The 116,720-nt window shown below is 40.1% G+C and overlaps 5 protein-coding genes across 10 annotated transcripts; 2 read left to right on the top strand and 3 right to left on the bottom strand.

Moving 5' to 3' along the window:
- Positions 1-7,655: 7,655 nt before the first annotated feature.
- Positions 7,656-30,128, bottom strand: LOC145453608 (solute carrier family 12 member 9-like). 2 transcript variants are annotated; one of them, XM_080331576.1, is made up of 19 exons: positions 29,935-30,128; positions 28,489-28,747; positions 27,518-27,665; positions 27,171-27,329; positions 26,777-26,898; positions 26,073-26,180; positions 24,964-25,075; positions 24,253-24,410; positions 23,979-24,186; positions 22,433-22,625; positions 19,558-19,693; positions 17,848-18,130; positions 16,745-16,958; positions 14,489-14,656; positions 12,305-12,469; positions 10,289-10,385; positions 9,746-9,793; positions 9,467-9,585; positions 7,656-8,302 (listed from the first exon to the last, which is right to left on the bottom strand). In XM_080331576.1, the coding sequence occupies exons 1-19, from the start codon at positions 30,028-30,030 to the stop codon at positions 8,117-8,119; spliced, it is 2,979 nt and encodes a 992-aa protein (XP_080187702.1). In that variant the 5' UTR covers positions 30,031-30,128; the 3' UTR covers positions 7,656-8,116. The 2 variants fall into 2 exon arrangements, with proteins under 2 accessions (XP_080187702.1, XP_080187703.1); XM_080331577.1 differs by lacking the exon at positions 9,746-9,793 and having other exon boundaries at positions 29,935-30,127.
- A 10,716-nt stretch (positions 30,129-40,844) lies between these two features.
- LOC145454339 (mitoferrin-1-like) lies at positions 40,845-43,041 on the bottom strand. Its single transcript, XM_080332331.1, has 4 exons — positions 42,693-43,041; positions 41,907-42,129; positions 41,790-41,846; positions 40,845-41,730 (listed from the first exon to the last, which is right to left on the bottom strand). Exons 1-4 carry the CDS (start codon positions 42,816-42,818, stop codon positions 41,126-41,128), a joined length of 1,011 nt encoding a protein of 336 aa, XP_080188457.1. The 5' UTR covers positions 42,819-43,041; the 3' UTR covers positions 40,845-41,125.
- A 3,591-nt stretch (positions 43,042-46,632) lies between these two features.
- LOC145453850 (nucleoporin NDC1-like) lies at positions 46,633-59,881 on the bottom strand. The gene is made up of 14 exons (XM_080331828.1): positions 59,721-59,881; positions 59,508-59,628; positions 57,759-57,860; positions 57,514-57,691; positions 56,910-57,030; positions 56,232-56,389; positions 56,048-56,171; positions 55,886-55,981; positions 48,483-48,669; positions 47,930-48,039; positions 47,337-47,399; positions 47,205-47,270; positions 46,962-47,126; positions 46,633-46,884 (listed from the first exon to the last, which is right to left on the bottom strand). Exons 1-14 carry the CDS (start codon positions 59,757-59,759, stop codon positions 46,696-46,698), a joined length of 1,719 nt encoding a protein of 572 aa, XP_080187954.1. The 5' UTR covers positions 59,760-59,881; the 3' UTR covers positions 46,633-46,695.
- On the top strand, positions 48,881-55,607 carry LOC145453849 (uncharacterized). The gene is made up of 15 exons (XM_080331827.1): positions 48,881-49,311; positions 49,759-50,105; positions 50,164-50,250; positions 50,310-50,473; positions 50,537-50,692; positions 51,482-51,668; positions 51,727-51,965; positions 52,925-53,082; positions 53,141-53,229; positions 53,289-53,488; positions 53,543-53,720; positions 53,774-53,949; positions 54,006-54,119; positions 54,601-54,786; positions 54,862-55,607. Exons 1-15 carry the CDS (start codon positions 49,248-49,250, stop codon positions 55,448-55,450), a joined length of 2,934 nt encoding a protein of 977 aa, XP_080187953.1. The 5' UTR covers positions 48,881-49,247; the 3' UTR covers positions 55,451-55,607.
- Positions 59,882-71,228: 11,347 nt separating the features above from the next.
- Positions 71,229-114,465, top strand: LOC145454789 (uncharacterized). Of its 5 annotated transcripts, none has more exons than XM_080332775.1 (28): positions 71,229-71,535; positions 76,972-77,112; positions 78,917-79,040; positions 79,672-79,775; positions 83,796-83,898; positions 84,889-84,995; positions 86,366-86,529; positions 86,739-86,857; positions 87,434-87,520; positions 90,785-90,935; positions 92,928-93,048; positions 95,632-95,773; positions 96,714-96,831; positions 96,885-97,024; positions 98,891-99,039; positions 100,725-100,846; positions 100,986-101,111; positions 101,820-101,948; positions 102,281-102,467; positions 104,106-104,305; positions 105,019-105,122; positions 105,190-105,306; positions 109,388-109,552; positions 109,859-110,061; positions 110,137-110,279; positions 110,339-110,500; positions 112,594-112,781; positions 114,137-114,465. In XM_080332775.1, exons 3-28 carry the CDS (start codon positions 78,976-78,978, stop codon positions 114,381-114,383), a joined length of 3,663 nt encoding a protein of 1,220 aa, XP_080188901.1. In that variant the 5' UTR covers positions 71,229-71,535; positions 76,972-77,112; positions 78,917-78,975; the 3' UTR covers positions 114,384-114,465. The 5 variants fall into 5 exon arrangements, with proteins under 5 accessions (XP_080188901.1, XP_080188898.1, XP_080188897.1 ...); XM_080332772.1 differs by lacking the exon at positions 71,229-71,535 and adding an exon at positions 73,359-75,997; XM_080332771.1 differs by lacking the exon at positions 71,229-71,535 and having other exon boundaries at positions 76,748-77,112.
- Positions 114,466-116,720: the final 2,255 nt, after the last annotated feature.

The raw sequence follows: 116,720 nt of genomic DNA, 5'->3' as shown, positions 1-116,720 counted from the left end.
GCGACGGTTCGTCAAGGAGCTGAAGCAAGAAAATGAAATTGTGTAAATGTATATGCGAATAAAATCAATAGTTTCAAAGTTTGCTTAGTACGTTTATAAAAGGGTGATATTCGCTACGTTCATTATAGCAATTATCTCAAAGTAGTAGACTCTAAATCAGCAGTAGAGACTTGCTTTCGATTAGGCGATCGTGGCTACATATTACCATTATCTAGCAAGAGCCAGGAATTTGTATTGAGTGACTTCGCTCCTACAGCAAACGCAACTTACATTACGGCGTTACTGTACATCGAGTAATAAGCGAGGCTAGCCAGGCTACACTTAATACGAATTTGCATTTTGCATATATTTTATTCACTATCAGAAATGGTAAGATAAAGCATCACTGCACTAGCTATTAAATCAGCTCCATTACGTATCTAAAAGCAGCGGCTTATGGGGTTGTAAAATCAGCATAATCTCAGTAGTTAGATGCTTGCTACAGCTTGCAATTTACCAACCTTAGGTCGTGAGTAAAGCTAAAATTCATAGACTAACATCCATCTCAAATCCGAAGTGCATACCCGCGCGGAGTAATTATAACCAAATTTAGTCCAAATCTATACGGAAATGTAGCCTAACTCGCCTGCATCATCAGGTGAAGGGCATTGCGCGATAGTTGTGACAGAAATATGAAATTTTCGGAGCGTGAATTGCGTATGCAATGTCGGCGTTTTGATCTGAAATGAAATGAGCGAATTTAAATATAGGCGATAAATAATATATATACTGTTGCTGTAGCTAATTAATTAATTCATAATATTGTAACCAGTGCTAGTCTTCTTGGCTGCATGAAATATGATGTTTTAGCTTCAAACTCGACGCATTAGCATGCCGTATTTGTAACCACAGCGAGATTCGAGTAATAAGCGAGGCTAGATAGTCTACCCTTAACAGAGAACTTGCATATACATTCGAATTTATGCGACTTCGGCTATATTGCATAGCCGTGCACAGAACTCATTATTACGTTATTAGCTATTTAAAATGATGCAGGAAATCTCGGTGTAATTCGATCTGCGCGCATTATCCATTTATGCTCCAATGCGTTTTGCGGCTTTAGTATAGGTATTGGATCTAATATATTCTATAAAACATGACATAACCCGCCTTTAGTGTTGCGTAATCTGCCTTGTCATTATATGCTTGTAACTAGTTCCGGGCTTGCGGTGCTAGTCTTCTTGGCTGCATGAAATATGATGTTTTGGATTCAAACTCAACGCATTAGCATGCCGTATTTGTAACCACAGCGAGATTCGAGTAATAAGCGAGGCTAGATAGTCTACCCTTAACAGAGAACTTGCATATACATTCGAATTTATGCGACTTCGGCTATATTGCATAGCCGTGCACAGAACTCATTATTACGTTATTAGCTATTTAAAATGATGCGGGAAATCTCGGTGTAATCCGAACTGCGCGCATTATCCATTTATGCTTCAATGCGTTATGCGACTTTAGTATAGGTATTGGATCTAATATATTCTATAAAACATGTACGTTGCTATATATATCTTAATCTGAAGTGCATTGCTGCATCGAAAAATTATAGCTATACGCGGCACGCTGTCGATTTTTCAATATAGTCAAGAAATGAATAACCCACCTTTAGTGTAGCGTAATCTGCCTTGTCATTATATGCTTGTAACTAGTTCCGAGCTTGCGGTGCTAGTCTTCTTGGCTGCGTGAAATATGATGTTTTAGCTTCAAACTCAACGCATTAGCATGCCGTATTTGTAACCACAGCGAGATTCGAGTAATAAGCGAGGCTAGATAGTCTACCCTTAACAGAGAACTTGCATATACATTCGAATTTATGCGACTTCGGCTATATTGCATAGCCGTGCACAGAACTCATTATTACGTTATTAGCTATTTAAAATGATGCGGGAAATCTCGGTGTAATTCGATCTGCGCGCATTATCCATTTATGCTCCAATGCGTTTTGCGGCTTTAGTATAGGTATTGGATCTAATATATTCTATAAAACATGTACGTTGCTATATATATCTTAATCTGAAGTGCATTGCTGCGTCGAAATAGCTATACGCGGTACGCTGTCGATTTTTCAATATAGTCAAGAAATGAAATAACCCACCTTTATTTAGTGTTGCGTAATCTGCCTTGTCATTATATGCTTGTAACTAGTTCCGGGCTTGCGGTTCTAGTCTTCTTGGCTGCATGAAATAGGATGTTTTAGCTTCAAACTCAACGCATTAGCATGCCGAATTTGTAACCACAGCGAGATTCGAGTATTAAGCGAGGCTAGATAGTCTACCCTTAACAGAGAACTTGCATATACATTCGAATTTATGCGACTTCGGCTATATTGTCGGTTAACATTATAGCCGCACAGAACTCATTATTACGTTATTAGCTATTGGAGAAATCTCAACGTAATTCAATCTGCGTGCACAATCCACGTAAGCTAATGCTGCTTCGAGAAATTATAGCTGAATTTAGTTTAAATTGACACGAAAATACATTGATCTTACCTTGTCTGCGATGCCTGGCTCATTCGCTGCGCACACGACAATACTTGTATCAGAAATGCGAAGTTTTCAGAATGCGAATTGCTTTACGTCGGAAGTAAACATTCTAATTCGGATCGCCACGCGGCATTTTCTTGGAAACGCAACTTTATTTATAATGTTCTAATTCACATTGTCGATGTGGCTCGACTTCTTGGAATCGTAAGCAACTGTATTCGTGGCACATTCACACGCGTCAATTTCTTGGAATAGTATTCGGCAATATGCACGGCGCATGAGCTACCGCATGATTGCGGGCAGTTATGGTTGTGATATCTGCATTATCAAGTTGCATTCGCAGAATTCCTCAAAATCATTGGGTGTTATAGTACACACGAACATAGTCTTACATTTATGTGTTATTACTCGAAAAAGGTGTTGTCTCGGAATTTAAGAGAGAATCGGCGGTTATATTCTCAAAACAGCTCAATACGGCTAGTTTGCTCAATAGCCTGGTGGTGAGCGACATGAAATTATACCCAACCAAACCAGGTTCGATTCTAGCTGAGGTAAGTTTTGACGTGGCAATGAATGTCACAGGTGCAGCAATCGACATCGCGCTGGTTGATGCGGCGCTGTGCACCATATAGATGCGGCAATCAATGCGGTGATGATGTGGCAATGGATGATGTGTCACTATAGGTGTGGCGCTTGATGATGTGGCACAGATGATGTGGCAATGGATGTGCTATAGGTGCGGCAATGGGTGGATGATGTGGCAAGGGGCGTCCTATAGGTGCGGCAATGGGTGGATGATGTGGCAATGTAGGCGTGGCAATTAAGGCGACGTGGCCTTCTGGGATTGGCCTGCGTATATTTGATCAAACCTCACTACTAGCTTCGCGCCCCCATCAGATGCTTTCACGTCTCCAAGGGGGGCGCGCCCCCAGTTTGAGAGCCACTGTCTTAGAATGATCAAGGTGAAATATACCAAGAAAAAGTGTAAGCAAGTCCCTGCATTAATTCGATTTTTAATACGCATTTTATCAATATTTAAAAATGTTTCTTTCGCGGGCCGCACAGAACGGTGTTGCGGGCCGCATGCGGCCCGCGGGCCGTAGTTTGCCCACCCCTGCTGTATACAGTCGATGGGCAATGCCTTGCTAGTGTGACGTCATATTGACAGACAATGTGTTATACCTCATTTTAAAATCCGCTAGTGGGCGCTAAAGAGTGTCCGGAATTTGCTCCACAAAAATATGGTAACCCTAGTGTAGCTGTACTTGTCTGGCGTTCTCAGTATGGAAATTAGAGTTACGTAGTTAGTGAACTACTCAGTAGGATACGAGTTCCTACGCTAGGTTATTTCTAGGGACTGACAAAACTGAGTAACGAATCGAATGCCACTCGTTATGACGTCTTAACAGTGGACATGTAACTTTTATGCGTAATAAATCTCTCTCTCTCTCTCCCTCTCTCTCTCTCTCTTATTCGAACAGTTTCTGGTAGGGCTTTGGAGCCGGAGCCTACGGGTAAATTAGTAATCTATGTAGACCAGGGGTGGCCAACCTTTTCGGCTAAAGGGCCACATGAAATTGACGAACGAGTGCGCTGCATACTAGCCGCGCCAGGCGCGTAAAATTTTATAAGTTAAAATTATTTTTACTTGAGTATATTACGTGTCGGCGGTATACCGCCCGCTGAGCTCAGTCTGCAAGGACAGGACTATTCGGCATATGGAAATATCGATATCGAAGATATCCCCTAATACACGACAATCATTTTGTGCTTATATTTCATCATCGACGATCTTTCTGCGAGTACAAACGCGAAAATACTTTATCTCGTAATTGTGAATACGGTTGGACTCAATCGGCTAACTCGGGCGTTCTTTCATTTTCATGTGGGGGTAAGCTACAGAGAAAGAAATCGTGTGACAATTAAACACGCGAAGCGTGAAGAAAAATTTTACTACTTTTTTAGTTTATTGTAGTGTAAAACGATTAACTAAAAATGTGACCGGACCCTGGATCTGTCAATGCGTCGGAAATGATATTTTAGTTCAGTCATCAACATTCCAAGTGTCGCGGCCAGACTAATCATATTTTTGTTTGGCCTAGCGAGTTCGCAATCTGAGCAATTCAATTTCGATAATATAACAGAATTTCGATTTATATATATAATGGGAAATTAGCTCGCGGGCTACTCAAAGCCTTCTCGCGGGCCACATTGGACCGCAGGCCGCGGATTGCTCACCCCTTATATAGACAGACACCTTCGATAGTTTTAAGAGCCGGAGCAGTGGTAATAATGCGGCTTCGGAGCTGGAGCCGGAGCTAATGTATGATAGAAGAAAGCTCCGGAGCTGGAGCAATGCAAATTTACGGCTGCTCCGAAGCCCTGGTTTCTGGGCCTTTGTATCACGTATCAATCGTGATACTTGAATCAAGTCATATAGAAGGATTCGACCCAACACAAAACGTGACTCAGCGAGTCAGTTTAAAATTATTACCAAGCAATTCAGCGAAAAATTTTGAATCCGGTAGAGTAACCATGACTTCAGCCCCCGCTTGGTGGTATGACAGTGATGAAATGTGCCAAATTCATACAATTCTGAAGGTACGCGCAAGTTTGTGGGTTATACAACGAGTGATTTTCGACATTCTTCGTCTTGAAACAATCGTCGACTCAAACCAAGCGGTAATGTGGGAACTGCCTGTATTGGATACTACTCTGTTCTTGATGGGCTCCTTGTTCTCAAATAAGTGATTTCTACAGTCCAGTCGCCAAATCAGACATCGGATTACTGTAGTACAGAGGTGGGGAACCTTTTTGCTAATCGCGGCCGCATTTCGATTACGTATGTAGCCTACGGCCGCATTCCCGCGGGCTCCGGATTATTCTACTTTTTAGAGCTGGTCAGTGACGAAGTACTTCTACTTTTTAGAAGTACTCAAGTAGTTTTCCTCTACTTCTGGTACTTACTCAAGTAGATCTGATTTTCACTACTTCTACTTCGTAATATTTTGTCATCTACTTACTTACTTTTCGCTATTTTCAGTTTGTCATGAAGAAGTAGTTCAATCCCCAATACAAAAGACAGCCTGAGGAATTTCGGGGCAGTTTTCACGGAGTACCACCATTTATTATACAAAAAAGTCAATTAAAGTCCAAAAATTTGGTTGCGCTTAACGCACACTAGTTATGGAGTGACATATATGTTTTCACGAAAGTATCAGTGAATATAATTTAAGTACCGGATCGCTCACACTGCATTGTCGCCCATATCAAATATTTCATCACATTGAATACGGCCCACCATAACGTTTGAAACTACCGTTTCGCAATCTAGCAATTTCCTATCCTATCATTATCCAACAGCCCATGACGTGTCCTGCTAATCTGGATAATCCAGCTTTTTGGAACGTTACACCTGTTCAAGCAGGTCACCTTTAAAGCTATGGACAAAAGACATGAAATATATTTTCCGCTTTCTAGAAGTGGCATTTGAATTTCACTTTCAATTCCGTATGATACTCGGAGCATCATACTTTGAGTTCTAATTACTTACTATTCTGCTCCTCATCGCCGATCCCGCTGTATATACAGCGCCTTGAAAAGCCCAGAAGAAGAGAGAGCCGAACTCTGGAAAGATGGCAGCTAAGGACCAGAAAAATGAAGCAAGAACGCAAAAGACCTTGTGTTAATGCAATTAATGTGCTGGGTGCAAATAACCATATAGGCGATAAGCGCCAATATTGTGAATAAAAAAAACTTACTATTCTTTTGTCTCCAGAACATACATGTTGTAGCATAAAAGCAAGTGTTGTAATGCGTCTCTTTTCCGAAAACAAAGCTACACTAAATACAAATTTTACGATCCACAATATTTGTTATTAACGTATGATAATCGCGCAAAGTGTTGAAACTGTATCTGATACAACTTCTCCGTATTGCTCTTCGCCTAAGCTTGGGGCCTTATAATATAGGGTAGGGCGACATGCCATGATATTCTCTAAAACGGGGTCTTCCAGTAAACAAAGGGTTAGTATCGTATTTTCATATCAATACTATAATTTGCATCCCATGATGCGAAAGAATGCTTTTTCTGTCGAACATTGATACCTCTTGGGATACATACGAATCAAGCTTTCTGCACCGTCCGCATTGCTCAATTTGCATCTTTTTACAGTCCATGCGAACGATTTAGGACTGTTTTCAAAACTGCTTACTTACTTCAGTAGATTTAAAATCAATCAATCAAACCCACGACCTACCGCTCGAGAAGCCGGACGCATAACCATTACACTATCTCGCTCGGGCATGGGCTGAGAAAGGATAAATATTTGATGGTAATATGGGATACATGTTACTATTAATTACGGAATTCGTCCGTGGATCTGAAAAATTTTCGCGCTACGGTTCTATACCAAAACCGAGAACGGTCAATGCCAAGAATATAACGTACTGAGGAGGCGTCGTCAAGAAATTTATATATGAGAATCGACACCGAATGTGGCAAAGCCGTCATGCACACGACCTGTCTATAGACATAACATGCCTGCATTGCATTCTCGGTATTGACCGGACACCGGGCCACATTATCAACTAAGACTGGAAACTGTCCGCGGGCAGGACTAAATCCCCTCGCGGGCCGTATGTTGCCCGCCCCTGGGCTAAATGATAATGCATCTTCGGGTGGTCCAATTGTCATTAGTCACTATGCTGCATGCTGTTATTTCTTGAACCCCCAACAGAATTGTAAATTGTCGGTATAGCGGAAATATATTGTATCGCCAAAATGCACCATAAACACATTTCTTTCGCGAGGAGCACACGATTCCTGCTCAGATTTAGAAGGGCACTACTATATTCAAATCAAAAAATGAAGTCGCACTGAATTGCGCGGAGTGCGAAGAAAATTTCAAGATTAATAAAAATCTCTCAAAAATTCGGGAATGAATTCGTAATTTCAATTTGCAGGTCGACGGCCGCCAACACATACTAATTGAAATAGGTGTCGACGGCCGCACAAATTCCCTTCTAAGGCCGCAGGTTGCCCACCCCTGCTGTAGTACAACAGTTAGTCTAGCACCAATTTACAGTCTATCAACTTCTGTTGCGAGCTCAATACACCAGCGCAAGCCAACCACACATAATATTGTATTATGAATCAAAATGCGGGCAATAATAAAATAATGGAACAGTCTCGCCTGATCAATTCCACACAAATCGAGTACAATACTATGGGTGAGATACGCAAGAACCTTTACTGACACTTCCATACAGTAATATTGCATATAAAATTTCCTAACGAAAAAAATATGACAAACGTAAAGCAATATTACAATCGCATCGTCTCAGAACCAAGTCAAGAGAATAAAACGCAGACTTTAAAAGCATATACACTATTGCAAACCCTAAAAGAATTAAAATCTGGAAACTTCAGTTGTTACGTTAAAACTTCACACAGTCAAAACACCCCGCAATGCACGCATAAAACAAATGCAACGGGAGCCACGGGTAAAACGAAGTATCGACAGAATCGAGGAATAACAGACTCGAGAATGATGTCTATTACCATACTCAAAAGACGCGCATTTAAACTACAAAGTAGTTGAAACGACGTGAGACAGTCCGTGGATGAAAAAAGTCGGGCCCAAGTCCTGCGATATTGCAGTCAGCATCCTTAGATACTCGTGGTACGACGATTGTTCCGTCGGTGGCGCCGGTAGATAAAGAAACGTAACGGCAGTGTTGTCGGTATTGGCTTTTATTAAGTTGTTGGCATCCTATAAAGAGTCGTGAAAATTAGTAGCCATGTGCAACATTATTTTGGTGTAAAACTATGACTAGACGAGGTTTGTAGACTCTAACAGTGGCAATATAGCACTGAAACTATAATTTTCACTGATAAATAATAAATTTTGATGCGGAGGCCTATATTTTTGTTACTCGAAAAAATTGGCTAAAGTCAACACTGTTGATTATCCACTCAATTCGACTCAATACGTTGTGCCCAGCGAGTAAAGGTATCTATTACCATCATTAACAAAATCGAAATGCAGAAAGCTAATACTTAAAGGGGCACTGCGCTCTAAAAATGATGCGATCTCAAATTGAAGGGCAAAACGAAAAAAAACTTTGGCCGCAGCCATTTTCTTCAGAACACCACCGTAATGGAGCTGCAATTTTTTGAAATTTCCACAGGATCATCACGCTCCAGCAGTCACGCAGAGATCGAACTTTATATAGTTGTCAGTCGATGTTATGAAGGAAATATGTCGTTCACACCGAGGTGGTTTAGATACCACGTTCAACCGAAGATGTTCAGTCAGGAGATTTATGTCAAAATAGGCTGTATTCTATTTGTTTAGATGATGTCTAACAATGTTTTATACATAAACAATGTTTTATAAATAAGAATAGGGGATGATCTATTTCTGTCTTGAAGAAAATAGAATATACTAGGCCCATTTTTGACATAAATTTCCTGACTGAACATCTTCCGTTGAACGCGGTATCTAAACCACCTTGGCGTGTACGACATATTTCCTTCATAACATCGGCTGACAACTATGTAAAGTTCTATCTCTGCATGACTGCTCGAGCGTGATGGTTCTGTGGAAATTTCAATAAATTGCAGGTCCATTACGGTGGCGTTCTGAAGAAAATGGCTGCGGCCAAAGTTTTTGTTTTGTTTTGCCCTTTAATTTGAGACTACATCATTTTTAGAGCGCAGTGCTTCTTTAAGCTACAGAAACCATTGAAGTGTGAGTAGCCAAAAAGCAAACGGCTGGGTAAGTAGAGATTACGTACTCTACTTAAATACTGGGAATTAGTACAAGCAACTAGCTGCTGTACTAATCATTGCCTCATGTTGCATGTCTACTGAATACTTCTTGTTCTACATCAGGCATATAAATCGCTGCAATAAAATCTGGAACAATACTCACCGCTAAATACTGATTAATACTGTTATCATCTTCCCCAACGCTCGGGATATGCTTGGAATGTAAGTCTCGGGGTGCCTCGAAAAAGTTTGGTTCTGATGAGGTTCCTTGGTATTCGAAACCTTGTTTCAAAAAGAAATTGTAAATATGGAAAAACAGATTAATAAATATGCTAATACTTGAACAAATGATTCCACTTAATTTCGTGCATTGAAACAATTATTGGTACATGAAATACAATGTATGAATTATAATGGAGATTTGAAGAAACAATGACCCTACTTGAATTTATCCTTGGTATAATAATATCGTCAAAGTCATTTTCTGTTGCTGAAACACACAATATTGCAAGGATCAGCGTTGGCTTAGTTCATTGCTAGCAACAACAGATGCAAAAACTTCATTCTAACAATATTTCACTTACCAAAACTGTCAAGAGATGCCATTGATCAGATAAACTAGACATATCCTGGACTAGTTGACTTACCAGTATACCAGTCAGGACAGTTTGAGTTCATAAATTAAATTGTAAAGAGTCCACTGGACAGATGGAATATGGGTTTTGAATTGGTTTTCTAAAATAATTTGCATATGAACCCCTGAGACCATGAATTCTAGCTAGCATATTTTCAAAAACACAATGAATTTTGTATAGGAAACATACAATTTCAAAAACACAACCAACACTTCTAACCCACAACATTATTTCTGACCATCAGACAGGTTAGTGGCTGAAAACTGTTTTAAATAAGAGTTTTTAAGAAATACCACTGTTGCAAAAAGAAAAGTAAGACACAAGCATGAAATTGACAAGCATCACTTTACCTCCAGTTGGAGATGTATTTGGTGGGTGTATTAACGATGCATACTCCCACGGTACTCTGCGAATCTGCGCCTTTATTCTGACCGTGTTCAAAAAGTCCTGCAACGAAGAGGATCCAGCAAGTTACTCTGGTCTAATATTTGTTAGAATAAAATTTACACAAAATTGTAGTTGGTTAGACTAACACAATCATCTGATGGCTGTATGTGTATACCCTGTTCCTTATAGTCAGATAAAATAGTAATTATCGTGATAGGTTTTATCATGAAGTTACCAAAAATATGAAGAGGAAGAGCAAGACAAATATCTAGACCAGTGGTTCTCAACCGCCGGTCCGCGACGACATTCCTGCCGGTCCGCCAGGTATATTACAATTTTACACATTAATTTCAAGATGCAATGTCGAAGGCTTGTTCATTGATCAAATAAATGAAACATCAAATTTGAAACTTTTTCCAACATTTTTCAATTTCCTTTCGCGCTTTGCACGATTTAGTGTCCCTAAATGTCTTGCTGATTAGGTGCCCTTTTCCGAGAAATACGCATGATTTATACGCATTTCGGTGTCAGCCATTACCGCGCCATGACGTACCAACACGTAATGAAGCTTAGGTTAACATGGGACTCTGAACGATGGGCCAAAAATTCGGCCGCGAGAAAACCGCTTCAGCCGTGAATGATCGAAAATTTTCGCTATTGGCGCTGAGTAGAATCGATGTGCTCACAAGTACAGGTGAAAACATCCACCCAACTGTAGGGTCTGGGGGCGAAGCCTCCGGAAGTTTGGCTTATCGACCTGTGGGGGCCCCAATACCAATGTTTTCGGGGGTGGGCTGACGAAGTGTTTTTTCGGCCCGGATTTGCGGATGGCCGGTATAGCTGCTGTAATGTGTTTTCTTGCGGCCAGCATTGCATTCGTAGTTGCCAGAGTAGCCTGCATCTGGTGGCAGTGGACAATGAGCAAGGTAGCTTGACAAGGTGCTTGGTTCGACTCCGATACGTTTCTTCTCTCGATATTGTCAAAGAGAAGAATATTATTAGAGTTGGCGTGGTCGGTTAAATCCACGGCCTTCGGCGCGAAAGACTGTAAATGACTCTCGGCAGAAGAACGTTTATCTGAACAGGGCAATTTTACCTCGACTCGGCGGACTCACTACCATAATAGCACATAGATTAGGCTTACCATATTTCGGAAATGAAAAAAGAGGACACTTTTTCAGAAATTTCAGACAAGCAAAACTGGAGAAGAATTCTCAAAAACAGGTAAATTTCACCCGCTTCATGATCGGTTGACTAAAAAAAAAGGTCTTCTTTTCGCTCAGAGCTGAAATCACCACTTTTCCCTCCGAAATACCCGCCGGAGCTTCACTTCTGCGCTAATTTGCGGCATATCACTTGCAATTTCCTCTAAATCTGACCTAAATTTTCAAAAAAGAGGACAAAATCTCAAAAAAGAGGACAAAAGGGCGTCCTCCGAGGACACTTTCAAAAAAGTCAAAAAAGAGGACAAATCCTCTTAAAAGAGGACGTATGGTAAGCCTAACATAGATGCAATCATGTATATAATTAAATACGATCAAAATCCTCTAAATGTCGCTCTCTAGCACCATATAATGCAAAAAACGGTTGCATACTTACCATTTTGGCTTCATTTCAATTTTGAAAGTTCACCGGTCCGCTAGACATTTTTTTAAATTTTACCGGTCCGCGAGGTGAAAAAGGTTGAGAACCACTGATCTAGAACAGCAGGCTATTACTAAATCATGAGTGTTCTTGATCCAGATACCCAAAGTAAAACAGCGACATTGTCTACTTTCATATGACGGCGAGCTATGGGAATACAGGAAACAAAACTTATATTTTACTGTAGTAACTCAATAGAGAAAGACAGCCAATTTTGCTCAACACAAATCAATATTTTGGTCTTCCAGTACTTTGTTACATTGCTGATGCTAAAATTAGCAGAACTACATCCCACGACTAAAGGTCACAGCGTCTTTCTCAATAGAAACACTTACGTTCAATTCGTCTTCAATAGCGCAGTCGCCGATGCCCGTGCACAGCGTAATGCGCAACTTGCTATTCTTTTTCCAAAATGGCGTCATATTCAAAATGCAACCCATTTGCATCAAGAAAACGCTTGTGATGTCAAAGTGCGACGACATGGATTCCGGAATGCCGCACTAAAAGATACAAGCAAGATTGAAGACACACATGCAACCAGGTTTGGGATCAAGTCACTACCCTCGAGTTATCAGTAGGGTACAGGGGATATAAAGTATAATTACTTGAATCTGAGTAGAGAATTAGTTGTGATGATTCAAGTAGAGTGGCGAGAGAGAATTTTTTCGAGAACTGAGATTATACGCCATTTTTCCTCAAGGAATTATATCATCAACAATAATTATGGTTTCAATACTTAATCCCCAACCGCGATTTTTCATAGCACAGCCTCAAAAACATGCTGTGTACAATGTACATGTACAGTGTACAGCTACACACATTAATCACATTTTTGTGAATTAGCGATATCACACAGCATTATCACAAGATGCAATGAAAGAGGCATCTTCGAGCAAATGCCAAATCTTTATGTGGTGAAGAACTGGCATCATTTTCTTTGTGATGATATAAAAAGCATATTTGAACTTCCCACATCAATACTATTATGACGAATGCTCGACTCGAAGTCTAGTACTCGATTTGGAATCGAACCAACCAGGTAGTCGATTTTGCCCAGCCCCAGCCACACGTCATCCGTAGTCACCGTAAATTTTGACTTGGGTCTAGTAAAATCATCCAACACAAAATAGTTTAGTATTGATGACGTGGTCACTTTTCAGTGAGGTTGAGATGCTCAGAATGCTATTGCAAAGTAAAATATTTGGGCTGAGAGGCTGACAGTGAATTCGGCACTTGGTGAATTTGGCATTGGAAATGTACCGAAATAACTATTATTATTATTGCACCAATATTATGTTTGTTATATTCGAAAATCAACGTTTTACTGAATTTGAGCGTGAACTTGCTGAATTCGGCACTTGGTATGTATGTATCAATGTGTTCAGGTCAGGGATTAGGATTAGGTTACGGTAGGGGAAAGTCAGAGTTAGGATTTGGGTCCATCAAGTGTTGAATTGACCAAGAGCCGAATTCACTGGTAACCAGTGTTGGGATGACTCGAGTCATGACTTGACTCGAGTCACTTTGCTAAAATGACTTGACTTGACTCGGCGTGTCAGAAATGCGGATTGACTCGTGACTCGGAGCAAAATTCACGAGTCAATTTCAAGTCATCAAGCAATTGATGTCGATGAAATCACTCTTTCCTGCATATGGTCGGATTGTTCGCGAAACGCTGGTGTTACCCGTGAAAGCGACCAAACATTCAATGATCGTGCGTTTTACTGAACCTCCATTGTTCTCTCACAAATAAATTGACCACAAATGAAGTGATCGAAGCATACAGCTTACGCAAAATGGATATTTCTGCTCTCTGTTCTTATGCATTAACCAAACCTCTTGTTTTATTGAAATTGAATTCGAATATAGTTTATATAGTCCTCAACCATTGGCGCACGCTCGAATATGGTCATATCAATTTGTTAATGGGTAATGCATTGCATCTTATCAATTCGCTTCTCTAGTCTCTATTTTGGCTGGTAACTAAACTGAGGCTATGTAATTACTTACGTAGTTTAGTATTTCTAGGTATATGTGAGCGATACAGCGCCTTCTTGCTTGTATATTTGACTCTATATTCGTTCATCGGTTCAGAATCAATATCCACGCAATATGTATTTCAGACAGCTAGCAAAATGCAATGACGTAGGCATGCCTCATACGCCGAAAAGGCAACTTGACTTGAATTGTGACTTGACTTGACTCGAGTCACCTCCAAGAATCGAGTGACTTGACTTGACTCGAGTCACCTTCGAAAATCGATTGACTTGACTCGAGTCAAAATCTGCAATAACTCGAAATGACTCGTGACTCGAAGGTAGAGACTTGATCCCAACACTGCTGGTAACCAATATTTGATGCCTTAAGAATTCTTCAAAAATGTGACTCTGGGTCTCGAAATCATTTCATATTTGTCATATCTTGAGTCCAAATCAAGCCAAGTCGATAACTCGACTCGAGTCAAGCCATCACTCGAGTCATCCTAAAACTGAGACGAATTCGACAGAAACTTTACTCACCATCGTGCCGATGTCAAACGGACTCGGAGACTTTGGCTCCGGAAAAGATGCGCGCGTCGGTCTGGCTTGATTCTTACGCATGATAGGATGCAGAAAGTTAACGAGCCACACGTCAATGTAAAAAGCTTCACCGCTTTGCCGCCGCGAAACGATGTCTGTTTTGTCCAACTGGTAAAGACGGCAGAGCGTTACTGAGGCATAAAAGGAAACGTGAATGTTTGTGAAGGTGATTCGCTAGGAGCAATTTATGGCTGGCTGTTACCGCCGTACAACAAACACACCTATGTTAAACATTATTTTTAATGACTCCAACAAGCTACAAACAACACATTATATCACACAGACGTAAAGTTTTCATTTTATGATCATGAATTAAGGATAAATAAACGGATATATCGTAACGAGCTTGGGCTGCGCTGACACGCCGCTAGATGGGGAGCGAGTCGTAAATTTGGAAATATTAAACCGCAAACATGATACCACAGGTGGTCAGTAACGAGGTACTTGTACATTTCAAAGTACTCGAGTAGGATTTGACAAGTCGAATTACTTACTGGTGTGGTTATGTTTATAGTACTTTCACTTCAACTTGACAGTTTTTCAGCAGTCGTGTCATTTACTGTATTTGAAGAGAATGACTCGAGTCAAGTCGGGTCACCAAAAAAAGGGTTGTAATAACTCGAGTCACGGTTTATTGATGACTCGACTCGAGTCATTTTATCAAAATACGGAAATGACTCGAACCAAGTCATATGACTTGAGACGGCCAAGACCGACATTACATTGTAATTTCGAAGAATAGTAAAGTAACCACACTATTGGGATTTTGTCTATTGATACTGGTACTTGAATAAGCGGCCAGAAACTGCTAAAAGTGAGGAAAATCAGTATATTATAAATGCGAGCCATTCGATATCACCAAGCATAGTTATAAAAAGACTTTAACTGGAAACTGAGCACTCAACACGATGACTTGGACTCGAACTCGAGTCATAATACCACGAGTCGGACGCGACTTTCTGCCCGTTGACTCGGTGGCGAGTTGAAAATGACTCGACTTGACTCGAGTCAAAACTATAAAAGCGAGATTGACTTGTGACTTGAGCCTTGTGACATGATTACAACCCTGCCAAAAATCCCGAGTCGAGTCATGACTCGAGTCATTATAACCTTGCGATATAGCCAGCACCGTAACTGAATGGGCCTGTATTTTCAAAAATTGCGCTGATTTCGCAGAGCCGCCACCTTTGATCAACTGCGTGCAACCCCTTGACCAAATCTTCTTTATGAAATCACTTACTCAATTACTTCGTAGACCTTCATTTTCCGCTTCCACTTGAAATAGTTTTGTCACATCTTGGAAATCTCTACTTCTATTTGCAATTGACTAGAAATTTACAGCACTACTTCAACTTCTACTTGAATACAAATTCAATCACAAAGTAAGTAAGTAAAGAGAGTGATAACGTAAATTTCTACTGCACAAACAAAAGAAGCGATTACCCAGGGTTGTAATGACTCGAGTGATGACTCGACTCGAGTAAGACTCAAGTCTCGATTTTCTGATGACTCGACTTGATTTGAGTCATTTTCTCAAAATACGGAAATGACACTACTTGACTCAATCTGTGTATCACCTCGACATGGACTCGAGTCATTGCGCATGACTCGAGACTCAGACGGTCAAGATCGACATTTCATTGTAATTTCGAAGTACAGTACAGTAAAGTAACCACCTTGTTGGGATTTCGTCTATTGGTACTGGTACTTCAAAATGCGACCAGAAACTCTTAAAAGTGAGGAAAATTAATATATTCTAAATGCGAACCATTCAGAGTTATAAAAGTGGGATTAACAAGATTTTAACTGGAAACTGAGCAGTCAACACGATGACTTGGACTCGAGTCATAATACCATGACTCGGACTCGATCCTCTGCTCGCTGACTTCGACTCGGACTTGACTCGGTGGTGAATTGAAAATGACTCGACTTGACTCGAGTCAAAACTATAAAAGTGAGATTGCCTTGTGACTCGGAGCTTTATGACTTGGTTACAACCCTGCAATTACCAAGTAAAGAAAATGTAAGTATTCTAGGCCTAGTTTTGCATAAAAAACTGAAAACTTCTAAACAGAAATGAACGTTGTCAAAAAATCAGAACCACTAACTAGTGGAAGTAGGCAATGTAATGATGAGAGTACTCTGTTACTGACCACCTCTGCCCGCAAAGTCATCCATTCAAATTTAACAGCTTACTTTGTGAAAGTTTCTTCCCAGGCACACGTTTTTCCGTAGTTTGATTGCGTCGGCGATAATCTCGACGTACTCTTGCGCTTCCAGGCTCTTGTTCTCGACAACGTCGGCCGCGGTGAGTTTGTCGTCGACGCCGGGGAAATAATTGGCGGATTCCGTTGACGGCAGTCCTGGATAGGTCATGTCGTCCGACTGGGTCTTGGGACCGGAAGAGTTCCTAGGATGAGAGAGAGAACCTTTACCCAAGGAGATGTTGAAGTCAAGTCAATCATCTCAACCTGAGACTTAACAATCGGTCGAAAAATCACATAGGATCATACAAATATTTTCATACATTATCACAGTAAATTCCAATTGATATTGCCCAAGCTCAAAATGGACCGCTATGCGGCACGACCGATGTGACACCACGGCTCGAGTCACAATTTTTAGGTAACTCAACTTGTCTCGAGTCAATTTGTGTATTGACTCGACTTGTACTCGAGTCATTGTATATGACTCGAACCAAGTCATACGACTCGAGACTAGGACGGCCAAGACCGACATTTCATTGTAGATTTGAAGAAAAGTAAAGTCACCACGTTATTGGGATTTCGTCTATCAGCCCTGATACTTGAAAAATAGGACCAGAAATTGGTGGGACTGAGGAAAATTATTACATTATGAATGCTAGCCATTCTATATCACTCGAGCAGAGTTGAAAAAGTGGGTTGCAGCGTATTGACCTCAAAACTAACAAGTGAACACATTGACTTGGACTCGAACTCGAGTCACAACAAAATGACTCGGACTGGTTACTCTACTCACTGACTTGACTCGGTGGTGAATTTAAAATGACTCGACTTGACTCAAGTGCAAACTATAAAAGTGAGACTGACTTGTGACTCGCAACCTTGTGACTTGGTTACAACCCTGGTTTTCAGACCTTTTATGTTCTTCTTCCCTCAAAGTAGTTTTGAAATGTCTCGAAAGTTCCTACTTTTACTTGTAGTTGAGTAGAAATTCAAGGCGTTACTTATACTTCTACTTAAGTAGCAACGCTGACTACTATCTATCGTTATATGCGGCTTCCGCATTTGAGTTACACTGAAATTGTTGTCACTCACTCAGTTCTCGGCTTGAAAACTTTCATTTTATCGAAGCTATTCGTCGGCGGCGAATCGTCGTAAAAGCCCAACACCAACGTATTTGGCTTCATTCCGCCCAGCCCCGACAACCTTAGGAGATGTTCCGTCCCCTCCCTCACCGACGGACAAAGCGTGAGCTCCACAAACGCTTTCACCCCCAATTCCGACACCAGGTTGGTCCAATGCAGGTATTGAGCTTGGAGGATGTCCCTCGGCATGTCTGACAAGCGGCCCGGGCTTACGTGACCGAGTACGTATAGACCTGAAAATATTGTTGCTGTATGAAGTACTGAAATCAATGTAATTTCTGTTCATCCCCTGACACATTTGTTACTATGCAATTCAGAAAAATAGCCATTTTCCTGCGAAAGCAGCACACTGTGCAAGTGAACGGTAAAGCAAGCGCCATTACTATCACAGTTTCACATTATGTAGACAAAGACAACAACAATTACATTATCAGAGAGCTGGGGTTGGCATCATATGGAACAATCGATTGATGAGATCAATTGTAATACAGACGGCACTTCCGGTATCATCATATGTAATTGCGTTGTTAACGTAGATACGGCTACTTTTCGAAATAATATCACTTGCCGATAATAACATTTACGGTGACTACAAGGATGATTTGCACCTCGATGATCATCGCCCGTCGGGATAAAATGGGCCGAACGTGGATTACGATTTTCAAGGATGGGACAGGGACAACAATGTGCATGACCGCTCACACTCTTTTGCGAATGGACCAGGGTTGTAACCAAGTCACAAGTCAGTCTTACTTTCATAGTTTTGACTCGAGTCAAATCTAGTCATTTTCAATACATCACCGAGTTTAGTATCACTGTTTAGTTTCAAGTTCAAGTCGTGTTGAACCCGCTTTTTACAACTCTGCTACTTTCCTCATTCTTAACAGTTTCTGGCCCTAATCATGTCCGAGGATGGGTAATGATCGCGGAAATGCCAATAATTTGGTGACTTTACTATTCCTAGAAGTTACAATGACTGTCTCGGCCGTCCCGAGTCTCGCGTCATATGAATTGGTCCAGTCATTTTTACTATTAAGGAACTCATGACTCGAGTCATTACAACCCTGGAATGGACACTCTGACAGTAACGCGGTAACAAGCTTGTTAATTTAAAATTTCTTTTGTATGATGAAATCAGTGAATTAAGATCATAATTACATTTAATACTAAACATAAGGGATAATTATTCCATGATTTGAGTCGAGTTTGAACGTAAAATATTTTGATTGAAAGTTAATCATGCAACTATTACCTCGTAAAGTCATAAAATATTGAAAAAACCCGTCACGTTACCAGATCGGACACCGACAATTGCTTTTAATTTCTCGCGACATCATAATATGTTGCTTATTAAGTTGTGTTGCAGACACGTTGTCACCGATTATGTAGATATCAGATCACGGTGGGAAAAGGATGATATTTTACAATTCAACTATTGTATAAAATCAGAAAAGGAGTGTCATATTGGATTTATGATGAGCATAAATTTTGAAATATTCTTGTGACCCCCTTCAGCTATCTGGAATCAGAACATAATGGTGCAGATAGGGTTGGGAGCGGGATTGTAAAACTGACCATTTGAACGTTTACAAATCAGAATTTGCAAATATTTAGTGACAAATACCAGGTAAATTTCTCCGGAGATGCAGAGAGGGAGTACCTGATTTTTTGATGGAATTGATAAAGTCGATCATTTCGCAGCAAGTACGTGGGTTTTTAACCATCAGCAAGATTTGAGGCCTCCAAAATTTCACGTGCTCCTTCCGTACGTCCAGCATCAGAAGATACTTGCGAACCTAAATGACACTGAGCCATAAACGAAAAGGAAATTGCACAACATTTACGACACTATCGTAAAGCATTTTGATTTGCAACCTTGGAGTCTTAAAGACGAGACGTTTAATTTCGGAATTATTTCATCCTAGTGAATTTATGTGATTGCAACATCTCACATTTGAAATTTGTAAAAATAGAATCATTGTTTGCCAAACAGGCAAGATATATATGCTTTGAGGCAACTTTGCAAATACCAAAATCGACGCGTAGTCGTACCTCATGTGAAATGTTCAACGTTACAAAGCTAACAGCAACCATTTCCTTCTATGTTACACTAACTTTGTAACAATGGAGTGACCTGGTAAACAAACCAGGTGAAACGGAAGACAATACAACAATATTGAATGCAACCAATGTCATATGTTCCACAGTAGCATTATCCTACAACAGCCGCTCGCTTACAATGGCTTCATCACATTATTGCTATGTGTGTCTCTGAAAAATGTCTCCTCGGTATGACCTTAATTGAGTAAAGTCATGACCCATGATCGGGACCAGGGGCGTAGCCAGCCGAAAAAAAACGGGGGATATTTATTAAAACGGGGGATATTTTTTGAAAAGATGATATTCGTTATGCTAACCACTTTATTGCGGTTTAATACACACAAATGCCGATACCACAAGGGTAAGATAATCTCGTTTGTGTTTACGTCTTTATACACATGAACATTTGCCAGTTATCTTGAAATATAGCTCTATTATGCGCAGTCGCATGCTACAGTAACAAACGGAAGGCGCTTTTGCCTTGCGCGCCACTATTTGCCGACAGCGAGTTTCATGCGCGCGGATCTTGATACAAAGCGCGCTCGAATCATGACTCAACGCAGCAGGTGATCGATGACCACCTCGCAAATCACAATCAGATGGAAGTAGCAAACAAATTTCGATGACAGCGAGGTATCTTGACCTTAATTACCAAAGCGAGGATGTAATCACGAAAGTGCGCGCAGATCATATTACAGCACAGTGGAAGATCTCTCCATTTTGCGCTCAAAGACGAACACTCGAACAGTGAAGACACGCAAATGAATTATAGTCTGTTGCCGTTTGATACAAACAATCTGGATTAATTGTGTTTTAAATCAATATGATTTTTACTGTCTGCCAAGATGGTATAGTATTTTTGGTGTGTGGAGATGGTAAAGACTAATTACCGGTCGAGCTTGTGCGATTGCATTGTGAATAACAGTGGCCTGGCGCAGGCTTAGGCTCGCAATCAAAATGCATTCCTAAACGCGTTTGCGGTGTAGAAGTGACAATCGCGAATTGTCGAGGCCAAGACTATAACGTCTGGTCATTACAATAGCACATCGAGTAGCACTATCACGCGCCGCGAGTCACAGAGCGGCCTAATTTTTCCTAGCCTCCAATGTTTTACTATGGCCAAGCGCGTTATAACAGGACAGTCAACGGATGCGCCAGAGGCCTGAGACACGAAACGGCTGGTGATCTGGAAACGCACACACAGCAACCGAACTAAATGATCGCAAATTGGATCAATACATAATAGATTCCATACAGAACATTTGATTAGTACGATCTGTTTTGGTACTGTAGGGATCTGCTATCTCTAATGATACAAGCCTAGCGCGCATGTTCTAAACGTTTGTTGACAATACACTGTCAAACACGAAAACCAACTCGCCCGGCATCGAATTTTAATGCGAGTGTTATTGTTACTATGACTTCTGGTTCTGTAACTGGATAATATCGTTCAGACGAGACGGGAGAGCCATGTGAGATGCGTTTTTCGGGCATCCGTGGACGATAGAACAATATGAGAAAAAGGCATCACCGCACTGCATTGTCTGATTGATCGATGGCGTGATGATGCCGCGCGGCAATTAGGGGATTATCGAATTAGAACAAGAAATATTAGATCAATGGAAATATATGTAAGACGGGGGGTATTTCGAGCTTGGAAACGGGGGGTATCGGACACCGATTACCCCCCCCCCTGTCTACGCCACTGATCGGGACACTTCTCTAGTGTTGAAAAAATACTAACAAAGTGCTTCTACTTTTTGGAGTACTAAAGTAGATCTCGCCTATTGGTACTGCATATGAAAGTGGTTATGTTTGTACATGTCTTCAACTTCTACTCAGCAGTAGTTAGGCAAACCTAATTACTTTTACACTTTGAATTTTGTGAAGTACACAGTAGTTTTGTGTTTGATTATCATACCAAATGGGCAAAATAACCCCCACATCACAGTAAAGGAATAATTTTTTTTTAAATCACGGTCATTTATAGTGTCAAGTCATTTTGAGCTAGTTGAGACGATGCAGCCCGGGGTAATTTCAGAGTATCTCCTTATAATTTACTGCTAGAACTTTTTTTAACTTCTTATTAGGAAATGACGTTATTTATTTTTGTCCTTGATGTTTTTGTGGCATATACACCGACTCATGATATACATACACACGATCTGTGCATACCATGAGTGCATGATGTGCATATGGCGCTGGACAAGGAAGATGCAGACATAGCCTTGTAAGGCTTTTCAAGTCTTGCAGTACTCCTCCATGCAATCCTGGTAATGCAGAGCAGTGAAGTCACGGATACCAGTGTTACTAATCAGGTCTTTCTGGTCTGACCTGGCCTCGGTTTGAACCCACGACCTACCGATCAAGAAGCCGGACGCTTCACCATTACGCTATGTTGTCCGTCAGTAGTGCAAATCCAAAATCTTACCAACCTGGTGGAAAATCAGAGCTTGGCTAATGTATCCCCACGAAGAAGTAGGCACCCGGTAATGGATAACGATCACGAGAATCACAAGAACCACAATACTGATCGAGGTGTATATCGGCGCGATAAGGAACATCATAACAACGCAGGCAAGCATACCCAGCAAACACGTGTGCCAGGAAAAGTACTTGAACGTAGGCCTGCAACAGGAATAGTACAGGTTATCTTACTGCGCATTCTAATTGGAGGATTTATGATCAGAGTGTGCCAATTACGATTAGAGAGTACCAATTAACTGCATCGTTGGCGAAAGGTTGGTGCAGCATCACAGCACATTGTGATATTAAAAATAGTAGTATTATGAAAATATGTACAAGCGAATGAACAAATTACGATGTGAGATGCCTATGTTTGAACAATGCATCAAATTTAACTCAAGCAGGCTCAATTAGACTACAAGTTATGTCAAGTGGTTTTGATAGAGTTCTATTTGAATCTGTACTTGGGCTCGACTTTTCATCATCATTACTACCTCTTCCCAAAGGATGTCAGTGATTTTATTTCGTTCATTTATGGAAGTAGGCTACTGAGAATTCAGGTTTCAATATAAAAAATACAAATAAATTGCAGAAAGGAGTGAAATTTTAAGGCTTCTACATCAGGGATGTACAACATGCGGGTTTCGGAATGTCTGTGCAGCAATCGAAATTAGTTTCTTCATTAGTCCCGACTAGTAGGCCTACATCTGATCTAAGTCCAAATGGACAGAAATAATGATATATATATGCAAATACAGACTTTGCATGTGGATTTTAAATACATACTGGATTACTGGTATAAAATTTGTTAGATAAATTGAAAAGCGCAATTTGCCAACAAGTATTCACCATTATACTGAATTTCATTGATTAATCTCGCCATCACCGTTACCAACTCCTAATGAGATGGTAGGTCTCGCTTCTTAGACAGATAGCCTATGCGCGCCACATTTATATCTGGGTCACTTGCCAAATAGGTTGCGAGCTATTGTTTTACATTGGCAGCCCCTGATAATTGGCGTGTACACTTGAGTAAAATAGTATTCAACTAGATGTAGTGATCCAGTCAAATCAGTTGATAGCATGATATGAATTGCTATCATTTTCGAAGTGACAGGCAGGCGATATATCAGCTCAGCAATCGCCAAAAGATGTGAACCGATATTAACATTCCGCGCCGCCTTCAACGACTTCCCGATTGCATTTTGCAAGGTAGCACTAAGTGCCTCGTAAGCATTTTAGCACGTGACAATTACAGGTTTTAAGAGCGACGAAATGATCTTAAAAAATAGAATACATCGCAGGCCAGTGTATGCAGAGCGTTGAACTCACTACCGATACAGATCGGCCAATACATTACGTCAACAGGATATCACGCCTAGCTATGAAAGCATTTTGAATGCGTAGGAAGGAAATATGAAGAAGCATACCGCTACGCATTCAACATTCACATCACAGTGAATAACGTGACTTCATGCGGCATGAATAATAAAACATTTATGGAGCGAGACTCACCGAAAGTTTGGCGCGGACGCCCACTCCAACGCGAGGCACGCCAAATCGACGGCGGCATACGCGAATAGAAAGAATACAGTGACAATCGGGGCGATCGTGCTGACTTTTTGCATTAGCAGCAAAATTTGTATCAGCAACCACGTGACTGTGACCGAGACGTACGGATTTCCCGTTCTTGTCGTTTTTGTGACAGGTCGCAAAAGGATCCCTTCAAAGTGGAAATGTCGCGTTAAGAATCACGATCGCAGCAAGACTTGAAATTACTTATTCTTACCGAAAAGTTCGTCCCGGGCTAGAGCCAGCAATATTCTAGACGCCCCGATAATTTGACTTAAAATTGCTGACGTTGTGGAGGCGAAAATTCCGATCACAACGAAAGGCGACCAAGCGTTTATGCTGACCAGAAAAGTGTAGCTGCACTGCAGGATGTCCCTGAATACATAACACAGATGAAAAAAAAAGACTAATCAAATTCAAAAAGATTTCCACAAAATTCCTAATTTCCATTAAAATCATAGGCCTATAGCATATTATACCCAAAATTGCAAGGATCGGGATCATTTTACATTATATAAAATTATTTTATTATGTAGACTATTTTCTTCCGGTAGTGAGTAGAAGATGAATTTTCGCCATTCAAACTCTAAAAAAAACAATTAATTAGATAACAGTAATTGCTACATTCTGTTTGCATTCACTAAAGTTTGAACATTTATTTTCAATTGGGTAGCAGTGCAAGTTGCAAACGCAATCTGTGAATTGAAGAATCCACAAATGACGATGATGGCTTCATAAATGCTATACAATTAAATACAAAATGTGGCATTGTCGATAACTCTGTAAATATTGTAAATTTGTTAACGTGAATAGACACATAGAAGATGTAATTTAATGCAAGTTAAAAATATGCTTCAAAATAGCTTGGTAGTGATTTTGTATCTAATGAAGCTATGTTTTCACAAAGCAGGTACAAAATTTAACTTACCTTGGTGTAGAAGCGGCAATCATGATCATCAGAATAAAATATATGAAGCACGTGATGAGGCAGGCCAGGATTGTTCCTAGCGGAATGGCTTTGCTTGGATTCTTTAATTCTCCTTCAAAAGGATCAGACAATCAGGGCGTGTTGACACGTTCAATGGATCACATGCAACATATCAACAGATAACCACCTGCTTGGCTGTAGCATTTGCATAAAATATCAGGAAATAGAACTAATTTAAGCGAAATATGATCGAGTGTGATGCATTGATGCGGAGAGAATAAAATAACTCCATAAACAACAAGTGCTTGAAGCCGATATCAAATACATAATGGAACTCGATTCCTTTTTCGCATTGAATAATAATAACAGACTGCATGAGAGGATATGACTTTGCAATATTACTGGCCAGCAAACTCACAACCTGCGCAAATACGTCTGTGATAACAGGAAATAGCCTATTTAATATGGGCGCAAGCCCGTTGATTTCCATAATCAGATTTCATAGAAAGGTGTAAGTAAATATAGGAAACTAGCTTCATCTCTTGAAAAATGACAATCATTTTACACAATCTTACATCAAGAAGACTTCCAATTTTCAACTTTTCATTAGCAAGCTTAAGTTCCAAGTTCAAGTTTTATCATACATCATTTTCTGTTAAGTAGAGATTTGGTTAAATTTGCTATGTATGTGTAGCCAAAAATACGCTGATTATGCTTCATAGGGAAATGATATACGCATTAGTAAACAATATCATTTGTACATTTACCCGGAGTAATAATAGTAATTGGATATTTCCAAAATCAAATATTTAGACTGGCTGTCATCCAAGTACATCATCAAACTCATAAATAAGCTGGTTTTAGTAATCTCCGATTGGAGAAATTTTGAAGTGTTTAATCTACTAGCATGTGTCGTCTTAACAACAGCAATATTTTGCAGGTGGAATTTACAAAATATAATCAGTCGATTGGAATGCAACGAATATGATACTCGATCGAATATTCTGCACTAAATCTATGATTTAAAATAACAGAACATTTGAACTCGACAGCCGGATGTCCGAGATCATAGCAACGGCTTAAATTTACTACATAAAAAATCATCGCACCTGACATATTTGCGCCGGCGTTGATCCCGATGCATCCATTGAAGAATACAGCAAACACAGAAACAAAATCCTGACTTTTAAGATTTGTGTAATCGATGGTATAGTTGGCTGTATGAAAAATAAATAGCTGAAACCAGGACCAGTCACCAATGACATTCAGGAAATCAGAGGGCAATTAGCATATAATATTGTGTGTCGGACAGGAGTGGGATCATAAGGGATCAAAGGTAAGATAGATCGATTGAATTTGCGAAAATATATCAAGACAACATTTACTATTGTAAAATGTGTCAGTGTAAGACACAAAATGACTAGCGATGCCTCACAAAGAAGCAAATAAAAAATATTTGCTGTGCCAGTGAATCAGAAGATACGTTATTAATTTTTTAAGCACAAGTATTTTAAAATCTAGTGAATAAACAATTCTACTAAAAAATTTGTCAAAATCATTTGTACAAGTAGAGAGATCGACTATATAGTATAATATTTGAGTAGAAGTACCGTGCATCATTATTGGCTAGTGAAGCACTGTGATGATATTTAGAGGCACGGCACTAGAAATGCAGCTTGCCTGTATTCACTGTAACTCATGTGACACTATACTATTACGTAATAATACGGACGTAGGCAGGCACAGATCAATATGCAACTGTGCAACATAATTTTAATGGCAAATAAAAATGAAACAGCAGATTTCGTAATACCTCCCACACTATCTTTGAGAGTCGTGTCATTGAGTCCAGTATATGTCACATTGGTATGGTTGCAAGTAGACAGTGGTGAATCACTATCGAATTCAAACTGAAATGGCTTTTTCACAAAGAAGCTGAAACAAAAGCATACAGATAGCAGCTTCCATATCTTTACATCACTTCAGCCAAACAACTGTGATTCATATTGATAGCCAAATTGGCAACATTCCAAACACTTGTCTCACGATATCACGAGTTGCAGAAAGCACTGCCGGTGGTGGAAATGAGATTAAACTATCATCAGCATATGGGAAGCCCAGCATGAATTTCATAAATTTAAGAATTTAAAACTATCTGCAAATACCGATAAGATAAGTGAAGTCATAAAACCCATCTTAGATCTTACCTTACGATCACCGATACCACCGACGTGATGACAATTAAAAAAATGAAAAAAGTGGCCTTGGCGTAGATGTTTGCACCGACAAGGCACACCAAAAAACAAAGAAAAAGCACGGCCGATCCATATCCAAATTGGTACCATTTCCCATCTGGAAAAATACCCCTAAAATGTGAAAAATTTCATGATCAGTCAGTAGGGAGCACAGCCAGCTAGTGGGCTCACGTTCATACTCGAATATATCATTATTATTTAATGTTTATCACCATAACATCCTTACGATATTGCAATGAGAATACAACAAATTTTTGCCATAATCATTCCCAGCTATTACCCCACTTTCGTGACCTTACTCGACTAATTCTCCGGAAGGTCCAAAGTAGGCGAGCATCGCTTCGACAATACCGAACACGTACAAAGCCGCAGATGCAACGTTGGCCAAGAAAAACATGAGACCGATAGCCCCGCCGAATTCAGGACCCAAAGCTCTGCTTATCATAACTGCAAATTTTTGGTGTCAAGGAATCCACAAGACGTAATGTTAGAAATATTATCGGTAAAAATATAAAATTAAAGACAAAAATTACCCGTAAAACATATCTTGATCGGACACCTTGTGGTTTGGATCATTTATGATAGAGGGGAGGACTTCAATCGTGTAAAAATGCCCTGAGATACACTATGCACAAATAAGCTAACAGTGCATGACTCTGCAATAGGAGTCACATCAACATAACATTGAATCACTCCTTTACTAACAGGGCTCACATAAATCCAGATAAGATTGCATAATATTTTCATTTCATGTGAATTGATCTACAAAGTTCTGTAGCTATGGCTAGTATCTCGATGATTCAAGCATGCTGCCATAAAACAGTGAATAGTATCACTAACATTATCCTGAATCACTAGGAGCAAAGGAGTAGGTGTAACTCCACTTCATAGACTGATATATTTTCAGACAAGAACATTCACAACAAGTATGTCAATCACAGTACACGTGCCATGCGTTGAACCATAATAAATCCATTAATTGGTATGCTAGATATCAAATCTAGATGAAAAATCGTCAATTAACAATGTTGATAAGATGACACTGTCTCACAATGGACATAATAATGATAATAGTCATGTGACCCAAGTTGAGCTTTCAAAGTTTGGATAAACTGCTGCCAAGCCAAAAGACTCAAAATTCCATGACACCTCACAACACAGTCATTGAAGCTGGGTGATTTACAGTGCTAAAAACAGCGATGTCAGATTGAAATATAGAAAAATATTCAGTAATCTCAATGATGCAATGAATATCACTTTGAAAGGATACAATATGCTCCACCACCTTCAACCGCTCCATTCGTAGAGATGGCACACACTGATAACACCGTCAGTGCAATGATAACGTAAGACAGGAACAGTATAATAATGGACTGTGTAAGACCCGCTTGACCAACAATGAAGCCCATACGAAGGAAAAGAATCACGCTGAACATAGACAGGACACAGGGCACTACAACTCCAAAGAAAGTAGACAATTTCCGGGCATCCTGCTCGTTGTTATTCATTTGCTCCGAGTTCCAGTCCGTCTAAACATAAGGTTTAAATTACATTGTCATCAACAGTAATATAGCGACTGTTGCAATGCCTATAGGTTGGCTGTAATTTGTGACGCCACCTGTAGGCCTAATTTATATCTTCGTGAAATAGGCCTACATCCTCTGATGTTAGCTACACAAGGTCAATTTTTGATACAATACCATTACAATAACTTAGAATTTGTTGGTTTTCATTCAGCGGAAATTACATCGAGTGGAAGAGTTCTACAATCCAAGCCTTTCAATTAAATACACTTTGCAAATTTAACGATGAACTATTTCAATTTAATACAATATTAACTCTCTGAGTGACGTATGATTAAGTATATCAATTACCAACTGAATTAAGATACGTGGACCACATTCCTAAATAGCACCAAGTCCTGAAAATGATGATGAAATCTCAGCAAATTTGACGCCATTAAATGCATGTGAAGAGCGAGTTCCATCCTTGACATAACTGCCTGTTCCAACTTATCGGTCTATTCATTGCAAAATTTTACAAAAATGCCATTATTATGGGATGTGATGGTGCAGCAAGTGAAATAATGCACAAATATAACAATCCCGGTTATTGTCAGCTATCCCAGATATTAATTTTCTAACTAGTCGGAAGCCATGAAGACTCTAAAGGTATAAGTGTTATCCTCACGGCCAGAGTCATTTCATATGCACCGTGCCCTGCAGTGTACACTAATTACAGAACTGACCGGAATTTGATCCCATCACTAATTTAAGTGCAGGGAAACACATTTCAAAGCAATAAGAATGATGGATCTGATGTTTACAGGGATCAGTCAGAATGAAGGTCTGTATAGCGAAAATAATCAATCATCAGTGCTGAAGATATATCTGAATGAGGACTGTTCCGTTTTTCTAAGTATAACCTGGATACAAGTTTTGTCATTAATTTATCATTCACCGAATATGGTCAAATGCAATGTCTTTTTGCTATGTTGGTGTGTTCAAATATTTTTTGACTTTGGAGCCAGAGGGGAATTGGTGGCAAACGTCACGCGCAACTTTATATTTATATTCCTTATTTATTCTATGGAAGAAACCCTTCTGTCACGCGTAACTTATTGACGAAAACAACCACTGATTCCAGTCTGGCTTTGAACAATCAATAAAAAAAAATGAAATAAACTTCGTTTATCCTATTAAGTTGTGATTATTACCCCATTTCGCCCCGTGGCGACGGAACTAGGCGCGTCTTCCACACTTTTTACATCCGGAACGACTAAATGCTCCTTCTCTGTCCCTGTCTTTCCCATTTTCGGTGTGAAATATCAAGATCTTCTTCTATCAAGATATCTATATTCCCACGGTACAGGTAGACTACGCCAACATCTAAACAGCTCCGGAACGAATGAAACAAAATTGAAACATATGGTATTATATATCTGTCGTGATTGATGAACCATCAACCATATGAGATATGACTAACTACAGTATTTACATTGGTTAAGTCAGTGCTACATGAGTGCAAGTCCTGCTTGTATTTTGTAGCTGTATGCTTGAGTGATTTTGCTTCACACTTTGCAGATATCACAAATAAACAACTTTGCGAACACTAGATGGCGCTCAACAGCTGTTGGAGAATGCCGAACGACCAGTTGCGGCATCCACCTCGTTTAGTGCCCGATTTCACAGTTTCTTTTTCAGTCTCTATACCTCGGCTCTTTCGATTCCTTGCGAGTGCGCTCTTTCATCGGGCCTTTTTCTGTGCTTTTTTGTCGCCGCAATAACAGCGACCTCCGAATAACCTCCGACGCGGCATTTTTACATACAAGAATCTGGCGTAAATGGAAATCCATGTACCAATCAAGAAGATGATTCCGTACAGATTGGTCAATGATCAAATCTCTGCATTTGTTAGAAAAGCCCCATATCCCGATAATCATCAAGTGTCTGCATGCGGTAGAGCTAGGTTACTTAGTGTTGATGTAGTCTATCCTTGCAACCATGCAATTATAGATATGGCTAGGGTTGCATATAAAACCAGAGGTGGTCAAAGTAGTCAAGAAAGCTACTCCAGTAGAAGTAGAAGTAGCGACGAAACAATCTACTCAAGTACGAGTAGAAGCACTTCTTTCATAAGCAACCTAAAACTACTTGAAGTGGAAGTAGAATTGACTGACTTTAAAAGTACTCAAGTAAGTAAGTAGTGAAAACGATCATAATTCGTTCACATGGATTGTAAAAATGTGCGAATTGAGCTATGCGAAAGGTGACGAGCTTGATTCATATTGATGCATACCAGCAGGTAACCAATTTTCGATAGCATAAGCATTCGTCCACATCATGGGATGAAAATGATAGTTTGATATTGAAATGCGATACTAATCCTCTGTTTTCTGGAAAAGCACGTTCTAGAAAATAGCATGGTATGGCGCCATCCACCATATTATAAGGCCAGCAGTTTAGTCGAAGAGCAATACGGAAAAGTTGTATAGGATATGGTGTAAACACTTTGCGCGATTAGTAAACGTTAATGAAAAATATGGTGAACCGTAAAAATGCCATATTGTGCAGCTTTATTTCCGTAATTAAAATGCATTTGTTATTCAAACAAAAGAACTGATATTAATTATAACACTTTGCGCGATTAGTAAACGTTAATGAAAAATATGGTGAACCGTAAAAATGCCATATTGTGCAGCTTTATTTCCGTAATTAAAATGCATTTGTTATTCAGACAAAAGAACTGATATTAATTATAACTCAAAGTATATGATACTCGAAATTGAAAGTGAAAAATAAATACAAATTCTAAAAGCGGAAAATGTATTTCATGCCTTTAGTCCAGAAATTTTCAAGGGTGATATGCTAAAACATCTCTAAAACTAACAAAAAAAGTCAGAGTCAACTTTTCCAGGTTAGGACGCGGCATGGTCATGCTATAGATTACGAGATGACAAGTAAATACAGATTGCGAAACATCAGTTTCGAACGTTATGTTGAGCCATACTGTGATGAATTATTTCATATGGGTGATGGGCGACAATGTGGTGTGAAGGGAACCACGCCAACCCGCTATCTAAATTATATTCATCGATGCTTTCGTGAAATCATACTGCTGGTCACTCCCAACGCACTGCGCGCGAAGCGCGACGAAAATTCTGGGCTTTACTCAACTTTTATGAAAATTAAATGTTGATACTTCGTGAAAACAGCCCCGAAATTCCTCAGCCTATATTCCTGATTGGAAGATTGAACTGCTTCTACTTGAAAAACTGAAAATAGCGAAAAGTAAGTAAGTAGATCACAAAATATTACGAAGTAGAAGTAAAAAAAAATCAGATCTACTTGAGTAAGTACCAGAAGTAGAGGAAAACTACTGGAGTACTTCAAAAAAGTAGAAGTACTTCGTTACTCACCACCTCTGTATAAAACAAACGGTGCTTTAAAACACTTCGTTCAAAAAATGTTCTAAACAGCGTTTTAAACAAACGCCTTTTTAAAAAAACGAATTGTGTTGTAAAATTATGCAATTATATTGTGTAAATACTTTCCAAAAGACATGTTGTATGAGCCTACGGATAATTACCACCCGATTTAGCCGAGGTATATCGATATGAGATGGTTACAACCCTCAAAATAGTCGGTTCAACAGTTATAGTGTAGATAAGCTATTTAGTCAAAGGAGCTATATTCAAATTCACCCTATATTTTCAATTGTCAATGTCCGACCATTATGGCGTCACAATTGAATATTTGTGACGTCATGGCTTTAAAATATAATGAAAAAATAAAAATAAAAAACACGTTTTAAATTAAGGCCTAGTTTTAAACATGGTTGTTTTTAATTGATTTTTGTTTTAAATACAGCCCTAGATCTGGCCGAATCCAGCGCGCGTGGCTCAAACCTTGAGGTGGTGTGCCGGCGTATTACTTATGTCAGTCGATAGCTTTCCGGATTAGTGTGGTCTAATTAGCCTGCAGCAGTTGTATCGCAATTCTATTATTTCACGCTACATGCCATACATATTCAACATGAAGGCATGAGCTATATAGATAACAGGGTCACCTCTTTTACATTTGACAATGTATGATAAAAGAACGATCAGGAGCTGGAGCAATTCAAGATTTTGGCCTCCTTTGAAGCCAAGTTATAGTGTCGGGGAATCTGAAAAGATGACACTTTTTGAAAAATTTCAGACTTCTAATGCTGGAGTAAAAATCCGGGAAAAAATGGTAAATTTTCCCGATTTTGTGGTTGGTTGACTACTTTCTGGCTCAACTCCCGAAATACCGACTTTCTATGAAATTTTCCGTTGGCTGACTAATAAGACAAGTCCCGGAAAGCCCGCCGGACCGTTATATTTGAGCGCTGATTTCCTATATCTCGGTTCAATTTCCATGTACATTTTCAAAAAAGTCAAAAAAGAGGACGTGTTTGGTAAACCCTGCACATTACGTAATTCCGTTTTCATACGGCGCACTAATCTGAAGTTGGTAATAACTAATAATAGATGCGAAAGGGGTGTCTGGGTGGCGGAGCCTCCCAGAAGCTGCGATTATACCTACTTATAAAAGCCCTCCAATCTCGCCCAGGACCCATGGGGCCCCCAATTGCAGGTCCACCACTGCGTGGCAGGCTATTTCGTCATGAACTCTTTAAAATGATCATCATTCCTTATTAGAAAAGGATAACCGCAGCGTAGGTCTACTCATCATCGACTGAATTTGAAAAATATATGTCAATTGTTGTTTTTGTGACTGCTTTTGTAACTATATTACCTGAAGGAACATGAATGAAATGTTAAGCATCGTCAAACAGAACGTAACAATTCTACTCGAATACTGTTATATTTTCAAACAATCAGTTATTATTATTGGTAGGATCACTAAGACAGTTGTGTGACATGATATCATTGATATTGCCGAGGAATTTTTCGGGTCAAAACTCAATTTTCGTTTCTGACCGCGTTTCACAGGCGATTCGCAATGATATTAGAAGGTTATATTTGTAAACAGCTATGAGATGCCCAATACGGCCTGCACCCAGACGTCCCACATGCGATGAGTATCGGTCTGGCATATTTTACTACTTATCGAACAGGCCTCTCAAATGTCTGTCTATTTCAGATGATCTCATTGTGTGGTATTTAATGTTTCCCATTCTTATTGTATTCTGATATGAAATATTTGACAGGTTGATTGGTCACAAAACAGAATTCCCGTTTGTTTTCGAACATACCAGCTGGCAGTGGCGGCTCGTCCTATAGGGCAACTGGGGCATTGCCCCACCTAAAATTCTGTTCAATAACAATTCTTTACCATTTATAGACGCACAACAATCTATATATACCGAAATCACAGCGAAAATCGTATTCTTCTTGTCCTTTCGCTTGTAAATGCCCATATATAGCGAAGTCTCTGCGAAAATCGAATCCTCTTCTGTGTTTTCGCTTTGCGAATGCCTAGCCGGGGCTTGCCCCGGTTGCGCTCATAACAAGCTTTGACTGTCTATTCTCTCAAAGCCGCGCACAATAAAGAAACGGTGATTTACTCTCTCCTATTCATAAAATTACCGAGCAACCGGGGCTCAATAGATCTGTGCCCCTAAGGTGTGATGTAACAATCATATCTATATCTGAACTCGGTTACCGTCATATGCGTTTAGTCGACCTTGGCTGGTATAGGTCGATTTTGATGGTGTTTCACACCATGAAAACTCTTGAAACTTGGTATGTCATGTCGTGATGGTGGTATTTAACATTGCCCCAAGTTTCAGGGTTTCTACTTAAAGTTTAGGGTAGTAAATCCGTTTCCGAAGTTGAGTGTGTGCTGATCCGTCATGTATCGCAAACAGATTTTACTCGAAAGCCGGTATTGGTATCCATTGATTTTGACGATGTTCAATACTGAGATCGGTTATGACATTTGGCACGGTAAGTCTTAATGTTAGTATCGAACGCTGTACCAAGTTTTAAGTTTGTCACTGAACTATGTTAGTGGTAATTTCGTTTCCTAAGTCGAGTGAGAGCTGACTCGTCATTTATCGCTAACAGATTTTACGCAAAGCCGGTATTGGTCTCTATTGATTTTAACGATGCTCCTTACCTAAATCTGTCATGAGATTTTGCACGGTGTGTTTTGATTTTAGTATCGAACGCTGTGCCAAGTCTCAAGGTTGACACTCGATGATTAGGGCAGTAATTTCGTTATCAAGGTCGAATATGGTAGAGATGTGCTCAGATCTGACACTTTAGCCTACAACGCATTGCGGATTTCGCGCAAAAGCCGGTGTATCTGTGGTAACGTTAACTGTGTTCCATACTGAGATAGGTGACGAGATGATGATATCATTCTCATTTGCATTCAAAGATTTACTTTGATATTATATTCTCCAATGTCAATTTCACCGTGAAATTGTGGCCTTCAAGCCATTTGCTTACAACCCCCTGTCAAGCGCGATATAGCTATTTCGTTTTCGATGTCGGCTAACAGCTGATCACTTGATCAGCCTATTCCTCAGTAAATTCCTACGCAAAATTCGGTCTGTTTGCATTATTTTGACAGTGTACCATACCGAAAAGGGCCATGAGGCTACATCTCGATGATGTCATGTAACAGTGTACGGCTTTCACCCACGTATATATTCGGTAATATATTTTCCAAAGGCGATTTCGCAGCAGACCTATAGACAGTAATAAAACTATATGTGTCGTGTTACAGTCTCCAGTTTCAAGGCCAAAATCTCCTATGCTGTACCGAGACCGAGTTTCCGAGACTGCTATTCTTGGTTCTTCAGAATGATGTTTTGGATTCAATATGACAGGCCCAATGTATGAGATAACAATTGGGTATGTGTCCGAACTCGTTGACCGTTCCAATTAGGCTTACGCAATCTCTCGAGTTATAGTCATTTCCATTTCTGCAGATAATTAGTCAGGTCTAGTGCGAACATGAACCGCGTTGAATCTTTGTTCCGTACGCCGTTTACGCAGTTACCACACTTCAAATCACAGCTCACCGGCAGACCTCTCGTGGCACACACACGTTAAAATCACTGTTGTCGGGAAATTCATGTTACCGTAACATCAATAAGTTACTTGTTTACGTTGGAAAACGTCATTGTGACGTCATCTTGATAAAAAGTCGCTTGCAGTCCTTGCCCCACCACCCGATATTGTCACGAGCCGCCACTGCCAGCTGGTATTTATTGAGTCGTTTCTCGGTTGTCAGGTTATCTGTTATCACTGTCATCAGGTTGTCTAAAACAAATCGCTGCACGCAAAATGTGGCTATAATTTCGGACCAGTACATGCCACAAAAATGTAATTTGGAATGTTAGGCATTTTTGTAAATCGAATTTGTCGATGGTGAATAACATCACCGCTCCGCGACGCCTAGGGACGATTCTTCCGCGTATTTCTGCCTTTCGACGGGCGCCTATGATCAAGTTTTGATTGCTATAATGAAAAAATAAGACGCTGAGACGCTGATTTCATTAGAATAAATAATTTCATTAGAATGCCATGTCCCAAATAAGTCGAAAATGAAGCGCTTTACCGCACTGGAATCAGCGATCACGAAGTGAGCCCGAGCGATATTGGATTTTTGGGTCGATACCGATCACTTCCTCGAGAACACCGGTAGGGTAGGCCTAGATTCTGCCGATATTCAAATAAGGTGGAAACTAGCTTGAAAGACGCATAACTACAGAGCATTTATTTCAACAGCTTTACTGACATTGTCATACTCTAACATGAAATAGAGTAGAAAGGCTGCATCTGGACACCTTGCTAGTGGAAGCTATTTTTATTATTTTCATGCACAACAGTGGTGCTTTTATAGTCTGTTGAAGGCTTTGTCCTCCACGACATCACGATTTGGTTCAGTACAATGAATGCATTTCGTCGTGTCTTTCATTTTCTGGCACTCTAAAATCAGGCAGTCTCTGTCATGCGCTCTTCATGCTGCCGACTTCCAGCTCGGCTCTCCGTGATTGGGCTTTTTCAGTCACTGCGAGTGCAGTGAGGTCGGCGATGAGCAGCCCATAACCTCCGACACGTAGAAGTTAGTCCGAACCGGGATTCGAAGCACTACCATTGGTATCGCGACGCTGGCGCTTAACCAATAACTGCACCATACTCGCTTCCACAAAAGCTACATGAAATACTGCAATATTGCCAGTTTAGCGGTCAAGGATTATAGTTTTCTGACTTCCACCACCATGCTGCGGCGCCACGAAAATTGCCAATATTTTTTCACCTCCAATGGCCGATACCGATAATGAATTCTTTCAAAGTGTGATATCGACTCGGTATTATCGGCAAACCGACAATCGGGCCGGCTCTATACTTTATGACAAACAGGCAGGATACAGGAAAACATATATTTCCCAAATGGGGGCCAATATTTCAAAGTACATTTTGTCGCGCCATGCAGACAGGGTTGTAATGAATCGAGTCATGACTCGACTCGAGTCACGATTTTCTGATGACTGGACTTGACTTGAGTCCTTTTTTCAAAATACGGAATGACTCGACTTGGACTCGAGTCATTGCGCGTGGCTCGGACCAAGTCATTGACTCGAGACTCAGACGGCCAAGACCGACATTTCATTGTAATTTCGAAGAATTGTAAAGTAACCATCCTACTGAGATTTCGTCTGATTGGTACTGGTACTTGAAAATGCAACCATAAACTGCTAAAAGTGAGGAAAATTAGTATATTATAAATGCGAAACATTCGATATCACCAAATAGAGTTATATGAAGAGAGTTAAACAAGACCTTACCTGGAGACTGAGCAGTCAATTGGACTCGGACTCGAGTCATGATACCATGACTTGGACTTGACCCTATATGCTCGATGACTTGGACTCATCATCATCATCATCATCATTGGTTTATTAGCAATTTTATCAGTTCAATACACCACAAAAATGCGATACAATGAAGAGAAAGGAAGATGTCGAAGCGACTAGGAGTTGTCTATGGAATCGGACACCCACCTTGGCCTAGGCGATGTAAAGAGGCGGCATGCACACTGAATGAAAGTAAAGAAGATAGTATAGAAAAAGAAAGCGACAAGAAATAGGGCGGCATGTCATGGGAAGCGAGATCGATAGGTCAGTCTTGGTCCGGTAGTTTTGAGGATGGACTGTATTTATTTATTAGGAATTGCTTGTATTTCGACTTGAATGTGGACATGCTCGTCGACTGTCGGATGGCCGGCGGGATACTGTTCCACACATCAGGTCCGGCATATTTGCAGGGTTGTAACCAAGTCACAAGGCTCCGAGTCACAAGTCAATCTCACTTTTATATTTCTGACTCGAGTCAAGTCGAGTCATTTTCAATTCCCACCGAGTCAAGTCCGAGTCCAAGTCAGCGAACAGAGGATCGAGTCCGAGTCATGGTATTATGACTCGAGTCCGAGTCCAAGTCATTGTGTTGACTGCTCAGTTTCTAGTTGAAGTCTTCCTAAACCCACTTTCTTAACTCTGTTTGGTGATATTGAATGGTTCGCATTTATAATATATCAATTTTCCTCACTTTCAGCAGTTTCTGGTCGCATTTCCAAGCACCAGTACCAACAAACGAAATCCCAATAGTGTGTTGGCTTCGAAATTACAATGAAATGTAGGTCTTGGCCGTCTGAATCTCGAGTCAATGACTTGCTTCGAGTCATGCGCAATGACTCGAGTCCAAGTCGAGTCAATACACAGATTGACTCGAGTCGAGTCGAGTCATTTCCGTATTTTGAGAAAATGACTCGAGTCGAGTCGAGTCATCCGAAAATCGTGACTCGAGTCTGACTCGAGTCGAGTCATGACTCGAGTCATTACAACCCTGCATATTTGATAGAGCGATGATCTTTTCGGTCGATCATATGATATTTGGACGACGTGGACGCGCGTGTGTTGTACTTGTGCGCTTTTGATTCGGGCTTGACTCGGTGGTGAATTGAAAATGACTCGACTTGACTCGAGTCAAAACAAGATAAGTGAAATCGACTTGTGACTCGGAGCCTTGTGACTTGGTTACAACCCTGATTGCAGATACCACATAATCAGCGTGAAACGCATTTTCTTTGCATGATATTTTCTTTTCCTGGGTCCCGTGGGAGAGAGCTCATTGTATCTGAAAGGGCTTTCCAAACTGTTTGGTCGTGACTCGTACTATAATAAACACGGCGCAATAAAGAATGTTTCACAGTCTTGTTTCATTTAAAATTATGCCGTAGTTCAGTTCAATGAGCATTTCATCAGATCAATCATCACAAATTTGTGATACAATTGAACAGAATATTTGCATATTGAAATGAACACGAATATTTTCGGCTGACACTCGTCAGGAGTAATCGTCAGCAACTATCAGTACAGACTTGGAAAGAACATTGTATAATGTATATCAACAATCGTATCGATCGAGACACAATGAAAAGATAGGAATGAGAGGAAACCACTTGGTGCGTTCAGTTTATTCCCAACCTAGCAGCTCATATGGCAAACGTATTAAAAGAGGCAAGCACGCTCATTGAGAAATAGCGTTGGCACTCTATTGAAGGAAACGCAGTAAAAACTAATTAATTACAAGTAATTTCCAAGACATCGATATCAAACTACTTCAAGCGCAAATTGAAAATGAAGGCCCGCGATTACCACTCAAGTAGTCCTACCTACGTAGTTCCAACAAGAACTCCATCCAAATTCAAGTGTGAGACATTGTACTATACATAGTTTGATTTGTGTGAACTCTTCTTGATTAGAAGATCTCTCTCGCTATATCGGTTCGTAGAATTTTATAGAAATCTGATCCCGCGAATAGTATCAAGGCAGTTTCAATCATTGTACTGGCCTGCAGACGGTGAAAGTAGTTATTGATGATACCCAAATACAAGTAATGTCACAAACTGCTATTCCATCACAAATGAAATCAGCGATATTCAAGAGATGCTTAAACTACTTGAAGTCGTAGTGGGAAACATAAGGACAGGTGGGTGTCTGATTTCGTAGACTAGTCCAAGTCGTTTCGACACCTTCCTATCTTTCATTGTATCGCAGTCTTGTGGTGTATTGAAATGATGAAATTGAAATTATTCAAGTAAACTGAGCAAGTAGATCAGGAAGAAGCATCAAAGAATTAATTTGTGACAAATTCCCAAATTGCGATGCACTAATGGTTCCCAGAAAGTTCGGTTTTCGAAATTACGCTATGTTAATGACATGCGAGGGCTTCGTCTTGCAATTGCATCAATAAAAGCAATGTAAATCTGCGCACATAGTAGGCTACTTCCTACTTGGTAAAACCCATAAAATTAGTAGATTGGGAACAAAAACTGCTTAAGTACTCTAAAACACCGGGGTAAGTAGTCAAGTAGATTAACCTATTTGAGTGCTCGGAGTCGTCGTAGAAAGTGTAATAATTCGTTACTGACCAGTGACCACCTATGCACTAAATAACACGTGAACGAATCACTCATGCGAAGTATCTCAAATATTATTTGAGGAACGAGTTTATCCTAAAGCGTTAGCCCATATGGCACCGACACGCAGAATTATCACAATGACGATGTGGTACGAAATCGTGTTCGCTGAAGTGCATTACAGGTAGGCCGACATATTTAGAACTTTGTGTTGTTCGCAATCGAAGAGAAATCCAATCAGTTTGACACTCGCTTTAGCCCAGTTATATTCCCAATCTCAACTGGTGACGGGCGCTGCATATACTGTTTGCGACTGCAAAGTCAGAATTGTGTGTATACTCGCCGAGACATTATGGTGGGGCGCCGATAGCTCAGATTGCGTAGGTCACGGCGCGAGTATCTGTTCATCCACGCTCTCGCCGAATCGTCTCATGAAGGCGCGGCACTGCTAATATTTACACACAGCCAGAGCTCGCGAAGCGCATTGTTACTTTATTTTGATGAATCAGCGTTCTCGCCGGGCAGGCAATATACTAAAGAGCCCGCCGCATGACTGAATTCAAAGCATTCCTTGCAGGTGACAAATGAAGACTCCCGCCCTACTTTGTTATAAACAGACCACTTCAGCGTAAAACGGACATCTTCCACCATTACGACGACTACAATTTCCCCGATCAAGTCCACATCGACAACACGCACAGAATGCCACAATTAAAAAGATATATTTCGATGACACTATTCGCATGGCATTCTCTTATAAATATCGATTGGGATGAACTAGACGGCGATGTATAACCACAGTTTTGTTGCAAGCGACAGGATTGGTTAGCGGTTTTTGCACACGAGCCGAGCGCCAGCCCGTCAAGTGCGCTACTCTTCGTATTTCGGTGAGGTTGCTACATGGAAGATATTGCGCGAGGGATCGTCGATTCAACCTTCGATCATAATGATTTGGCACGAACGGGAAGATGATTAGAGTGTTCTTCACGGGGCGGTGTTTTTGCATGATACTGTAGACGAGATGACAGGTTCAGGTATCGACGGAGACGAGCACACTGGTGGGGTGTTTCTTTGCTGATTAGTGACGTAAAGCTCCCGTTTCGACTCGATCGCGGGGCGTAAAAGGTATTTGAACAATTCATACACCGACCACGAGATAGCAGTAGAAGGCATCTGGTATAAAACCCTGGCTGTCACGCCACGAAAAAAAGTGCTGAGTCCATCGGTGCGATATATCACCAACGCCGCTTGCCGCAGACCCTTAACCCGCAAGTCTCTATCGCTTAACTCTTGCGTGTTTAACAAAGTACGACAAACGTCCAAAGGGTTAGTGATAAAGGCCGCACACGCACCCGCCATTGCTCCGCTCGCTACGTGGGTGACAGGGTTATAGACACGGTCAGGATTAAAGCGTTCTTGGGTCGCCTCGTAGATCACGAAATGCACGGCTTGAAACGGTACGTTCATGATAAGCTGTGTCGGGAAAGATCGATAAAAAGCACGGATTCCTTCGGTCTGGTGTGTGGACTGGATGCATCTGAGTATGGATTCGTGTCTAGATCCATACATTTGCATCCGTTGTTTCACGACTGCAAACAAACTGGAATCACGTCGATGCCGATGGAACAGTTCGAACAAAATCACGTACCTTCCGCTGGATTCATTACCATATCATGAAGAATTGTGGCGAAACCACCGGCTACCCCTACAAAAATCAACCAATAATAAATGAAACCACATTTAAAATCTCCGAAGACAATCTCACCATTTGCTAAACTTGAGTTCTTTACGCCATCGTTGGCGTATAACGTAAAATTATATTTGAGCTTCTCGTATCCGGCAAAGTACATAGCGTGTGCCGGACCAGCACCTGCGACCATTGCACCCATCCCCCTAAAAAGTCGTCTGAATCCCTCCTTCTGCTGTATCGTCGACATTGCATGAATAATACCCCTGTAACGGACCATTTCGATGCTTTGCATTCGTGTCTGAAAGGAATGACGACAATTTTAATCACTTATGTCGCAGTATAACACGATTCGTTCTGGGCATATGACTCATAATCAGATTTCGATAATCGGCAAGTGAAATAACAATCATTTCAACAGCAACCGATCAGCAGTAGAACTTAAATTAGCGGCAAGATTTATATCCCAACACCGTAAACAGGTAGAGAAAAAACTTCCGCATTTTCAGGTAATGACATTTATATTTACCTAGTCATTTAAGAGACAACAAATGTCTGCTGACTTTAAAGGCAACTGTGGGAAAACCCCATTGATTAATATTAATTTAAGAGATATTGAAATGAGAGGTGAATGGCCATAAAAACGTTCAAAGCTACAAACATTTATACATCGTAAATAATACGTTATTTCTAGAAGCTGCAACACAACCAGACAAGACAAACATTGTCATTGCATCAATCTGACTATGTTACAAGATAGCTGAGGCATTTCAGCAAGCCTTACCTGTGCCAGCATAATAGGACAGACATCCATTATTGACCATGCGATAATGCAACATTTGGTCAGACATTATTAAACATTACCTTGACGCAATCTACAGGATACATTACTGAATGTTCTAATATTCCCGCAGCGGCTCCTGCGAGCATGTGAGTTCGTACTGGCCATTCGTATGGCAAAGAGTCATAATCATAGTCATCCTTTTCCATAATAGTTCTCCAATTTTTGTCCAGTGATTGACGTGACAGGTAAAATTGCAGATGTAGTTATCCGGATTTCCGATAATCAAATGTCTGGTACATTTCAAATAGTTCCCAAGCTTGGTGTGGTAGGGTGTCACAGCATCGTCGCACAATTAAAACGCGATCCAATTCTATGAAGCCTACAAACTGTAACAGTGCGTATATACTGCAATGTCGTGGATATAACAAAAACTGTTAGTTACAGAGAACTAGATAAGCCATGTTTTTTTTATACAACATCATGTTCACTGCAATACGATTTAGGTCATTGTGAAGCCGAGAAGTCAATTAGAATAAAAAATTATATAAGGAATCACTAATCACATATATATTAGGAAGTGAATGTATCATAGGTATGTAAAATATGATAAATCAATGGCTTATAGTTATTACTGCCACAATAGAATATCAAAGTGAAATGAACTTTAGAACAATAATACTGCCGCACCTGGGCCTAGATTCCCAATGTATCAAGTACAAATAATAGGAAGGCATAACATGTCTTTCAGCAAGTTGAGCATTGATGAAAGGATGAAATATGATTCGAATATCTATTGCCAATCAAGTTTCTATCCAAATTACCAATAACTATTCTACGTGCAGACCTGTCAGAGTCAGTCTAGTAACATAGTTGTTACTCACTAGCATAGATCTAATCTACGACAATAGTGCCTAAATAGCTAGTTTTGCACGCTATACATTGCTAAATGCTGGCAATAACATACTGTGCTAAAAACTAATAATAATTCAATAATACGGACGCTAGGAACACTGAAAATCCAATGAAGAAAATTTCATAATTTGTGTGAATAAATATACGAGACAATTGGTACAATGTATATATATACATTACATACATATTCTTGATTCAAGATTCGTTGCAACATCAAATTTCAATCCACCTAGATCCACTCAACATTTTCATTTTGGTGGCAAGTTTTTTTGCTGTCTCCTAGGAGTCTTATCCATTACATTTGTTCGAGTGTTTAAGGTATTTAATTCGTACAGGGCTGGCATTCCTTACAAACTTCTGGTTGCGCCACTGAGAGACATCAGATTGTTATCTGCAAATACTCACGGACAATATCTAAATGACGTGTATCAAGACAATAGTTCCCGATTTCCAGTCAGATTGTTCATGGAAACGGGAACTTACAGTATTAGTTAAATTTAATACCGGACATATACATGCAGCTATCAGACTATTTAAATACTACATTGTCGATCTTTGCAATAATATAGAAATTTCATTTCACTACGACGGAGCCTCATTGAAACGCTGCATCAGCATTCGGTCTTTCCGGGTTAAATAAGCATATAGATATTACGAATAGATACACTAGTGGTAATATCGTGAAAATGAAAGGCATATAATTACAATGAACAACCTTGGAATGCTTATTTCATCAGAAACAACCACTAACTTGCCAAGATGGAAATACAAATAAGGAACTTCGACAGTAGCGTTATGCAATCTCTTATCACGCTGGCACTGGATGCCGCCGCCACTTTCACCATTCTACTGAGCTGCCGCAGGCGGCACCATGCATCACGATGACCGAGTATATTTTTTGCGAAATTACAGTGTGTAGTATCAAGAAACCATTCGTATCGCTCATGGAGGTCAGGCAGCGAGGGACAAGATACGAAACCTGTGGCAGCTGTAGGTTAGCAGAGGTGGTCAAAGTAGTCATCGTTGGTACTCAAGTAGAAGAGAAAGCAACGTTGTAAATTACTACTCCAGCAGCAGTAGAAGTAGTCTAAAATCACAACCACTTGAAGAAGTAGCGCAAATAGGCAAACATACTTGGAGTACTTAAAAAAAAGTAGAATTACTTTGTTATTGGCCACCTATGTAGGTTAGTTATATATATAGTTATATTTGCAATGCTTTTACATACTGGTATATATTATTCAAAACGCTTTATGATCATCTGATAGCAAAACTATCCTATAACCCGGATATTCCGCAAGTAGTTAAAATAATAACCCTGTGATCTGCGTGGTCTAGGTCTACGACAATCAAATGTCGTAATCAAAACACCGATATTGCAGAATAAACCTTTCTTATCCGCTTAAAATGTATTGCTGTGAAAAGTCAAGCGACACCACTTTCGTTCACATAATTTTACTTTCATTTAGATTCGATAAATCATACAATGAGAGCAGTGGAGGCCCTACGATGGGGGGGGGGGCTATAAGTATATAATCGCCCCCAGACCCCCCCCCCTTTCGCCTACCAACTTTACAGGCATGCAGAGACTTGATAATTGTCATCATATGGGACTTTTATAACAAATGCGGAGATTTTATGATTGACTCATCCGAACGCAGTCATCTGATTTCCACGTCTATATTCGCTACAAACCTTGAAAAAAGCGCTAAAACCAAAGGGGGGGGGGGGGCGGGGGTGGGGCTTCGACCAGGGGCCCCCGGGCGACCACCCACCTCACCCATCCCAAAAGCCACTGCTGAATGAGAGTTAGTATAATGAATGAAGGTGCGCCTTGAGTACCGAAATAAACCACTTTTTACTTTAGCATGTCGCAAAGCCGACGTCATGCATGGTTTCATAACTAAATTTATGCATCTGGTCCGGGTTTATCCTACCACAAATGACATATTTAGCAGGCTAAAGCCTCGCTAGCAATTTCCTATCCAATAACACAACGAAGTAATAGATCGATCTGCTCTGTCAGTCCTACTCACATATTATGCGTGAACGGAAATCTCGAAAGATGCAACACTAGCTATTTGTTAGGTAAAATATATCGCTCGCATTCGCACGGTCCTAACTTTTCGTGCCAAATGCTTTCGCACGATACATGCGGATTCGGACAACAGATAAGTAATAACTTCTCACGAATACTGTTGGAAGTGTACCTCAACAGTATTCCGGACGAAGCACTATACGACCACCTGCACTAACTTGATGATTAATAGTATAACAGTAACTACATATTGCCGTTGTTTATAGTAATATATCCACTGCTGCTAGACGTGTAACTTCACGTGGTTCACTATCCTGTGTTGCTACTCCGAAACACGCCATTGGTTGTGTTACCTATTTATTATCCGCTAATATCCAAGGAGGACGTAGTTTAGTTTTGTCCTTTGTTTCTGCGGCACATACAGCGACTCATGATACACATGTGTCTGACACCTTCTTATCTTTTCATTGTATCGCAGTCTTGTGATGTTTTGAAACGATGAAAATATTAATAAACCTGATTGATTGATACACACCTTGAGTGCATATGCCGCTGGACAATGAAGGTACAGATATTGCCTGTAACACTCCTCCATGCTACCCCAGCAATGCATGAGCGCCAAGCGGGGAAGTCATGGATACCAGTTTTACTAATCAGGTCTTTGGTCTGACCGGGCCTACCGAACAAGAAGTCGGACGCTTCACCATACCACTATCTGTGATCTACATATTGTGTGGACTGCACAGTGCCCACTGTAACAATGTGAAAAAATGCCACCATGTCTCGGCTGAAAATATTTGAAGGACAGGGCTGCTTTTGCCCCGTGACCACTGCTATGGAGGCGAGAGTGAGAGGACCATCCGTCAAAACCATCAAGTTCCGAATATGCATTCATTCACGCCAGGCTTTTGATATTTCCTTTCTTAACAGTCAGATATAGCTATCGAGAGTCGCAAAAATAAACCAGGTTAGCCACAGTCCGCCAATGAGCGATCTAGACCCCGCTGGTCTCCCAACTCCATACAAACTACAGATCCTAATTTATCGAGAGACATTTCAACACTCCACAGTCAAAACGAAGCATTTATATCAAATGGCAGGCTGCGAAAAGCAAAAGGATACTTCAACTCTATTCATTCTTCACACCTAACCAGACAATGCAATAATTGTTTCTGCTCAGCAGCGAGTCCAAGGGTGAGCAAATCAGTTCCATACGCAACAGCAATTCTGTACAATGACGACTTGACTTCCAGGTACAGACTCTGATGGAGCTTTGACAACGAGCCAGACGGTTGGGTATATTTCTCCGCCATCTCCAAGACCTGTAAGAAATTAACAAAACATGGGTCGTTTCAAATGCAAAGTTGAATTCTTATATTGTACTGCATGGTATACTTGCCTGTTTCAGTTCAATAATTTCGACTAGGACATCTTTGAGATGCCTCTGGACCACGCCGTACTCATCCTCATTGATAGATTTCAGACATAGGACAGAGCAAGCCTGCAGTGCCCACTTGACAATCATATGGTCACGGTATACGTTTTGCAATGTTTGCGTAGGAGCCTAGAAAATGAAAATCACAGACAAAGATATTTTTGACACCATAATTCGGAAAACAAACAACAAAAGCATCGTACAAACCTCTCGCGGAGACGGATTGCTATTGGACGCCGCAAAAATGCTGAAAATGCTTGAACGACTTCTTTTCTGCACACGAAACGTGTTTATCAAGATATGCATAAGCATTTGAGATAATACTGAGGCTTGCATTACCTTCACAACGCACGGTTTTGCATCTGCTGAAGTTGACACGTCCCTGTGATGCAACTTGGTATCCTGGAAATAAATTGTAAAATAGTCTCAGAATTTATGCATAGGGAATTCAAAACGTTAGCACTGTACTACTTCTTAGCAGTATTCAAGTAGGTTTGCTTGGAGTACTCAAGTGATTATACTATAAGATTAGTTCTGCTAAAATTTTTGTAGTGTTTGGTTAGATTTCCATGGCTGCTTGAGTGAAATTGTCAGAACATATGGATGGGGCAAAAGAATAAATATTACGAAAATGCACAATCATGGTGGAATTATTTATTCTTGCATTAGTCGCACTATTTTGAAAACCGTCATTTGGGATTGATGAACAAAAATCTGCAAGATCTGGCCGGAAACTGCATGAATGATATTCCGAGCATACGAATTAGCGAAAATTGCTACTTCTATACACAATGGAGTAGAAATTTACCAGAACACTCCAAATTGTAGCCTACTATTTACCGCAACCATCTCCTATGAAAATGTCCTCTGCAAAGCTCACATAGGTACACAGTACGCATTGCAAGCATTGTTATTTCAAGAATGAGCCTTACGTGAAATTGCGCCCATAAACGTGGTGAAGAGATATGTGTCGCGTTGCTATTTTCCGGAATGGAGCGTGTGGTTTCTTCATTCGAAAACGTCTCTTGATTTTTCGAAGATTCTAAAACGAAGAAAACCCATTAGCATGACAAAATATTTATCGACAGCTCGTTCGTATACTGCATAGACACAAAAAGCGTACAAGATATCTCTGCAATCAATTTTTGTAGGAAAACTCATAATAGCCTATCCATTTAAAAAAGAGCCAATGACATACATATTCTGCAATTGCAATTATGTAACAAATGAAAAAGAAACACTAGAACATGCAAACAATTTGGGCTGAATTCATCCAGTGAGTTTGGTATACGGTTTTCTAATTGATTGGCATTTCAATATTTTTCAATTGGTCTGTGTCGACTGTATGGCTACTTCGAAACAAGAATTTCAAGATAAGCTACACCGCCAGTGAAAATGAAGCATGAAATTTTTTAAAACACTGGGAAAGATGAGTGCGGTCATAAAAAATGGAAAGGGAAAATCATATCATATTTCAGAACTCACGTAAAAGCGACAAATGAAAATTGGAAATATCCGAGGTCAGCTTGTGAATACAATCCAGACAGCTTCTTACGATTGTGTTACAAACTACAGGTTGGCCGTTCTCAATTCCGCGACTTAGAGAAAATATGAGTTGCCGCTTGGTAGCACTTTGCTTCACGATCAAACTAAGTTCATGGAAGGCATGGTACTGTTAACGAAAACACAGAAATTATTATTATATTGCTTCTAACTTGAGCATCCCCCCCCCCCGCTGATCGATTTCAAAAGAAAATGTAACTCAATACGAAATATGCCTTACCTGTTCCAGACACTATCGATACCCAAACATGGATCGACAAGTCACATTGTCATTAATTCAACGCAAAGAAGGCTACATGTCAAAAACGTATGGACGAAGTAATCTACAGCTATAGAAAATGCAACTGACCGTTATTCCAACTACCTATTTAACAAGGTGTCAAATCCACCTCCACAGGCCAAGAATAGTTTGTTTCAACTTAACTAGTTACAATACGTCCATATTAATAGCAACTTCAATTATTTCCAAACGATTTAAGATTGATTCACAACAATCTTATCATGACAACGAGAAACGTGACAGAATTTCCTCTCAAACGGACCGAAGCAGTCGAATTTGGATATTGATCAACTAACACATGAAATCTCCATTCGATCTGTACATAGGAAGTGCAAAACAAAACAGTCTTTCTGTTCTGGGCTTCCGGTGGCTAGCATGAGATTTTAGGTGAGCGCTGTAGGTGTGAAATGATAAAGAGTTTCTCAATTTATGTAGCAGTCTGTGTTATAACATCCATACATTCGGAAGAAAGTAAGTAAATCACTTTTTATCAAGGTGTAGCTAAATCTGTGTCTGTATCAATTGTGAATGAAATTTATGCTATAAATTTAGGAAATGAACCATATCATTATACGGTGGATCCCACCCAATCCGCAGACAAAAACCATCCCTTATGCTACAATCGTTGGCCTTTCATATTGATGTGAGATGAGAAATAGTCCCTAAGTAGGACTGTGATTGACACATACGAGAGGGTGAAAATCCATAACATATTCAACCAGTATATCTAAGAGTGTGATATTATGGATGATAGCCTGGTCTATTGAGGATTACTTGTAAAATAGCAGTGGTTCGACGTTCAACTTCAGAGATGGTGTCAACAATTTCAATGAAAATATTACCGAGTAAATTTGCTGACAGTGAAAGCGATCTAGCAAAAAACGATAATATTGAATGTTCAATACGTTTCAATAACAGACAGAGAGGAATGCAGTCTCGAACGGGAATGCGGGCAGGGAAACATTTCTCAATACATATGTAAGAGAAGAGGGTGTTGCTATGACGCAAGCCCTGATAGATTGAACACATGTTACAGTAACATACCCACAACAGGTGAATGCTACATTATTACTCAATTAGTTTATTCTATTGAGATTGTAGTCACCAAAGCATTCAACACTATTGCAGATACACAACCGCGACAGAGAACAACGCCTAAACAAGTATACCCGGATGGTGCAATACATTTATCAGACGAGATGAAAGAAGGCTTGTTAGATTCGGAAAACCGTACTCAAGTCGAAGTCGTCAAGCTGATCAACAAGGCAAATCTCGTTATATTATCAAGTGTTGAATAAACTGAATAAATCACAAAAATAACAGTATGAAGAGTACATCAAGAACTTCACGATTATCTCAGAAGTAGATTGGACATTTGAGTTCAAAGATTATATCAAAACGCAAGTTCGAGTGAGTCTAAATGTTTTCCATGCGAAGTGAATTTACAACAACTCTGTTCCAATTACAAGGTGTCCCCGGAAACATTACTTGATCGATGGGATTTCAATACAGGAACATCCGTGCAGATTCAGCAGAGTTGGGGAACCACAAAGAACGGGACTATCGCAAATATCACTGCCGCTGTAATAACAGAATATCCGCAGCTGATCAAAGTATTTATGAAAGAACAAACGTTAGCATCAACTAATGAGATTCATCCGAAAGCATACGATATGACAAAGTGACATTCCTTCAGGAAGTGCGAAGTTAACAGAGATGAACTATACATGGAAGAATCTCCTGTAATATCAGTGAAGGCGTACGATGAGGACTGGAACGTGTTGTCTGTGCCTGTGATTTATACCGCAAATGGGCTCAACACCACACAGTTTGATGACCAAGTAAAAGGAAAGTATGTATGTTTATGTTTAGTTTGGGATGCATTTGAACACCTAGGTAAATCCCTCACCTCAGATATTTAAATCGCCAGGATATCCTCATACTTAATAAGTAGAATTAGGAAATATCATTCCTAATTGGAGGTGTCTCAAGCTCTTTCAAATGTCATGGCTTGCTAATTACAGATGACATTGGTTCATGGAAATATATCGACTATAGTGAAAAAAATATCGACGGTGGCACACCTGAACACACTAGTGACTAAGGAAGGAGGCCAAAGTTTTCAGCGTTTGTGCACCATTTGTTTCTTCTCAATACAAGTGGAAAGAATGATTTCAAGACCTGCCTAACCAATTTCAAGTGAAGTAGATTATGGGAGTCTGCAATGAGCTCAAGTAATCATTCCAAAAAATAGATTTACTCCAGGGTCGCATGCTTTTAGCAATTGATCGGAGCTGGCTAATTTCGAATTCGCAAGATGTATCTTTGTTGCTGACACATAATGAGTTATTGTAGTGGAAATAGGTGCAGGTTTTTTAAAACATATTCAATTGTCGTGATACAGGGGCTATTCCGAGCACTTTATAGGAAAATTTGACTAATAAAAATTATGCAAACATCCCGATAACTAATGTCTACTCAAGTGGAAATAGTTTGGAAACAACCTGTTAGGTATGTAGTACAAGTAGGCTAAAGCCATATGAGTACTTCTTTACAACCTGTGGTGACTATGCATGTTGAGAATTAGTATTATAGGATTCTATCTAATTCAAAGATTATACTGATTCGATTTATTTTGCAGTTTATCGTGCACATTTTTGAAAGAAGACAGAAGCGCTCATGAATGGTTCACTGACGGATGCAAAGTGAAGTCCCACAGCAATACCTCGATTACCTGCTTCTGCAATCACACAACCAAGTTTTCTATGCTATTTGTGATAGCCCCGTTGGACTTCCCGATACAATCGCAACATAATCAATATATAAGTGTCAGTAATATATAGTTACCAATAGTACGAATTGTGATTTCTTTGCGATGTTTTACAGATATTGGAATACTGCATGGAAGGTTTATCCCTGTTCTGCCTGATAGTAACCTTTTTCGTCTTGACACTTGTGCAAAGGAGGAGGTCAAAAGGCACTTCAATATCGGGAATGCGTGCGGAAGAAAGAACTGCGGTCCACACAAATTTTGTAGTGTCGCTCGGATTCTTGCACTTAACGAGGCTCTTCAGTGAACTCGCAACACAGAACAATATTGCATGCACAGTGATTGCAATACTGAGGTTAGAATAGGCATGATTTATATATCATTATAGACCCAACCCTGGGGAATTCGATGGTTTCTGGTGGGGAATAGAGGCATTTGTTAAACACCGGATAGTCTACATATTTACGGAGACACATGCGCGATTACCGTTACCATTTAACTGCTACAGCACGACCTGTATGACGTAAAATACCGCTTCGCTAAATTTTGAGGGTTACCGGTATCGGTTCACAATGTTTTATGTTGCAGTTATAGGCGATTTTCTTGCGTACTGGTGTGGTTTTCCAATAGCAAGTCCCTGCTAAACGTCTGGCCAAATGTTATGGAGGGGCATTTTTAAAGGGTATATAGGAGTCTTGGGTAGTGGGGAATGAATACTCGGACTTAATGTGAAATGGGGAATGAAGACAAAAAGGTTGGGGAATGAGAGCCCCTGTTACAGACCATTCTGTTGTGTGACGCTCTTGTATCCATTGCTAGCTAAGACGAGTGTATGGGGATGGGTTTTGGGGGTCAGAACCCCTCCCATTTTAACCTTGTAATGATGTTCATGTGAAAAGTTGATAAGTTGCTTTTGAATTGAATCCAATTAGTTGTGTGTTTTAGTTAGCTAGTGGTGGATCTTCAAACATGATTAGTTCTAGTTCTTTTGACAACTGATTAGTTCAAGTTCTGGTTGCGTCTTTTGAAAACCTATTAGTTAGTTCTGGATTTAGTTGCAAGTTCTGGATTTAGTTGCAAGTTTTTACAAGTCTGGGGGAATGGGCTATTATTATGTGCGACTAGCTATGAGTGCCATCCGTTGAATCTTTCTCTGAGAATTTGATTGGAAAATTTCCAACAGACTAGCTTGAAACAAAACAAAGCGCATGCGGAACTATTCCGTTTTTGGGAACGGTGACTTTGAAGCATAAGCTTTTCATTCAAAGAATTTCTTTTGATTAAATATTACGACAATTTTATTTTTTCATCAAGCCATTATTTCACGATATCAAGCGGCATGTGGATGCTTATCGAAGGAGCACTGTTATATTTGAACGTGATAGTTCGAAGTATGAAAAACACCGCTCTCGGCATCCACAAATATTGGACAGGGTGGGGCATTCCAGCAGTGGTCGTCGTAGTGTCGGCAAGTGAGTCTGCCATTTCGACTTTGTAATGATACGAGCTTGTGCTGAACCTTAAATACAGCGATAGGTCTGACAACCGACGGATACATCAGTAAAACAGTGGAAGACGTCGAAGAATGCATTAATGATGTCATCATTTCTCCTGTAATAGTTAAGTGTGCTGCTCAATCCATTCAGGACAAATTACATCATTCTTTTCATTTTCACAGCACTCAAACAACCTGCATATCGCTTACTGTTGGCTGACTCATGATAATTATATGATCTGGTCCGCGGCAGGACCTCTTTTAGTGATCTTCCTGTTCAATGTTTTTATTCTTGCACACACTGTAGTTTTCATATGGAGATTAAATAGAAAAACGGGTGCCATGAAGCCAGCAAATTACAGCAACGACAGCAAATATTTCTGGTATGTTCAATCCCACTGACCCAATTAGTTTGACTCAAAATTACAACTTTTCAGGACAACAGCCAAGAGCATCTTTGTACTGTTTCCCATTCTGGGTGTGCCATGGCTGATAGGATTTCTCGTCAATACACCATCGCCGGTCCTGAACTTAGTCTTTCAATACCTTCACATCATCTTGAACGGCTTACAAGGATTTTTCATATTCATCCTCTACTGCGTTGTCAACAGAGAAGTAAGAATTTGTGCTGAAGCATCATACAGCTTGATACCAACTGTGTTTTTCAGTCACGAGGAATTGTATCACGAGTGGCAAGCAGCCGTTGGGACCAGCACAGAATGAGCATCTCAATGTCAAACACGTTTGGTCGCTCTACGTCTGGGAGTAGGCGGCGCGGTCGCAGAAAGAGTGTTAGCAGCAGTCAAATGGGCGGCAGCGACCAAAATGCTACTGGAACTCCAATGTGCGTGGTTGATGCAATTTCAAAAACAAGGTTCCTATTACTGCATTGAATTGCAGAAATGTAACAAGAATGGGCAGTCAGTATTCCGTATACACAGCGTCGATGAATCGGAAGCAAAGCTCGGGATCAGCATCCACCTCTATAAGTGGATGTGCACATCGTATTAACAGGCAGGAGTTTTTTGTAATCGTGAGGCTAATGCATAACTACCGCAAACTGAATGTACACAGTTATGGGATAACAGTGACCAGACCATGTAGGGTCTTTTTTCCAGTAGCCAAGTTTGGTTAAAGTTGCCTTCAATATACCTATAGATCAGGGGTTCTCAAACTTTTTTGATTGCGGAGACCCCTTCAAGTTTTGTGGGTCGTTCCGAGTACCCTTAAATTTCTGATGCCAGTGACTAAAAAGGTCATCTCATCACGTTCAACTGAATATTGGCTATGTGAGTAGAAACAAGGTAGTCAACTAGTGACAGTCCTACTGATGGCTACATTCCCAAATGATAATCGGGATTTATATCAACATTGCCCTTCCACAGACCCTGTAAAACTAGTTTGGGAGTGGGGTTCCCAGTCAGACCAAAGTTCAAGAACCCCTGCTATAAATCGAAGACAACATAAGCCTGATGGGGGTTGTTCAAATCTTCAGGGCAATATCGGGCACGTCCGACTCAACCGTACATCGCAAAAGTGGGAAACACTTCCGATCCAGGTGCAGCATAAGTTTGCCACGCATGGATCAGAAAGAGAGTCACATATTCTTGAAAAGGAGCGGCAGCGTGTCGGGAATAAGTTCGATGGATCGAAAAACTCATAAAGCTTACGATTTTGAAAGGTAAATACATTCATGGTAAACTATCGATGATCGTAAGTATCAATATCAAAGCCAACGCCGCCTTATACCATCAAGGGACATATGCAAAGCATGCAAAGGCGGACATTGCGTTCACGCGACAAGCGATGTCGCCGGGTTAAGAGAAGAGCAAGTGGACAATACAGAACCGATACTGCTTGGGTACAAGAGACGGTCAAGTCTCGACAGCATCTACCTCTCGCCTCCGCCCATAACAGAAACCTACCAGCAGAACCGGCGACCCAGAAGAATGACAGCCGAGGAATTCAAGCGATTCTCGGCTATTCCCGAAGAGAAAAGAAGGAGCGGAATAAATTCGATGGTGTCGTCGGGAAGCAACGAACACATCATGCACAAAATTTGCACGATATCCCCGACAAGACAGATCGAAACCGAGATTAAAGTGGCAGAAGAGCAAACGCCCCAGATCGAAGTGCTCGCCGAAGTAGTTGGCGAAAACGTCAAAGACAAATCCACAGAATATCTCGTTCTGACCGCATCTAATGCACAATCGGCGACGACACAAAAGCGAGTCAAAGACGGCAATAGATCAAAGAAATTCAAAAGCAGAAAACGTAACGCCACGACCTCGTTTACCAATATCTCAGAATCAGGGAGGACCACTAGTAAAAAATCGACCGGATAATAACACTACTCCACAGTACACAGTATTGCAATTGCTTATTTCGAAAAATATCTTGAATAGACCATCCCCATTGACAGCAGTGGACATTTGCGCTTCAATCGTACAACATCCTTCAAGCCACTTTGATTTGAGATAATAAATATTTTATGATTTGAAATGCCAGGTAAATTTCAGTTTGAAGCAAAACTTTGTGTCTCAAGAAGATATCACTAGAACTCTATCTTGATTGTTTAAAATTTCTGAATGTGAGGACTTCGCTTTTGTGTGCAAGTTCTACATGACAGGAAAGACTTGCCATAATTTCAAACTAATCATGAACTACAGATATGAAAAAAAAAATGAAATAGGTCAATAAGCTAGTCAAATTCAAGGATACACTTGAAACTTGATGTAACCAATACGCATTACAAATGTGCAATAATACTCCATACCAACCCGAGTTAATGCTGGCGTGGATTCAGTCAGGTTCTTTATCAAAACTTTATCGTCTTCATCGGAAAATAGTGAAAGAGTAAATGGAAATGAGAATCTCTGCAACAGAACGTCCAAGAAAAGCATAATAACACCATTCACACTTTGGACATCAAATTCATGTACCTGAGTTTGAAATGTATTGAATATCTGCCACGATAGATCGTACAGCACCAGAGAGCAAGTTGCGGTCAACCATAAGCTCCACAACATGTCAAACAACCAGCAGACGCGAAAAGTTGAAATGATACTGGAAAATAATTTATTTTGCTTCAGTGAGGAAAGAAGTTCCAGAACGAGGGAGACTTACCTAAAGATTGCCGAATGGCCCGAGCTAACCATTAGGATTACCGCTAATTTGGTGGCAAAATACACCATCATAAAATAGTACAAATAACGAGCGCTCTTTGATGCACAGTCCGACAGCAGACATGGCAGTTTGCATTTGAGGAAGAGAAATTTGGTCTCCTGTGAAAAAAAAGAGACAGTAGTAATAGGCAAATGGAAAAATAGCCTACAACACATTCTTGCAAGATGGATCCACATGCACTGATCTCAACTTTGATTATGAACCAGATTAGTTTTGTTACACTGAATAGTAGTAAGTACATTCGATTCAGTTATTCTTCTCAAACTTCTCCAGCAATATGATCACGATCAATCATCCACTAGAGCAGGGGTTCTCAACCTGGGGGGCGTGAAACATCAAATCCAATGCACGCGCGTTTCTCTCTACACAGACCCAATTTCATATATTTTTATTCTCTCATCAACATTCCCAGTTGGATTTTGTGATATGACGATAAGGGGGGCGCGGAATTTTTCACTATCAAAAAGGGGGCGTGTCTGAAAAAAAGTGGAGAACCACTGCACTAGAGCATTTTGAATGCAAAAATCAGTCATTATGTTGCGCACACACTAATAATGCCATCCACTATGCCAAAATACTTTTGCTGTAGGCATCAAAGTAAACCAATATATGCAATACCTGAACTTTTAAAAACTGAAGAGGAATTTTCCGAGACAGCAATTTACTGGAGCTAGAAAAGAGGCCCAAACAGCAACCAAACAAAATGGACATGGTTGAGACGTGTTCAGCCATTAGCCATCTGCAACAATTATAGTCAAATTATAATAACAAATAAACATCGAAAGTTAGATAAAATGAACTTTAAACTATAGTGAGTAAGCTGGCATGGACAATGTATATCAGCTTCATACTAACTGGAGTGTTAGTGATTTTGAGGTAAGTTCTACCCCAAAGTCCACAAATAGATGCAATACCATACACGGCAGCTAGCTCGAGATCGTGCTCATGACAACATTGCCAGATGTGATCACTGATCAGTAAAGAGAAATATCGGTGGGTATAGTATCTACGGTGGTTATAGCTATAATAAATAAAGAATTTACCAACATACATACTGTATATTTTAAATCCAAAATTTTGTTCTTTAATAACTTCGCTTCTAGCGTTGGAATTGACCCGAATTTGTTGTACATGGTTTTTTTCAGGCAATCTAACAATTTCATAGGATAGTAGAATTTGAAAAAAAATAAAAATGTCCAGTACATTTAGAAAAAGAACTTACTTTTCAGTTTCCCCCATTTTCATACCATCACTGTTAAAATTATCATGGTATCGTAACGAGACAACTAGGCCCGAAACAATCATGAAGAAGACAGTGCTTGCCGCCAGGAATGTGATGTTTGCAGGCAACAGCAGCAATCTCACCAATTGCAACCGGTTCAAAGGAGCGTCCGCTGACACTGTACGACATACGGCCTCGCATTACACAATCGACAACTCAATCCGTAATAATCATTCATGACATACCTTCGAGATGCTGGGTGTACAAGAAAATTAGCCCACTGGATAACGTAGCACAAACAGAACACACCATCAAGAATTTGAGTGAAAACAACTCCCCAAGAAAGTCTGAAAGAGAAAAATAATAAAATGAAATTACAGAATAACACACTACTCGCGAATTAAGTCACCTTAAAGTTATATGTTTTTTTCAAATATTACTGTCAACCCCTTGAAATTGTTGAGATGTCTACGAAGACGATGCAAAAAATTTTGACGTAATTCTAACCCGTAGAAGTGAAGTTATTTGAGTTTTTCATCAATAATTAGCTGGGATTTCTCACCGTCAATGCTGTTTTGCATACCCACAAGTTTCAACTGCAATAACTTTGCTTGTACAGGTTGAAAGTGAGCAGAAATTGTTATGCATAGCTATTTTAGGTTAGAGAGTAATGTATAATCCTACACGTTACTACACGTTTGAGCATGGGACCCAACCAAAGACGACAGTTGAGCATGGGACAATTTAGCTTAGCTACAGGTGCAGGGAATCTTCATTTCCATTAGACGAGTCATATGATATTTTTCAAAGTTTAAGGCAAGGGTGGCGCACCTTTTCGGCCAAAGGGCCATATGCAATTGACGAACCATATCGCGGCCCACTAGCCGCTCAAGGCACGAAAATTTTTCAAAGTTTGTAGGTCAATAATATTGTTGCTTGAGTATATTGCGGGTCTGCTGTTGCTGTATATCGTTGGGCTCAGTTTGCAAGGACAGGATTATTCGGCACCTGGACATTCGATATCGAAACCTTCAGCCGACATGTGTCAGTCATTTTGTGCCTAGGTTTCATCGTCGACGGTCTTTCCGCGAGGGCAAACGCAAGGTCGCATGTTCTATGACACTTTCTCTCATAATTGCGAATAAAGTTAGACTTATTTGGTACCGTACATTAGGCGTTATTCTTTGATTTTCAGGAGGGTGTGACAATATTATGAGTAAGAAATTGTGTGACAACATATTGCGCGAAGCGTAAAGGAAATTTTTACTTTAGATATCTCTACCGCAAACTCTACTTTATTATAATGTACGAAGATTCATCAAAAATGTGACTGACCCGACCCATCGCCCTGCCAATACGTCGGAACTGATATTTTAGTCATCAACATCTCCAGTGTTGTGGCCGGACTAATTAAATTTTTGATTGGCCTTGCAAGTTCACAATCAGGGCAATCCATTTTTGATAATATAATCAACTTTGAAAATTACCTCGCGGGCCACGGGTTGGCCGCCCCTGGTTTGAGGCAATCAAAATATAGCCTACATTTTAACACAAAACCAACAATTGTAGAGATCAGTAAACAACAGACAACAGGCACAGTATCCGGCATTTGCCCTATTGTGCAAGAAACAATTATACTGGACTGATAAGAAATTGTCAGAGCAACAAATATTTAGCATAAATTTTCAGGATTTCGAAAAGGCTTTTGAGGCCCTAAACCCCAAAGAATACGTCACTGTTTGACCTCATAAACGCCACAACAAGAATAATGATTCCAGCAAAATTACGGCAATATCGACAAGATGTGACTTAAGTGCCAATTTATAAATTTATCAAAGAGCCATACTTCATCAGCAACAGTGCCATATATGGCTCGCGAGCCATAGATTCTCAACCCCTTTTTACAGGAAGCCCTGATTTGTGATGGTCATGTTGTTGTGGATAAGAAAGACCATGAAGCATCCTTCAAACTAGAAATTTATATAAACTCATACCTGAAAATATGAACACATGTCTCGACAAATCAGCAGTGATTCCAAACAAAAATATTGCAGTCAATGGCACGGCAGCAAATCCAGCCCATACAAGTGCAGCTATGTTCCGCCACTTTACCTCCTGAAAATATTCATCATCATAACAATAATTCCCTGCCGCTTACCAACTATAGATGTAGTTTCAAATAAAGGTAACTGGTAGCCTATACTAACCTCATCCATAAACCAATGGGCACCGGAGTTCTTCGGCATTGTCGTGTTCCTGGTGGTCAGGTGGACGCACCAACTTTTATTTTTTCCCAGTTCAGTAATATATATATTAGATACTAAAAGTAGGTTAGCTAGTAAAAAACAATAAGTGTAATCGTATAAAGTAAACTAGGATGTTATATATTTTTGTTCTTGATGATTTCCAGTATGGAATCGGTGTCCAAGGCACGCAGGATCACGCCGACTTGGTCGCCAGTTGCACGCGGTCACGCCGTCACGGGTCGTTGATTTCATTGAAAAAAAAAAAAAATTGAAAAAAGTCAATGTTCTCAGCCACCCCAAATGCTATATTCCAGTTAGTATGTGGTATATAATGTTTTGACCTAGTTCTCAAGCCAGAATCTGTTGATTACTGTCTGTTGGCAAAGTACTTGCATTAGCATCATTAGCATCTGATCTCTTGTCACTGGCTTAACACAGTCATTTGAAGTCAGTAACCTTGCTTGTCACGCCGCAAAGTTGACTCTGTCACGCGAAAAAAGCTTCTATCACGCAGGATTTATTTCAAAAAAAGGACGGAGATTCCAATCAGGGATGATTTTAGGGCATAGTATGCATACAGCATAATATATATTGTACACCAGCTCATGATATGCATATCCATACCTTGAGTACTTGATGTGCATATTTCGCTGGACAGGGAAGGTGCAGAAATAGCATTGTAAAGGCTTGGTAAGTCGTGTACTAATCCTCCATGGGATGGGACCATGGCCTTGCTATCCCGGATATAGAAGACGAATAATAATGATAAATCTTCCTCAACCTTCTGCAAACCTAGGCCAAATGTTTCATATTGGAATAGGCATTATATACCTTGCTTGACCAAATATGAATAGACTACAGATTTAAAAGTCGCGCCAAACTTGCATGCAACACCTTGAGCAGCACAAAAGGTGCCTAACTAAAGATAAAGTAGATACGCATTTGCGCACCTCTAGACGTCACGCTTGAATACACGGTCTCCCTTTGAAGAGCTTATTGGTAGGGCTGGGCACGATGATTCGAGTACTCGAATCTGAATCGATTAATAATTTTAATGATTCGAGTCGAGTAGTAAAAGACGATTTTTTCGAGTACTGAAATTATATGGTCCTCGCCGCTGAAAGTTAATTCATCAACGAGAATTATAGTTTCGAAACTAATTTTCACTGTTGAAGCCTTGAAACCTTGATTGGCCAAAGTCATGATCAACTCACAACAATGTCGCCAAGTGCAATGGAATCGGTATGGTCGAAAAGATACCAAAGTATCTTTAATATGATGGATAACAGCCATTATATTCTTTGTGGTCACGTAAAGGATACATATTTGAACTTTAACATATTACATTCTGGTATGACGTCATAATGAGTGATACTCGATTACTCGACTCGACTCGAAGCATATTACGTGATTCAGAATCGAATCACTCAAGTACTCGATTTTGCCCAGCCCTACTTATTGGAAGTGCAAAACTCCAATATACACACATTTTTCATTGTTATGGAAATTGGCATTGGGACGCAACAATGCTGAACAATGCTGTCTGGCTCTTTTTCTCTTGAGCTACTCTCTCGTTTCACGAGACAACATTGTTGCGTCCCAATGCCAATCTCCATAACAATGAAAAATTCGAGGCTGATTGTGGGAGTTCCAGGGCCACGAGCGGAATAAAATTTATATTTTCGTAATTATCAACATCATCATTGGTTTATTAGCAATTTTATCAGTTCAATACACCACAAAAAATGCGATACAATGAAAAGAAAGGAAGATGTCGAAACGACTAGGAGTTGTCCATGGAATCGGACACCCACCTTGGCCTAGGCCAGGCCTGGGCAAAGTGCGGCCCGCGGGCCAAATGCGGCCCGCAGAGCAATTCTGTGCGGCCCGCCAAAGGTTGCTTGAAATTTAAAATATAAAACCTACTTTTTAATGCTGCTGCGTGGACTAAAACCGTAGGAAGTATAGACTGAACCGGAAATTCGTTTATTATCAAGCCTGTTTATTAACATACCCTGATTACGCAGCCTATACGTACATCACATGCCTAATCCAGATTCAAAGTAAAGTCAATGAAGCAAATTATGCCGTTAGAATTACAGTCACACGAAGTCACCAAACCTTGTGTTTCCAAATCCATAATTCGTTAAACAAGTTAATCAGTGCTCATCATTTCTATGAATATATCACCACCCATAAAGGATGTCAAAAAAAGAAAGCCGGAAGTTGAAATTCGTAGATGGTTAATACCTGCAACCTTGGCTAATCAACGAGGTCATTTCAGCAAGCTGCACAGTGCCCACCTCGCAGAAACCAGCTACCAAGACAATAAGCTATATATTATCCTCCGGACCGTCACTCCCGCACCCCAAACCCCCAAGTTGGGTGGCGAGCACGACAGACGCCCAAAATTATTTCGTGAATGAATATAAATTTAGGGTATTTTTTTGAAAATTTATGCAACTTCAATCAAATTTTTCTCGGGCTTTGCGCGATTTAGAGATCAGTGGTTTTTAGAATTGTGCATTTCGGCGTTAGCCATCACCGCGCCACGACGCATGAATATAAATGAACTTAAGGCCAACACGGGATTCCGAGAAGGCACTGCAATTGCAGCTGCTGATCACATTAACTAGCTAAAGGGGAAAAAAGCTCGGCAGGGAGAAAACCTTGGCCGAAAAGGACTGCCCTTGTGTTGACCGAAAATCACGAAGTCCGATTGACCATAGGCAATATTTGCCAGTGAAGAAATACCAATCGTGAATCGGGTGCGTCGTTAGTGTTTGGTACGCTTTGGCGATTTTAATATTTTTTCACATAGCAGACGGGAGGTCACTGAGTAGGTCACCACGTGGGCTGAGACAGGTTTAAAAATATAGCAATATGTATGCAATTACCAATATTACTGACAGATTGAATCATGAATCATGAAAAAATTTTGCGCTTCGCGCAATTAGGGCATAAACATTACCAATTAGTGTATACAAGACATCTCGTGCATCGTGCATCTCGATAAGGGGGTTGGTTTAGAACTCTATGGGGGGCCAAAGACCAGCGTTGGGGGGATGACTGCGGGTTGTTTCGACCATTCCAAATACATTTTATTGTATTGATAGAAAATCGCGGATAGGGGTTTAAAGAGACTTTAAAATGTATCATCTTTAACATTGTTTCAAAATATGACGGCAATTAAATATTTTTTCATTCCCCAATATCAACACATCCACTGAGCACCAATTCGTGTAATTCACTGCTCCCAATTTGGAAATAAAATCAATACGACGGATATTCTAAATTTTCTGACTTGGCCCGCCAACATATTTCTGCTTCTCATTTGGCCCGCGGAGAAGAATAATTGCCCACCCCTGGCCTAGGCGATGTAAAGAGGAGGCATGCACATTGCACACTGAATGAAAGTAAAGAAGAGTGTATAGAAAAAGGAAGCGACAAGAAATAGGGCGGCATGTCATGGGAATCGAGATCGATAGGTCAGTCGTGGTCTGGTGCAGAGTGCAGAGTCAGCTTTCGATTGATACCCGTTTTACCAAATTTAATGCTCGGCAAGCCGGTCAAAAATGACCGTCAAATTGCCTGTAGCCAAATGGAAATTGTGACGTGATACAATTTCACTGAGGCGTGAGATTTGCCCGTGTCGACACCATATAGGACACTATGATCACATCCATCACTCTTTATGTAAACAACGATCGGACCACGTGCACTCGCGCACTGCATGGCACGCGTTATTATCCAATATCCACCCATAACTAGAATTCATAACCATCTGTCGACTGGCGACGTATTCATATTCATGAGCAACGGTTGTTATTTTCATCCGCTCACACAGCGTATGCTACGAATGCAATGCACAAACCTCCGACACTTGTGATGATGAAATTGTTAATAATAAATTGAATTGAATTGAACACTTTTTCATCATCCTCATCATCATATATATTAAATTTTTAACAAATCAATACACCAGAAGATGGCGAGATTGTGGAAAGATAAGAGGCGATGCGAAATAAGCCTCGATGCCAAAATCGATTTATCGAGCGTATCAGTATAGAATGTAAACACGGAACGGCAACGACCGATTTTACAGCTTCGTTCCGCTTCGTTGAGGCCGTATTCCACAATTATTTTGCGACAGCGACTGTAGGATTTCTGGCAATCCAAAAGTTATCTTCCAGAGTGCAGAATTTACTGAATCTATGAGGATGATGAAAAATTGTTCAATTCAATTCAATTTACTATTAACAATTTCATTATCACAAGTGTAGCTTTCGATCAAGACCAGATTCAGTCAATTCTGCGCTCTGGAAGATAACTTTTGGCCAGAAATCTCACAGTCGCTTACGCAACACAATTCTCAATTACAGCCTCAGAGAAGCGGAACGAAGCTGCAAAATCGGTCGTTGCCATTCCATGTTTACATTCTATAGTCGAACTAAACTGGGACGCGGTCCGGAGTCAATCCATTATAATCCACTATTATCAACAGCGAGATGTTTCTCTGCGACGCGATTGCACTTCGGAACACAAGCTCATATTGCCCATTGCCGCGACGCGAGCTGAGCATTGTCACTCTCGCCGCACAGCCGCTATTTTGCTCCTGAGCTACGCTCTCGTTTAGCCAGACAGCTTTGTTGCGTCACAATACCAATCTCCACAACAATGAAAAATTTGAGGCTGATTGTGGGGGTTCCAAGGCCATGAGCGGAAAAAAAATTATATTTTCATAATCAGTACAGCGACAGCTTTCGATTGATACCCGTTTAATCAAATTTAATGCTGGGCAAGCCGGTCAAAAATTACTGTCAAATTGCCTTGAGTCAAACGGAAAGTGAGACGTAGACCAATTTCACTGAGCCGCGAGATTTGCATGTGTCAATACCATATAGGACACTATGGTATTACTATTAGCATGCATTCTTTGGAGGCCCCCATGCAGTTCCACTCAAACAACGAAGAATATTCATCCGGGGCATGCATTTTTGACCACATATTGTAGGTGCGGTTTATATGATTGTCTCGAATGAAATATTATGCGTAGATAAGTAGGCATATATTCTTTTAGGAAGGGTATGGGATCGTTTCCACACAAAATCTCTAGGGTAGGTAACTTGCGACACCTCGTGGACAAAATGGCGGCAGAGTTGGCGCTATCTATCTTGAAGCTCCATTTCAAGCACCAGCATCACTGAACCAGTCTGTGATCAGTGATCACCGTGAGAGTCTTCTGTGTATCATTGCGGACCGTATCGATGTTGAGCTACTATAGGGTTGCCATACGAACGGAATTTCCCGGACATGTCCGGAATTTCACTGTTTAAACTAGCGTCCAGGAGGAATTTCAAAAATATGCCAAATGTCCGGAATTTTGAAGACGTGACGTAGGCTCATAATTTTTTCGTAAATCAACATAAAAACAATATTTTTGGCAGGGTTGTAACCAAGTCACAAGGCTCCGAGTCACAAGTCAATCTCACTTTTATATTTTTGACTCGAGTCAAGTCGAGTCATTTTCAATTCCCACCGAGTCAAGTCCCAGTCCAAGTCAGCGAACAGAGGATCGAGTCCGAGTCATGGTATTATGACTCGAGTCCGAGTCCGAGTCATTGTGTTGACTGCTCAGTTTCCAGTGAAAGTCTTCCTAAACCCACTTTTTTAACTCTGTTTGGTGATATTAAATGGTTTGCATTTATAATATGTCAATTTTTCTCACTTTAAGCAGTTTCTGGTCGCATTTTCAAGCACCAGTACCAACAAACGAAATCGCAATAGTGTGTTGGCTTCGAAATTACAATGAAATGTCGGTCTTGGCCGTCTGAATCTCGAGTCAATGACTTGCTTCGAGTCATGCGCAATGACTCGCGTCCAAGTCGAGTCAATACACAGATTGACTCGAGTCGAGTCGAGTCATCCGAAAATCGTGACTCGAGTCTGACTCGAGTCGAGTCATGACTCGAGTCATTACAACCCTGATTTTTGGGGAATATTTATGCTGATGCATGATATTTTTCTTCGCGCTGCGCGTGATTTACTGTCACATTTATTGATTTTAATATGGAGACTAGACCAGTGCTCTTCAACCTTTTTCGACGTGGTACACCCTTTTAAGGTTTGCTCAAAACTCGTACACCCCTGTTCATTAGGTGTCTTCAAACTTGACTATTTTTCTCAAATCGTACTGGCTACTTAATAAAATTGTTAGGTTACCTAACTTAAGCCTACACACCAAATTTGGTTCAATTCCAACTAGTAGCCGCCTTGCTACGGGAGAGGAAAGTTTCTATTTACTATACAAAAATAAATAACGAAAAATTTGAAATTTTTCTGTTCATCCCATGAAAGTATTAGGTTGTCTATAAAAACTATGTTCTTCAAATTTGCTTCAATTCCGACCAGTAGAAGCGGAGGTATTGCCGTCGAAAAAATTGGATTCGAATAAAATAGTATTTGGTCACAGAGTCTATTCGCAGCCAGTTAGGCAGCCCGCCACGCAAATTTAGGCTTACCATATTTTGGAAATCTAAAAAGAGGACACTTTTTCAGAAATTTGAGACTTGCAAAACCGGAGAAGAATTCTAAAAAACCGGTGAATTTTTCCCACTTGGTGATCAATTGACTAAAAAAAAGGTCATCTTTCCGCTCAGAGCTCAAAATATCGTTTTTCTCTTCGCATTGCTAGGTGGATGACTAAAAAAAAGGTCAACTTTTCACTCAGAGCTAAAATCACAGTTTTTCACTCCGAAATACCAGCCGGAGCGTCACTTCTGTGCTGATTTATGGCATATCAATTTGCTCTAAATCTGACCTAAATTTTCAAAAAAGAGGACAAAATCTCAAAAAAAGTAGACAAAAGGGCGTCCTCCGAGGACACTTTCAAAAAAGTCAAAAAAGAGGACAAATCCTCTTGAAAGAGGACGTATAGTAACCCTACGCAAATTGGAATTTATTTCGTGTCAGAGCAAAAACAGCATGATATAACGAACGATATTCAACCTAAATGTAACAGTGTTGGGGGGAGAGTAGTTAAAGCTACTGCTGCAGAAGCGGTAATTCAGATCAGCGATGATAGCAGGCGCACCAGCCTACTGCGCATCAGGCCTGCCACACACCACACACAGTCGATAGTAGCACATGGGCTGCAAGAGATGTCAGTAACCTCAGATCGTATGCCGCTATACACAGTCTATTGTCGCTAATTTACATCACTTATAACAAAATACTAAATTGAAAATGTATGGCGAAAGATTGGACATACAATCGGCATTTTAAAACAAAAGGGTTTCGATTTCAATATGGAAGCTGTTTTGACCCTGGCTAGCTACGTCACTTCATTTATGTGCATTGCGGTATTTATTAACGTCGGGTAGGAAGCACGGATTCAAAAAGTCTGAGCTATCGCAGCGGTTTCCTCACAAATCAATAAAATACAAATGACTAGCTGAACACATGTTTGTTAACTGCATACTTTACAACACCAAACGGAACCATTGGTCTATTGCTGACGGCTTAATGAATAGAAGACATATTTGCTTATGACATCACAATCAAGCGGTGTACAGTATTACACTTGAGATAACATTGTACCATATTGCTCGTTAACCTGTGCGTCAACCTGTCTGTACTGACCTATAAACCGGCATTTGTGATAGCTAGCCATCGGCTCATTGTAATTTGGATCTGGTACACCCCTGTACACCCCATCCGAGTGGTACACCCTTTGCGAATTCTGGTACACCCTAGGGTGTACGACCACCCTGGTTGAAGAGCACTGGACTAGACAACCACCCTCGCAAAAACTGGAATAAAATATAAATAAAAACAACGTTCATTTATTGGAATAAGCCTAATTGCAATCGCAATTATAGGAGAACGGTACATTCTTAGAGATCGTTAAGGCCGTTTAAATGCTTTATTCAAAGATAGTGGTTCCAAACGGGGGGTCGTTTGCCTTTATTCTGGGGTTTGCGAATATGTTGAACGTAATCAGCTTCCAAAATAGCCCGTGAGTAAGTCTGGGAAAAAGTGCTGATTTCTTTTAGTAATCACGTCGTCAAATTTTGATCTGGGCCACGGAACATTTTCGAATTGGAGACGGAGTCATCATCATCATCATCATTGGTTTATTAGCAATTTTATCAGTTCAATACACCACAAAAAATGCGATACAATGAAAAGAAAGGAAGATGTCGAAGCGACTAGGAGTTGTATATGGAGTCGGACACCCACCTTGGCCTAGGCGATGTAAAGAGGAGGCATGCACACTGAATGAAAGTAAAGAAGACAGTATAAAAAAAGAAAGCGACAATAATAGGGCGGCATGTCATGGGAAGCGAGATCGATAGGTCAGTCGTGGTCCGGTAATTTTGAGGATGGACTGTATTTATTTAGTAGTAATTGCTTGTATTTCGACTTGAATGTGGACATGCTCGTGGACTGCCGGATGGCCGGCGGGATACTGTTCCACACATCAGGTCCGGCATATTTGATAGAGCGATGATCTTTTCGGTCGATCATATGATATTTGGACGACGTGGACGCGCGTGTGTTGTAGGGGAGATGTGGTACCGATGGATCACTGGGACCGAAAATACTTTGATAATTCTCCATGATAATTCCATGATCACACTCCGTGAACTTGTCTACAATTGCATGCTGGCAAAATCTTTCTTCACATACAAAAAAATTCGACGTGCGCGAGCTATGGGGTCTCTCACAGATGATTTTTGTTTTGGGGGATGTAAACTAAATTTAGATCGACATATACATTTTTCTTTGTAACCTTCAACACGAACAAACCAGCAATCATTTTTATTGTGAAGTGTAGGGCTTGTATCAGGCTATATAATGGCACCTATTATTTTTTTCAGTACTTTCCTCGAGTGGACTTTTTTTCGATTCATGTATAAAATTCGTAGGGTGGGGACCGATGATACAATGGCCAAATCAAGCAAAATAATCAAGCATACTAATCATGAAACAAATGAAACATGCCTAGGTACAGAAAATCTTTATGTAATAATTGCATATGATGTTTTATCGCTATAACGAGGTATTTGGAAGTCACACTGTCGATTTTCGGGCAATATGTATGTACCCACAAATTTATAAGTCCGAGCCTAAATCGAAACGTGATTTTATGACAACATTTGAGTTCATATTTATTCTATTTTTTGGCAGTTGCGACCAAACATTCTTCTTTGGCTTGCTTCAGCTTAGATTATAATACTGAGCAAGAAAAGTAGTCACATTTGAGTTTTTTAGGGTATATGTGTCATAGGTCCCCGGGTCGTGTGTCATTGGACCCACCGGGTGGGGACCGATGACACGTTCGAGCAACAAATTTTGAACGTCCATAAATATTTTTTGAAAAGACGGATATTCATGTATATGTGCGCGATAGGTAGAGCTTGTATCAAAGTGCTGAGCCAGCAAAAGATCTGCTGTTTTCGGCTGAACATTTCGGGGCCAGCGATCATTTTCCAATTTCTGATCCATCGGTACCACATCTCCCCTACCTATGTGCGCTTTTGATTCAGAGGTAAAGAAGTCATTGAAGTATTCGGGGCAACGACCGCAGTGAAACTGATACATAAACTTGGCGATTTCTAGTTTCCGCATATCTTCTATGTTTAGGACGCCGAATCTCTTCAGCAGCGACTTATTGGATGGGCAGCCAGGCCCCTTTGGGGCCCTAGCTATGATTCGGAGTACTTTATGCTGTAGGTCCTGCAGTGGCTTGAGTGCTTGAGTCGCGACCATAAAAGGTTAGAAACCACTGAATGCGGGGTGTTTATAAAGCTCCGTGGTGTGCACCGGCATAAGGCTGATAAAAAATCTTATCGGTAGGACATGATCACGACATAACGATGTTCAATTACGCTCCCTGTATTTTCAAACTCATCATCCTCCACCAGCTCTACCGCTAACTCTGATCATGTGGGCAGAGAGTAGTATCTCTATAGTAATATATGGATCAACCAATATTATTGACATAATTCATTCAGATAATTTAACGACTAGATGCATACAGCAAGCACCCCCCCATAAGTTGCATCGATTACCCTATAGTGTGGGCTCAAAATCTTCGCTTGGGTGGGAAGGGGCTGAAAACATGTGCTTTCGGTCCCGGTTACACAACACATACTCCTGAACCGGATCGTGACCACCTCTGGTCTATGAGCAAAGCTTTACTAGTGTGACGTCATAACTCATTTTGAAATCCCTTAGTGGGCGCTAGAGAATGTCCGGAATTTGGGTTGCAGAAATATGGTAACCTTAAGCTACTACCCCATAAAGGATCATGTGCGTTGAAATCTCCCAGTATTACGAATTTCGGTGTACATTGTACAATGTACAAACAGCTTTATAGGAGTGACCTTGAGATTTTTTTGTTAGGTGGAATGTACACGTTCATGATTGTAAGGCTTTGAATCGATACGATCTGGGACTCTATGGGCTGCACAGTGCACACTTTCTGTTGTCATTATTAAGAATGGTATTCGCGACTTGATAAATATGCATGGGCCATCACCATGAATATTTCTGTCCTTCCTCAGAATGATATAACGCGGTATTTTTGGTGAGTATTTTGGTACCATATGTGTCTCTTGTAAAGCAATAATATCCGGCTTGCAAATGCTATACAAGTCTAGAATCACGTAAGTGGTGTCGGCAGATATACGTAATCATAAAAAGAAGTCTGGTGTAAAATGGCAAATGTAGACGAAGCACCGTGAATACCAAAAAAACAACAACAACGATGAATTTGTATATTTATGCCTCAATGCGTCAACTGGATATCTGCATTCATGTATTCATGTCATTTTGTCTGACGGAGGCGGTATGTAATTGCCACGTATTGACTATTGAGTAATGGACAAATGGTAAACGTTCGGGTTGTTTTCGCGCGAACATACTTACAGTAAGATGTCTAGTTTACGTGAAAGAATCCAGCACAGAATCTGCTTAGTGTCTGTGCGGCATTGTCATCATGCTAAGAAAGCAAGAGCTAGTTTGGGCAATTTCAGTCTTATATTTCGAAATTTCATGCCGGTGACGTCGAATTTGGCAACACGATTATTGATATACAATGTTCTTACCAATTTTTTGGATAGGAGTGCAGAACAAATTTTAAGATCTGGCCACCCAAGCACTAGAAGACGTTCTTGTACAAAACCAAACAACAAGATTGGCCGAGAAGGGTTTTATTGAAATAGTTCAAATCAAAACGAGTGAAAAAAGTCGCTTTTATAATGAGACCATCGAATGTTTCGATTATATCGAACAAGCTTACATTCGATAATGAGACACTTGATAGCTTAAGCTACAAAGTAGCCAATTTGTTGCGCAAATGACCAAAATGTTGTAAAGTATCTTCATCTTCTTTTTGTATGACAATTTTCGGTTAGTTTGCGCGAATGAAACTTATTTTGCAAAAAAGTGCGAATGGAGCTCAAAAAGGTTGAAAAGCAATGTACTATTCAATTGTATATAGGAGTTCTGTACCTCCAAGAAGCTCTTCATACTATTCTCTTCTCACTATAAACTTCAACGGAAATCACTTCATGCGAATGCGCAGTGTATCACTTTGCCCTCGCCGTATTCTGTATATGTCAGTATAATATTTCTTCGTTGTATTAACATGTTCTATTGTTCAGTGTATGTATTGTATAGCTAATCAACTCAAAATGATAACGACCGGCAGATAATAGAGGGAGTGAAATGTAAAAGTAATCACATAAAATTGCAAGCAGTTAATGAGGTGCGTTGGTAAGAGTGCTATTTAGCAATTTGCATGTGCTATGTAGCTATACATTAGAAATAGAAGCACAATCGTCACATTTAGCTATATGGATGTGCGGGGATGACTCCAAATATAGCCTACTTCCGATAAACTGGTTTGAGTATATGATAATAATTAGTGACCAGTTGATGTACTATTTCGGTAGATGGTCAAATCACTCAATTATTCAATTTCCACCAAGAGAAACCTATACGTCATATATATAATAGCACAAGTGATGACAGGTCTTCCGTGATAGATTGACGGCGTTGTCAAAGAAGTCGATACATTGTACAATATGTACATCTATAGGTGTGATTGGCTGGCTAATTAAGTTAATGACGAGTGTGAAACTGCATATTGATGAAATATATTGCTTATTAGCTCGGGCAAGCGTCATGGCAGTATTCCCGATGCGTATTACGAGATTATCTGCATCACAGTTGATTAGCAACTGACATTACCGCGGTTCATGCACTCCATCATCTTGGATTCCAATGTTTCAACGCGCTGTCTCGTCAAACCGCGAGGTCACATCTGCTGCTGTCGGAGGCGAACGCAACGCCCGTTTACTCCTGAGAACCGTACACTGTTGTATTGCGTTTTACCAACCTCTTAGCAATTATACATGGCTTGCTACAGTTCGATATAAGTTCACCAAGACAGAAAGTATATTATATACTGTGGGCAAAGTAACAGCCGCGGCCACTTTCTCAGCAATGTTGCATTCACAATTGCAAATATATATATGATGAATATAAGTTGAATATATATATGCCGTGTTGCCAAAATAGCGGTACTACACATCGGGGGCCAAGACATCGAAATACATATAGAGACATTTATTCCTACAACAACTATAAAATACATTTTCTTTATTCTATAACAAAGTTTACGTGAAACGTATATGTACTGTCCGTTAATGTGGGCGAACTCAATCGTTCCTCCGCAAATTTTGAAAAGTACGACTCGTCAATGCGCGTTATTCATTTCGACTATACTTTCGTACATTTTGCGCATTGAAACTTTTGCTGCATTTAGGTTGCACAATATATAATTATTTATGCCTCTTGGCTATGGGAACGATTGAGCCATGTTGATAATTGACTGATGTCCCTCTGTGCACAAAATGCAGAAACCCAATCAACAACAAAATACTTTGAATATGAATTGAATATGCAGAAACAGTAGATATATTCTTTCGGAGTAAGACTAAATAACCTATATGACAGTGGGAGCAATGAGCAGTTCTAATCCAACGAGAATTTAACACGACTACAACCAGAATTTACGGAGTACTCACGACTCTTCACAAAATTTCGTCAGTTCAAAACATCACAAGACTGCGATATGATGAAAAATAGGAAGATGCCGAAACGACTTGGAGTATAAGTCTTTGAGAACAGACACCCACCTGGGCCTACAGGCGACGTAAAGAGGAGGCATGTACTGTACAGTGTACCTGTACACTGTACACCGAATGAAAGTAAAAGAAGATAATATGAAATGATAACCGACAAAATCAGGTGGAAAGTGACGGAAAGCGAGATCGATATGTTAAGTCGTGGTCCGGTTAATGGTCAGGGCTGACTATATAGTATTCATTCAGTAGAAATTGTTTGTATTTCGACTTGAATGTGGACAATGGACATGCTCGACGACCGTCGGATAGCCGACGAGATACTGTTCCACACTTCAGGACCGGCATACTTGATAGAACGATGATCTTTTGCGTCGACCATATGATATTAGGACGACGAGGACGCGTGTGTGTTGTACTTAATACTTACGTAGGCTACTTTTGATACAGATGTAAAGAAGTCATTGAAATTTTCGGGCCAGTGACCAGAATGGAACTGATTCATAAACTTGGCTATTTCTAGTTTCCGCATATCATTTATGTTAAGAACACCGAATCTTTTGAGCAGTGGTTTGTTGGGCGCACAACCTGGCCCCAGAGGGGCCCTGGCTATGATGCAGAGGACCTGCGAAGTTTTTGCAGTGGTTCGAGTGCGCTAACACCGGCAACTCGCCAGCTGAAGATGCCATATTGAAATTTATGTTGGAACATGAAGTTAAAGAGTATCAAAAGGACCCAGCGCCGCGTGAAGCGTCTAAGGCTGTAGAACAGACCACAGACAACTCTCTAGATCCAGAGCAAATGTGAAAACTTGGTTTGAATCTATAGGCGTCATCTGTGCTCACCGTCCTCAAAAAGCCTCCGGCGAACGTCATTATATTTTCCATGTCATTCGAATATGCAGGTCTCACCTTTTCAAGGGGTTGTAGAAAGATTGCATATTCGGAAAATAAAGAGATCATCTTTTTGGATATGTGCTTTGCGGTAATACGAGCGCGAGATTATATTCACGTTTGTAACCAGCCGGCGGCAAACCGCTGGTACGCAGAGGCCTAATTGACCCGCATCGATTTAGCTTTTGTGTGATTTCTCCATATAAAATTATATTGACACCTATCAGAGTAATGTCATAAAGATACATTTATTCTTATAGGTTGGTAATGTAAAACAATACCATACAAACAGGTTCTTCTAACAACTGATAGAACACGCAATGTCGATCGTCTGTCTGTCGAAGGGCTTGCATTGTCGTATGAAATGTAATATATTTTCTATACAGTTTTGCAGTCAATACTATCTGCATATGCGCGAGGGGAAGATGGGCGATGCGCAAATCCAAAATCCCTCAGGGTTATTGTTTGTGACCGGTAAGCGGCAATGAAATCAACGACGTTAGATATATCTGTTATCTCCGCTAGAATCCATTCGGATTGCGGGTATCGATCATGAGACGCGGTGTCGCTACCCCAAAACTGTGATTTGAATAGTGCAGATCGGCAGAAATAAAACAAGTCAGACCTCTCTTCGAGAACGGGAACACGTGACGCAAGAAAGGTCGCAGCATTCAGTGTAATATATATCGCAGGCATTTGCAGGATGGAATGACCTGTCATTATAGAACCTACAGTGGAGGATTAGCGATCATTGCATTTTGTGATAGCAACGCTTTCACTATCTTGCTGTCAGGAAATCGGCGAGTTACTGAACCTATAAAAATGAAAGAAATGCAATGTATGTTTGGCAGTTTGTGTTGAGCTAGCGTCGTTTCGCTTTCAGCGTTATCTGATTTTGTGGAAATGCGTCTATATGTTTATTTCAATATTATATATGTGTACTTATATTTGACATACATAAGCTGTTACGTGGTGAGTTTTTGCATTATCATTGCATGGTACGCGTTTATGTGAATACCGAGTATCGTAACCTATATGAACCATAGGCCTACTATGTAACTGTCATACAATCATGCTGAGACGCTTATATATATTGTATTATCTCGTAAATTTGTCGCCGGCATTGAATTATTCCTTTAATCGTAGTCATTTCCGGTTTAATGATGGTTGAAACTGGGCAAATATACAAAGAATAACATGCTTGATCTGGACATCATCATGACTACAATGTTACGCTTACCCCCGACCGATATTTGGTAGAAACCGCAATATTGGGAACCGGGTACCGTGAGCGCTTAAAATCAGTTGGGCATGTTCAATATTTTTATATCGGTTATAAAGTTCTTGTTTGCTTTCTCAAATCTATGCCGCAGCGGTTCATGCAGAGAATAGATTTACCATACATCAGATTCACAAGTTTATATTAACCACAGTATATTGTTAATAATCGAATCGTAATTCATATATATATAATATATTCCCTTCGAATCCCATAAAATATCTACTATCAAAGTGATTAACACTATATCATTTAATCTGTATAGGTAGGAGATTTATAACTCAACCTTGTGCCCGTATAGTCAAGTCATTTATGTAAGGAGAAATGAAATATCGGAGAAACCATTTAAATCAGTCACTTTTACTCTAATTGTTTTGCTTGCATTATACCCAGAGGAGGGAATGTTTATTGAAAATCATTAAGTAAGAAATAATTCCCGAGAGTAGGGATTTATTGACTGCCTTTGCCCACAAAGCTTTCTCCCGACTTGGGCTTGGCATTAAACAAGGGATGGATCTTGCCGCATGCTTTTAAGGAGTTTATGTTTGCTAGGGTGCATTATAAATGCAGAATGCTGTGTATATCCATAATAAGCAACCGACGGGAGGTGAAATTACAGGGTTTGGAAAATGTGGCGAAATGCCAAATCGACCGACGGAGTCGGACGCGACCTTTGTGCATTGCCATGATTCATTCTTGCGTACACAAATGCTCATTACAATCCTTGCAGAATATTGCAATACCTCATCTGATTAACTTTATTGCCATTTTAAAAGAAAGCTATTGGATATCTATACGCCCTTTATTACAGACGTAACATAGAATGACTGTATTCATTATACACGTTCAATGCTTGTAGATTTCACTGGTTTGCAATGTGGAGATTTGTGATTATAGCAATTTGGGCTGGTGAGTACAATCTCTAAAAAGTGTACTGGTAGAAATTTCACACCTTAAGTGGCACAATTTTCCGTAAAATTGCTGACATGCCATATATAGCAGTGACTCTCAACCTGTGCTACGCGTACCGCTAGTGTAGTTATTTCAGGTGGTACGCAGTAAATGCATTTCTTTTTAAGTAAAATTACAGCTTACACAAATCGGTAAAGTATTTTTTTGCATGATTTTATGCATGATTCGACTCATTCGCATGCCGCCTATAGATCAGATTGTGAAGGAACAATTGCAACCATCACATTTATTTTGACTTGTTAAAGTGTATTATTATTAATATAATCAGGGGCAGATTATAGCTCGTGACCCGTCTTTGTTTCGAGATTTCCTAGATATTTATTTGCTAATCCGCCCACGTTAATAATCGTATTTATATATACATTTTGAGTAAATTTTAGTTTTCCGTTATTTGTTGGTACGCAACAAAATATGAAAACCTCAAGGTGGTACAGGGTAGGAAACTGGTTGAGAACCACTGTCTTATAGCTATAGCTGTTATACCTGGTGTGTAGCACAAAAGACCGCCCAGATAGCACTGTACCATGTACTGTACCGTCTATAAGATCCATAATACAAAAGTTGTTTATTGTTAGAAATAATAGATTTAGGTTCAGGCATCGACATATTCACACGATACGTCGTCAGATAGTCTAACATGACAATAGCTTATTTGCATTGTGGATCAACCTCATTCGAACTAATAAATCCTATCTGCAACTTTCCGCTACCGCAACAAACTTTCCAACCGGCGCCATTTTATCACGGATTGTTTATTCTATTATCGATGATCGATCGCAGTCATTTCACCCTCATTCATTCAAATTGCGTCGGCAGATGTTCGTATTGCTCGATTGCTGGATTAATCAGGATCCTCTCCAGAATGCATCAAAAAGTAATCAGGATGTATATACGTATATTTGGGCTTGTAGGGTCGGCTTGCGGATACCAGAAGTCGGACGACGAGAATTGTCCATTTTACCGATTTCAATGTAAAAGTGGGGATTGCCTAGACATCCTCAAGTATTGTGACGGAATCGCAGACTGTCCAGACGGAAGTGACGAAATAATAGGTAATGTATTGATCGAATTGTTTTACCAAGAAGCGGGCTGAGTGTATCATCTAAACTAGGAGCATTGAATGCTTTTATTATTTCATCAAACGTGAAAAGTAATCGATTTTGTAATTAATTTTATATATTCATATATACTTGTTTCGATTTTACGCGCCTTGAAGGCACCCAACGTGGTCACGCAGACTCTATATTCAAGCGGGAGACCAAAATTACATACAATTGAAAATAGATGGATCGAAAAGCATTCAAAGAAGGAAAATGGAGCTTGGAGCTAGGCGTCCTAGAGTGACCATAGTGTTGAATGTCGCTATATTCTTTCATTCAAAAGACTTCCGAGTCGTGCAACAACGGTTATTCCGATGCAATCAACAATAGCACCCTTCTCGCCGTCAATCCACACAATAAACGAGGCATAACGTGATAAAAAGGTAAAAACCAAAGCAAGGAAATAATTCTACTTTACATGAGACGAAACGTAAATCGCCACACTTACGACAAGATCACATAAGTAAATTTGGAGCGAGCAACAACCAAAAGCAATTTATGCGCTTCGAACACATTCCCTAAATACTTCTAACATCTCGTCAAAACCGGGAATGAATCATTAGAGTACGATACCCCGTGATCAGGTATGCGCTCGGCGTAAATATCCTCCACATACTCAACTTAATACATGGGTTCTTGTCCAGGGGTACATGTACCATCGGGGCGTTCCAACACCAGGAGCAGGGGCTAAGATATATATGTAATGTGAAATCGCCGCTATAAGCATATTTGAGATGAATGTGAGTCTAGAATGCGTTGGTTGAGAAATGCAAATCTGAAACCTTCATGTATTAATGCTTATTTCAACAATCTATTCGCACATTGGTGCATATAACCAAACCAAACCACAAATTATTACGGATTGAAAAGCCATTGCAGCCAACATGTTACCATATTGACTATTATCCAATTCATTGAATGATGTATTTTCGCGTGTTGGGTTGCATGCACCGCTATCTTCAAATTCCATCAAGGCCTTCAGTGTGGATTCCAAATTAACGACCTACCTCCGAAAAAATGGACAGACATATCCTTATTATAAAGCTATCATCCATTGTATCAGTGCTTGAATTCCTATCTGCAATCTGACATATAGTTAGAGATTGGTTCAGACATATGTGGTGTACAAATGATTCAACCGCGCGACGCCCCAGTTAGGTTCACTCAAGCGATACTTATATTGAATGATTTTATGCATGGCTGTAATGGTGACGTAATGCCAAGGCCATTATAGCGGTAATTAATAGCATGTATAAGTATGCATGTATAAAGGATACTGATGACGTGGTCACTTATCGGTGCTGCTGACAGGTTCAAAATGCTTTGTGAAACGGCATAAATTGTCTACAAGTCTTTTATATTCCTCATCCCAATACTGTTTGTAATATATGCATTCAACGCGTAAATCTTAAATACATTGACAATAATTCCTATTCTTACAATTTCATTTACTTCCGTCGGCCATTGCGGACAGGGGTCACGAGGAAATTTCATGAAATCTCAAAAGTTACGAGCGCTAAAAAGGTTAAGAAACACTGGCGTAAAAATGTATACAGAATGCCGAAATAGTTGTAAAAAGACATAGCGCATACAAAGTTCTGCTTAAATAAGAAACGGAATAGGCTATTCTTATGCTGTAAGTGGGTTTATGTGAAGTATACCACACAAAATTGATTGTCACACTGACCGAGAAGATCACGGATGAAGATGGCAACATACTATTAATTCGACTAATGAGGAACAAAATCTGTCGCAGACGAAGCGGGCTGCATAAACTTGAGCAACAACGCCTCTCGCAGTTGCAAACTGCCATCCATGTATCAATGTGACGGCATAGAACATTGTACAAACAGAAGTGACGAAACAGGTTGCACTCCTGAGTAAGTATACTCAATTTCAATGCTTTCAGTATAGTGGAAACTAGCACTATATCTAACGTAGAAGCTTTACGCAAGTTAGGGAGAGCTAGAATTGGATAACCTCCGAGTTCAATTTGATTGTTTGACATGGAATCGTTGTCTTGTACCGTCCTCATCTTTAATTCATACCAAAATGAAGAGCCACAATTCCCACCAACTCACGGTGTAAATCTAAGTCCTAATAATAACGATGCGATTACCGCATTCTTCGGATGAATGTGTATCTGATAGCCCAAATTCGATTCAATTTTCCACAAAAAGAATCCATTGTTCTCAACACGATAGAACTGTCATGGCGTTGTATAAGCCAAATATATTGATTAAGATCCCCAGATTTACCGATTTAATGAAGATCGAATACGTCATACCGGAAAATGTCTCTGGAAAACGGCGGTAATTTCAAAATATTTACCTCCTGGAACTGGTTGTGGTTCGTAACAATCATGTGTCATTTGCGAATTGTACACTGTACAGTTTATTGCGATACATAAGTCAGACTGTGACTATTCAGGCCGATCGAAGTAACTCGTCAATAGAAATATTCTAGGCCGGCAATTTTCCTTCACATAACGAAGATTCATTACAATGACAGGTACAAAATGATGTGCGACAGAAGGGGAAAGTGTGTCAACAAATTGTTTCTAGACTGTTCTGGACAGCCGGACTGGAATTGCAGCAGCAAAGTGCGCTGTCGAGGTGTGTGACTAACTGACTATGCGTATAGCCTACAAGTTGATCGTGGATACCAGATATTAAGTATATCGGTTGAATGCGAACATGTGACTATGAAAAAAAAATCCTCAATGACATAACAAGGGCAACGATCTGCTATTATCACTCTGTAAATGGCAGAGGGAAATTCCGACAAAACAGTGCCGTAGTACCCAAAACGTATAGACCCCGCATGCGTGATACTTTGGAATACGGCTGTTGCTTGTCATGCCAGTACGAGGCATTGTAGACATAGCGACTAGGCGTGGCCTGTGCATAGTGTATATCCACCTGGAAGGGGCAGTTTAAAGAGGGTGGGCTTAACGATAATGAAGTCATAGTTTCCAAGTAGTAACCACTCGACTCGATTTGACTTGAGTCAATTTGTGTATTGACTGAACTTGTACTCGAGTCATTGCGCATGATTCGACCAAGTCATGTGACTCGACACATTGTATATAACTTATGCTTGTCAATTGAAAAAGATATCCAGAAACTGTCTTTTTATCTGCTTGAATAAACATGTTTAGCGTCAGAAAATGAGTATATTATGAATCCGAGGACTTCGATATCACCAACGAGTTTAACAGAGGTGAGTTGAGCCTGACTTGAACTCGATGCTGAACAGTAAACACTATGACTTGGACTAGAGTCTTAACATTATGACTCGAACCCGACCCGTTGCTGCCTGACTTGAACTCGGATTTGACCCGGTGGGGAATTGGCAATGACTCGAGTCAAAACTATAAAAGTTAAATTGGCCTGTGACTCGGAAACTTCTGACTTGGTTACAGCCCTGGATTATGTGCAGGTATGCAACCCTTTCATTCCACATCCACGCCCAAGCAGAGTGACGTCATCGAAATCCAAATTTAAAGCCTATCTTGTCTGAATGTTTGGTGTCTGGTATGATTTCTTGATATGGATTCCGGCAAAATGAAACGGCTGACGAATCAGCAAGAATGGCCGCATGAACGTATCATGCAGACAATATTGAAGATCCGGTCGAGCTGTCGGTTCCAGAAGTGAAACGCTCATACCATTCATGTGCCGCGATAGAAGGATTCAAGACTTCAACTCGTCATATGACGGGCCGGCATATCACAAAATCCTCGCGTCCATCACGGAAATTCCCCCGCTGCTGAATTTTTCACGAAGGCACTCCTCCATTATATTGAGCTCTAAATCGGGACGTCGTCGTTGAATTTTTATCGTATGAAGTGCCACGAAGACTGCTAGTGCCACACGTGCATGTGCAATCGTGCATGGTATAGAAGAGACGGGAGACGGGCGAACACTTCCTGCTATAGTGTGCCCAGTTTATGCTTCCCAAAAAGGATATTTGGAGGATGCGGCTAGACGGAATCATATCGACAGTACGGTCTCTATTACTGTGTCCATACACGCTTCAGCCTGTTATTGAATTCGTATTAGTCACCTGATCAATCAAATTTTTGCGAATATATTATTTTCGAAGTGGTTTGGTTCACAAGACCATAGTAGTCAAGCACCAGCCACATACAACAACAACAACAACAAAACAACAACAACAACAACAACAACAACAACAACAACAACAGCGAAGACATGCACGCGGTCAGGGGAGGGAGAACTAAAGAAGAACTGCGAGCTTCGCTCAACAACGAGGCTATTTCGCCAAGCTGCACACTCTTCAGAAGACAACGACCACGGCAATAAGCAAAGAAATTGTAATTTCTCGATATCAAAACTGTGATAGAGGTTTAAAGAGAGTTGAAAATGTATCATGTTTAACATTGCTTCGAAGTATAATTGCAAATATATATTATATTTTGGTAATTAACCGTCACTTTATCATTCGATCATATCAACACATCTACTGTGCAGCATCGCTTTCAATTTGGAAATACAATTAATACGATTGAGAATACAGCTAAAATTGTTGACTCGTCACGCCAACGTATTGCATGCTTCTCATTTGGTTCAAAACTGATTAGAGATAAATAAATTGTCGAGATATATGGCTAAATGACACCGATATTCAATGTGGCGATTTGCCCAATTCATTTCGGGTTACACGGTAATTGCAATGTCCTTTGCGGCGGCAGCACCAAGAGGATTAGTAGCTCCCAGAGGAATTAATAGGAAGGAGTATTTCTGATGACCCGTGAATCATTCGTTCGCGCGAGACTGCGCAAGCTTTCAACGCCAGTTTAGGGTAGTTATTAGGGATGGTGTGAACGTGAGGTTCACGTTTGTGTTCTGTGTGTGAACTTCTGGAATTCGGAGGTTCGCATTCACAAACGAATCTTTGTAGGTTCTGTACTGTGAACGTTTTTCATGTAATACAATTATTCACGTATTTGGCAGTATGAGGAGAAATTCGGCATTAAACGAGCAAGCGCCTTGCCAATTTCGAAATTTATTTGCTCGAAAATTTTCTTGGAATATCCAGCTTTTCGTTTGTGAATCTTTACTGACTCTGTGCTGTGAGCGTTGCCCGCAATCACACAATAGCAAGAACGAGACACACTATATGTGGGTTATTAGTGAATTATGTGCTTAGTCAACCGATTATTTATTTAGGCTACATCAAAGAAATTGATATAAAGAATGCATCGATGACTAAAGAAAAAAAACTATCAGGCGTACGGGATCTATCTTGATTTGATATCCTTATTGTATCATAAAAACCAAATCCGTCGATTGGGGTGCTTGCTGCTGTATATAACCTGATTATGAGATAATATCAGACGCAAGTATAGAAACCGGTGTTTCACTCTTTGGAATACATCTGCCCGGTCAAGCTGAGTCTTCGTCGAAATTTTCGGGAAATGGTTTTGTGGAATTATCCGCGAAACCTCAAAATTTGCAAAATGGTTGATAACCTAATTTGTATTTCTATAAGTTAGGGAAATCACGAGGCAGTTTCGCTTTATAACAGCTAAAACAAACAAACAGAATGCCCGGTCTGTCATACTGTGCAAACTCATTTTAATTGTAAAATTGACAATAGTCCACTGATACAAACATATTGATGTTTAGAGATGTTTTGTTGGGTTTTTCGGAAAATTGAAAAAGTTGGGGTGGTAAGGTCATATGGGGCGACTTCGAAATGTTTGCAAAAATTCATATTCTCATGTGATATACATAACCACTAAACCAGAATAACTTCAAGATGAGCTGCTAGATAGAAATGACTTTTTAAATTTTTTTAATATTTTTTATATAGAAATGACTATATATAGAAATGACTAGGCTGGACGTTATTTATTCATTAAAATGTGTTTCTCAAATTTGGGTGCTATATAGGTTGAGATCATACCAAAAGGTGTCGCCGGAAGCGTTACGCATTATTATCACATTCGCCAACACCTATCTTTGTGGAAATGCATTTACGGCGCTCGTTCATATCACATCGATGGCGCGGATTTTCAACACACGATCACGTATTTCAAGAAATACAGCCAGAATTTGCTTTGAAATAATAAAACTTCCCAATCTCTACATAAATAGCATATCATTTTCAAGAAAAGACATTTTGTTGCTGTTTATGACTAACCCACAGTAATTATTTGCACCAGCCAGATTAGATTTGCACGATAATTGAGCTAAATTGAATAAGAACTTTTGGGGGCACGCGGGGTCCGTGACTGTCCGAAAGGGGTCCGCGAAGACAAAAAGGTTGAGAACCACTGTTCTAGATGATAAATTAGGGCCAGTGCTTCTCAGCCTTTTTGAGGTCGCACGAGCATACAAAAATCGTAGACATCCAGCATGTCGCTGCTCGAAAACTATTGAAATTGCTCACACGCACACACGCCGCATTAAACCAATTGAAAAGTCAATCGACGAGACGCATTCCACTTGAAATTGGCACTTCATTTCAGACTGCAGGTTCCACAATTCTGACAGAGATTTTATCTGAGATATCGAACATTTGCTTGCATTTGCTATTTGCTTTTTTTTCCCGACTAAACATTGGATTTAAACAACTTGCAATAAAACTGACTTTACAAATCACAGGTTCGTTGTGCACAAGATACCAATCTAGAAATAATAGCCCAGACAGCAAAGGAGAGATAGTCGATGTCAGCGGAGAGTGTGGCACGATCATCCCCACGTTCAGGTATAGCTTCAATTCTACAACAACAACGAAAACATTTTCGTTTCTTATTATTCTGCTGCGTTTGCACTGTGATATTTTGGATGCAAATCAGGCTATTTATATCTATATCAATTATTATCGGGTATTGTCACAATTTACGAAAGTAATACCTATGTTTTTGTGCCAAAATGATGCAGAATATTGGAAAGTAAAGCTGGTTGCTTTGACACTCTCATGATTTTCCCAATATTTGCTATACGGAATGTCTCAATTTGAAAGAAAAACAAACTTGGGAATCAATAGATCACGTATTCAAGAAATGTCCTTGCTGTGAGAAATATAGCAACCATAATGCGTCGTGACTAGGAATAGGTATTTCATGTTCGATATCGAATTCCATTACAACATATTTACACCACCTTCGAAAACATTCCATTATCAGTCTGTAGGTAGTAGAATTGGTATTAATATCGACAATTAAAACATATATATGGAACTTATCACAGCAAGCGCCCTACTGCACCACATGTTGCGTTGACGCGATAGTTGAACATTATCTGTGATTCTGACTTGGTAAATTTAATGTAATCACTTATAAAATATATAGGGTTTAGGGGGTGTTATTACAATGGCGGTACATATGCATTGGACGATAAACCTATAATTTTGCGAATTTTATCTATGCATGGTTTAACATGTAATGCCGCAATACAGTAGATCGCATAATCTAGTCTCCTTCCAATGATCAATGGTAGGCCTACTCCCCTACACCATACTTTATGTAATTCAAAATCTGGCACATTCATCCCATTTTAGTCGATGGAAATTTTGAAATGTTCATATCCTGTGGGATTCAGGAAAAGAAAAACGGATTTTGCGATCCGATGATCTCTGCACGATGGGCTTTGAAAGCAATTTACGAACATCCCGCGTAATAATCTGTGCATAATCAACGTTGTTATCTTGGTGCGTTGTTGACAATGTAATCCGTCGCAAAAATTTACTCTACAGGTGCGACAACGGCAAGTGCTTGACGTCGGAGAAGTTTTGCAACGGGATAGACGACTGCGGCGACGGTAGCGATGAAATCACAGCAAATATCCTCGTGGCAAGCAGCGGTAAAACGACACAATAATGTGATTTCCTTGACACCGAATTATAATTGCTGCCAATTGAAGAAATGATATGGACATAATGTTTTAGTAAATTGAGAATAATACCTATTCAATTCGCGTTTGTGAACCAGGAATGTTATCGAATGTGAAGGCACAATCCATAAGAATGTTTACACCGCGTTATTGAACGGGTCTATTTGTCATCGGAGAGTAATCGGAGAGTAATGCATCTCAGCACACTTCAAGCATTCCAAATCCATTTTGTTATCATTACGCGTAATTGTTTCACGGCGCGATCTGCTGCGGAAATCCTATTTGTTCCGCTAGATTAGTTGGCGGCGACTGGATAAGCCTTTTTTTGCCAATGACAAACAGTATACCTCGCTTTTAAACGCTGGAATAAAACTACAGGCTTCGCCGTAATGCGGTACGCAGAAATAGTCCCGTGCTCGGGTAACGTAATTGGGTTAACTAGGCTAATCATCGATCGCGGTTGCATCCCCATATCTTCGACGATCCATCGTTTCTAGTAAATCGTAATCCACGTCCACAGTTGCGTCTCACACATTAGTTTTTATTACTACATAGATGGGATTATCAACTACTCCTTATGATATGGGAGCCCCCTTACTGAGTCAATACCGGATGGTCACATGGTTCGGTGCCTGTCTTCAAACTTGTATTTCTATTTTGCAGCATCTGTCTCTGATAGATACACAATCATGATTTTATCAGAAGCATAAATGTTGCATGAACAGACCTCGAATATTACTGGATGTCCTGAGCCAATGTGGCTTTTAATCAATTATTCAAAAATAGAGAAATCGCCGATTTTATTTGAACTTTAACCGCAACCGCTCTCCTAAAGTAGGGCATCAATCACTTTGCAGCAAGATTGATTCAATCACCTTTACCTTTGTTACGTCGATACGGCTATCAATCAATATAATGCTGAGACGTGCACCGCTGCGACGCCCGTTCTTACATACCTGGTGGCAGAGTTATCAAATTACCATTGAGACAGACTGGGTATTTCTATTTAATTGGTTTTCGCATCATCGTCATTGGAAGAGATCTTGGTATAATACACGACCGATGGACTGCTTCTGACAATAAACACTATTACGGTATTAGATAGATAGATAGACGATACCACGAAAATGGCGGACAGACCTGCAATATACGCCTTTTCTCAGTATGCATCCGCATCCCCATATCAATATGTAGGCTATTTAAACACTGCACTATATAGCCTACTCATCTTCTACAGACACTGCGTAAAATTTCGCTGTTACGTTATATTACATTTGTTACGATTTATGTAAGGTTTTATATGTGTAAATTGATCATGAGATATTCGCTTTCATCCAAAGGTATGCCTTGTAACAGCAAATGGAATGATGTCCCACTGACATGTATTTTACCTGAAAGACACGTATGTGACCGTATCGATCACTGCCAAGACCGAGTCGACGAATGCACACCCAACTGCACAGACAACTCGTTTTTCTGCAAGAATGGAAAATGTCTTCCCAAGGTATGAATGTATCACATTGTCCCTGAGGTGTGAACCACCAAGCCTCTGTAAGCAAGTAGAATTTCACAGCGTTTCTTCTATTCGAATGCAGCAGTGACTCCATTGATCACCTCTTCTAACAAACGTGACTGTATCCTATATGATATAGTAGTTGTCTTGCTAATCAATTGAATGCAGGCGATTATTATCATTGAGACTTTTCTTTCGAGTACACCCCGGCGCTCTGTGACGGAGTAGACGATTGTGGAGACATGAGTGACGAATTAGAAGAGGAATGCGGCTTCCATCAATTCCAGTGCAGTGACAAAACGTTGCTTTCCAATGACAAGTCAGTTGTTGTATAAGTTTATAATGGTTGCAGTGTTTCATGACCTACACCAAATTCCAAGTATTTCATAGTGTAAGTCCACGAATAGTGATTGAATTTAAAATATTTTAAGTCAACACACCTGTGAAGTTAACATTGTCCGACACCGGTGCATTAAACCGGTTGAAATTAGCAGTACATTATTATTAAAAACAGTGGGATGAGTGGCATAATATGTCACGAAAAAATTACATATTTGACATTTACATATACCCGTCGCTTTAACTATTATCATATTCAACCACATATTGTAATATCATAATTGTGGATCTGTAAGTAGACTACGCATATCAGTAGTTATATTATTCGCCTCTGCATGCACAATGCACATTGATATGTTTCGACACAACGGATCAATATATGATTTGAAACTATAATCAACTATTGGTATATCACCAGTTCCAGCAATAACCCTTCTAAATCACCACGCGATGATAGCACGTCCGCAAGAAAAAAAATTCCAAGAAAACCAAACCGCATTGTGCAAGGGTTCTGCCGGGACGAGATTGACCAAGATTGAACAAGATTGAATTCTAGGTTTTGCGACGGACGAATCGACTGCGAGGATGGCAGTGACGAAATAGAGGCGACAAACAAAACTGAATTAGTTTCATGCAGATCCAGGTAATGTACACATGTACCAATTGTATCGTATCGTATCGTAACTGTATGCGCAATTGCGGATACTGAGTGAAAATATATTAAGAAAATAAATATTATTTTAATAGCTCATCTTATTGTGAAAAGGTAGATTGTTTTGGTAAAGCGTTCGAGCTTCGCACTCACGTTGTATTTGATAATCCCTATACGAATGCTTTATGCTATAAAGCAGTGACCATTCTTAAACTATTTAGGTCACGACCCACATCCGAATTTAGTGGCATCTCGCGACCCAAGCCTCGTATATAAAAAAGAATTCAATTTTAATATTAGCATGCTACGTTTTTAATGGCATGTAGGACATATAGAAAGCGCAGCTCTGTGAAACATTTCTGTTTCACGATTTCAAATCATGGTGCATTATTTTCCTCTGCGAGTCGCATTTGCACTGCATTTGTACCACTGTCTACTCAGATTGCAAGGACGGAGCTGTACCAATTCGATGACCGCTGGTCAACCAGCGACGGTCAATTAACGCCGCAGATTTTTGGCACCACATTTAGCCCAGCCGTGTGATGGTTAAATCTTCATGCCTCCACGTGTTCCGTTGCGGAAGGGGTTGGCCTCGAAATACCGAAACACCCCTACAGTAGACCATAAAAACGGTATCCGACGGTGTTTTCCAGACAAACTAATGGCGAACATCCCTTAACATGAATTCAAATCAATTTGCGTAATGCAAACGTCGACACATTTTCAGGATCAAGCCATATTGTAGTATAATGAATCTTTTGCATTTCTCCCTAATTGGCTATTATAGTACCTATTACAGTGGTCTCGAATGCGTACATGCTAACCACGGGTAATCTCGCATAGCGCGAAGAGATTTCTTCGATGTAAGACGCTCAACAAATATGAGACATACATATAAAGAAGATCGCTCTGGTGCCGTCGCAACCCAAAATCTAACCCTCCGCGACCCACGTTTGGGACCCATACTTTAAGAACCCCTGCTATGAAATCAACACGGTCATTCGACATGGACGTTGAAGGAATATATTTTCAGTAGAGTGTTGATGTTTGTAGCATTGATGTTACGTAATAATCATTAACTCCATCGCCACACCCACTAATGCTCTATGCATGAGGTATAAATATTCAGAGGTGGCCAGTAACGATGTACTTTCACTTTTTCGGAGTACTCAAGAAGGCTTTGCCTGCTTGCACTACTTATTCAAGCAGTTATATTCTTAGATTACTTCTTTTTCTACTTCGCAGTGTTTTAGATCAAACTACTTAATTTTTACAATTTGTATTGTGTAAAGTCAAATGTAGTTTTTGGGTGTTTCTGCATTTTTTTGTGAGTGAAATAGTAATACGAACGCGTGAAATAGCTATTGTATCACGGTAACTAAATATCAGTGTTGGGTAGGGCTGAGCACAATGATTCGACTAATCGAATCTTAATCGAGTATTAATTTTAATGATTCGACTCCAGTAGTAAAAGACGATTTTTCGAGTACTGATATTATACGCTCCTCGCAACTGAAAGTTAATTTACTAACGAGCATTATAGGTTTGATACTATTTTCGCCAGTGCAACCCTTGAAATCTTGACTGGCGGTATCGTAGCAGCATACGAACATATAGTACAAATCTACGAAGTTTGCTGGACATGGACATAGGCTAGCACATTTCCGAAGTCATGATTATCCCACAACATTGTCACCAAGTGGAATGAAATCGGTATGGTCGGAAAAATACAAAAGTATATTTTATGAGATGGATAACAGGCAATTTCTTCTTTGTGGTGGCATACACGGTATATATTTGAACTTTGACGTATTACATTCTGTTATGACGTCATAATGAGTGATACTCGATTACTCGACTCGAAGCATATTACGTGATTCAGAATCGAATCACTCAGGTACTCAATTTTGCCCAGCCCTAGTGTTAGGATGACTCGAGTCAGACTTGAGTCAACTTTTTCGTATGACTTGACTTGACTTTGCAAAAAAGACCTAACTTGACTTGAAGTTTCAGAAACGCAGATTGACTCGTGACTCAAAGCAAAATTTACGAGTCAATTTCAAGTCATCAAGTGATTATATTGTCAACTACATTGCTGTATCTCGTATATAGAAGTGCTGATTGTTAACGATAAGCTGATGTGGCCTGTGAGCGCAACCAATCTCTCAATGATTGGGCGATGTGCGTTTTATTACATCACAAATAAATTGACCGCAAACACCATGATCGGAGCTTAGAGCTTACGTTGTCGTAAACCAGAAGTGAAGTAATCCGATATCAATGTATCTCTCTTCTATAAATGGCTCTTGTATCATTTAAATAGAACGAATATCGTGTATAGGGTTATATTAGTCATCAACAATGGGAGCCGGCTTTAATTGTATATCATGGATATGTACGTGGCTAGATTATATTGTATCGTATCATTTTTTTATATTTCGTAGGATCTGTATTTTGGCTAAAAATTACAGTTAATCGCGTAGTTTAGCAGTTCGACATATGCATGATCGATACAACGCCTTTTTGCATGTATATTCAACTCTATATATTCGACTCGATTCAGAATAAATGGGGGCTAAATGTGTATATTTCAAGCAGCTTGCAAAATGCAATGCGAATATGAATTATGCCTCGTACTGTGAAAATTCAACTTGACTTGACTCATGACTTGACTTGACTTGACCCGACTTGACCTCCAAAAATCGAGTGACTTGACTTGACTCGAGTCCAAATGTGCATTGAATCGAGATGACTTGTGACTCGAAGGTAGAGACTTGATCCCAACACTGCAAAATATGTACTGTGCCATCGGTCATTTTGTGTTATTCGCGAAGATGCACGCGGAAATTTCAAATATAGCTACATCCGGGTAAGCTAAAGTATATGTGACCCCGCGACCAAACCTGAATTATCAAACTCCTTGCCTTCATTTTTCATTTCCACTTGGAGTAGCCTTGGCGTGTCTTGAAAATTGGCACTTCTAATTGTAACTGAGTAGTCATTTACGGAGCTACTTCTACTCCTATAATTTAATACCACTGCTGACTATTGACTACTTTGACCACCTATATGTATATATTTTAGTGGCAGAAAATCACTATATGGGCACTGAAGGGCCGGGTTAATTTTTAATGGATCATCAAAACCTTGCTGAAAGCGGTCGGAATTCACTTTGTTAGCGTATCTCAAAGACGACCATGAATCAGGTCTTATCGTATGTTCAATGCTTACATTGCTTTCATTTTCTATTTGTAGTGATTTCCCGAACTACAAGACTTGCATTCTGCCGGGAGTTAATGCGTGCGATAAAGTTTTTCATTGTTTCAACATGGAAGACGAAATAAATTGCGATGGCAGCGACATCTTCACGTGTAACAACGGGAAGAATATTATCAAGTCGAATTTGGTTAGTTGATTCCAAATTGGTTATCAATCGATCGTTGGTCCTTAGTTCGAAAGGATTTTCGTTCAATTTAAAGTCTCAGTTCAAAACATACGTAGTATATGGCCAACGAAATCGTCGGTTGCTGGAGGTACTGTAGTAGTTGCGGTACAACCAGTGCACAGTGCATAACTTTGCACAACACAACAGACTCGAAGCCTGATGCTCAATTAAGAACCAAATAACTCAGCTACTCGATTTCGCCCAGCTCTGGTTATTGCATACTGCCGATACTTGGACTAGAGATTGTACATGTACAATCTTTACAATCTCTATACCTGCACTTACAATCTTACATCCTATCTTCTATACCGACATCTAGCGGTAGTCGTGAAGACTCGTAGCTGTGCTTATAAACCCGGTCAATGTTTCCGACCAGGGGTGTACACTGTACCGCAGTGCGCAACCTTTATGGCCAGCGGGTCAGATATAAATAACGCAGAGAAGCCGCGAACAAATTTTCTGGTTGTTGAATATATGCTACAAAAATTATTCATTCGCAAGGTCAGCATGTGCATATTTTGTGGTTTTTCGTGGTTCTACTAAATCGCTTGAGCTTAGCTCCAAGATATCGGAATACCCTAAATTAAAAAATCATTTCGTGGGCCACGCACCAATCACGTATAACTACACTCGTGGCGAAGGTTGTGCGTATTCACATTCACACCCGTGTACCAACTGTTATATAGACTGGTGTGAACATACACGAAATCAGAATCTACACTTACACCACAGTATAAATCAAACGGAATATTTCAATTCAAATGATGCTTGCAGGTATAGGGACGCAGTAAAGTATGCAGCATGCACGTATGCACGTAGGATTTATAACCGCGATATAATAATTAGGTACTAGTCTGCCCTCAAGATTACCAGACCACAATCTGACATATCGACCTCGCCGACACATGCAGCATTCATTTTCGTTACGTCAGTTTCGTTCGTCATTACTTCTATGTTATCCTTTCTTTAATCCTGAGTGCAAGCCTCTTGTTGGCCAAGGTGGGTGTCTGATTAAAATACTACTCCGACTCGTTACGGCAGCCTCCTATCTTTTCATTATATCGCAATCGTGTGCATGATGTGGCAGGGTTGTAACCAAGTAAAAAGCTCGGATTCACAAGTCAATATCACTTTTATAGTTTTGACTCGAGTCAAGTCAAGTCATTTTCAATTCACCACCGAGTCAAGTCCGAGTCAATGTTCCCTCTAATTGTTGACGAGTCTGCGCACACTCACCAACTCACTGCGCAGACCCTTGGACAACAGTAACGACTAAGAAAGGTCATCGCTTCGGATTTTTTGTGCGCAACTTAGATTTTCTGTGCGCATGCAGAGATCGTGTCAGCACTGCGCATTTGCCCACGTGCGCTGCTTAGAGGGAACATTGGTCCGAGTCCAAGTAATTGTGTTGACTGGAGTCTTCAGTTTGATTCTTGTTAAAACCACTTTTCATAACTATTTGGTGATATCGAATGGTTCGCATTTATAATATACTAATTTTCCTCACTTTTGGCAGTTTATGGTCGCATTTTCAAGTGCTAGTACCAAAATAGACGAAATACCAATAGTGTGGTTACTTTACTATTCTTCGAAATTACAATGAAATCTCGGTCTTTGCCGTCTGAGTTTCGAGTTATATGACTTGGTTTGAGTCATGCGCAGTGACTCGAGTCCAAGTCGAGTCAATACACAGATTGGCTCGAGTCGAGTCGAGACATTTCCGTAATTTGAGTCGAGTCATCAGAATATCGTGACTCGAGTGGGACTCGAGTCGAGTCATAACTCGAGTTATTACATTCATGTGGTGAGGTGTATTGATTTGACCCGTTCTGGAAATCGGTTGTTTCGATCCGTACAAATCAAATGTGATGGTTTCAATAGTCACATAGGGTTTACGCTGCGGACCTGCTTTGTAGGTTACGCGACTATTCCACGTGATTTCTCTGTTGTCAGGTTTGCAATGGCCAAGACAACTGCGGCGACTCGTCTGACGAATGCAACACCACTCAGGAATGCAAATATACTTTCACGTGCGACAACGGAAAATGCATCGCCCTCTCAAGATTTTGCGACGGTAATGAACGCTCACGCGACGGGAGAAGGGAATGGTCAGAAGTTTGAAAATGTCTTGGAATTCAAGACATAGAATTAGTTAATAAATTCGCGGCTCCGTGGTGATTCTCCTTGCGGCTTGTTGTTGCTGTGTGAGTTTAATATTGGTGCTCGACATCTAATGGTCCTTTGCGCCGGATCTGATGAGAGTATTATATGTCGTATTAAATCATTATAAATCTCCACCAGTGAGTAGGGCATATATTACATCAGAGTACCCATGATGAGAGGATTGACCAGTAGTGTTTCCGGGCGGAAAGGAACGTGGTCTCTTATTTGCTCCCATAAATACTTTGGAGGTTCTTCATATTTAGTGCAGTGGATGAAGTAATCTTCAACTGTTTCTTTCTGGTACGACACAGCTTGTAATAGATAGATTATCACTCTCCAAAATAGTGCTATACGGGCACTAAGTGGTGTAGGTTTTCGTCGTAGATTGCTGCCAGAATACAAAAAACTTGGTATTCTGAGAGTGACAGACGTCATAAAATACGAAACGGCAAAAATGATGCACAATATCTTCCATCATAATAGATCCTTCTTCGACAAACATTTCACTACTTTTGCCTCGGTACACTCGCACTTCACTCGTTCTGCCTCATCAAATGGTTTGTTACTTCCGCGTGTTGATAAATCGTCCTCCCAGAAAAGTTTCTATTATATTGGTGCCGCTACCTGGAACTCTCTACCAGAAGACCTCAGAGATTTGCCCGATCATCTATTTAAAAAACGTTATCGGAAATATATATTAGATAAGTATAATTGATAATATGCCGATTTTGCAACTACTGTCTTATTGTTGGAAAGTACCGTATAATCTACTCTATTGACCCTTCTTCTGCACTGTTGAAACTGTAATATTTATAGCTCGTGTATCCTTGTTGAATTTTTTTCTCTGCTTTTCTTGTAGTTTATATTTATTGTCATTTGTTTTGTGCCATTGAATATAATGTGTATACTCCTTCAGGTGGCGACTGTGTACTAAGGCCTTACGGCCCCTCGTCGTCATCCTGGTCCGTACCGGATTTTCACTGGTGTGACAAATAAATGATTGATTGATTGATTGATTGAGATAGGCCTATTTACGTACGTATAATTAATAATTACCATATGCTGGCCGATGTTTGCTTGTAGACTACCGAACTTTTTGATCATAGACGCCTTCAACTTAGGGGAGATGTGGTAGCGATGGATCAAAAATTGGAAAATGATTGCTGGCCACGAAATGTTCAGCCGAAAACAGCAGATCTTTTGCTGGCTCAGCACTTTGATACAAGCTCTAGCTATCGCGCACATATACATGAATATCCGTCTTTTCAAAAAATATTTATGGACGTTCAAAATTTGTTGCTCGAACGTGTCATCGGTCCCCACCCGGTGTGTCCAATGACACACGACCCGGGGACCTATGACACATATACCCTAAAAAACTCAAATGTGACTACTTTTCTTGCTCAGTATTATAATCTAAGCTGCAGCAAGCCAAAGAAGAATGTTTGGTCGCAACTGTCAAAAAATAGAATAAATATTAACTCAAATGTTGTCATAAAATCACGTTTCGATTCAGGCTCGAGCTTATAAATTTGTGGGTACATACATATTGCCCGAAAATCGACAGTGTGACTTCCATATACCTCGTTATAGCGATAAAACATCATATGCAATTATTAGATAAAGATTTTCTATACGTAGGCATGTTTCATTTGTTTCATGATTAGTATGCTTGATTATTTTGCTTGATTTGGTTATTGTATCATCGGTCCCCACCCTACGAATTTTATACATGAATCAAAAAAAGTCCACTCAAGGAAAGTACTGAAAAAAATAATAGGTGCCATTATATAGCCTGATACAAGCCCTGCACTTCACAATAAAAATAATTGCTGGTTTGTTCGTGTTGAAGGTTACAAAGAAAAATGTATATGTCGATCTAAATTTAGTTTAGACCCCCCAAAACAAAAATCATCTGTGAGAGACCCCATAGCTCGCGCACGTCGAATTTTTTTGTATGTGAGGAAAGATTTTGCCAGCATGCAATTGTAGACAAGTTCACGGAGTGCAATCATGGAATTATCATGGAGAATTTTCAAAGTATTTTCGGTCCCAGTGATCCATCGGTACCACATCTCCCCTATGTGGGCGGGTGATTACTTTGACCCAATTTAGGCATTCTATAGCATAAAAACGTTACCTGATGACTGAAAAAGGTCATTACATGAAGCTATTCCCCAGCATTTGAGCTATTCTATGCGCGCGAGATGAGGTAGAATTTCAAGTCCGACTCACGGCGTCATTGCAGTTTCTTGACAATTTAATTCGCATTGGCCGTTCATGAACCCCCTAAACTATAGTTCGCGTACCGCTGAGGGGTCCATGGAGTCCAGTTTAAGAACCCCTTGCTAGAGAATAGACGCACTAATTATTCGCTCGAATGTAAGTTATCCGCCAGTTCGCTAGTAGCCGTTCTGGCTAAATAATTCCCCTTATGTTGTCGATTCCCGATTGATATATGAGCATATATACCGTGAATGCTTGCCCCCAATAGGAATCGACGACTGCGGAGATAATAGCGATGAGCTGATCGACGACGAATCGGGTTGCTCAAATGCGCACGCGGACCACAGCGAAAGGAGATGCAAGTTGCCGGAAAAATACTATTGCGACGGAGTTGATCATTGCTCGAAAAGGTTTCTAAATATTTTCGCTTTTCTCCATCCAAGATATTTAATTACTTTCGCAAACTTGACACGGATGCAAATAGATTATCCTGCTGGATTGGATTATTTTAGCTCTTCAGGTTGGACATTATAGCTCGATATCGGGATTGGAGGAGTCTGCAAGAATATTGTCTTAATATAGTTGCAATCTATGCTAGGATCCTGTCGGTTATGTTAACGGTTTGACCAGTGGTTCACAATTTTTTTGCCCTATATGGCACAATATAAAAATCATAAAACCTCGTGGCGCAATTACACGAAAGTGGTTTAAAAACGATTCACGTAGTAATGCGATGGCTATGCTTGTTTATACGGACGTATATTTGACTGAAACGAGGTTTAATTTTTGACAAACATACCCGCATTTCATCGTTTTCGGGCAGTGTCTCTCGGTTAAGATGTCTTGCTTATCAGTTGATTTGAAGCGAATCAAAGAATTTCTTCGAGGCGTAGTAGCCCAATGATTACCATACTCATCGGCAACGCCATGATTGCACATGGTCCCGCGTGACTATTTATCAACGATTGAAGAAGACCGCTTTGAATTCTGATATGCTTGTCTGCGTGCCTTATCTTCAATATTATGCAGTTCTTTTCCAAAAATCTAGAAAGACTCGCGGCACACCAGAGAATCTGTGGCGGCACACAGTTTGGGAATCCCTAGGGGTCAGACCGTTATCGGCACACCGGAAAGCAAAAATAAATTACACTCGATTATTGCGAATAAATAAAATCGCAGATCAAATTCTTACTGGTTTATCAGTCACTTTTGAATTTTCTCGGTAATTTGAAACGTCTGCGGTCCTGCGGACTTGAATGCGATGTTCGTCCTATTTATGCCGGGATGAATAAGAAATGAGACGACATGGCGAAACTGCCATAACATCTTACTCTTGTGACGTATTACCAGGGAAGACGAATGTGGTGGCAAATGCGACAAGTCGTTCTACTGCGGGAGTGGGAAATGTATGAACAAGGACATATTCTGCAACGGCGCGCCTGACTGCGATGACGGAAGTGACGAATTGGTATGATCTTTCATTACGTTATGACGTGCGCAGCACTAACTCGATTTCAACAGACTTCTGTCGTGGGACTCAAATGTCGTTCAAGAGCAAAGCTTTCCTACCCACGTTGCGTCGTTCCCCAGACACTGTTATTTGAAAACGTAACATATTGTGACGATGAATCAGACGGTTGTAAAGGAGGTGACTGCTTTAGGTATGCCGCGAATAATGCGAGACTTATCCTATGATGCATGCATATAACTTCAAACATGTAAAGATATGTTCACATAATATATTAACACTAACCAATAACCAATAACCATACTATAGGATACGATTATAGAATTGGTGCAGTGATTCTCAAGTTCATTTGGTGGACGGTCCCCTATTTTACGTAATAAGCACATTACGACCCCAACCGAACGACAGTGGTTCCCAACCTTTTATGAGTCGTGGCTCCTTAGACTATATGGCTTTGAAAGACCGTGGCCCCTTGAGTGAAATAAAAATACATTTGCTTAAACAATAACGAACGAAACGGAATCAATGAAAACGAATAACGAGAGATTCAATACCTCAATGTGAAACTCGCGCCAGATTTTGTTTTACCGAGCTATTTATACTACGCTTTGATACAGGAAGATGGATGTCACTGCGTGCATCGATAAAATTAAATAGTATATTCATATTGAAATGAACCCGAATATTTTCGGCTGACACTCGTCAGGGGTAATCGTCAGCAACTAGTAGAGAATTGGAAAGAACATTCTATATCAACAATCGTATCACAAAATATGACGTCACCAGCATGAAATTTCGAATGTTTGTTTGTTTGTTTTATTGACACATCATTGGCGCTTATCGCTATTATAGTCATTTGCGCCCAGTACATGAATTCATTAACGTCAGATGTCTCTTTTGCTTTTAGCTCTTTCATCGTGATCTTTAGCTGCCATCTTTCAAGAGTTCGGCTCTCTCTTCCTCTGGGCTTTCGAAGGCGCTGTATTTACAGCGGGATCGGCGATGAGGAGCCCAGAAATTTCGAATGAGAGAGCGTTCAATGTACGCGTGGGTGCGATGTGAAAAGCTCACCCTTAACTCATCCACTTAAGATTGATGCTGATCGATCAAAGGCCATTAATTCTGCCATCGGCAAACATCTGTTGGATAATCCGATTTGTGCGAATAATTATCGAGACGACCGATTTCGAATCGTAGGGCGAGGCCGTTCACAATTCCATTTGTGTGCCTTGGAATCAACTTTTATCAAAATACACCAACCAAAACTCTGTCAACAAAAGGAGTTCGTGTACCACCTAAAAATAGTACATTGAACGCTCTCTCATTCGAAATTTCATGCTGGTGACGTCATATTTTGTGATACGATTGTTGATATAGAATGTTCTTTCCAATTCTCTACTTTACCCCTGACGAGTGTCAGCCGAAAATATTCGGGTTCATTTCAATATGAATATACTATTTAATTGTATATTGAAGTTCTGTACCTCCAAGAAGCTCATCGATAAAATTGTGCAACATGCAGTGAAACAGAACATACGACGAAAAAAACAAGCCTTTAGCTAGCTCTATGATACTAACTCCTACATATGAGTGATTTTTGTGTCACAATTTTACGTTTCCGTCAATTAATACGTGTAAGAATTTATGAATGAAACCTTTTATCGTGGGTCCGCACACCCTGCGGTCCCATTGCGAAGGGACAGGGACGGTCACGGTTAGGGGTCACGGTTGAGAACCCCTATGTACTATTACTTGAAACAATAAGACAATTGTAGCTAGAGCGGCGAGATAGCGTAATGGTATAATCCACAGCTGCAACACCAATGGGTTTCGGGTTCGAGCCCGACCAGAATTCCTACCTAAGTGACTAAAAATTGGAGAAAATAAGCCTTGTGTAAATGACCAGTAGTCGACAAACACCATGAATAGCGCAAACAAGTGTTGCTGGCGCAATTGAACTCCATTCACAGTAACATTTTTGACGTAAAGTGGCTCCACGGCCTCTGGCCCCGATTTTGTTAGCGATATGTGAATATCTCCTGTATCTCTACGCCTGCAGATGCCTCACAGTCACAGAGAAGTTTTACATATCGAAAGAGCAAGTGTGTGATGGAATTATCGATTGCCCGGATTTAAGCGATGAATGTCTATGTACGCCGTTACTACAGCCCGCATCACAAATCTGCCAGGGATACCACTCCACGTGCAGTAAGCGCAGATACTGTTATTACATCTATTCGTATTTTTTAGGGTTCGAAATTTCTGAGCTAATTGCACCAATGTCTTCCGCCGGTGTGATATTGAAACGAGCTACTAGCTTTGACGAATTATAATTTTGATTCAGATGCAATTGAAATGTAGAATACGAATAGGTAATAGTCACGAGGCTATTAAATGAGCTTGCACACTAGAATATTACATTTCAGACGGCCATTCTGTTTATGTGAGTTCCGAAGCAGCTATGAAGCAAAACTGCCTCGTGATTTCTCTAATTAAGGAAATACAAATTGGGTTATATTGCAAATTTAGAGACCTCGCGTACCCCCTGAAAATGCTTCGCGGACCCCCGGTTGACAACTACTGCACTAGGCCTTCCTGGATAGACGAGAGCAGTCAACGCATGTGGTTCGCAGCATGGTTTCCTGCACCTCTTAGCACAGGGATGGGCAAATGAGAAGTGGAAAATACGTTGGCGGGCCGTATTTCAATTTTATTTCCAAATAACATTGTTAATAAATGGTGATCAGTGAATGTGTTCATGCCAGGTAATGAGAAATTGTATTTGCTGTCCTGATTCGAAACAATGTTAAACATGATACATTTTAACTCTCCTTAAACCGCTATCCACGTTCTTATATTAAGACTCTAGAACAGTGGTTCTCAAACTCTTTTAGGCACGCCTCCCTTTCTGATAGTGGAAAATGTCGCGCGCCCCTTATCATGATATCACAAAATAGTAAAAAGTGCAGCTAGAATGCTAGCAATCCCAACGGATAGTTGGATGGCGTGGTAGTTTATGGTTGTCGATGTGGTGAGCACAACTATAATAAATAAACAAAGAATCGATCACCGTAAATACTATTTTATTCAAATCCAAATTTTTCGACGGCAATAACTCCGCTTCCACTGGTTGGAATTGAACCAAATTTGGTGAGCATCGTTTCTATAGACAGCCTAACACTTTCATGGGGTGAACAGAAAATTTTCAAATTTTTTATTATTTATTTTTATATAATAAATAGAAACTTTCTTCTCCTGTAGCAAAGCGGTTACTGGCTGGAATTGAACAAAATTTTGTGTTTAGGCTTAAATTAGGTAACCTAACAATTTTATCAAGTAGCCAGTACGATTTGAGAAGAAAAGTCATTTTTGAAGAGCTCTAATGTTCATATTGAAATAAACCCTAATATTTTCGGCTGACACTCGTCAGGGGTAATTCTCAACAACTAGTAGAGTGGTACCTAAAAATAGTACATTGAACGCTCTCTCTTTCATGCAGGTGACGTCATATTTTGTGATTCGATTGTTGATCTACAATGTGCTTTTCAATTCTCTACTAGTTGCTGACGATTACCCCAGACGAGTGTCAGCCGAATATATTCGGGTTTAGTTCAATGTGAATATACTAATCAAGTGTATATTGAAGTTTTGTACCTCCAAGAAGCTCTTCAGATATTGATACAGTTGAGCATTTGAGAACCAAACATCTATAAGCTCACTCATTTTCGTGATGTAACTTCAATTCGTTTGACTTGCCGTCCACAATGATGCAATTCCCATCGTATAGTAATAAATGCGGTAATGTTTGAGAACTACTAAAAGGAACTATACTTCCCAATTGATATATGTACGACGTAGGTACGTCCAATACTGATGAATATGCACAAATTTAGCAAACGAATCCCGTGAAATTTGTTGTGACAACGGCACGAAATGTGTTCGACCAGAAGAGGTTTGTGATGGGCACCATCAATGCAGTGACAAATCGGATGAACAGGCATGCGGAAAGAAAGAAGTAAGCCACTCTGGTTTTTCATATGACTTTTAGAGTAGATGAGGAGATTATGATGTCGTTAATCGGCAAGAAATCGAACAGTGTATTTCGGTAGGCCTATAGGCTCGTGCGCATGTAATCACATTGCTGGTTCCCACAGGGCGACGGTATTGAAGATATTCCATATAACTACTATTGCTCTGGATACGATGATGCCAGTGCTATTCGATGCGATGGTATTCCTCAGTGTGATCTAGCAGATGATGAATGTGGGACATTTCGTCAGGTAATATTGAAGCTTCTTGAATAAAATAGAATCAATCGTCATCGATAGGATTTTATTCCTTCGAGTAGGCATACAAAGCTCTGCATTTGTGATATATAATGCTCCCTATAATTTTATACGAGTCTGCGCAAACACTCCTCCCTACTGCGCGGTCCCTTGGACAACAGTGCGTGATGGTAGTTTTGCATACTGTGCCAGCAGTGCGCGCGCAGCTTAGAGGGAACACTGGTGATATACCAGCTGTATTAGAACTACCCCATGATTGCTTAAATGTAAGAGATTAAGCCCATTCTGTTATAACGGCTTGATACAATTAGGAGTGGATAAAATAGATTGGACGACTACGAAAAGTATTATTTGTCATTTTCGAAATTGCACTCAAAGACCGCACCATATGTAGCTTTTGCCAGCGTCGCCTTCGATGGAAGTCAATATTGTTTCATCACAAGGACCGCAACACGCGAATGAGCCATACCCACATTTGCCCACTTGGAGTAATTTCTAAGCGGTAGTAAAGAATAATGGAAGTCAAATGACATGCGATGGTTTAACGACCTATCTTACAGTGTATAGTTGACGAGGCTCAAATAAGTAATATTCAGCTTCAATCAGATTAGTCTTATTTGGCATGAATGTTTGTAGGATCTGCCACAACACAACATCCCTCAAGAGCCACGCCTGAGTATAGTTATATTTTTGTTCGAATAGAAAGACAATCGTGAGTTCGAGCTGTCGTGTGGAAACGGGTCGTTGGACATTTGTCATGCGATGTTCAAGAAAGACATACGTGGTTCTATCGCCTGCCCGGAGGCCACAAGCATCAAGTTAAATGGAAAGGTATGGGTTAACCAACTCGTTCATTTAGGTGTAGGAATCAAGCACTTCGTTCATTCCTTATTTAACAAAGATTCTGTAGGTGATATTTTTGATGTAGTAGACTGATGGTTGCTGGTGCTCAATGAACTAAGAATTGCATAATACAAGTTTTGCTGTGTAATTCGATGTCCGGTATCTGCTGATTTTGCCGGATTCGATTTCCAAGCTATAGATAAGATGCTTTATAACTTGTTCTCTCTCTCTCTATATATTGAACACAGCACATATACTTGAATCCATTGATGAATGTATGCTAATCCACAAAGTTATACGCAAGTCAATATGAATTGCAGTTATGTGATGGGCATGAAGATTGCAACAAAACGCAAGGGGAACTTATCAGCATTGACGAAAGGGGTTGTAAAAACAGATTGAAATGCTCCCGAAGCAGACCAGTAGATCTCAAACTCGTTACAATCGCGACAAGTATGCTGTGCGATGGAATCACAAACTGCGAGGATGAGGAAGACGAAGATGAAGGTGCAGAATTCAAATTTCCCAATTACACATTCTCGACCTCTCATGGGCATAGATTACAATGGACATTGTATATAGGCCTATGAATATTTGCGGAAGCCTTACTAATATGTGAAATGTATCGGGCAATTTGATCTACCATATTTCTGAAACCCATTGGAATACACACGGTTCCACCACGCTGTACCAGCTTTCAACCCATTCGAATATTATATATATGTTTCCAATATATAACATACTGTATGTTCAAATCTAAAAGTAATGAAATTAATCATGTCTGTTTTTTAGGCCCTATTCAAAATTATCGTTCTCCATTGCTCACAAATTTGATGCGATCCGGATCAATGATTTAATCGATTTTGCTTTTCGAATCCAACTCTACTTCAGACGTCATTCTTTCAATCATATACATCTATTTCGTAAACAAATATATTTTCCTGCCGCAGACCTGTAGCACGATCCCAACTCCATTCATAAGCCGTTCCACTATGTGACTATATACCATCACGGGCGGCCAACATGCAGCCGTAGAATGAAATTTGTGCGGCCGTCGACACGTAATTCAATTATTGTATGTTGGCGGATGTCGACGTCTAAATTGAATTTACGAATTGACTCCCGAAATTTTGAGAGGTTTTAATTAATCTTGAAATTTTTTTCGTGCTTCAATGCGACATCATTTTTCGATTTTAATATAGTAGCGTCCTTCGCAATCTTATCCCCGCAATATACAGAAACGAACAACAGTGAAAATGATGCGCCACATATAGAAATAATACCAACTTGGAATCGTGAGCTCCCCACAAATGAGATTTGTTTCTGGTACGTTTAGGCGAATCCAATGTCTTTCCACTATACCGACAATCCTGATGGGAGGTCAAAAAATAACACCATACAACTAATGACTTGAATAATGAAAATTAGCCCGCCCGAAGATGCTTCATCATTCATAACTTGCCCTAAATTTTCGAAAACACTCCCTCCGTTAACTCTACCGGCGAATCCGATCACATGGGCTGATAAAATGTGAATATTAATGGTAATATGTGAAACTACTAATATTAATGACGAAATTCATTCGTGAATCTGAATTTTTTTTCGCAGTTGGCGTGATCATAATGTATCTCAGTATAACTATTCATAACATGACCAATGACCACTCGCGATTTCGGTGCGTAGCGTATAGTAAGCCGATATGAAAAAGTAGATTAGTACGGAATTCGCTAAAATGAACATGGACGGTTTAACATGGGTATTTGACGTCCAGTTAGTTCATTACGGCTATATGCCCTGGAACGTGGCCGTAGTATTAAGTAATAGAAATGCGGCCGTGAATAGCAAACAGGTCCAACCATGCACTATACATAGCATACAGTAGCAGAAATGACAACATGGAGCCCAAGTAATCCCAAGCGTATGTGGACATTTTGCCGCTGTGAGAGTGGTGTTAACGTTGCGGTTACGTCTTCATAAGTCGATCGGATATGCTTGCAACTCACGCTACACGGTGGGATAATATGTCCTATTGTGCATTCGAGGCCCATAGGCCCCGGTCCAACATAATGACTTTGCTACGACCATTTAACTGTATACGTTATCATAACATTTATATACTATACACTTTGAATATTGCACCTTTAGATCTCTGCAGAGAAAAGGACCCAAACCGATTTTACTGCGAAAACAGAAGCGATGGCTTAACGCCCACAAAGCACGGTGCACTCTTCGTAACAAGAAAACAGGTGTTAGACGGCAAAAAAGACTGCTGGGATAATAGCGACGAATGCCCGAAAGATCAGTTTGCAGGAAATCCATTTTCATCGAGTAAAAGAATGATAAAAGTTAGTACGACGGTAAAGTTATCTGCATCACAAACTTGTGGCGGTATCGATAAACTCTCTTTACATCCAATTCAATGTTCTAGCTTGAAGATGTATATTTTGCCCTACGCTAACGCAAGGACTGCACGGCCGGTGTACTTTTCGACTTACTACAACTCCTGACTACTGAAACATTTAACACACTGACTGCGAATCCTTAACCTCAAATTTGATTTCAACATTTTTCAAATTATACTAATATTAGTATGTGGATCATCAACCTTTTTTAAAATCTTGATTCCTGATGAAATTGATTATGCCTTAGCAACATTTTATTGAAGATGAATACAGACAATAAATTTATTCCATCAGAGCTAGACTTTAGTAGAATGTAAGAAAATTGCTAAACTTCGTACTCAGAACAAACCAACTAAACTCCTATTTATCATCAAAACAATGAAAACGTATTTTAATCACCATAAAAACGCAGACGATAGCAAAGAACAAATCATTATCGCACAACTGCACCAAGCATATGTTTTCACAATTCCGACCCGAAAAGGCGTAACAATATTTCGATGACTCCGATTCCGACTCCACAGTTCTGGTTAACACCAAACTTGAACCAATAAATATTGGAATTGGATGACACTATATATATTTATAGATTTTATATTTCCTGGTTCACCAAACGTGCCCCATTTTCCTGAATGTTTCCGTATTTGTCGATACAGAATGTCCTGCTAACGGTGATGATCTGGGTCATGGTAATTCTTTCAACAGTTGGTAACACGTTTGTTTTCTGGCACACTATCAAGAAACTGCGACATCGAGGCAGGTTGGTTGTAACGTCCATATGCACATAGATATTTCTTAATGATAAGTCTGTTTTATCTCGCACCCAGTAAAGCACATTACATGAAGAGGAATTACATTGTGGTCATGAATCTGGCATTAGCCGATTTTTTGATGGGAATATATCTTTTCGCACTCGCAATAGAAAACAGCATTACTAGCGGGAGGTAAGGTATGGGCTACATCACATTTACCAACCGGCCTACATATAAGTTGGCCTGTGGTACGATTGAGTCTTTGGTCTGTTTCTTGCTGTAGAATTGGCACTATTAGTCAGTGGCGGCTCGTGACAATATCGGGTGGTGGGGCAAGGGCTGCAAGCGACTTTTTATCAAGATGACGTCACAATGGCGTTTTCCAACGTAAACAAGTAACTTAATGATGTTACGGTAACGTGAATTTCCCGACAACAGTGATTTTAACGTATGTGCCACGAGAGGTCTGCCGGTGAGCTGTGACTTGAAGTGTGGTAACTGCGTAAACGGCGTACGGAACAAAGATTCAACGCGGTTTCATGTTCGCACTAGACCTGACTAATTATCTGCAGAAATGGAAATGACTATAACTCGAGAGATTGCGTAAGCCTAATTGGAAAGGTTAACGAGTTCGGACACATACCCAATTGTTATCTCATACATTGGGCCTGTCATATTGAATCCAAAACATCATTCTGAAGAACTAAGAATAGCAGTCTCGGAAACTCGGTCTCGGTACAGCATAGGAGATTTTGGCCTTGAAACTGGAGACTGTAACACGACACATATGGTTTTATTACTGTCTATAGGTCTGCTGCGAAATCGCCTTTGGAAAATATATTACCGAATATATCCGTGGATGAAAGCCATAAACTTAGTACACTGTTACATGACATCATCGAGAAGTAGCCTCATGGCCCTTTTCGGTATGATACACTGTCAAAATTAATGCGAACAGATCGAATTTTGCGTAAAATTTACTGAGGAATAGGCTGATCAAGTGATCAGCTGTTAGCCGACATCGAAAACGAAATAGCTATCGCGCTTGACAGGGGGTTGTAAGCAAATGGCTTGAAGACCACAATTTCACGGTGAAATTGACATTGGAGAATATAATATCAAAGTAAATATTTGAATGCAAATGAGAATGATATCATCATTTCGTCACCTATCTCAGTATGGAACACAGTTAACGTTACCACAGATACACCAGCTTTTGCGTGAAATCCGCAATGCGTTGTAGGCTAAAGTGTCAGATCAGAGCACATCTCTACCATATTCGACCTTGATAACGAAATTACTGCCCTAATCATTGAGTGTCAACCTTGAGACTTGGCACAGCGTTCGATACTAAAATCAAAACACACCGTGCACACCGTGCAAAAGCTCATGACAGATCTAGGTAAGGAGCATCGTTAAAATCAATAGAGACCAATACCGGCTTTTCGTAAAATCTGGTAGCGATAAATGACGAGTCAGCTCTCACTCGACTTAAGAAACGAAATTACCACTAACATAGTTCAGTGACAAACTTAAAACTTGGTACAGCGTTCGATACTAACATTAAGACTTACCGTGCCAAATGTCATAACCGATCTCAGTATTGAACATCCTGAAAATCAATGGATACCAATACAGACTTTCGAGTAAAATCTGTTTGCGATACATGATGGATCAGCACACACTCAACTTCGGAAACGGAATTACTGCCCTAAATTTTAAGTAGAAACCCTGAAACTTGGAGCAATGTTAAATACCACCATCACGACATGACATACCAAGTTTCAAGAGTTTTCATGGTGTGAAACACCATCAAAATCGACCTATACCAGCAACGGTCGACTAAACGCATATGACGGTAGCCAAGTTCAGATATGGATACGATTGTTACATCACACCTTAGGGGCACAGACCTATTGAGCCCCGGTTGCTCGGTAATTTTATGAATAGGAGAGAGTAAATCACCGTTTCTTTATTGTGCGCGGCTTTGAGAGAATAGACAGCGAAAGCTTGTTATGAGCGCTACCGGGGCATGCCCCGGCTAGGCATTCGCAAAGCGAAAACAGAGAAGAGAATTCGATTTTCGCAGAGACTTCGCTATATATGGGCATTTACAAGCGAAAGGACAAGAAGAATACGATTTTCGCTGGGATTTCGGTATATATAGATTGTTGTGCGTCTATAAATGGTAAAGAATTGTTATTGAACAGAATTTTCGGTGGGGCAATGCCCCAGTTGCCCTATAGGACGAGCCGCCACTGCTATTAGTGATGATTAAGCCTACTTATAAGTAGGGCGATTTTTTTGACATGTCAAAAAAAAATCAAAATTAGGTCAAAATTGTTGCGTTAGGTCCAAGAATGTCAAAATTGTTAACAAAGACAAAATTTATTTGCAACCTGCATTTCGTTTGTATCGTACATTTTGCACAGTCGGTGAACTCATCATTTGACATTTTACAGCTTGTAGCCTACTCTATAGGTCTACCGTTGTAGACGGCCCATTGTCTGCTCATTGTGAATCATAAACATTCAAATGAAACAAATATGTTGACATGGTGTTATGCTCAACGTACCGCAATATCCTAACTGAAGCAATAAGACTGCGTAGGCAATGCAAGGCGCATTATAAAAAATCGTGATATAGACACCCGGAAATATCGTACGCCCCTAGACAGCATTATCAGAGTGAAGCAACACGGTATGTCACCAGCAGTGTACGGAGTGTTGGGATCAAGTCACTACCTTCGAGTAACGAGGCCTTCGAGTCATTGCACATTTTGACTCGAGTCAAGTCAAGTCAATTGATTTTCGAACGAGACTCGAGTCAAGTCAAGTCACTCGATTTTTGGAGTTGACCCAAGTCAAGTCGAGTCAAGTCAAATCAAGTCACGCGTCAAGTCAAAATTCCAGTCAAGTTGCCTTTTCGAAGTATGAAGCATGATTACGTCATTGCATTTCGCTAGGTGTCTGAATAACAGATTGATTGGTCATTGATTTTGAACCGATGAACGAATATAGAGTTAAATATACGTGCAATAAGGGGCTGTATCGCTCACTTATACGTAGAACTGTTGAACTACGTAAGAAATTGCATAGCCTCATTTTATAGTAACGAGCCAAGATAGAGAATCGAGAAACGAATTGATAAGATGTAATGCAGTACCCATGTATACATATTGATATGATACAGTTCGAGTCTGCGCCAATGGTTGAGGAGTATATAAACTATATTCGATTTCAATTTCAGTAAAACAAGAGGTTTGGTCAAGGTAAGAACAGAGAACAGAAATATACATTTTGCTATCAAATTACTTTATTATACTAGTTTACGAGAACGTAAACTGTAAGCTTCGATCACTTCGTTTACGGTCAATATATTTGTGAGAGAACAATGGAGGCTCAGTAAAACGCAAGATCACTGAATGATTGGTCGCTCTCACGGGTTACAGCAGCGTTTCGTGAACAATCCGAACATATGCACGATACAGCGACTTTTTATCGACACCGATTACTTGGTGACTTTAAATTGACTTTTCTGATACGCCGAGTCAAGTCAAGTCAAGTCATTTTAGCAAAGTGACTCGAGTGAAGTAAAGTCACACGAAAAAGGTGACTCGAGTCTGACTCGAGTCAAGTCATGACTCGAATCATCCCAACACTATGTACGCACGCACAACTTCAGTATTGTCAGCCAACAGCTGCTACTGTTGAACGTTCTGTCTCCATTCCTGGCAAGCTACTTAGTAAGTACAGACACTTTCTACCCGAGAATGCAGGAAAGTATCTTTGGTTGTACTACAATTTTTTTAATTATTTATACCATAATACGTGATGTAACTACTGGATTCTTCATAGGGCCAGATTTCGTTGAAATAAGTTTTTTCATGTAAAATGTTATCAGGGTTCGAGTCATAAAAGTTTTTCAGGCCAAGCTACTTCGTAAGAACAGAAGTTAAAACCAGAAATGAAGATAAGTAATACAATTCTAACATTATGTTGTAAAACACCTAATTTGCATACGTTAGGTCAAAATTTGGTCACAATCAAGTTTTTTGGGGCAAAAAATGTCAAAATTCAGATTTTTAGGCCGAAATCTTCCGTTTTTTAGGTAAAAAAATCGCCCTACTTTTAAGCGATTGCAAATTTTGGAAGTTATATATTAGAAGTATTTCTTTTTTTGTGTGAGACATGTCAATATGGACGATCGGAACGACATGTTTGACCATAGTATTGATGCCGAGCAAACTCTTACAATTCTATTTCTGTCGTAGCTATTGCACATACGACAGTGAATGGAGGAGTAGTTCCCATTGTACTGGACTCGGAACACTTGCGATGATATCGATACAGTCCTCAGTTGGATTCTTACTGTTGCTAACAACGTACAGAGCCAAGTCGGTTCTCCAGCCATTGAAGTGGGATGAAGGGAACACAAAGTACGTGACCAAAATGCTATTGTAAATTTACATTCCATTCATGGCTCTGCGGCATTGCATCAGGATATGCCCAAGATATATATACAATCGAATTGAGGTTAACAGAATGCTTTTCACCACCGGCCATGGATTGCTATTTCGCTGACCCGCATCCGAGAGCTAGTATTATAGACAATTATTTACAGAGACAAAGAGTGTACAACTGTACATACGGAGTGTATATTTTAGTAGATTTCAACAAACTTTTATTAAAACATTCATTTTGATTGTTTCGTAGTTATTTCTTATATTGCGTTATTATTTCAGATCCACTTTTGGCTTGATAGCTCTGATTTGGGCAGTGTCGATTATTATATCCGTCATTCCTACTCAGGGCTACTTAGAAGACTATTTTGTGTCAAAAGTGGAAATTTCGGAGAGAGTGCCATTTTTCTCGGGAAAAGCATTAAATAAAACGGAGATCGCAGACTTTGTAACTAAATTAAAATGTGTTTTCGAGCAAAAAAGTGGTGAGCAGTTATATCGTATATGGTTGGAAGTTAACGCAGAACGCATGTATGAGTTCGTACGCTTTTAAATGCTAGGTCCTCGAGGAGATCTATCCTGGAGTGAAATAAGAGAGGCTTTGTCAACCGATTACCCAAAAGACTGGCCGCAGTTTGAAATACGCCACCAATTCGGATATTATAGCGAGCACGCCGTGTGTCTGCCTACCATTTTTACCCGGGTATGCATCACATCTATGTAATGCATCTTTCTGACTTTGATAGAATAGCGTGTCTTCAGACATCTGATCCGTCCTGGAAGTTTTCGTTTGTCTTCATCTGTCTTCTGTTTCTGTCGTTTGTTTTGGTTTTGGTGGCCTACGTGTTGGTGTACAGCGACGCGACAAAACACAAGCGCGATATGGGATATAGGGATTCGTCGAAAGAAGATAAAGTACTGCAGGTATTAATAATGGGAAATATGAAAATATAAGCCAACGAAATTGATGTGGAAATCTGTATAATGAGAGTATGTTGCTGTGCCTATTCGGCAGTCTAATGACATTCATTTGCATTTGGTTACTTGACATCTTGTTGCATTGTACACCAAGCATACACAAATCTGCTCAAATTGAATACGGCACTTTCGCAAATGTTACTATGGATGATCACTGATCAGGCATAAATTTCAACATAGGTACCATATGCTATTCGTGGTGGTGGTGACAAAAAACCATCGGGATGATGTGGCCTGTCAGTCACGGTGGTGCTGATGATATTGATTATTAGTATTAGACACTCTTGGTGGTACAGAACTTATATATACAATATACAACGATATACAATTGAATACTATATTCATAGTGAAATAAACACGAATAAACACCAATTAGAGGCAATAGTAGGCAACTAGTAGAGTATTGGAAAAGAGCATTGGTGATACGATCGTTCATTTATACTTATAGACCAGGGGTCACCAACACGCGGCCCACCAAGTCATATTCTGCGGCCCGCGACCTGATTTGAGAAAACCAATTTGAAATGCTGAAATTGACTACAATTTCAACATGTTGCTGTTGTTGTTTCAAAATAAGCTATTCTCTTGTGCCCAATATCACTATTCGTCACTAGCACAAACGGCTGTGGTGATGGCAACAACACTCCATCGAGGGAGAATCAGCTGATACGAATGGGCAGTCTTGACTTGCAATGGCGCAAACACTGCCAAGACCGAGGCGCTTAGAAAACGGCTTAGGGCCGTGGTTCCTAAAACTGGGGAGCGCGCGCCCCTCATGGGGGCGTGAAAGCATCGGAAGGGGAGGCGGAGATACGCTCAACAGAAAAAATTTTGGCGCCCCCACGAGGGGCGCGAGCTCCCCAGTTTTAGGAACCACTTCCCTAAGCCGTTTTGTAAGCGTCTCGGTCTTGGCAGTGTTTGGGCCATTGCAAGTCAAGACAGTATGCCTGCCCATTCATATCAGATGATTTTCGCTCGATGGAATGTTATTGCTCTGTGTATAGTCCGGAATTCATCTTAGGGAATTCTCTTTATTAACAGTCATACCCTTCCATGCCATCAAACTAGACGCTGGGATTGCTAGCATTCTGGTTTCATTTTGTGATATGACGATTTTTGAGTATCAGAAATGGGGGCGTGTCTAAAAAAGTTTGAGAACCATTGGCTTCGGGTTTCGCCACAAGATCAAGCTTTACGTGAAGATGGTCTTTCGGCTAGTCACGTATCTCGCTAGTCCCAATATCGATTCCTTAGTCGCTGAAAATCGTTTCCAGGTATCGTGCACAGCTCACAGTTCAAAATAAAATAAAATTGATGCTAATGATATTTTGTTGTATTTGTAATCCTTTAATAAAATATTATTTCGTTTGTGGTCAATACGCCCGTCGCCTATGTTAGGTGGCTAACCGTCGTACTGACGTAGAGTTTTAGAACGTCGTTGTCTATTTTTCATCGATATCGAATTCATGCGGCCCGCCGCCTCTACGAAATTTGAAAAGTGGCCCGCGACCCGTTTTGAGTTGGCGACCCCTGTTATAGACAATGTTCTTTCAATTCTGGGAAAGTATTTGGGTTTATTTTGATATAAATATATTATTCAATTGTATAATTAGTATTGGTGAAGTTAGTGAGCAAGTTGGTAGATCACTGATTACGTAAATATAACTCGGACGACGCATCGCTGAAGTCAACTGAACTATGGCTGACCGATTTTACCGTATCACATATATCGAGCCTCGAACACGTTTAATCGGTTTTCAAATAGGTTTTCCGCTATCATGTGATATAATCATATACAAAATTAGAAGGTATTTCGTCGCGCTATCTGATAAGACGCTCATGTCCCTTATACGCGCATCGAAAGCTCTATATATCAGCCACTATTACGCACAACTTCGTAACTGGCCTGTTCCGCAGAGGCGGACTGGGAATAACATTGACCGGGAAGCATTATGATGCAATCAAGCGACTAAATTAGGAAATCCGATAGCTATCCATCACGTCACCATTTGTCTTTATTTCCGCACTTCATTTTTCAGGCTCGGATTACAAGACTGATACTGACCAATTTCGCTTGCGTGGTACCGGTCTGCATCATCTCTATCCTGAGTATCGCCGGCGTGAACATTGGCAAAGTGGCATACGCGATCTCGGCAATTGTCCTACTACCAATCAACAGTGCACTGAACCCGCTGATATATTCCAATATAACGGATGTGATATACAGGTCTGATATTAAAACAAAATTTCACAAGTACACGGTTAAGTTATAGCTATATAGCCTACACCACCACCCGGAATATGGTCTTGTAGAGCAGAGGTGGGCCACCTTTTTGCTATCCAAGGCCGCATTTCGATTACTTGTGTATAGCCTATACGGCCGCATTTCTGCACATAGGCGCAATGAACTAACTGGAAACCAAATACCCATGTTAAAATGTCCATTTCCAGTGAACTCCGGACTAATCTACTTTTTTATATCGTATTACTCTATGTAACGAAATCGCTAGTGGTCATGTAATGAATAGCTTCCGGGAGCGGCCATAGTCGCGCCAAGCGCGAAATGTTTTTCAGATTCACGAATGAATTTCGTCATTTATATTCGTAGTTTCACATATTACTATCAATTATTTATTCTTTCTCAGCTCATGTGACCGGATTCACCGGTAGAGTTGACAGAGGGAGTGTTTTCGAAAATTTAGGGCAAGTTATTAATGATGATGCCGACGACGGGTGGGCCAATTGTTGTTACTCGAAAATCGAACTACACTGCGTAATTGAAGGAAATGGTTTCAAGTCCGAAATTGGACAGGCGAGATGTGATTTTTTGGAGCATACATTGCACATTCGGGTTGTCCAACTACATTGACCAAGGTGTAGTAGCGGGGAAACATGGGATTCCTAATTGATGTTTACGTTACCGATGCATGAAACAAAAGTTACGTTTCATAACGTAGTAAAATACTACCGATGTATATATATATATTGACTAAATATGAATATATCCATACTTTGTTTTTGTGGTATTCACGTTGTTTTTCAACTCTATGGTCATTTACACCAGGCCGATAATCTTTATATTTATTCATAACTGCCGACTTGTAGCACGGCCCACTTCTCGGCTTTTTGAAAGACGCCACTTACGCGGATGAGATGGCCTGGAGGAGCTTAGATGAACCCCTAAGACTTAAATACCCGCAACCCATTGGTGTTGCAGCTGTGGATTATACCACTACGCTATCTCGCCACATTATATCCACAACTGACGTTCCAAAGGGCGAAAGGCACCCATTCAAATTTATGACTTGTGACGGCATTCGCGTTTTGACTCCGTCGCAATGGATATTGTTTAAAAACGACAATGATTATTATAGTCGTGTACTTCGATGACGCAGTTGCAGCACATCTTTCGCGAAAATGCAATCGTATACTATACCAAATGTCCTATACTTTTTGTCTGGTTACCACGAAAACTATAGTTATACGACAATCGCGTCACATGCTTGTGAAGCATTGCTCAATTACAAAAGCCGGAAATATATATCAACTTTTTCCCCCATTTGCCACAACACGATATTGCAGATGGCTGCAGCCGGCTGTATCTTCATGTATCTCCGAGATAGCCAACAAAGGCTCGTCACATCTCGCCTCCCGGCGCCGCGCCACGAACTCGTCACTAGGAACAACTGTTAACTTCACTAGCAGCAGAGGATCAAAAACTTCGGGAAGATTAAGTCCAACATCACAAAGGGATACTCTGCTCTGCGCTGAACAATCGCCGGTACATACGACGACGACAACAACGACAGAGGATTCCATTTTGCGGTAGTCATGGCGTAAAACGCATCTTATTAATACAGTGTTTATATTTTATGATATTGTATGAAAGTGAAAATATAAATGTCATATTACATGTTTGTAAATGTTATAAAAATAACAGATTCGCCACAAGACGCGTACCTAAAATCACAGTCAGCCATCATAAGGGACGCGCATTCAGTCAGAAACCAGTCAGTTAGAGGATAGGAACAGACGACACTCCGGCACAAATTTTATGAATTTGCGTTGCATGTGAAATGAGATACCGTTCTGCCTGTGTGCCGGTTCAGATCAGTAATTTTAGACAAGCAGATTGTAGGTCAATGCAGTATTGGGATGCGGAAGTGCAGACAGGCAAGAATCCCGGTAAGATTGCGAAAACATGATTCAACTGGGCCGGTATTTTTATTAAATGACAAGTTTGAATCACGACAATATAGCGAATATTCCATTTGAGTGTAGCATTGGTTCCCAACCGGTGGGGAATTCAGGGGTTGTTGATGGGGTCTCTGAGGGTATCAACTTTCTCCATTATCAAGTTCTTACAAAGTAAAGTCTGATCAAAGTATATTATAGCGAGCATATTTAAAAGGTTAATTTTAGGTGTTGGGGAATGAAGAAAAATATACTGGGAAACACTGGTATATAGGGAGAGTAGCAGCTCGAATAGGTGGCTTATTATTTAAAGTAACTAAATTACAATTTATAGTTAATCTGTTATTGTTTGCCTTATAGTTAAAGACCTAACGTCACTGTGTTTTCACGATCCCCCACTAACTTCTCAATATTCCTATTTATAAATCAATTGCAAATCCAAATGCGATGACAAGATCTGAACTTGTTAAGGACGTGGGAATTGGTGATTAAATTTCCGAAATAACAGATTTTGGTATAAAAATAATCTTGGACGGAGCCCGGTTTCACTTTTACCGAACCAAATATGATTTCGAATAAAAAGTATGGATCAGAAGTAATCTTTGAGCCAGCTGTACACTGGGTTAGCGACTCGACGTAATCGGCCGAATTCCCACAGTGCGCGCACTTGTACTTGTACATCGACTCGTTGCGTATATGCAGCACTACGAATTCTTGGTAATTATTATCATTGAAAACACTTTTACAACTAGCTTTATACTGAGGTGATTGCCGAATTTTAGTTAATCGAAACCTAGAAATCTATCAAGCAAATTCGTCTTACTCTTTCGTAGAAAGGTCACTACAATTTTATAAACTACTATTGACACAATTGAATGTGGAATGGCACTCTCTCAAGAGAAGTATATATATCTGCGGGTCGGTTCTAGAAACCGAGTGCCTCAGTTATTCGATGCCGATTCAAGTTGAGTACTACCTATTATATCTATACAGAAATATTGACCGGGGAAGTTTAAAAATGCATCCTTTTACCAGTCACAGGTAGAAAATAGTCTTGTATTTCGTAACCGTAACTATTTCATAGCTATCTGTGACAATGCTGGTGGTCGATCACTAACTCAAGCACCGCATTACACAGCTTTCCGCGGTATGTTTTGGATGCCGAGTTAGGAACAGGCTCACACGCTGGAAAGAAGAGTATCGGAACTACATTTTGCGTTGATAAAATAACTCTCGAGTCGATCAGTATAAAGGGCCTATAGTTTAGTTAGCCTACTGGAAAACATCGACTCGAATCATTACAATTTGAAGTCGACTCGGATTCGAGTATTCGAATCTTTGTGCACAGCAGTAATGGCGAGAACTAGTATTCACCTGGCTTTATAATCTACATATTAGGGCTCTTCAAAAATGACTTTTTTCTCAAATCGTACTGGCTACTTGATAAAATTGTTAGGTTACCTAATTTAAGCCTACACACAAAATTTGGTTCAATTCCAGCCAGTAACCGCTTTGCTACACGAGAAGATAGCTTATATTTATTAAATAAAAATAAATAATAAAAAATTTGAAAATTTTCTGTTCACCCCATGAAAGTTTTAGGCTGTCTATAGAAACGATCCTCATTTTTTTTTTTTATGCGGCTCTCCGGAAACCCAGACCATCGCAGGCCCTCTCTACATCTGGTATAGGTGCCTGCTCCGGTCTGGGGGTTTTGAAGTTCTTCTTTGTATTTTTTATATTTTCTAACTAAGGGGGAGGTTGAACAGTATTTAAATTAATGTAATGGTTTCTTTTTTTTTCTCTTTTTCATTTCTCTAGTTAGTTCTCAGTAGTTACTACCCTGACGCATCTCAACGGGAGAAAGTTGGTTCTCCCGTGGCTTACTTTTTTTGGGGGTTTTGGTCTCTATTTTCCTACCCATTTTGGGCCTTCTTTTTTTCCTCTTTGTTATTTTCCTACTCTATCGAGT

Source organism: Botryllus schlosseri, chromosome 13, assembly GCF_051294905.1.
Source record: "Botryllus schlosseri isolate E-star chromosome 13, Bs_hap1, whole genome shotgun sequence".
Classification (NCBI taxonomy): Eukaryota; Metazoa; Chordata; class Ascidiacea; order Stolidobranchia; family Styelidae; genus Botryllus; species Botryllus schlosseri.
The sequence above is the reverse complement of the archived record's forward strand: the minus strand, read 5'-3'. Positions and strand labels throughout refer to the sequence as shown.

Coding starts and splice junctions, on each gene's coding strand:
- LOC145453608 (XM_080331576.1), bottom strand. CDS start 30,030: ATGGGAAAGACAGGGACAGAGAAGGAGCATTTAGTCGTTCCGGATGTA. Junction 26,181..26,776: donor TCTCAAAGATAGTGTGGGAG/GTATTACGAAAT, acceptor TTTTTCATACAG/CCAACTATACCATCGATTAC. Junction 16,959..17,847: donor GTTTTCAAGCCGAGAACTGA/GTGAGTGACAAC, acceptor CTCTCATCCTAG/GAACTCTTCCGGTCCCAAGA.
- LOC145454339 (XM_080332331.1), bottom strand. CDS start 42,818: ATGGAAAAGGATGACTATGATTATGACTCTTTGCCATACGAATGGCCA. Junction 41,847..41,906: donor GAACTCAAGTTTAGCAAATG/GTGAGATTGTCT, acceptor TGATTTTTGTAG/GGGTAGCCGGTGGTTTCGCC. Junction 41,731..41,789: donor GGTAATGAATCCAGCGGAAG/GTACGTGATTTT, acceptor GTTTGTTTGCAG/TCGTGAAACAACGGATGCAA.
- LOC145453849 (XM_080331827.1), top strand. CDS start 49,248: ATGATAAAGAGTTTCTCAATTTATGTAGCAGTCTGTGTTATAACATCC. Junction 50,106..50,163: donor TCGTCAAGCTGATCAACAAG/GCAAATCTCGTT, acceptor CAAAAATAACAG/TATGAAGAGTACATCAAGAA. Junction 51,669..51,726: donor AACATAATCAATATATAAGT/GTCAGTAATATA, acceptor GATGTTTTACAG/ATATTGGAATACTGCATGGA.
- LOC145453850 (XM_080331828.1), bottom strand. CDS start 59,759: ATGCCGAAGAACTCCGGTGCCCATTGGTTTATGGATGAG. Junction 57,031..57,513: donor AAAATGGGGGAAACTGAAAA/GTAAGTTCTTTT, acceptor TAATTGTTGCAG/ATGGCTAATGGCTGAACACG. Junction 55,982..56,047: donor TCAATACATTTCAAACTCAG/GTACATGAATTT, acceptor GTTCTGTTGCAG/AGATTCTCATTTCCATTTAC.
- LOC145454789 (XM_080332771.1), top strand. CDS start 76,827: ATGATCGATCGCAGTCATTTCACCCTCATTCATTCAAATTGCGTCGGC. Junction 97,025..98,890: donor AAAGGAGGTGACTGCTTTAG/GTATGCCGCGAA, acceptor CTACGCCTGCAG/ATGCCTCACAGTCACAGAGA. Junction 105,307..109,387: donor AACAGCATTACTAGCGGGAG/GTAAGGTATGGG, acceptor TTTCTGTCGTAG/CTATTGCACATACGACAGTG.